Source organism: Erigeron canadensis, chromosome 7 (genome assembly GCF_010389155.1).
Source record: "Erigeron canadensis isolate Cc75 chromosome 7, C_canadensis_v1, whole genome shotgun sequence".
NCBI lineage: Eukaryota > Viridiplantae > Streptophyta > Magnoliopsida > Asterales > Asteraceae > Erigeron > Erigeron canadensis.
Window position 1 is genome coordinate 36,399,805 of NC_057767.1, and position 115,218 is coordinate 36,515,022.

At 32.9% G+C, this 115,218-nt stretch overlaps 19 protein-coding genes, 1 long non-coding RNA gene and 2 pseudogenes across 20 annotated transcripts; 11 read left to right on the forward strand and 11 right to left on the reverse strand.

Moving 5' to 3' along the window:
* The first annotated feature begins 1,712 nt into the window (after positions 1 to 1,712).
* Positions 1,713 to 4,243, forward strand: LOC122609442 (small nuclear ribonucleoprotein Sm D2-like). Its single transcript, XM_043782485.1, has 4 exons — positions 1,713 to 1,820; positions 3,365 to 3,442; positions 3,945 to 4,049; positions 4,127 to 4,243. Exons 1-4 carry the CDS (start codon positions 1,713 to 1,715, stop codon positions 4,241 to 4,243), a joined length of 408 nt encoding a protein of 135 aa, XP_043638420.1.
* Positions 4,244 to 7,380: 3,137 nt separating this feature from the next.
* On the forward strand, positions 7,381 to 9,023 carry LOC122607173 (60S ribosomal protein L22-3-like). Its single transcript, XM_043780100.1, has 3 exons — positions 7,381 to 7,450; positions 7,555 to 7,796; positions 8,742 to 9,023. Exons 2-3 carry the CDS (start codon positions 7,576 to 7,578, stop codon positions 8,884 to 8,886), a joined length of 366 nt encoding a protein of 121 aa, XP_043636035.1. The 5' UTR covers positions 7,381 to 7,450; positions 7,555 to 7,575; the 3' UTR covers positions 8,887 to 9,023.
* Positions 9,024 to 13,973: 4,950 nt separating this feature from the next.
* Positions 13,974 to 18,044, reverse strand: LOC122607676 (blue-light photoreceptor PHR2-like). The gene is made up of 4 exons (XM_043780695.1): positions 16,891 to 18,044; positions 15,062 to 15,288; positions 14,900 to 14,986; positions 13,974 to 14,295 (listed from the first exon to the last, which is right to left on the reverse strand). The coding sequence occupies exons 1-4, from the start codon at positions 17,851 to 17,853 to the stop codon at positions 14,235 to 14,237; spliced, it is 1,338 nt and encodes a 445-aa protein (XP_043636630.1). The 5' UTR covers positions 17,854 to 18,044; the 3' UTR covers positions 13,974 to 14,234.
* A 2,942-nt stretch (positions 18,045 to 20,986) lies between these two features.
* LOC122608492 lies at positions 20,987 to 26,295 on the reverse strand (annotated as a pseudogene).
* Positions 26,296 to 29,274: 2,979 nt separating this feature from the next.
* On the reverse strand, positions 29,275 to 30,891 carry LOC122609443 (annotated as a pseudogene).
* Positions 30,892 to 30,968: 77 nt separating this feature from the next.
* LOC122608760 lies at positions 30,969 to 32,264 on the reverse strand. The gene is made up of 3 exons (XR_006325320.1): positions 32,138 to 32,264; positions 31,911 to 31,994; positions 30,969 to 30,988 (listed from the first exon to the last, which is right to left on the reverse strand). It is a non-coding gene; the product is annotated as an uncharacterized LOC122608760 (long non-coding RNA).
* A 5,622-nt stretch (positions 32,265 to 37,886) lies between these two features.
* On the forward strand, positions 37,887 to 38,848 carry LOC122608092 (protein SENESCENCE-ASSOCIATED GENE 21, mitochondrial-like). Its single transcript, XM_043781178.1, has 2 exons — positions 37,887 to 38,081; positions 38,443 to 38,848. Exons 1-2 carry the CDS (start codon positions 38,020 to 38,022, stop codon positions 38,648 to 38,650), a joined length of 270 nt encoding a protein of 89 aa, XP_043637113.1. The 5' UTR covers positions 37,887 to 38,019; the 3' UTR covers positions 38,651 to 38,848.
* A 3,923-nt stretch (positions 38,849 to 42,771) lies between these two features.
* Positions 42,772 to 43,748, forward strand: LOC122606961 (protein SENESCENCE-ASSOCIATED GENE 21, mitochondrial-like). The gene is made up of 2 exons (XM_043779866.1): positions 42,772 to 42,933; positions 43,331 to 43,748. The coding sequence occupies exons 1-2, from the start codon at positions 42,887 to 42,889 to the stop codon at positions 43,545 to 43,547; spliced, it is 264 nt and encodes an 87-aa protein (XP_043635801.1). The 5' UTR covers positions 42,772 to 42,886; the 3' UTR covers positions 43,548 to 43,748.
* A 2,660-nt stretch (positions 43,749 to 46,408) lies between these two features.
* LOC122607254 (protein SENESCENCE-ASSOCIATED GENE 21, mitochondrial-like) lies at positions 46,409 to 47,220 on the forward strand. The gene is made up of 2 exons (XM_043780191.1): positions 46,409 to 46,590; positions 46,774 to 47,220. The coding sequence occupies exons 1-2, from the start codon at positions 46,520 to 46,522 to the stop codon at positions 46,979 to 46,981; spliced, it is 279 nt and encodes a 92-aa protein (XP_043636126.1). The 5' UTR covers positions 46,409 to 46,519; the 3' UTR covers positions 46,982 to 47,220.
* A 1,442-nt stretch (positions 47,221 to 48,662) lies between these two features.
* Positions 48,663 to 50,220, reverse strand: LOC122608046. Its single transcript, XM_043781129.1, has one exon. It carries the CDS (start codon positions 50,004 to 50,006, stop codon positions 49,515 to 49,517), a length of 492 nt encoding a protein of 163 aa, XP_043637064.1. The 5' UTR covers positions 50,007 to 50,220; the 3' UTR covers positions 48,663 to 49,514.
* Positions 50,221 to 51,202: 982 nt separating this feature from the next.
* On the forward strand, positions 51,203 to 52,969 carry LOC122607899. The gene is made up of 2 exons (XM_043780971.1): positions 51,203 to 51,402; positions 52,246 to 52,969. The coding sequence occupies exons 1-2, from the start codon at positions 51,329 to 51,331 to the stop codon at positions 52,748 to 52,750; spliced, it is 579 nt and encodes a 192-aa protein (XP_043636906.1). The 5' UTR covers positions 51,203 to 51,328; the 3' UTR covers positions 52,751 to 52,969.
* Positions 52,970 to 53,817: 848 nt separating this feature from the next.
* Positions 53,818 to 55,563, reverse strand: LOC122609444. Its single transcript, XM_043782486.1, has 7 exons — positions 55,438 to 55,563; positions 55,121 to 55,294; positions 54,921 to 55,037; positions 54,656 to 54,823; positions 54,235 to 54,281; positions 53,950 to 54,070; positions 53,818 to 53,853 (listed from the first exon to the last, which is right to left on the reverse strand). Exons 1-7 carry the CDS (start codon positions 55,561 to 55,563, stop codon positions 53,818 to 53,820), a joined length of 789 nt encoding a protein of 262 aa, XP_043638421.1.
* A 2,257-nt stretch (positions 55,564 to 57,820) lies between these two features.
* On the reverse strand, positions 57,821 to 58,267 carry LOC122609445. Its single transcript, XM_043782487.1, has one exon. It carries the CDS (start codon positions 58,265 to 58,267, stop codon positions 57,821 to 57,823), a length of 447 nt encoding a protein of 148 aa, XP_043638422.1.
* A 1,768-nt stretch (positions 58,268 to 60,035) lies between these two features.
* On the reverse strand, positions 60,036 to 60,482 carry LOC122609446. The gene has a single exon (XM_043782489.1). The coding sequence runs from the start codon at positions 60,480 to 60,482 to the stop codon at positions 60,036 to 60,038; it is 447 nt and encodes a 148-aa protein (XP_043638424.1).
* Positions 60,483 to 61,057: 575 nt separating this feature from the next.
* On the reverse strand, positions 61,058 to 61,525 carry LOC122609447. Its single transcript, XM_043782490.1, has one exon. The coding sequence runs from the start codon at positions 61,523 to 61,525 to the stop codon at positions 61,058 to 61,060; it is 468 nt and encodes a 155-aa protein (XP_043638425.1).
* Positions 61,526 to 63,573: 2,048 nt separating this feature from the next.
* LOC122606874 (epoxide hydrolase A-like) lies at positions 63,574 to 67,246 on the forward strand. Its single transcript, XM_043779756.1, has 3 exons — positions 63,574 to 64,161; positions 66,179 to 66,420; positions 66,844 to 67,246. Exons 1-3 carry the CDS (start codon positions 63,694 to 63,696, stop codon positions 67,088 to 67,090), a joined length of 957 nt encoding a protein of 318 aa, XP_043635691.1. The 5' UTR covers positions 63,574 to 63,693; the 3' UTR covers positions 67,091 to 67,246.
* A 3,535-nt stretch (positions 67,247 to 70,781) lies between these two features.
* On the forward strand, positions 70,782 to 72,305 carry LOC122606873 (epoxide hydrolase A-like). Its single transcript, XM_043779755.1, has 3 exons — positions 70,782 to 71,249; positions 71,333 to 71,574; positions 71,943 to 72,305. Exons 1-3 carry the CDS (start codon positions 70,782 to 70,784, stop codon positions 72,187 to 72,189), a joined length of 957 nt encoding a protein of 318 aa, XP_043635690.1. The 3' UTR covers positions 72,190 to 72,305.
* A 326-nt stretch (positions 72,306 to 72,631) lies between these two features.
* On the reverse strand, positions 72,632 to 74,603 carry LOC122609448 (probable pectinesterase/pectinesterase inhibitor 41). The gene is made up of 2 exons (XM_043782491.1): positions 73,721 to 74,603; positions 72,632 to 73,387 (listed from the first exon to the last, which is right to left on the reverse strand). Exons 1-2 carry the CDS (start codon positions 74,601 to 74,603, stop codon positions 72,699 to 72,701), a joined length of 1,572 nt encoding a protein of 523 aa, XP_043638426.1. The 3' UTR covers positions 72,632 to 72,698.
* A 3,119-nt stretch (positions 74,604 to 77,722) lies between these two features.
* Positions 77,723 to 80,256, reverse strand: LOC122606872 (probable pectinesterase/pectinesterase inhibitor 41). The gene is made up of 2 exons (XM_043779753.1): positions 79,278 to 80,256; positions 77,723 to 78,411 (listed from the first exon to the last, which is right to left on the reverse strand). Exons 1-2 carry the CDS (start codon positions 80,254 to 80,256, stop codon positions 77,723 to 77,725), a joined length of 1,668 nt encoding a protein of 555 aa, XP_043635688.1.
* Positions 80,257 to 88,393: 8,137 nt separating this feature from the next.
* LOC122606871 (pectinesterase-like) lies at positions 88,394 to 92,838 on the forward strand. The gene is made up of 3 exons (XM_043779752.1): positions 88,394 to 89,018; positions 89,302 to 89,710; positions 91,982 to 92,838. The coding sequence occupies exons 1-3, from the start codon at positions 88,419 to 88,421 to the stop codon at positions 92,674 to 92,676; spliced, it is 1,704 nt and encodes a 567-aa protein (XP_043635687.1). The 5' UTR covers positions 88,394 to 88,418; the 3' UTR covers positions 92,677 to 92,838.
* A 3,841-nt stretch (positions 92,839 to 96,679) lies between these two features.
* LOC122609449 lies at positions 96,680 to 99,105 on the forward strand. The gene is made up of 4 exons (XM_043782492.1): positions 96,680 to 96,837; positions 96,958 to 97,332; positions 97,405 to 97,781; positions 98,309 to 99,105. The coding sequence occupies exons 1-4, from the start codon at positions 96,680 to 96,682 to the stop codon at positions 99,103 to 99,105; spliced, it is 1,707 nt and encodes a 568-aa protein (XP_043638427.1).
* Positions 99,106 to 106,212: 7,107 nt separating this feature from the next.
* LOC122607112 (endoglucanase 17-like) lies at positions 106,213 to 109,735 on the forward strand. The gene is made up of 7 exons (XM_043780027.1): positions 106,213 to 106,443; positions 106,706 to 106,912; positions 107,790 to 107,990; positions 108,087 to 108,179; positions 108,293 to 108,454; positions 108,576 to 108,687; positions 109,009 to 109,735. The coding sequence occupies exons 1-7, from the start codon at positions 106,213 to 106,215 to the stop codon at positions 109,503 to 109,505; spliced, it is 1,503 nt and encodes a 500-aa protein (XP_043635962.1). The 3' UTR covers positions 109,506 to 109,735.
* The last annotated feature ends 5,483 nt before the right edge of the window (positions 109,736 to 115,218 follow it).

The following is a 115,218-nucleotide window of genomic DNA, read 5'->3' on the forward strand; positions in this document are numbered from 1 at the left end:
CGGATTGTATTAAAATGTGTCTCATAGTTTTGGTACACTCCTAAAAATGCTAAATAACATTTATTTTAAGACTTAAACTATACCATCGAATAAAACACAATATACAAATAAAATAGCTTTAAAATCACTTTTTATGGTGTATTAAAGTAAAAAATAAAAAAAATTCCCACTTTTGTTGACTAGACAAATGTCATCTGACACGACGATGTGACATTGATAGCCAAAGATACTGGTGGTGGTAACGGTGGCGGTCGTGACAATGACGGGTAGTGGTGTAGTTATTAACGTAAAAATAATTAACGTAAAAGGGATAAGGTAGTTTTTTTGAAGAATGAAGAATGTAAATTATAAATAATTTTATTAAGTGTATTATAAGTAAATTAAATGAAAATATTTAAATTAATAAGTTAAAGGTTTTTTGGGTCATCAAAAATTTAGTTAAAAGAAAAAACTAAATGCTCTATAATGTTGCGTAGTAGAGAATATTACTGATAAGCTTCTTTAAATTATATTTTTTGATAAATTGGAGATGTTGTTCTAATTGATTTGAGTGTTTAAAGGCTTAATTATCTTTCACCACAAAGATGTTGGTTTCATATTCTGCGGGGATTTTTACATCATGAAATTAGTTATACATTTAATTAGGCCAAAAGCATATGAATCATCTTAGTTCGTACGTTAGATTTATGAGTTAGGATCCGTTTCTTTTGTTTAGATATTAAGTGTCGAGTGTATTAAGTGGCTGAATGCATTAAGAACGTCTGTATGTGTTAAGTAAAATATATGTAATTGATGGTTATTTTTGTTTATTAAATAAAAAAAAACATAAAATTTGACTAAATGATTAAGGGTGTGTTTAGTAGGGTGAAATAAAGATTGAGAAATGGAAATGAATTGATTTCCATTGTTTGGTTATGTGTGAAATTAGGACATGGAGAAATCATTTTCTCAAAGAATTCACGTTGTACATGACTTCATTTCTTCTAGTTTTGTGAAGAAATCAAATTCCCTAAATATTTTAACCACAACTTGAAAACACGAAGAAATCAACTCATCCACTTCCACTTATGATGTATAATTAAAAACTCACTTAACTCACACATGGCACGAATTGGACTTATTTACGAATCGTTAATGTCGTTTCCTTTCAAATTTTAATATTTATGTGTTATTTCAACTGTGGTCTTTTTTTATCGATTTAATATAATGGCTGGAACCAAAACCTTTAAATTTTTTGTTGAAGATTTAAGGGGGTGTTTGGTTCACATGGAGAAATGACAAAGGGAAAGAGAATATAAAGGAATGCTAAGAAATACTTTTATTGCATTAACGTTACTTGGTTATATTCAGGAATCAATACTTGATATATAATAATAATATTATTATATACAATATATATAAATACACATACAAAACAAAATTCTAAAACGCATCACCCATGATGATTCAAGAATATGAATATGAATAAAGTGCTTTTCTTTTTCATATTGTTATAAACAAATTCAAGAATACAACATACTCAGTATATAACTTTATGTCATAGATCTAACTTCCCTATCTCTCTTGTTTTCCTTTAAACGGTCCCCTCTCTCTCTAATAATACACATCTCCACTACCACCACCCACCCACCGTGGTGACTGTTGGAGATGATGTCGGATGGTGAAGTCGGAGGTGATGTGTGAAAAGTGGGTTAGTTGTATTTGTTCAGAGGATGTGTGGCGGCGGCTGTGGAGGTGACTTCAGGTGGCGGAAGTTGGAGGTGATTTTGGGTGGCGGCAGTTGGAAGGTGGCAGTGGTGGCCGGATTCCAACTGTCATGGGTAGAGAAAAGAGAAGAAGGGAGAAAAATAAGAAGATATTAGTGGGTAATGATTACCTTAACCCTCAATTTATTGGGTAATACTCCAATACCCACTTTTAGGTATTAAATACCTTTCCTTACTACTACCAATCATGTGTATTCATTATTTTTCTCATTCCCCACCCCCAAAACCCTCCAACCAGGCACCCCCTAATTTAGCTTTAAGATTTTATGCATTTTGTTATTTTTCATCTTTTTTTTTTATCATAAATGAATGCTTATGAGAAACAAAAATACATAAACTCAAATCATTTATGTAATATGTTTTTAACTTTTCTTCATCGGTTAGGTTTTTTTCAATTACATAGCAATGCATAAACTCAAAACGATGTAATATGTTTTCTTTTTATGAGTATGATTCTCTAGCAATCCTTTTTTTTTTAGCAAACAATGGATATGATTTCTCGAGTTAAATTCTCTGTTGCTACCTGCTACCAAACATAATTCATCAAATTTCTCAACTAATTTCATTACTTACAGTAGCAAAACGTGTCTTATTGGATATGTTTGATGCACTTATACCTTAATAGAATTGAGCTTGTATCGCCGTTGCGTAACAATATGTTATTGTAGAAGTGCTTACACGGGGAAGGACTTGGCTGTTTGTGTTTGATCGATGAGATGAATGTATAATCATATAATGATCGTTTTTATAGTTGTTGCTAAGTGCCAACTCTTTTTTTTATATATAGATATGAAGCGTTTGCTTTTAATATGTCTACACAGTATACACTTTAGTTTACTGTTTTGGAGTTTCCTGCATATATACCCATCTTCCTATGCAAATAGAGGTGTAAGATGTTGTTAAGCTCTTATGTGTAGTTTTTACCTTGGAGCATTGGCGGATCCATAGTGTTATTAGGGGGGTCCTAGGCACCTCCTCACATTAACCCAACAAATATTGATTTACATATTTTTAAGTTTTTTTAACATCTTTACTTTAGGTTTTCACTAAAATAAAAAAATGGATGTTGGTTTTTTATTATCATAGGGTAGTATATATATGTCTTGTGTACTTAAATGAAACAATATATTTGTATTTTTATGATTTTGATATGTTAATAGCATGCTTGGATAATTTAATGAAAAAATTACAATCAAATGTTTTATGTACATCTAAGTTTTTATTTAAATAAAAGGCATACCTATTTCTGTATCATATAATAATAATCTTACAGGTAACGTAAAACTAAACCTGAATATTCTTGAATCGTTACCAACCCATATGTATTATCGTCTCTACTACATATTGCCCCTTCTTAAAAAATTTCCTGGATCCGCCACTGCCTTGGAGTAATCCGTTTTTCTACCTTAACATTTATTAGGTTAAAGATCAGACACACGTATTAGGGTGGATATATATTAACTAGCTTAGGCACCTAGTTACAGTTTCCACAGTGCGTTTTGTTTCATTATGTTGGTACTTTGAATTCTGCTTGAAACTTTTCTTTTTGTTTGGAAAAGGTTTGCTTGAAAATTAACATGTTCTATTGAATTTTGTAGCAGACTAAGAATGAGGAAGAGGAGTTCAACACCGGGCCTCTCTCTGTTTTGATGATGAGTGTTAAAAACAACACACAGGTAACAGGTTTTTTTTCCGTATTTATCTTTCCATGTTTTAACTCTCGTCACTAAAGCTAAAAGGTGCAAATAAAGCTCAGTGGCACCATGTTATACAATAATATTATTATTACTTGTAGAGTTTGGTTGAGTTGACCTGTAGCGATGACCTTGATTAGAGGTGGAAGTTTTGACTCTTTTGCTAACGATTGGGTTCATCCAGGTATAATCTACATCTAAAAAAGGGGAACCAGTCAAACGACGCTCCTGGTCAATGGGGCTGATGTGTCTTTTTGATGCATACAGATTACAGACCTCTGTATTAAAAATTTTGAAAGTCTTTTCTAACCATTGTCGATGCATTTGTCATCCACAAAAAAAATGTGAGACGGAAAAATTCAACTGAACTCAATCTGTAGGCAATGACCCATTTTTACATTTCACCCGACCTGTCAGACCTACCCATTTCTAACATAGATTTTATTATGAATAACATCTTTTAGTAAATTTATTGCAAATCCAGGTGTTGATCAACTGCAGAAATAATAAAAAGCTTCTAGGCCGTGTGAGAGCCTTTGACCGACACTGTAACATGGTGCTGGAAAATGTTAGAGAAATGTGGACAGAGGTAAGTAATTTTTCTTAACATGAGCAATCTAAACAAATCTTTTTTGTACATTATGTTAAAGTAACATTCCACATCAGGTACCTAAGACTAGGAATGGCAAGAAAAAAGCTCTTCCAGTTAACAAAGACAGGTTCATTAGCAAGATGTTTCTCAGAGGTGATTCTATCATCATTGTCCTCAGAAATCCTAAGTGATAGATATCACTTCATTATGTCTTCACATTTATTAAACTAGTTTCCATTTTGAAACGGGTCAAAATGGGCAAATGACATGCAAACATATTTTGTCAAAAATAGTTTGTTAAATATTATCACGAAAACTATATTAGTGCATTAACATTCAAATCTATACAAGAATTTTTTTTTTCCAGTCCATACATCTTCCATAGACGTTCGTAGACTTTTGACCCGTTTGTTTTTTAGCCAACCTTATAAGTTTACCCAGTTGATCTGTAACCTGTTAAATGATTAATTTAACCAAATTGGTCAGATTTTAGGAGTGTTCATTTATTTGGATGAGTTTACACCGAGCAATCAGAACTATTCTTAAAACTAAACCAAGTTTCTATTAGATTAATTTGGTTTCTACAATTTGGTCATCCCTTAATAAATTCCTGAAGACATCCGGAAAAACACAGCCACTGTAAGCTTTAGCTTCAAATCCCCAAACTATTCGATCCCAAAAATACAAATTTATCTATGATAGTGACAAGAAAAAAAGTATAAATAAATAGTGAAATTGTGCCATATATACAAACATTACGAGAGTAATTGATGGTGGGACGAGCTTACTCACTAACCGTCGTTGTATTGCTCCTAATATCCCATAGAGGGTTTATAAAACTATACGATCAACTTGCGGTAAATATTGGGCCTTTGGTGATAAAAGAAAATAAAAATATATTAGAAGATATAGTATATGCATGTGTTTGTGTATCACAACTTTACAATGAAAAAGGATTAATGAATAATGCTATTCAATCTGCTTGGAGTATCCCTTAGTGATGCAAATAGTGGACACCCTACTTTTATCCGTGAAGGTATTAGAATTACTACTTTTAGTGATGCAAAAAGTATTTCTTCTTCGTTTTTTTATAATTAAACTGCATGATCAAGGATCCATAGCTAATTGGAAAATGAATAATTACTTGGTGTTGAGATATATAGAAGCAGCTATGTTTGATTATATTCAGCATGTTAATTTGTTGTCTTTATGAAGTAGTTAGTGTTATTACTTGTTAACCTTAGAACTCTTCCCCAACACAGGAACCTTGGGAATCTGGATCCCGTCTTGATGGTTGGAGCTCAAGGCGAAATCGAAATTAGTGCTCTTGACATGGAAATCTTGTATTACAGTATTAGTTAACATGCTTAGAAGTTGAATTTTCTGACTTGCATGGATTCAAATTTTTGTAAAACTTTGTCTTGGTAGTCAATTAACAGTTTGTTGGTTGATTCTTAAGAGTAGTTAATGATGGCGTGATTAGTTTTAAATGGTTATGTTACCCTTTTCTGACCTTTTGATGTGATTAGGCTATATTGGTCCTGTCTCCATCGACTTTTGTATGTGAACATACAAAAAATATTGTCCTTGCATGAATCAATAAACCCGATCGTTGTTGTTTTTGTTCTTGCGATTCTGGACACAAGTAAGAAAATAAATAGGTTAAGTTATTGTTGATATCGGAAGGGATCGAGTGAGAGTTGGCCTGGCTGAATAAATTTGATCTCGTCTTGTTTTGCTGATAATAAAAAGTTCAAAAGCTAGCAACTGTCAACCAATACATAGTCGGTTAACCAAGCCATTCTGGCTTGCTTTACGAATCTCCCTATTGCTAATCCAGGTTTAACCATCTTCTGGGTCAGAGCCTCGCCTGGCTAGGGGTTACACTGGTGCACACACGTCCTTGTGTGACACCCATTCTTGTGTCCGAAGTATCGGATATCAAAGCTAGCCCTCCACAGACCCGACGTCCTTGTGTGACAACCATTCTTGTGTCCGAAGTATCGGATATCAAAGCTAGCCCTCCACAGACCCGACGAGCCAAAGCAGGCCCCTAACTCCTCACCTTCCAATAATCTTAATGCCCCCACTTGGGTTACAAGCTCACGCAACTGAGCTCGGCAATTGAATTTGTCAAAACACGCCTTAAAAACATATAAATTGTTATTTCTTTGGCCGATGTGGGATTGTCAAGTAATTCTGACTTTTGTAGGACAAGTGGGATTCAGAAGAAATTTTTAGTTAAGAGGTGATTTACATAAGTGGTTAAAGAAAAAGTAATTGAAGCTTATGTTTTTTGTCTCAAAATAAATTGTTCATGATATACAGTAACAATTTTCGTACTTTAAACCTCTTGAAAGTCAGAAATCAAATATGTTACCATTACTTCATAAATGTCAACCCAATGATGTTGTTTTTGTCACACTTCTATTTTCACTCCAAAATCCGTCGACTAAGAAACACATCAAATTTTATTTTGTACATATTCATTATCACCACCACCATCCATACAAGCGGATGAAGATGATTCCTGTTTCGGTTCATTACCAAAATTCGCCTATGAGAAAAAACAGATCTGACATATATCTTTTTGTTTTTCTTGTCAAATGATCGTTCAACTTTTAGTTGGACATCCTTCATTCACCTATAGGGGTCCTTAAATTCTGGCTTTTTATTAACTTTATAAATGGAGTTCTCCTAATTGACAATAACATTTGTTTTGTTCTAGAATACATATCAAAGAGACTTAATTTTATCAAACTCAAACTATACTTAACATTTTGTAATTATATTATCTATATATAGGATATTGCTATATGTATTTGGATAATTTATGAAACAATTTACTGTTTATTTTTCAAACCCAAGTGTTTGACAAACCATCTATTTACAAACGAAGACACGTACATAGCTAAATCATTAATATTTTCTGACTTCAATATTTTCAAAAATTAAAAATTATAAATGAATCTTAGCAACTATCGTCAACATCCAAGGTTTTACTAGTCCAACTGATCAGAGGCATCTCAGGTTTTAACCAAGGTCTTGAGTTTGATCCTTATAGATAATTAGTCTTAGGGTTTTTTCCTCCGAATACTTGTAACGGCCCAATCGTCAACATCTCATTGTCTAGGATACTGCAAGGCTTCACCATTATATGTTGAGGTTTCTCTGATGTCGCATACCGACTGAATGTTCGGAAAAAAAAAAATATTAACAACTATTGTTTGACATTTTTTATTGATTGCATTGAATGGGCCAATCTAACCCAATAATATTTTAAACATCCACACCAGGCCCAATAAGCAACCCAAAACCCTAAAAAACATTATATTATCACTCTTTCACATTTTCCACTTTATCTTAACAGAACTCGGCCGTCTTCCAAAACCACACAGGTATGTACACCCTTCCTCTATCCCCATCTATACATACATTCTATACATATATATACATATACATACAGATACATATAAGATAACCCAGTTTTGTTTTTGGACAGAAATTTAAAAAGAAGTTAAAAATGGTGGCGGCAAAAGGAGGAAAGAAGAAGACACAGTCAACATATGTGATAGATTGTGGGAAGCCCGTTGAAGACAAGATTATGGAAATTGCATCACTTGAAAAGTTTTTACAAGAAAGAATCAAAGTTGGTGGCAAAGCAGGGAATCTTGGTGATTCTGTTTCTATTTCTCGTGAGAAAAACAAGATTTCTGTCACTGCTGATTCCACTTTCTCAAAAAGGTTGTTTTTTTTTTGGTTTGTGTTTTGTGTAAATCTTTAAAATATATGTTTTGTTATATTTATCTTTTAGTGTTTTGACTTATGATGTATTTTGATAGTGTGATTGCCTTTTGTAGTTAGTTAGTAGTACAATAGGTTGTAGTTTTAGGGCTATCAAGAAACATAAATAGACATATATGACAGACGCATTACCGAATGTGAACGAATTTGACTTACAGGCGTAAATGATTAGAAAAGGGCGAATTTTGGTGTATAGAATGTATTTTGTGTTGGTTTTTAGAGGTTGGAAATGACAATTGTATGAACAGAAGGTTAGGATTAGATCAAGGTATAATTCAAGAACTGAGGTTTTTATTCGAATGGCCTGAAAGATAGATGATTTGTATAATACTAGAGATTAAGGACTTAAGGTTAAGCTTTTTGTAGCAAAACATTTGAGATGGAACGCTATTTTAAGGTCAAGATCGAAGTCGTTTACTGAAACTTAAAAAAACGTTAGAATGCCGATGCTAGTTTTTGACATAATCCGTAATTATTTTTGTTTAAATTAATTAGCATATGTGTCAAAACATACATGTAATGTGATTATGTGACTATCATATTTTTTATTACGATTTTTACTAATGTGAGGGGTTTGAACATATTGGTGAGGGACAATGTTATCTGTTTAAAAGGTATCATATTTGCTGTTCTTTAAGGATATTGATAGTTATTATGGAGTAATGCACCATTGATGACAGTAGTGTTAGTGAATGAGTTATTTCGAACTTAGAATTACTGTATGCATATTATATCTTTGATTAGAATGAGGCAGGTTCCTTTTCATGTAGGAGTTTGATTCATATGTCTGTTTATTGCACTTCGGGTAAAATTGGTAATGTCAAGTTCAATAATGTTGCCAGTCAAATTTGGGACAGTATAGATAATTAAGGTTATATTTTTCAGGTACTTGAAGTACTTGACAAAGAAATACTTGAAGAAGCACAATGTTAGAGACTGGCTTCGTGTAATTGCTTCAAACAAGGACCGCAATGTTTATGAGTTGCGATACTTCAACATTGCTGAGAACGAGGGTGAGGAGGAAGATTAAACAAGGGACAGTTCTTGGCGTTATGTAGTTTTGTTGGCATGGTAGACTTGTTATCAGGTTCATTTTGCTTCAGACTTCCAAATATTGATTTGCAGTAAAATTCTGGTTCAATGTGATCTTTTAATTTTCTTTTGCCATTTGATTTTGTTCTTGTTTGACTTGAAATTTTTTTATCTTGGTTTTGTTATTGATCTATTTCCATATGAATAACGAGATTGTGATGATCTAAGATTTGTATGGTCGTTCAAACTTATCTTGCCACCAGCTATTCAAAACTTAATCCTGTTTGCAACATAAATTAGGGGTATTTGGTTTGTTTTAGGAAGGTTTGAAAAATGACTATGTATTTTCGTTGCTATGTGAGTCTTTTGTTGACAATGGTGAAGACTAGGAGAAAAAAACAGTAGCAGTATGACTGATGTCACACTGTATTATATAGATTTTTCTGAAAATTATTTGCTGGTGTGGGCGTTGGCTGCTGCAAACATTTGGTTCATAGTGACATCTCTTGTTTCAACCCAATGCTTGTTTGGTGACTGAAGCCCTGTGGCTGAAGGAACAGTCATGAAGCCTTCAACTGCTAGTCTGCTACTATCATGAGTAGTACCACTCGTGTAGGTTCTGAGCTATAGCAGCAAGATTGATGTTTTATCAAGGGGCTAGCTTTTTGCAATTGTGTACCCTATGGGTAACGAGATGCATGTGGTTAGCAAGATGGCATGTTACTCTGAAGAAACATAGAGTGCAACCGTTTGAAGAAGCTAGATGACGAGAAGAAACGTCTCACTGGATAGAGGGAAGGATATAAATGAGAATAAGAATGAGCTCATCCCCCACACAATTTAGAGAGGAATGCATTACCCAGTAGTCGATCATAGGGTGAACCTACCAAACATTATTGATTCTCATCGATTTATTACCTTCTAATATCGCAACCATTCACAATGCAAAAAATGAAACATTCTACCTTCATAATTATAGTTCTTTACATCTCACTAGGTTCTTTAATCTTTACAGTGACATCGATGAACCATTCTTGTAAACTTAAAAGATAAGTCTAAAACTTGGTTGAAACTGTCAGATTAAACGAGTTTAAGCCAATTATTGAACTTATCTAATTATGATTCTCAATTTGGTCAACAGTTTGCAGCCAAAGCAAGTCAAAACAAAGTACTTGAATCAAGTATGGTTTTTCATAATAACAATGGTTTAAAGTTCAAATCTTGTTCAAAACACAATGGTGATATATCAATAAATCGCCTTAATCAAAATATATAAAAAAAACCCTTGAAGCATCTCTAGTATTAAAGACGCAAAGAACATTTGCAGAACATACATGTAGTACTTTAATTATTGATCATACAACCCAATGTTTTAGAGATCGATGACCAAAGAATAACTTTAGACAAGTGAATCGTTGTATGACACCCTTCACCTTCACCTTCACCTTCAAATTTGGCCCAAATTTTTTTCTCTTTTATATATATATATAGAGAGATTGAAGATAGAGATACTAAAAACAAAAATATAAATATATAAAAAAAAATAGAAACGGCAACTAGGGATGACAATGGGGCGGGTATTGTCGGGTATGAGGTATCTATAATAGAAGTAATAGAGGTGTCTATTGACTGAGAATTTAAATTTTTTTTATTAAGTTTTTTTTAAAAGATGTCATTTTCTTTTACAACTCATTGGAGTTTTCATTTTGGTAGCCCATCAACAATTTATCAATGAAAATGTGTTTTTCTGATGTTAAATGATTGGATATATTTTTAATGTCATTATATTAGTTATTGTTTTTAGAGTATATCTTTAGTAATTATGTTATTTTTGGACTTTTATATAATGCATAAGTATTTTTTGTCAATAATATTTAACAATATATAAAGATAAATATGAATAAACTTTATTAAAAAATACATTATTATCTTAGTAAAAAAAAAACATTTAATGTAGTGGTTAGAAAAAAAATTAAAGATAATAAATGACATGGTCAAATAAATAAATCTAAGAGAAATTTAATGACACAATTAATTGATTACATATGTGTCTCCTTAGCATGTATGGGGTACTTTTAGACACATTTTTTTTTTTGTCCAACAGTATTTGGTTATTTGGTGTCCAACAGTATTTGTTTAGATTAAGAATGCAGAAACCTTTATATAAGAAAAGAAAAATAAATAGTATTTATACACGAAATTGAAAGTGATTGCGTGGCAAAGGTCGGTCATTAGCCCCCCTTCTATCTACCTCTCTATAAATATATATATACTAGTGCTTATATCCCGTGCGATGTATGGATAACCCTAAATAATTTTTCTTAAACTTTATTTTAAGATTGTATCAATGAATAAATATAACTGAGTTGGACATAATAAAAATATTCTTATGAGTTGATTAATTTAAAGAAGAAGAATGCTATATATACCTTGAGATTTATTAATGATACACGAGGCTTAAAACGCGTACATTGCACGCCGGAGAGAAATTATAAAACGGATTGCCCATAGTAGGCACATATAAGAAGGATTATGTTGGTTACCTGGATGTGATAGGTATTATGAATTTTCCCCCACTTTGATATATAGACCCACGTGGATGCGCTATAACCTTAAATAATTTCTTTAACACCAGTTCAAGCATGCATGTAGCGAAGTAAATGTACTCCTATTACAACTAATGACCATTTTAAAAAAAATTAATGACTTAAAATGCACAGAAAAGTCTTATTTAGCACTAAAATAAATCAAATATACCTCATAATTTTCATCACAAATTTGATAGGTTGTTCTTTGTATAAGATTTGAAATTTGTTGATCATTCATTTTAACTCCAATAGCACCAGTGGCATCTACAATCCTAACTTGCACATTAAACCTACAAAAAAAAAACAGAGATACAATTTTATCACACAACTTAATAATTATAGAGTTTTAATATGAAATATAAATATATACCTAGGATTGATAAGAACTCCTTCCTTGTTACATGAACAACAAATCCACATTTTGTTGTCCCTTAAAGCATCAATAATATCGACTGCATCCATGTAGAGATCGGTCAACTTAACTTCTTGAGAACAGTTCACACATTCCATTGAATACCATAATTGGTCGGTTGGAATAAACCGATTGTTGCAACAACAACCACTTTATCAAACTGTCAAAATGAAAATGTTTATACATTATAATGTTAAAAGAAAGTTATGTTAAAAAGTAATCTAATCAAAAAAGAAAAATTTACAAACAATGAATACTTACATGTTCGTCCATCAGGATCATCTCAATACTACCTATGTTATTAACATCTCCATATAGAGGTTGCTTCCATAGCCGCAAATTCTAACCGTTATCATACATGGCTTATTATTTGGACGCAAATTTCTAATTGAAACATGGTTTAGTGAAGTCATGCTAAAATTGATCTGTTATGTGTTTACGTTTTGAAATGCCTTAAAACTGAATGGAAGTAACCTTATATAGACATAGACATGCAAGGAAGTAACCGCCACAAGCAATACACGAACGGTTACATATTCAAATTTTCGAAAATTTGAACTTCTTGAAAGCATAACTAATCCGTTTTCAAAATTTTGAACTTCTTATAAAAGTAACTAATCCGTAGACCTTCCAAGGAGCAATATTGTAATGATTTTTGGGCTTTCTTACATTTCTAAGCATACCACATAGACAATAACTAACAAATTTTGAAGTGAGATTTATATAATGTAGGGATACACGGGGGTGGTGGCTCCCAAAAGATATCGAATACAAAGAGGGTATTCAAGGCGTCCGTTTTGTTTTTCGAAAAGAACCCCTTATCAATGTTAATCCCAAATAACAATTATCGTCGTCAAATCACCGATCTATATCGGGTGGATTGATTGCTATACGTTAGAGACAGATGGATCAAACACAACAACAACTAAGAACAACAAGAAGAAAATGCAGGACAAAGACAATCTGTTGTCCCAAAACGGACAAAGAAAAAACTCATAAGGTTAAGGACCGATGAAGATGATGATGATGGTTATGCGAAATATGGCGATGAGAAGATCCTCTTCGACCTCTACAAGAAAAACGGTGGGTCACCTGTTAAGGAGTCTCCGTGGGCACGTCGAGGATTTCAAGGTGAAGGGCTATTGTCGGAATGATTCATGCGAGTCTCGGCATATTCCTGGGTCTTATTTTCTATTTAACAAATACCAACAGATTATGTTCTCTTGTTGCTGTTGCTGCTGCTGCAATTTGTTTTATGTTTTTTTTCCTAGTTTCCTTTATGCTCGTTTTCGGTTTTTATTACCATCATTATTATTATTATTATAGAAAACTTGTGTTTGTCTTCAGTTTGATTCTTCTATCTGTTTGTTTCTGTTGCTACAATTCGAATTTACAACTAAAAGGTTATATTTAACATTTTTTTTTTATTTAAAAAACTCTCGCAACTTAATATACGAATATATGAAAACCTTATTATAATATAATATCGAAATCAGAAGACTATCTAAAGTTTGATCGGTTATTATGTATCATAAATCGAAAGTTACAAACGACGCAAATAAATATATTTAATCCGAAAAGTAAATGTTAGACAACCCTAAAGACAAGAAGGAAAAGTTGAAAAAAAATTCAATCACCCTCTACCCAATGTTTGTTTGGTGACTGAATGCTTGTTGCTTATAGAATACTCATGAATCCTTCCACGGCTACCATCAACAGGCGGTCGTGTAGGTGGTCTTTGACTGTTTCGACTTCTGAGCTATAGTAGCAACATTATTGAATCTCATCGATTCCCTGCCTTCTAATACCCCAACCATACACAATGCGAAAAATAATGAAACATTCTACATTCATAATTATAGTTCTTTACATCTCGCTAGGCTCTTTAATCTTTACAGTGACATTGATGAACCATTCTTGTAAACTTAAAAAATAAGTCTGGAACTTGGTTGAAACTGTCAGATTAAATGAGTTTCAGCCAATTATTAAAGTTATCTAATTATGATTATCAATTTGGTCAACAGTTTGCAGCCAAAGCAAGTCAAAACAAAGTACTTGAATCAAGTATGGTCTTTCATAATAACATTGATTTAAAGTTCAAACTTTATTCAAAACACAATGGTGATATATCAATAAATTGCCTTTCAAGGCAAATCAAAATTCCAACATTACACAAACCCTTAAAGCATCTCTAGTATTAAAGACACAAAAGAACATTTGCAGAACATACATGCAGTACTAAAATTATTGTTCATACAATCATACTTCATACAACCCAATATTTTGGAGATTGATGACCAAAGAATAACTTTAGACAAGTGAATCGTTGTATGACACCCTTCACCTTCAAGCGGTGACCGGAGCAGTACTATGTTGTTTCGATGAACTGTATTTTCTTGTGATAAATCTGCAATCCGACAAAATATGATAATTTAGAAAAATATTAAGTGCTGCTACTCGCATCAATAAGTAGATAAACAATTATAGAGCCAAAAACTGGTAGCCTTGATATTTTATCACAAACTGGTCCAAAAAGCAACAATTTAAAATCATTTGACAATGTAACAGAAAAAAAATAAACATGTCCAAAGTGTGCAAATGCTTATACCTCCTAGATCACTTTATTGAGCAATAAGCCAACAATAGATTTATATTTCAACGGTAAATTTTCTCAACATATATTTGATGCCCTGTTTTTTGTGTATGTAGAACTGGAGAAAAGGAAAATAAGAAAGCGCTAGAGACCCAACCAACCCATTTGACCCCAATCAAAATTTTACAATTTTTATTTACTCCGCGTTTATTTAGAAAGACAATAATTAAACATCCACGCATATTTACAACTTCTCAACTATGGGACTTGAACCCACAACCTATTAGTTGATGATATAGCACACATACCACTAGGACCAAGGTCCAGGGATATTCAGAAGTCCATTTTGCTACCCCCGTAAACAGATTGACCCACGAATAAAAACTGTACACAAATCAAAATCAGTTCATTCACTTGCCTGAAGAAATCCCTCCATAGGAGCTCGTACATTAGCCAATTCATGCCACCATCATCATCATCTTTTCCATTCGAGGCAGAAATTGTTCTAAATTTTACACTTTGTTAACACAAAATCAAAATTTGAAAAGAAACAACCCCATAAAAACACACTTAAGCGTACCTAGAAGCAGATTTCTTTAGCTCATCAAATATTAAACGAGGGGAAACACATCCTGTAGTAAGCCATGGAGAGATTTTGCAAGAGAAATTTGCACCATATATGGTATCATTACTTCCATCTTTGGTTTCTTTTGGAGGTTGGGCTTGACATTCCACAGCAAATTTTTTAAGTCTGTTTAATGCTTCAGTCTCACCTCCAATAAGGGGTCCACTAGAAGCATGCTTGTCCTGCATGAAAGTAAATAATATTTATCACATTGTCCGACTGTTGGGTCCATCTTTCTTAATCAAGACCCATAATTTTTGGCGTCTAATAGTAATGTAGCTTTAAAAGTACCTACGGCAACTTAATGTATCTCAGACGATCAGCTGATTAAAGGGGTGTTAGAAATCAGCTTAATCGTTAAATAAGTGAATGATAATATCACAATATATGACTTTGGCCTACATCATTCTTAATCAAGAAACATGATTTAAGTGCCTATATGAATGTCATTCAAAGTAACTATTGCACCTTAAAAAATGATAAATAACGGAGCAATAAAAATGAGTTTGATCTACACACAACAAAAGTAAATTAGATAATCACAATGTACAATTTTGGGTCTGTCAGTGTCATGTTATTATAATTTTGTTATTTATGAAACCCTTCCAATGCACCATATGATAACAGATCATATTAAAGTGAGTTGTTAAAAAAAAGGTAAAGTCAACCAAGACTAACAACGAAGGAAACAAAGAAACTGATTTGATAATCCGAATAGAGTTTAAATTGACTAGTACCTAACTTGAAGTCACAATCATCAGTTTGAGAGTGGTTGGTTAAACTAGTGATATGCGCTTGAGTAATTCAGAGCCAGCATATAACAGATTATTCCGGATATATGTAAAACTACAAACTATCCCTAACTTTAAACTTGGATTATGTGGTAAAATCAACTAATCAAACTCAACCATTCAAAAGCTATACAAGGCAATACTTGATTCTCAATCGGGGCTGCATATGACTTGAACCAGACTAGACAGTGCAAGGAGCAAGCTCAAGCTCACTTCAATAACATAACATATGTTCTTGATGCAGGTTTGAGCTCAACTAAATATAAATTTGAACTAGATTCGCAACATCAATAGGTCAAAAAGACCCATGAAATCAATATCTGATAAAACAAGCTCAATGACGTATAATTTGTGGACTGTCTCAACTTTAACACTGATTTTAAAGCTAAGAAGGGATGTCAGTCTTTGAAACGTCCCTTTATCTAACTTCATCCTTCCATTTCTTCCTACTCTAAAAAACCAACACAAACTACACACCTCAACAAACACACAATATTTTATCTGTTCGTTGCCGCCTCACTGCAGAGATACAGGCTAGTATTTTAATAGATCAAGCTCGATTTCAAGTTCAGCCGAAAAGACCATAAGTTTCTATAAACTTTAACTCGACCAGTACTACATACATTCCATGACATGTATAAGACCATAAGTTTCCATAAACTGTAACTCGACTCATTACATGTTCAAGACTAATACTTCTACTTAAACATCTTAGCAAACACACAATATTTCATCTGTCAGCTGCCTCCTCACTGCACAGATATAGGCTAGTATTTCAATAAACCAAGCTCGATTTCAAGTTAAGCCGAAAAGGAATATATCAAAACTAGACCAGTACTACCTACATTCCCACATATATAAGACCATAATAAGTTTCTATTAACTTTAACTCGACTCATTACGTATTAAAAACTAATACTATAACTTAAACATCTTAACAAACACACTTTAGTCAAAATAAGTATTACTATTAGCAACATTCGAAATCCATACCTGACTCAAATTAGCACTCGAACCGAACCCCAAATCAGCCAAAGTAGGAATCTCACCAACTTCCACATTCCCACCAGCAGGCAGCCCTTTAAACTGACCCAAAGCCTCAATAGTTTGCCTAACTTTAACACCTTTAATCTTCTCTCGAAATCCGCCATAATTCGTTGGCATTTCGTCTAATTTAAACCCCAAATCATCAATGTGATACAATGTACTTCCCCAAAAGTACTTAACCTCAACACCTTCATCTTTCAACGCATTTTCGATCTTATTTTCGCCTTTTACTTCATCATTACTCACTTCCCTATGCACATAAACTGCTTCTGCCCCAATTTCCTTAACCAATTCAGCTAAAATCGATTCGGGTTTGCCTATTCTAACAACTAAATCAGACCCTTTTGCCTGCAGGTTTTTTCTTAAATCTGAAACACATTCGATAACGAAAGAAGCCCGATTCGGGCCAGTTTTATCAAACCCGTTTGGGGATTTGCCAAAATCTTTTGGGTCAAAACAAAAAACTGGCAAAACAGATAAAGATTCATTATTTGCAGAGTTTAAACATTCATTATCTTGAACACGGAGGTCATTTCTGAACCAGACGACGGAGACACGACGGACCCCGGCGGCGGATGATGGGTCTGCCGGCCGGCGAGGGGTTTCGGTTGATGGAGTTTGAAATGGGTTTGCAGAGATAGTTGATTTTAGTGCAGATTTAGTAACTGGAATTGATGATGATGATGAAGAAAGTGTTAGTTTGTTAAAATAGGACGAAATTTGAAATGGGATTTGGAATTTGGGGTTAAAAGGTGAGATTTTTGGAGAAGAAATGAAATGGGTTGGAAGGAATTGAGGGACTGAAAGTGTAATTGATGTAAATAATGGGTTGATAGGTTGGTTCTTGTTTGATGAAATTTCTGAATCTTGGTTTTGGGTTTGTGAATCTTGAAGTTGTTTGGAATCCATTTTTCTTTTTTTTGATTGAAAGTGGGTTGAAAATGATGATGATTTTTTTATAAAACAAATTGTGTTCGGTTTGTGGAATGGTTTTTGTGTGTGAAGCCTGCTGTGTTTTTTGTTGTGTTTGGTGGGAGAGAGGAAGGGAAGAGGAGGAGGTTGGTAGGTGGGAGTGTTTTTCTCTAGTTTTTTTAATTTCCTTTTAAAGGAAATATTATAGACAAGTGATTGTATATATATTTAGAAAAATTAATAAATAGAATAACCGACGCATTATTGGTTCAAATTGATGTAGTGTTTGTGTCGGGCTTTAGATATTTCCATTAGGAGATGATTTTGATATTATTCTCTTAATTCATTAATCTTAATATATTAGTTTAAACGTTTTTCTAACTAAAGAAAAACAATTGACATTTTAAGAAATCAAGAAATAAGATTAGAAGAAAGAAGTGAAATCCAAGTATCATATTAGAAAAGTTTTAAGAAGATTTTCAAACTAAATAAGATTAATCATTTTTTATTTATATTGTATATATTTGATCGATTATAATTGAAAACAAAAACTCATGGATAACCAATAGAACATGGAGAGAGAAATATAAAATAGAAAAAACAAATTATTCTTATTGGTTCATATCATTTGACAAGTTAGTTTATAAATATTTGTTTGTAATTTATTTGTATCTTTAGCATTTATCAATTGAAAAATGATTAATCAACTTCATAATCAACCCAACAATAAGATTAAGATATTTTGCATAATAAAAAAAATTGATTTAGAGAGAAAACATTAATTACACTTAACATATAATAAAGACTTAAATACATATATTTTGTAAATTATTAAATTGAATATAATAAACTTGTAAATTGATGAAATAACAACCTGACATTATATATTTTGAAAGTTAGATACATACAAGAGAAATATCTTATATAAATAAAATAAAATTCTTATTACATCATTATTTATTAAATAATGCTTACTTGTCATTATTAAATTTTTTATATATTAATCATTTCTTTTTTATTATTTTGATTTATGACATCATCTTATTTAAAATTTACATCTAATTGATTTATGATGTATTTTCTTTTTAGTCTAAGTCTTAATGTAAATTAAAATGTAGTTATCTATTTTTTTTTTCTTAAAGCGATTATATGTCAATTTGAAAAAATAAAATCACCATCTCTTTTCGACTTAATATTATCAAGTTGTTGGGTATATTAAATAAAAAACAATTGCTATGCCATCATCATTTTATAAAATTAGTTTATTTATCATCTTCAAATTCTTTTTTAAAGTTTAGTTTTTTTTTTTGTTTTATTTGCTTTTGATATTACAAGCACCTTTTTTTCTTTAAATTTATTTCATTTTTATTTTTGTTATTAATGATGTCTTTTTCAAAAAAAGAAAAAATTTTTTTCTTTTCTTTTGAAAACTCCAATGTTATATGCATGGTCTTTTAATTTTTCATCATCTAAATAGTTTTAACATAACAAATTTTTAAAATTATTCGCATGATTTGCCGGTGAACAAGCTAATTATATTTATTCGAAATATAAAGTATACTATTCGAGGTTATGAGTATGGTTAAACTATCTCGTCATTCTTAAACATCAATGTACTTTAATATTACAAAACTTTTATTAATAAATCCGGGTTGAACCCGAGTTAATTAGCTTGTACTAAGTATTTGTAAAATGTATAATTTAGTTTATTGTAAAGCATTCAATACAAATTTTGGGGGTAAAACTGATTATGTTAGAAAGATGCTATTATTTGTGACAATATCTTTTTTAACAATACATGACAATAAGAAAATATAAATAGTTAAAAATGTAATATTGTATTTTATAAATAAAATAAATATTTACTTAAGAGGATAAGAATGTTCATGATGTATTTAATAACGTTTTTTTCTTGCACCTTAAAATATTTAAATTCAAGACCTCGCATGAATAAATAACAGTATCTGACTATTAAGCCGCTCTATTAATTAATAATTGTATGTGTTATATTGTCACATTCTTTAAAATTGATCAGGTACAAAACTAGTCATATATTGTGAAGGTCAGCACTTAATTGTACGTCAATGTCTAAACCTAACAACTTGTTCACTTGTCGGTCTCAATTTCGTCTTCTTTTTAGGGGTTGGTGGGAATTGGGAAAGATAAGACCTAAAGTGTTTGTTCTCAATGGTCAATAGTCAAATGAATTTACTAGGATACGTGTTTTGACTTTTTTTTATTATTATTATTTTGAAATGTCACGCTACTCGTTATATGAGGCCCAATTTAAAGCCCAACTAACGACAATGATTTGGACATGTACAGGCGTAAAGCTCTATTTTAGGCCATTGTAAGTCCTCGCGAGTCACGTCTAAAGCTCACAAGTCACGACTCACTACGTCTAATAATTACTCGTATTTTAAAAGCAACTGTATTTTGAGTGTGATTTTTGTTTGTCTCCTTTTTTTAAACGTTATTAATTTTTTGTAAAAAAAATGATAATACGAAAAACAAAACCAACCAATACAAGAATACACAATACGTGCGTTATTTGTACAAAATGAGAAAGTATATAATAAACTATACGTTACTTATCAAAACTATGTAACATGTTATGTGTGTTTCAAACTTTCATAAGGACAAACCCGGAGACTTGAGAACTCTTGTGTAAATTTGAAAATCACGGATAGAAAGGAACATATTGGCGACGATAAAGATGGCAAGTTTAACGACTTTATGTTTAGCGGCAAGGTGTATGGAGGTTTTTGATCCTTTAGAGGAGGTCCACCAGATGGTTTTACACTTTTACCATAATATGAGGTTGATAGGTAGTAGTCATATATGGTTATATATATCGATCAATTGTCCTTAAGTATTAATGTAGTATGTTTCTCCAAAATCCTTGAAAATTTTAAAAATTTCTTTGAAGTCTATCCTTTTTATATGTGTTTTTTATGATTATTAAGCCTCATGACATAATAATGACGTCATCCTGATAAGAGGCATGATCCAAGTTTCAAAACTACCGATAATGAGGCAAATGACTTGACGAATAGATATAGTTCAGCCTCATATGTGAGGTCCAACGTGAAGTTACGAATCCATCTCATAAACAGTAGTCCTAGTAACATCCGATAAGTATATGTAGTATTGATACCCAAAAATGATCCTAAAATAGGAGAAACCATATCCTGCTATTAACCCCATTCGTAATCAAACAGTTAGGCCACTTGAAAAACTTTCATTAGAGATTCACCTAAAAATGACGCTGGCTCGATGTTGTATCTTTATTTGTTAGGAAGTACTTCATATTATCATAGTACCTATGGGGTACATGAAAAGCCCGGAAGATTTATAGCTGCAATCGTCCGAATGCTGAGATTGCTCGTTGAGGTCTGATGGCATGCATACTTGCCTTCACGCCAAACAGTAAAAAGGATCACAACTCTGAGTATGAGATGCCACTTGAAAAATAAAGAATCCCAAGACCAGTATAGTTATTACCTCAAAGTAGGAATTAAAGTTTAGACGCAAAAGGAAACGCCTGAGAAAAGGAGCTCGTTGACTCCCTGCAAGTTTGCTGTTGCGCAATATTGCGTACAAGGAATTTGTCTTCTTGTGGTATTCCTGTAAAAAGTAGTGCACCAAATAAATGTAAAGTAGATTCTTACAAAAAGGGAGTGAAATATCAAATATTACATCATAATATGCATGGTCCATATGTGAGATAGTTCTGGTTATGGTACTTGGTGGTGGCAATTAAGACCTATTTACCTGTTCCAAATTTTAAAAGATGGCTTAAAATGAAATGGGTCAAAACGGGTTAAAAGTTGCCAGTATAATTGTTACAACTTTTGTACACATTTGACACACGATTCCTTACACATTCTGTTTTTTGTTGTAAATTTTAGTCAAAAAAATGTTTCATGGTAAAATCATTTTTACCAGTACCTAACGACTACTTGTTTTGATGCTAACTACTTTTCGCATTACCCAACCCACCCAAGCTGCTTACTTTTACTCTTCACTTCTACAAGTCAAATAAGAAACACAAAAGTATAAAGAATACCTACTGTGAACTAATTTTACTTTGTGCCTATTTAATATTTATGGCTGAAGGTACTAAAATTACCTCAGCTATATGCTCTAGATCTTCAATGTTCAAATCAGTTTCTTGGTTCTCAATCTTCAGACAGAACTGCAAGCACAACTTCATGATTCCATCCAATATCCGTGATACCGAGCCAATATCCAAAAATGATTGTGAAATCAAAGCTGATAAGTATCTGCACCACATGTCATTGCAGTCCATCAATGAAGAAAAAGTACAGATAGTATATATAACTATATAAGAACTTAAACCTTATCTTCTACTCACGCTTGATGGAACGCTACCAAATCAGTGAAATCAGATGACTCCTTTATACGAGCTACCAATATATTCCACTGAGATTCAATCACATCCACCTGTATATAAAACTGAAGATTTCGTATCAAGAACACCATAAGCTCTCTAACCCACCACATTTTTCCTCTCTGTTGAGATGTTTGGGTGTTTACTCTTTCAGTACGACGTTTGGCAAAATCCAAGTGACGTTGTTTCATTACAGACTCCCATGACTTCTCCAATTCCATCTGTGTTCGTTTCAAACGCAGTAAATACTGAAAGATCCTGCTGTACCTGTTCCAAACTATCTCATCAACCAGCAAGTCCTAAAATAAAATTGAAAATTCTGACGCATCCAACATGCATGAAAGTATTCGGGTTATATATCTCTAATGAGTCAAATGCTCAAAGTGTGGTTGCGAATATATTAATCATACTGGCCATTGTCATTGGTAATAAAAAGTTCAATAATGTTGGTAAAAATGTGTTTTGGGGGTCAACCCAACCAGCCTGATACGATTTAGAAACCATGAATGATACAGACTACGTAGTTTAAAGTTGCCCCTTTAGATAAAATCAACAAAAATAAAAAAGTGCTTAGAATGTTTACTCAGGTCCCGAGTTGTGCAGTTTCCATAAGGTAGCCAACAATGCTTAATTAGTAAATTCAAAAATACCTTGTGAGAACTTCTGGCGTAAAGAACAAATGTAAGGGCCAATTAACAGAATATTCGAGGGCAATGCCATCCCAACAATCTAAGGAAGTATCCAGTAAGCCCGGATCTCTATCACTAGAGGCTTTTGAATTCTGCACATCAGCTTGGGAAGATCTAACGTTGACCCTAAAAGAACAATTAGCAAAGTTATTATTAAAACTATACAACTGCAAGCAGTATCACAGAAGTGCAGTTTACAAACCGAAACTCTTTTTTAACATAATATTGGACAACATAGAATCTTACCGCAATGACACTCTTGAAAAATATTTATCATCGTCGCTGATAGTCTTCATTATGGCCTGCATTAGAAGTTTTTCATATATTTCTCCAATACAACTAAAAACAATTGCAAGAGAATATGTGTCGTATGACTAAATTACCTGTCGAAATGGAACCATTAGATCAGCTTCAGCTGTTGACTGCCTAGGAGGTAGTCGCATAAGTTTTCGACTTCCCTCAAGAAAGGTCTGACATACATTTGAAGTTATAATAAGCTTAGATTAAAATCATAAAAAAAAAAAATAGTAATAAGATATCAAATGACAAATTTGCATATAGAAATTCCACTGTGGAGGTCATGATCTATAAGCAATCAGTTACCTGAAAGAAATCACCTTTTGCTAGGAGAAAGTAATCTTTTATGGCCTTCAAATGCCCATTGAGATCAGCCTGGACAACCACCAGCTGCAAGAAAGAATAAGATACTTGTCGAATGAAATAGAACAAAAAGATGGAGATAAATGAGTGCCAAATCTCTACCTGCCAAAGATGACTGGCTGCAATAGCCCTGATTGAACCAATGGCCCCCTCAAATGATCTTTTGTGAAATCCGGATGACTCCTGTCAACAAATAACTAATATTTCAGATGGAATAGAATACATATCTTTGAAAACACAAGTATAATCCGTAATGCAAATGTTTAGCAATCACAATAAGGTAATATCAATATTTTCATAAGCATACCTGCAGATTTTTAAGCATTGATTCAATCTTATCAGCTTCTGATTGTGGCAGTAATTCATCTTCTGTCAATGTTGTTTTTAACAAGGGTCCTTTCCTCAGAGAGTCCTTGTAAGTCTGTGGCCCTGCTGCTTGATGAGACAATGCATCCACAGAGCAAAAGTCAGAACTTGGATTTCGGAGGACCCTTATTGCCTTTCCAGCAAAAAGAATGGATTCTGCTACACGGACTGGAATATATTCTGGCAACATGTCCTGTAAGAAAATGTTGAGATTCATAAAGTTTATATGCTATATCAAATGGATAAAGTAGAAATGCAACTTCAGGATTTATGCAACCCAAACTATGACATACCTTGGAGATACTGAATCCCATGTACCAATCAGTTAAAGATCCATCGCTACCAGATATGTATGCCGTCTTTTGAATATTGTTGGTTTGAGACAATTCATTCTCAGAAAGTCCTTTTTGCTGCCTAAAAATGTAAAACATCATAGTGTTGCTGACAATTGTCAGCTGTACCAAATCACTCTACATTAAGAGAAAACTAATTACCTGCAGATGAAAAATTCTTCATACTGATCATGAAGAATCCCATATACCATCCAATACGAAACTTGGTTGTACATGACTTGGTGCCCATGCCATAAAAGTCTATGCTTGCAATAAAATGAATAAAGGCGGTTTCATGAGTTTCTTGTAATCTCTCGTACAATCACCAATAAGATCCATCTTACTTATCTTAATTGCTCTATCTTTTTACAGTAGCTACATTGATCTTGCTATACACTAAACACAACGGTAATTGGAAAAAACAAAAAGTAGATGCACGTGGTAATAAAAACATAAAATAGATGTTAGAACAGATATTATACCGCTGAAGGCAAGTCTGTAGCTCTGGCACCCCACAATGGCATCGTTTATATATAAGGTTAAGAAGTTTCCCTCCACAGATACCATCACGCTCGATCTCTAGAATTAGCTCATACAGAGGTGGCAAGAAAACATGAAACTACAAAAACCATCCATCAATGACAGCCCAAAGAACGTAAAACTGCAACATAAATTCAAATCTCCACCTGATTCAAGCCTTGCGTAACTGTAGCTAATATGGGAAGGGATTCAGATAGCAACTTCTGTTCAATATCCAAAACAGCAGATCTGTAAATGGAAAGAACTTCCACTATGCCGTTTGCAACGGCCCTCCTATAATTACTCTGATTGTCTGGCGGCTCTTTCAGTAACTTAGAAGTTTGTAATAATGAAGGCACATTCCCAGTCCTTATCCAGCTTAAATTCCGTGACTTAGTGGCAAATCGATCAAGTTCACGATAGTAAAAACCCAATGTAATCAGTTTCTCAATGATATCCCTGCATCTCATTTGCAACATCAAACATTTTAATAACCAGTTTACTTTTTACAGAAATTACTACCACACTTATAGACTTCCTTCCACTAATGAGTACAATTGATTCTACTTCTATATTTAGTTATTCATAAACACATATAACATAATCGTCCATTCATCATTAGTAATCGTCTATCACTTGTGTAAGTACTACTGTATATATTAGTAATGACCGTTAGAATTTCAGGCTTATCATACATTTATTTTCTGGCCAAATGTCATAGACTAACTACATAACTTCAAATTTGTCCCAATATGGTATTTGTACTTTTCCCCCTTTTTTGCTGTTAACATATGATCAGTAAACTGCTGAAATGGTGACGCGAAGGTTAGATGCTGACATGTCATCCAAGTATCCAACAACTGGACACGTGGTGTCTGGTGTAACGTGGACATGCCATGCCAGCTGCCAATCGAACAATTGATATGGTATGGCTTGCCACGTCACATGCCAAGTTAACGTAGTATGACGTCTGGCATGACAATACACATCATACCAGGCGTACAGCTGGCAATTGGCATGGTAAGACACATCAGCATTAAACCTCCAGATCACCATTCTAGCAGTTTACTGGTTAACATAAATGAAACTAATTTGATATTTGCAAACAAAAAAAATAACATTAGTACCAAATAAGGACAAGCTTAAAAGTAAAGATGTAATTTTAGTTTATTACATTTCAAATGACGCAATGTTAAATGTGAGGTCTAATAACCTAAATAAATTGCTTCATTCAACAAAATTTACAAGTTTTAAAAACAGGCCGAATAAAAAACATAACACACAAACAACAAAAAGATATATACCGATCCCCGGGTGAAAGAAATGATATATCAGGAGCAAGTCTGAAGGTGCATTGATCAGAGATTAAATCATCGGGCGAGGAATGTTGCTGATCTCTAACGTCGATGATAAGGTCTCCGGTGTATCCTAAGAGTGCTAGTAACAGTTCGTGTAGCATTTTTGTTTTATTACAATATGATCATCAGTTATTATTATTATTATTATTTAAAAATTATAAAAATGTCTAGTGTAATGAAATGTATGATCGTAAGATTGGAAAGATGATGAAAAGATGATCGATGACGTACGTTTAACTATATTTCGAAATTCGAAAACGAAGGTTTTTCCGCTTTTTGCTCGAATTTTGTGGCCCGTTTCTATAGAAAGTAAAATGGGTCCAGCCCAACTATGGAAGCCTTGGGCCTTTGAAATTTATCACTAGTTACAGTCTTACATGACTTACAGTAAGTTAAGACTTGCAAATTTAATTTGCCAAAATTGTGACATTTTTCAAGATATATACACTAATATTAAAGGGTACTCACGCAATGCGCAGACTGTGATGATGGCAGCGACGGCGGTGAGTAATGCAGGTAGTTGATGAAAATCGGGTAGTATTAGGATTAGATATTTGATTAATTGGTGTATGGGCATAAGGACTATTTCTAAAATTGAAATTGTGAAACATGCATTTTAACAATTGGGTGTAAAAATTAAGAAATAGTAACAATAGTTTAATTATTAAGGTGTTTATATTCAAAGGAAAATGTGTGATGTCTAATTAATAAACCTATAAATGGTGGAGATTACAAAAACATATTATTAGGCAGCTGCAATAATTTCAAACAAGAAAGATCGGAAAATATTATGCAAGATGCCAAGTTGCCAACTACGAGTACATGATATCATCTATATATATTGAGAGTTTGAGACCAAGGGTCAACTCCTCTGTAATGTCAAAAATTGCATATTCTTTAATTAAAAAAATTATGCATTCTTTAATGTCAAAAGTTGCATATTCTTTAATTAATAGTAGTATTTCTAATATACATCTTCTATGCTTTAAACCATCTTTAATTTCCATCCATTTACTTTATAATTAAGTAACGTTAAAATTTTTCATGACAACCAAATAATCTTATTTGAGTACACATTGGGTCAAATTTTACCACTTAAAATGTGAAAACGAGTGACTAGAATGGGGCTTTTCCATTTCAGTTTATCCAACAATATTGAGTCTTTTTGACTCAAATGTACGCAGCTTAACCAAAGTATATATAATGTGATAGGTTCGATACCCTTCACTGTCTATCTAAAAGATCGTACCTGTTTACATAGTATGAAAATAAATAATTTATCAACTAAAGCACATGAACATATGATGTATATGCATATATCATATGTGATGGAAAATTTCCATGCACATGACACACTATTCAAACAATGAGAAGACAAATTACGATAAGGTGAGCAAACTACGTTGGAGAGTAAGAGCACATGCAACACCAACCACGAAACACTTGTGTTTAATGGTGAGTGGAATTCACTTGTTGCACGTGCCCTGCTTCTCCAACACAAATCACTCACCTAAATATATATATAATATCTTAGATTTTTGTGAAATTAAAGCCATATAGGCCAATGACACAAAGTGTAAAAATGAGCTTGTGTAGGTAGTTGTCTTAGGTAGTCGTGCACATATATATAGTCGTCCACATAAAGATGGTTCTAAGGTAGATAGTGTGGAGTAAAAGGGGAGTATTGGAGTTTGTGGGACCATGGTCCCATCATGATGGTCTCATAGGACAGAAAACAAAACTTGTAAGAAGGGATATGCTTTCATGAACCATGATGCACCCTACAAGACACATGGACTGTTAGCGGGTTTGTAGGAAGGGGGTGTGGGGTAGTGTAACGTAAGGGTAAAGGATTCTTGTTCATATTGCCTTAATAGTTAATACGAGTAATAATGTATATTATACATAAATATATATATAAGTTGAAAAAAATTCATGTAAGAACCATTTGAATGAAAAGAACTGTGAGATCGAACTTCTATATTACAATTTGGTGTTCATATGTGAATAGTATATGTGAACATCATCGTTCACATAGAAACTATCAAGTTATTATACTTATAATTACCTACGTTCACATGTGAATAGTTCTCACATGAACTTTACCATATATAAGTTTAAGTGCATATATGTCATATATGTATGTATATTTTTTATATAGGATCTATGAAAAATATTTGGTTTTGTGTTATTTTAGTATACGATAAAGATTAGGAACTCGAAAGAATGAAATCCATATCCAATATGGCAAGGAACTAGACATGTTTTCAAACCTATACTTTCGGAATAGATATACTAAAAATTTTGTCCCCTGTTAATGTGAAAAAAAAAACAAAAACCACAAAAACTTGAAATGTTTGTACACGTTCATAAAAAGAAATATATATAATGATGTTACATACTCATGTCAAAAAAATTTTTTTATTACCATCTAAATTTGAAGTGTAGTATTGTTGCAAAAAAAATATATATATTTAGGCATATATAACAGCTAAAGTCCAACGTAATCATGTCATCTTGGCTTGTACTTTAAGCATTAAAACATATGATGTATACAAGGGGGGAAAAAATGATAAGCAGTAGATTACAAATTAGATTCAGGATGAAGTCATAGTAGCTACCATCAGAGTAATGTAGTGATGGTGATTTTATAATAAGGGCCTAAAGTTGGCGTGTTGATGTGCCTTAGTATTTACCTGCTCATATATAGCAACATTGTAATAACAAGTATAGTACTATTGCCAATGTTGGTAATGCAATTCAATGTTCCCTGTCAAAATTGCCAATAATGTGCTTTGAGAACAAAAATATTTTCAACCAAACTCGATGCATGCTTTTGACTTGCTATTGAGCAAAAACTTAATAAACTTTGCAACTCAACCAAGTTGCTTAGCTATGTTTTTGCTAAGGAAACTTGACGTGAAAAGACGGTTTTACCCGGAAAGGAACCAAGCAACCAACGATATCATCATGGCCTGGGATTATGCGGTAGTAGTGTAGTGCGTGTGATGTTTCATGTGTCGGAATTTCAATTATAAACCTTAATTAGTTTAATACGAAGTAACAAAAATGTAGCAAAATAAAGTTACGGTTATCAAGAATCTAAGATAACTATTGGGTTTGATAGCAGGGAAAACGGTAAAATTTTCTATTTCTTTGCATAAGTTATCAACAGAGGGCTATCGGGGTTTAACTTAAATCCTTGAAGATGATGCAATGCTATGGTCGCCTCCATTTCATTTCCGTACTCTATAAAAGCAATTCCCGGTTTTGCTTCCACCATTCTTACTTCATTAAAGCCATGATACTGGCAAAAGAGCATTTGTAGCATCATTGCAGACATTTGATGGGGTAGATTCTGGATGAATAAGATATTGTTTGGAGGAGTTGGATCGAGCTTCGGGCATAGCTGATTTGGCACTTCCCATGTATGGTATTTGTGATACCTGCACCAAGAGTTTTATAAGAAATATATATATTAGGTAACATACTAACATGTATTCCTTATGGCAAATTGCATAAAAAGGTGAACAAGTATATCTCAGTTCTATTTTAGCTAACCAAAAAAAAATCAACATTGTAAATACCTACTAATAGTCTAATACATCATCTTTCGTGTTATCATTATCTATTAGTAACCGGGTCTCAATCTGAATTTTCAATGGTTACCTTGCATCAGAACTTTTGAATGGTCATTGTTTTTTATGCAATTAGCAATATTTTATTTGTTAAAAAAGAGAAGGGAGATATTATGTGATTCATTAGTCTTACCCGAGGGGCAGCACCATATGCACCCGCGTGAGCAGCATTCACACTAGTTGAAGCTTGATTTTTGTCATGCTGATGTTTGCGTTTTCTTCCTGTTGCATAACAAAAAGACATGAATACAAGTCAAATGGGTAAAAAATGAAACAGATGCTTAGATGGAAACAAGTCAAATGGGTTGAATAGGTCTAAGTCACCCAAAAAGTGTTATAGTGGATAAAACTTCCTAAATCCTTCTATTTAAAGATCATATTAAAGTTCAAATAGAGTAAGTTTTTAGTATAGTATTTGACACACTAATTAGTCGAAAGCATAAAACAACTTGGATAAAAGATGCTTCGGGCCAAAGCATCCCAACAACTAATTAATACCTGTTACCCAACCTGTCTATTTTGCCATCTATATGGATGCTTATCGCAGAAGACCTATACCCCGGATGTAGAATTACTACTGTCATAGGACCCGAAAGTAAGTCATTACAGCAGATTAACCTCTAGATAGTCATTGTGTTTTACTTGGCAGGTTTGTGCCTTAAAGTTTACTTTGAAACACTACCTAGCCTAACAACGGTAAGTTGTGTAAGTCCCAAAAATCGCCTCTTATAACTTTCAAACCTTATTCAATATGTGTCATTAATAGGTATTTGGTTGGAAACATCCTAATAGCAGTAAACTAATATAGCCTCATCAAACCCCTTGAAGCAAAAGAAACAAAAATGTTACCTCGGTCGTCCTGCTACTTTCCTTTTTCTCGAGGGACAAAAGTGCCGTCTCTTTTTGCTGTAATATCTGATTTTGTCTTCGCATATTGTATCCTCTGCAACAACAGAATGTGGTAATATTAACATGTGAACGGACAAGAATGCAGTCACGGGCATGAAGCATAATTCAAAAAACATAAAGATCACGATGAAAATTAATTATTACCCTCATCATGCATGACCAACTACACCAACAGCGATATCAAAACATGCTCAAGTGAAAGAATCTTCTTATTTACTTCTAAACTGATGGATATTGAGTATTGTTACTGCACACCTATGTCAAAAGAATAATCAGAAGTCTAACAAATATTATAATATATGTAAGCTGCAAGCCTGCAGCACCAACTTTATAACTCTCAACCGATAAAAAAATACCTCTCAGAATCCAAGTACGACCAATCTTGTGCCGTAAAAAAAATCGTAAAATGCTTCGGAGGTCATGATATTCTTTTTTTTTTTACTTCTCAATTACGGAGTATCTTAGAACTCAGAACTCATAGTATGTATCCTACTTTAAAACTTTCTTTTGTATGTTGGGATAAAAATTATAGCCATGACATGAAGCTGCCACACGAAAAAGGGTTATGACTTATGGTTGTAAACCGATTAACCTGCCTGCCGCATTTGATAAGTGGGTCGCGTTCAGGTTGGATGTAGTTATATGGGTCCCATATAGTCGTCTGATTTTTGGCCCTTTTTAAGTTTTTTTTTTATAGCTAGTCTTCAGATTTTTGGTCTTTTTTAAGTTTTTTCCTTAGACTCATACGAGTCTAACACCTATAGACTCATACGAGTCTAACACCTATATTCAAGTCACTTACAATCCATTTACCTGACGATCCGTTTTAACCAACAACCTGTTTGACCCGTTTGAGTTATTGGGTTATAGGGTTACGTGGGTTATTCGTTCTAAGTTAGGGTTAACGTTTGGACACAATCAAGTAAATGTGTTATTTTCCAGTTGAGGAATGCCAACCCGCTAGCCTGCCCTGACACAAGGACACAAGAAGAGAAAAAATTTAAAAGACGATACATATGACATTGTTCGGTGTAAATTTGTATATCTATCAAGAATTAACAAACTAAGTTATAGCATACTAATGACACGAAAAATTTTTAAGTAACACGAATTGAAAGACATACCATGGGCTTGTCAAAAAACATCCTCAAAAACAACCCAAGCCTGACCTTTGTGTTTCAATGTTTTGAATGCTAATATCTCCGTGGTCTTCCCGAATAATGAGAAAACTTCTTCCAATGAGTTCTTTAGCTCTGAATAAATAAAAAAAAAAAACATAAAAACATGTTTATTCATCACGTTTATATATAACACAATAACAATATTTGCATGCATACATACATACATAATTACATACACAAATAAAAAAATAATATAGAGAATTATATATAAGTACCATGAAGCTTTGTTTTCTAGTTAAGATTGTTAATGTAGATAGTATTATTTGGTGGAATGTCAGCGACGGCCGTTACCTCTGTCATCTTACAATGTTATTGATGAATAGTTTTGGATCTCGAACAAAAATTAAGTGTATACTCGTATTTTTTTTAGGTTAAAATTGAAAACTTAAAAGCAGGGCATATAATATTATATATTCAACGACTTAGGAATAAGGTCAACTTTGGTATTGGGTTGCTTTCTGATTATTGGGCTCTATATTAAACCGAGCTCGCAAAAACATTTTCCTAAAAGCATTAGCCCTTTTACTTTCTCCGGTTTGCCCTTTTTTGTTTGCTGCATCCTGCATTCCTATTAGATTTTTACCAATTAATTATCACTATAATAAAATGGGTTTTGCTAAATGTATCTCTTATAAAACTACATTAATTAGTTGTATTCTTACCATAAAATTCACTGGTGAACATTTGATATGAAAGTCATAAAATTTTGTATGCACGTTAAGTGAAATCTTAAAGGTTGCGTTTAACATTTTCCCAATAAAATATAACAAAAATTAACTTAAACTTAGATTTTTAATACTTGAAATGTATAAAAGAAATCATTCCATAATAAGTATACGTTTTTAGAGATTTTAGTTTGCATATATCTTAGAAAGTTGGATTCCTAAAACACTATTAAAAATAAACCAAAAAAAGAAGAAGTAAAACGGTCACTAAGTTTGATTGCATTGAAATATATTTATTTTCTTTTTATGCATACTTATTTTTAAAGCGAAAAAAGTATATTGATGTTATACAATTTTGTAGTGAGACATCGTCACCAAGTTCGAAGTTCTTTTTTGTTAAATCTTAATAAAAAATTAAAAAATTTCTAGTTGAAATTGATTTAGTATTCTTCTACCGGGATTTCTGCTTATTGTTCACATTTTGTTTAAATGAAGAATTTTTTCTATTGAAGTTGGATTAGTAATCTTTAAATGAATAAAAACCTCGTGTTATTGAATTTTCACTTAACTTTGATGCAGATGTCTCCTCAATTTCAGTAATTTTCAAAACTCAATGTGTTGGTTTGTTGGGGTAATAAATCTTTTTGATTTTCTTTTTCGTTTAATTTAATTTACAAGTTAGAATATAGATCCATGTGATGCTCTAGATTATTTGAGCATATTTAATATTTTGGATAGATTCACGAGTTGTAGTAATTTTTTATTGCTCAAACTCAAAAGATTGTTCTCTAGCGTTAAGTCAGATTAATTAAGCTTTTGAAAAGCCCGAATCTTTATTTTCGCTAGCATTCGGTTATTGCTTCAAATATAAGTGTTAATGGATCATCATATATTAATAGAAAATGAGGATAGGATATTAAAAGAGATAATATAAGAATAAGAACATGAATCAATAGTAGTGTCATGTGCTCTTGGTAGACTATGAATGAGAAATGCTCCAAACATATGAAGGGGTATCGTTCTTATTTTATAGCTTCGGCAATATATTTCATATCCCAAATTTACTTTGTAGGTAGAATCATTTTAGGCAACATATATACAACTACCCAAGTAATCGACTATATTCATTGTTCATTCATGATAATATATTTTGAAGATTATTCGTATGTATCAAATTGAGAAACAACCCTAGTAGAACCAATGATGGTTTATATTTTATTCATTTGATTGGTTATCCCCTTGCAAAAACTTACAATGTTAATATCAAAGTTAATTAAATTGAGTTATCTATAATTTATAAACCCTTATAAAGGGTATTGGATTTAAGTTTTAAGCACTTTTTATTTTCATAATACCCTTCTTAATTACATTGTATTTTACACCCCTTCCTCTAAATGCAGAAATTACCTCTATCATAATTTAAACCCACAAAAAACGAAACCCATATAGAAAAAAAAAAAAACCCGGCCATATCACTTTTTCCAGTTGATCTCCCTATCACAACCCTTGCCATCAATTCATCACCATCAACAACTAAATCACAATCCTCTCTCTCGCCGGATTCATCGCCCCCAACCACCGCCGCCGGATTCCTCATCATCAACAAGGGTTTTTCTAATATTGACAGCTGCTTTCCAACCGCCGCAACGAGCGAGCACCATACTAATAACTAAGAAAACATATTATATGGTTTGGGAGACAAATAAAGTATACTCATCGAACATTAAAAAACTCCTAGCTAGTTGAAACAAATTAAATTTTGTTTTGCAAACTTAGATGAACTCAATTTTTCCTAAGTAATAGTAAGTATATGCATATATATAATCTGTAAAAATGGTAGATATTAAGTTTGAATTAATGAAAATAGAAAGATATGTTATCCCTAATCAATCTTATTATTTATAAATTTATATCTGCGTTTGCCTGAAGATTGTGTTGTATGAATAGAATGGTGATTATTGGCCAACTCTACTTTATATTGTAGTATTTGGGGTTATCACACCATATCAACAATGATTATGCTTTTACAGATTTGTTATGCTTCTATCGATGTCCTTCATTAATTTTTTAATTATTTTTTTTATTGGTTTGTTATGCTCTGGATGTTATTGCCTCTATGTTGTTGTGGTATGTGTCTGCCTGTCCTTGGTTTAGTCAGAGTCTAGGTCGGTCTAAAGTCTAAGTCGATCTTTTTCATTAAACATTATAAAGAAGGGTTTAGCTTTTGGTAATCGTATCTTAAGTTGCATTATCCATCCCATTTTTCAATTGCATAGCTTTTCTGTTCAAACCAATACTTTTTGTTTGTTTTTTCCTTTTTCAAAATGCCCGATGAATACATTCAAACATGTTGCAGATGATCCAAAAAAGGGAGAACATTTACTTGCTCTTGATGGAGCCAAGGACATGCTATTTTTGTTTGAAGCTAACTTGAGTGAAAGGATCTTTCGACTCTGCAGTTAATGGCTGTGTATGCGTCTTTCATATAACATCCCTGCTCTAAGATCATCTAAAGATTCACATATCCTTTTAATCAAACTTCTTTTAATGGTCGTGTATGCGTCATAACCATCATTCTACAGATTTGTTCTACCACCAAATCTTGCATTGAGGAGCTATGACAGATTGAATCTTATAAAACTAGATAAGGTAGATTTACTAAATGGTTTAAGGGGCTTCAATATTACTTCTTTTATTATTCGGAGAAATGGATATTTATTATACTAATGTTACCGGTTACTGTAACTGTATGTGCTTGATTCAGTTTTTGCTCGATTGAAACAAACATTAAAGATTTTTGTGGATTCAAGTTTGAATAAAATTTAGGTGGTTTGGCGGATCAATTCGAATTGGTTCAGCTGCCAAATATAAGATTTTACAACTCAACAACGAGAAATGAGGTATTGCCATTGTTCGTCAATTGTCAAGAGAGTTTAGCAGGTTTTTTGTTGCATGAAATTTTTATCTTATTCATGGTCGTTGTGGCAGCATTAGTTTTTGTAAACGTTAATCACTTGGCAACGAGTACATACTTTTGGTGCTGTATTATATCTAGCAAATCTTTTGGTGGCCTGATTTATCATTTATACGGGGCAAATTCAAGAACTGTCATTTGGTGTTACTCGGTTCATACAAAAGGGCGAGTTGGTCTTCAACTTCTACATGGATTGTTTGTACATGCTGGACTAAATAACTTTGCCAGGTTAGAGAACAAACTAGCTTTGCAAGATATAGCAGTTTTCATACTTCAATTTCTTATTATTATTTTTTATTATGACTCAAATGTTTTTACCAGCCAGTCACCTTATGAAACATTACTAAGTTGCATAGTGTCGGTAGGTCTGATAAATGACCAGTCTAGGCCGGTCTAGGGGGTGGGTTTCGTACATGGCTACAGTTTTTGTTGGCTTCTCAAATATAGTACTGCCATATTGGTGCCAAACTGGGTGGACAGGAGCGTTTATATAATGGGGCAAAATTTGCCATGGAACCATAGTCTATTGCATTCGACATTTTAAAAATTAACACAGGTCCAGCATGTGACGGGAATGATCTAAGGTAACTTTTAATGTTAACCAATATACTAATTTTGGGGAATCTTTCATGTTTTATTTCATTGATTAAGACTATGGTAAGATTAGCTAGAAACTTATTATATTGACCCAAACTCTATGATCGTTATCAAACCCGTACATTTTTGCCATCTCTCATTAGTTTGAAAGATTCCTTTATTCATATATATTATTAAACTTTAGATGGTTTAGATAACTGTCTATATCTATTTACACATGTATTTCTTGCTGCTAAATGGTGATGAAGTTGAGCTATCATTATTTTTCTTCGTTTACTTTGATAAATCTCTTATATTTGTTATGTATGGTTCTTTTTTCTTTTTCTTCCCAGAAATCAATTATCAATTCATATGATTGCTCAAAATCTGGATAAAACTCCAACTAAGAAAGACAATAGCATATACATGGGAGGAAAGCTCAAAATGCAAGGCAGTAAAAGAAGCAATCAGATCACTTGCAACACAAAGTAAAGATGAAATTTGTCAACATGTACGGGTGGGGAGAAAAAATTATTTTTTTTGTCAACACGCGGCAGTAAAAGAAGCAGATCACCTATTAACTCTAATAACATGAACATTTGTTAGCAACATATACTTTTTGTACTTAAAATTATATTATTTCTATTCATGCTCTAACAATATAAGCAATTCATAATATCATACTGTACTATGAAACTCTGAGAAAAACACAAATATTAAGAATTGTTGGCGTGGAAACTATAACTTTTTAGCTAACGCTTACTCAACTACATTTGTAAAAGACCTAGTTAGTTATATAATCGTAATAAATAATTACTTAGATAAATAATAATTTATCCTTAAGCAGCACATTGCTTAATAATATTATAGTGATTTTTTTTAATATAAGTTTGGAAAGACAACAACTCTTCTAAATCACCACAAGGTGACCACGCGTCTTAATATTCTTGTAAAAGATATTAGGTTCTTGATGAGATGATTGAATAAAAATGTTCTGATAATTTTATTTTAGTTATTAGTTATGAGTGATATCACAATAAAATCCAATTAAAGAATATATGTAGCTTGAACTATGCATGCCTGAGATAAAACGTGAAATATAAAACGTGAGAATACAAACTTTATAAGGTTTGCTATATGTTTAACACATGCATTTCGAAAGGTTTAAGACCAGAGTCTACTTGGATGATGATTTCAGAAGATTTATCTTTTTTTAGAGAAAAAACGTTAATAATTTTTCCAAGATCTGGTATTTTGATTAAATAACATATGTTTGGGTTGAAAGCTTGATTTTTGAGTAATATGAATGCGAAAATACCTTTTCAATTTATGTAAATCATTTCAAATTTTTCAAAAAAAAAACTTAATTAGTCTAAATTACCTTTTTCTTTTGTTAGTTAATTTAATATATCATCTAGTATCTAATATATCTCTTTTCGAATTTTCGGTTTATGTCGATCAATTTGATATATAAACTTTATACGTAGCAAAAAGTAACACTGAAATTGTGGACGACTTTCATTTGACGTGATTTGAAGGCCACCATAGAGTATCAAACATAACACGTGGACACAGAACTTTAATCATACAGTATGTACGTAGAAGTGAAAAGGACCCACTTTCTTATAATGGACCACTTTGGAGTCGATCGGGGTCCCATAGTTCTACTATTTGACCCTTTCAACTTTGTCAACCCACCTAAATATATACTCATACTTTTCCTCTATAAATAGCTAAAAACCGTGGCATATATTTTCAACAGTTTATCGTATTATCCTACACACACTAACAAGACCATCGCTCGATCATTGAAAATCGAATTGAAGCTTCTCTGGCCTCGTGTTTCAAGTCAATATATTTCATCTAAATCTTTGCTCGTGAAATGGCTATTACGAAGCTTATCTCAACTTTGATCGTTGATCATCTTTTTGTCGCGGTTAACAGGTAATTTAGCGTGATTTACACAAAAACATAATCTAATTTACGTAACATGAATTTATTTAGCTATCTTTCATTCTTTCTTCAAAAAAAAAAAATTAAAAAAAAAAAAAAAAAAACGGTGTTTCTATACTATAAATTGCAATTTATGCCTCTTTGGTCTCAATCTTAAATAAATATTATTTCAAAAATGATAATGTCTTATAATTATTAGTGCTCATGTATCATGGCATATATATACTTATTAATATATAGTACTACTAATTCGAAATTCTTTTTTGTTTCTTGATTTGCTATGATTTTGTTTTCATGACATTTGGATCAATTTTTTCGACGTGTTAATTGTGTTTCGAATGATAATCGACAGACGTGATTTTGCAACATCGATTGTAAATGGAAGCATGAGGGGAAGTGGAGTGACAATGGTGAAAAAAGGAAGCGAAGAATCAAAGAAATCGACTCCATGGGTTCCAGATCCCGTTACAGGCTACTACAAGCCCGAAGGCCAAACAAACCAGATTGATGCAGCAGAGCTTCGTGAATTGCGTGTAAAGCAAAAAAATCGCCATCAATAATTAATCAAACTTGTTTCTGATGCATAAAATTAAAAGATATATAGAAACGGATTAATTAAGGGGGGGTGGTGATGGAATGAACACATTACTAATACTGTCGAACATATGATCGTGTTGTTGTTTGACAAGAATGAATTGAAGGATTTGCAATTACACTTGAATGTTGTATTATATTTATACATATCTTTTTTTGTAAAATATCGATCTTATCATTGTGGTTACTCAAGATCCTTATTTGATAAAACTATATGTTAATTTTATATTGTTCATTTCCGAGTTTTCCACAAGTTTTACAATGCTTTCAAAAATTGAATTATAATAAAAAAAGGGGAAAAAACTTAGGATCGAAGACATATTTGACGTCTTCTTAAACAGAAAAGAAATATATATATATATATTATAAAATTTGTAGTTGCTTCTAATCCTAAAATTCCTACATATGGGGGATTAGGGAAAAAAAAGTATATTATTAATTTACTCTTTTAACTTAATAAAAACAAAAGAATGACTACAGTTCTCCTAATAAGGTAATATAGAAAAGGAATATAACTGTAAAATTATATACTTTTGAGTATTTCTTTATTTTATATGTTTAAACCCAAAAATAAAATTTACTATCGATTTTTTCCTATTAAAACTCAAAAATAAAGATGAAATAAAACGAGAGATAACATGTTATTTAAAGAGCCAAACTCGACCATTTTGATCAATGCCGATCAATACTACAAGGCAAAGGCAATGGGGAGTTAGGAAATGGGAACCATGCACATTTAATTTTCTTTTGTTTAGTACGAGTAAATCTCAAGAAAGCTTTTGATTTCTTAAAAAAGTGTCGAGTCTGAAAAAAAAATGTACATAAACTCAATGACATCATACATAATTAACAGAACTATTATTATAAGAGCATCATGGAGCTTTTTACAAAGCTTTTTATGAAGCTTTTTAGTCTTTGAATAAGCTTTTGCAATATCTTAATCTCATTGGAGTGAAATTTTTTTTGTAAATAGCTTGAAGTCCTAGTCATTAGAAAAATTTGACACTATCTCTTTCTTTATTTTGCTATTAAAAACTATTAAAAAGACTTTTTTCAAGTTTTTTCTATTGTAGCAAAGACTTGATCAAAAGCTTTTTATAAAAAGCTTTAGACAAAACACTTGATCATTGGAATTGCTCTAAGAACTACCATTTTAATGGACGACTATGGCGTCAGAGCCGGCTTAATAGTTTATGGGTTTAGGCATGGGCTTAAGGCCCACCAATAACAAAGGCCTCCAAATTTTTAATATTTTAGCCTATAACTACACGGTTACAACTAGATTTTTCTTAAAGATTAATAACTTTTATAGTAAGGGCTAAAAACATCTCATTTGTCTATGAACAACAATCAACACTTTTTTTGAAAATCAAAGTTCTATTACCCTCCAAAAGAAATTCAAATATAGATATGTTGATTATGGCATTCAAGTTTATAAAAGGCCCTCAAAAATGATCCCGCTTAAGACCCTAAAAACCTTAAGCCGACACTGATGGCGTGATACTCATTTCACAATACGACGTTGGGGTAATTACATTGGGGGTTTAATGATGTGAATAGGTCCCCTCTACGGCAAGATTTGGTGAGAACCTAACTACAACTTAACGGCACAAAATTTGAAAAACCAAACTTGATAAGTTGATATTATTTCTACATTTTTCCTCGTCTACTCATTAAACTATTCATTTCCTAGAGACAAGAATTTATAACAAAATATCAATGATTTGGGGACAAGAATAAACCACAAAAGTTAATTTATTCGACACGAATATATATATAACAAAGCTAGAATATAGAGTGGTTGGAATTCAATTATGCTTGAAGTCTATTTGTAGACCACCATAATTATTATGTCGATACTTAATTTCATTTTATGTGTTGGAGGTTTGTTATTCGGCTATCGATCAAATAAATATTAATTACAACTTATTATCAATAATACCCGTACAACTACAAATATTTGAAGATTATAAGTTCGAATCTTTGAAATAATAAAAAAAATACTATGTAGTCATATACGTATGTTCTTACGCAACTACTCTTGAAGGCCACCCGCAAAATGAGTAATCTCCTTAAGCTCGGCTCGCAAAATGAATTGATCAACGTATACTAAAAAAAAATTGAAATATGTACTCAGTTATTTTTCATAAAAAAAACCAACCAAAAATGATAGAAAACTAATGTCTTAATATAGAAGCTCTATTTTTGATTTATTTTTGAATCCAAAAGCTTCTTGTTACTAAATTCATTAAAAATCTTACTTTAAGAACTTAAATTGAAGATCATTAGACAGAAAAATATAACATAACTATAATTTTTGGTATAAAATAGGGGAGAAGGATTCCTTCAAGTTTGAGGGAATCTTTTTTCATAAAATAGAGGTGACTTTTTGTTAAGTAGGGAGGAGAATAAGGCTATGTGGAGTGAGGCAACCCCAGCCCTGACGCCGCCGGCTACACCGCCTCGGCGGGCGGCAATTGCCCAAAATCTTGCCTGCCGATCAATTTTTGCCGCCCCCTTTGGTTATGTTTTCAAAATTTTGTGCCGTTAAAACGGCCAGTTTTTGTTTTAAATTTTTTTTTTTTTACTTTAACCATTTCCATTATAAATACCCTCCTTCACTTCTTATTTTATACATACTTCTCTTCTTCTTTCACTTTTCTTTCTACAATATATAAAAATCATTCAAATGGCAAAAGTTTGGACCCGGTCCGAAGAAATAAGTTTGGCACGAGCTTGGGTCGAGGTGTCAAACGACCTGTTGTCGGATAACTTTCAAAGGAACAAACGTTCTGGATGAAAGTAACCACTCTTTTTCTCGAATATGAAAACCAACCATCGACATATCGAGATTCCGATGCGGTGTCCGCTAAATGGCGCCGCATGCGCACAAGCATTAACGTATTCAATATGATGTTCAACCGTGTGAACGAAGGTCACAACGATGGACACGATGCGATGGTTGCAAGGGCTTTGACCGAGTACAATACGGTATCTCGACACAACGGTTTTCAATACTTGGAGGAGTGGGAATTGATCCGAAACAATCTGAGACTTAGAGATAATTAGTCGTTTAGTTGTCTTGTGTGATGTTTGGAATAAGTTTTAGTTGTATTGTTTGTTTTTTTATTTGAAATAAAGTGTTGAAAAGTGTTTTTTATATTTTAGTATATGTTTTTTATTACATATAAATTTATAAAACATAAAACAAAAAAAATAAAATAATAATAATAAAATAAGGGAGAGGACTTCTTTTGAAAGGAGCCTCACTCCCACAAAAAGGCGGGCTCCCTTCAAAGGGAGCCTCCGCCACATATCAAAAGACGCCCTATGTGGAAAGCCTCCTTTGCCTCCCACTTCCCTTAGTCTAAGTGTTTAAACCAGACACAAACTGCTCAAGCCTCAAGTTGGCATGTTGGCCAATGTACTGATGAGTGATGACGCCCTCATTTACACAAGTTTAGTAAATAAAATTTGTTTCGCCGCTCCCAACTTGCTTCCTTGATTCCTCTCACCTTGTTATACGCACCAGATTTGATCTTGAAAAGATATCTATATATTACCCTCGTATGCATTTTTTTATTTTTATTTTTAACAGCAAATTTATAACATAAATCAGAACTTAAATCGTGGTTAAAGAGACAAAACCTCACTACACAGTATTTAAGCTATGACTTTCGAATATACATCAAAAAAATGGCCCATTGTTACATTTATAGAGAGTGAAATTCGAGCTCAAATAATTAACATCAAAGTATTAACATCTTACGAATGAACCATCATATAATTAATATCGTTAACACCTTATTGTTTAACTCAGCGAGTATTGTTCCGATCATTTTTCCTATTCAAAAGGCCAAAGAGGTATAAACTTCACTAACGAGGATAACGTTCGGCGCAAAGGACGAGTTGGGAAAACTAAAAAAAATAGAAAAGTTGTTAAAACAAAAGTCGCCGGCCGTTAAAAAAAGAAAACGTCTCTTGGCAAAGCGTTATAGTCGCCAGGTGTGCTTTACTAATTCACCTTTAGACTTTTCTTTGACCCGGCCCAATTCCCACTTGCCTATATATACACCCCGTCTTGTATCTCTTCTTTCACTCATTATTCAAATCACAAATTCATTCACTTAAACAACATATTAAGCTTCTTGTGTCGAAGTTTCTATATATACATAACGAAGTTCGTATTCTAACAAATCTTGATGGCCACTACAACTAAACTAGTCTCATCATTCATTGTTGCTACCAGGTAATTTTGCGTTTCATTCGAATTTGTTATTTGTTTTTTTTAGTAATACTCAGAGTCGTCCTTACGTCTATAAAAAAACGTATCAAAGTAGTTTTTTCATGTGTCGTTGTATAAGATGTAAATAAATACATATAAATATGAACATATTAATATAATATACAATCGATTTATTACTTACCCGACCAAATATATACTTAACACAAAAGGCCTATAGCTAATAATTTGACCCACTAAATAATACAAGACGTACACTTTTAAAAACGAACAATTTCTTATATATTCAAAAAAGTTAAAAGAAAGACCTTTTTTTTTATTTATTTATTTATTTTATGCATATATAGTGATATTTTTGGAGATTCATTACTTAAAGATTAATGGTTTGAATGATTTTAAACAGACGTGGATTTGCAACTGCAACACAAGGGAGTGTATCCGGAAATGTGAGGGGAAGTGGTGTCGCAATGATGAAGAAAGCAAGTGAGGATTCAAAGAAATCGACTCCATGGGTGCCAGACCCCGTTACGGGCTACTACAAGCCGGAGGGCCAAACCAACCAGCTTGACGCGGCTGAGCTACGTGAACTGCTCTTCAAACAGAAAAACCGTCAAAACTAAATACGTCGAAAAAAATGTATTTGTATATCAAAAGATTAAGATGAATCGTTTCATTCATCGATACACCATACTTGCACAATTCGAAATTGTCGAAATTGTTGAGCAAAAATGAAGGGTTTGCCTTCTGTTTGTTTAATGACATTGTTGTTACTATATTAAATACAATTATTTTATTAATAAAGTATTACTCTTCGATATTAATTTGTTAACTTATTCTTGTTGCATAACTTAAGCTTTTTTGTCCCTACTTTATACTTATTGTAATCGTTACTCATCAATTAACAACTACTTTATTGTTTTGATTATACGATATAAAACTTCCGTAAATATGCTTTTAGTATAACTTTTTCCATAAATATGCTTTTAGTATAACTTTTGTCTTGTAAAGAAATTAGTTTATGAAAGTTTACTTCAAACTTATTAAATTAAGTTGTTTAATTTAGTTAGAGGGTACAATAACAGTATTTAAATTTAAACTTTGATATATGTTGCACGTTTTCATGCACTTAATCCTTAATCATTTTTAATCTTTTTTGTTGAAAGGTTAATCACTTAATCATCTTTAATCTTACTAGCTAGATATTAAAACAATTTGACATAAATCCCTAATTTTTGACCTTAATTTTCTTATAAAGCGATAATAATTGCAAAATCAATTTAAAACAACCATCGGGTACTAATACTCAACCAAAATAAAGAAATATATAGTTCGCTATACGTCACATACTTTAATATCATAATTGTAATTATCAATTATGTAAGAATATATATAACCAATCAATATATTAAGAAAAGCAGCTACTGGATGGTCGAGTTGTGTGGTTAGATTGTTAGGTTACATAATACATAAAAAAGTGGACATGTGTACGCCATTATTAATAGATATTATTATATGTGTGGGTGGAATCTATTTAACTATAAACCATTCAATAAACAATATAAAAATGTTACCATAACTAAACCTAAAAAATTCGACACTCGTCATACTTCATAATCACGTTGGAAGATACATATAACTAACATTTCCTTGGTGTTCAAAGAAAGAAGGAAAAAACACACCTAAAATCAAAATTAAAATGACAAAAAGTAACAACATAATATAATATAACTTTAGGAATTTAGGCAAAATGAACTATTAGTTCACAAGTTTGAACCCATATTTCTTATGAAATAAATTTCTTTCCTTATGGTATCATTCTTCCAAAATATATATATTTTTAATATAGATAATGAAAGACTTTGTAAGAAATTGGTAACAGTTTGGAATCTATTCTTGTTCCATTATATGGTACTGTATATATCAAAATTAAGTAAACATTTTATGTAAAAAGTTCAGCCGGGATTAAAAAAAACTGTAAATAAAAAATATTAGATAATCTAACAAATTAATAACTTTCATACCAAACCTTTTCATATGAACCCGAAGTTAATTAATATAACTAGCTATATGCTAACAAATTATTATTATTTTTCATAGCTTGATTTTTAATATTTGTGGCTTATATAGCAAGCTAGGGTCCATTAAAAATATCAAGAAGTAGCGGCGCATATGCTGAGAAAGAATATGAGAAGGAACATTATATGTATAGGTGCACAAGTTGACAGATTCACGTATTTAACAATTGACTCTCTCATAAATCATTATCCATGGACCTACACATACTCAAATTAATTTTTGGTTCAAAGTCTAGAAAATGAGCCGCCACATATACATACATGCATCATTCTCTTTTTTTTTTCTCCAAGATTTTCAATGATCAAAATACTTTTTCTACTTATAGTATATGGACATGGCAGAGGGTAACACCACCAGACAAAAGTTAACCCGACCAAGGTATTAGCGGCGACGTCGCCGTTAATACTTTGAGGCCCCGCTAATTTCTCGTTCAGATTTACCATTACAGATATGGGGGCCCGCAGTATTAGCGGCGACGTCGCCGCTAATACCCTATGTGGTGGGGTTACACATCCCGATGGACATATGGTCCATGTGGTTTGGGTCAAATTTTATCGACTGTACCTAGTTTTGTAGGTAATTTTCTTTGTCTGTTACTCCACAGTTGAAACTACAAGTAAAACAAGCTTCAACAATAGAGATTGTCCATCTTGGTGTAGTAACTTTTTATCGTATAGTTCAGAGATTCAACTTTATTTAGTTTGGTAAGGAAAATGATATATATTTCAAAACAATCATCGTCACAGTATGATCATGAAAGAGCGGAATGAAACGAGTATCGATAAGATCAACCACTTGGAGAACGCGGAGCTTTTCTTTCCCGGCCGTCTCTCTTAATAAGTTAACCGGATTCCGATTCATGTGGTTGTACATTTCATTAAATCGAAGGATAGTATTAGATGAAAAAATTAATGGATTACAATGATATTTGAAAGATTATTATGGCATGAAGATTTACTGATTTCTGCTCAGTAATTATTAGGTATGTTTCTTTTTTATTTTTGTTTGAAAACATATACTGTATATTGCTTCTCCTTTATTACTTCTCAATATCATTACACTTCATCACATAAAAAAAACTTGGACACTCATTATTAGGTATGTTATATAGCAATGTGACTTTATTATAAAGTAGAAATAGAAAACCAATTTGGACTATTGCTTTGGCAGCTGGACTAGTGAAATAAGTGATAACCAGGAAAGTATGTATGGTTGCTAAAAGTTAGGCAAAGAGTCAATAGCAAAATGCACAACGGGTCTACTTGACCAAAGTCCAGGTGTCACTAATAAATTGACCCTTTCAGTTAATTCTATGTCTAAAAGAAAAACTGTTCCAATTGTGTGGTCTTGACGCGTTTACCATTTCAAGTACTTTTTCATCTATAAATACCAACTCGTCTCTCCGCATTTCTCATCAAAAACTTACATACCACCAGCCATAGCCTTCGAGAATACAAAACACGAAGAGTTTGCTTATTCTAGAAGGTTTACAACTTTTAAAAATTATATCGAAGAAATGGCTCGTTCTTTCTCTAGTGCCAACCTTATCTCGTCGTTCCTTGTTGATCAACTCGTTGTTGTTGCAAGGTATTTTAACTCAACTTGTGAATTTTTTTATACTCCATTTTTAGGTACTTTTAAATATTGTGACGTACTTGCGACAAATGGTACTTGAACCCACAACCTATCGTTTATTTACTCACGGGCCAAATTCATTTTTATGTTATGGAAAATTTGTTTTTTGATAATGATTAATTTTTTTATGTATAGGCGTGGATACGCGACAGCATCAACTGGAAGCGTAAGGGGAAGTGGTGTCGCAATGATGAAGAAAGCAAGTGAGGAATCTAAGAAATCGACTCCATGGGTTCCAGATCCCGTCACAGGCTACTATAAACCCGAGGGCCAAATTAATCAGATTGATGGAGCTGATCAGCTACGTGAGCTAATTTTGAAACAGAAAAACCGTCGTAGCTAAATCATTTTGCAAAAAAAATAAATTAAAAAACAAAAGAAGAATATGTACGATAAATCTCATTCATATATCCAAAACACACCATACCAAGGACATCAGTCACAACAATATAGAGTGATCATAGAAGGAAAAAATTATACGATGTTTTGTTACTTTGTTAGTTTTTGTGTATCATTGTTACTAGCTATGAATCATTGTATTATTACAACACTTGGTTATTGGTATTACGATATTTTTAATCATGGTTAGCCTTTTGTTAAGAGTAATAATTATAATGCTATAATCATTTCATAACTTTCTTGGATTCCTTGGTTCCACTAAAGAGGCAGTTTTAGTTTTGTGCATCTGTTGCTATAGCAGTACATAGCACTGACTAAATGACCCGGCCCATTCAAAACAAAACAAAACCCGAACCCTTTCAGTCTAATTCCATCTCAGTCTATTATGTGATTAGATGTTGACTATCTGAGTGTGTATTTTTTTTATCGATGCTAAGCATCTACTAATTAAAATTTGTAAGTAATTGATTGATACATGATTTAGTTACTTTAGTTTTGTTATAATTGTAGATAATTGCATGTATAAATCCTCTCAAGGAATTGAAGGTACATTTGGACCAAAATTTCTGAACTCGTGCTTACTAATAATAAAGATATATGTTAAATGGGACGTAAAGTGAATAATGATATAGATCAAGTTTTTACTATTGTACTGGGGTCCATTAAAAAAGAGTTCACCTTTGGCATTCATCTGGATGATGAAACCTCTGCCCTCAAGGAGAACTTTGACCTTGACTACAATATAGAGCATTTACTCGAACAATACTACTCTCGAGGAACTTATGCTTGATTTGTAGTTGGGTTTGACAACCGACTTACGAAGGATGAAAAGTAGGAGACGTTAAAGAACTCTCTTATGATACCCACACGCATCACCGGTACTAAAAAATCTTTGTTTTAGCGTTCGGTCTAAAATACATGCCTTATATATTGGCGCAGCGTTCGGTCTAGATTTCAGTATTAACAGTTGAAAAAAAAAAGAAACGGTTAATATATTGAACAAGTTAGGCCCTATTTTCTATTTGCTACATGTGTATAACTATCTTTGAGCACTACTACTGCCTTGGCAAACATGAGTGATGAAGACAAATAGTCTAAACAACGCAACACCTATATTTTTTAAGGTCTGCATCATTGTTGATAAAACATTAGCGTTGTATCCGCAATGCTACTTAGGGGTGCGTTCTCAAGTACTTCAGTAGTTCTGTTTGTGAGAGACGACCGATTGATTTAAAAGGAACATGGGTACAAATAATTGACTACCACGAGTACAAGAGTTAGGTTTTGGGTTCTTTGTCCTTCTTTTAATTGACTGTTTAATTTGAATCCAACTTTGGACGTTTGAGTTTGGATTTAATTTGGACATTTGTGTTGCTACTTCGAAGGTTGAGGTTGGAAACAATACATTGAAGTTCTGTGTATATATTCAACAAGTTAACCACTGAAATCCTGAGGGGAGCGGAGTTGCAACGTGCAGAAAGGTAGCGTGGAACTGAAGAAGTCGACTCCATGAGTTCCAGATCCTGTTACTGGCTAGTATTAGCCAAAGGAGCCAAACTAACCAGATTGATGGAGCCGATCACTAAATCTGTAGGAAAAAACAATTTATACACAATGCAACTAAATTTAGGCAACAATTGCAGATAACACAAGCACAATGTCATCAAAATTCTTACATAAGATCTACAATCACTATACAATGTCATCAAAATTCTTACATAAGATCTACAATCACTATACAATGTCATCAAAATTCTTACAAAAGACTATAGAACCACTGTAAGAATTTGAACTATAAATAAAAACAGAGGTAGGAGCTTATAATAACTTCACTTTATGCGAAAATCTTAAACAGGGCTTATAGAGTTCACCAGCTAACAAGAACTAAGATGCCTCATGGACCTAATCGATTTTACTGTTTGAAGGCGGATTGTAGCTCATTTACCAAGCTATAGCTCCAAATATACAATCAAACTCTTCTTAAACCTGTATCGAGCTTTTAATGAGGCAAACTTGAGTAGCTCATGAGCCACTTGACTCGTTTACAACCTTAATCATATTGGGTTACCTCATGGGTTAACGCATAATACTTTTTAAGAAGCCACTAACCTCTATAGGCATAAACTCACTACAAGATCAACTCACAACTTACAACTTAAACACAAATAACAACAATATCCAATTCAGATATAGATACTAAAAACAACCTGAAAGTGCGCTGAAGGTCTTTTTCTACCATTTATGTTGAACTTGAAAGCAGTCTGGTCTGTCCATATCTTAACCAAAATACCAAATAAATCTATCTCTTATTATCATTGTGAAAAATAAAAGACAGCCATTAACCATATTAACCAACATTCATCATCAAAAATTAACAAAAAAAAAAAAAAAAGAAGCTAACACGAAAAGTCTAAAACATATGTTATATCTAATCTAGTGATAATATCTGTATCTCTATATATCCATAATAATAGTAATTATGAGGAAGAAACAAGAGTATGATCATGTGTAACACCATTACAATCCATACCACACCCACATTGTGGACAATCTTCAAAATTATCAATAGGAAAACCAGCAGAATAAATGCCAACAGAAAACCCCAACTGATTTACACCTCCATCATTAACCTTATCAACATAGACTTCAACAATATTTAACCAAAAAAACAACACTTTCACACTAACCCCACTTAGATTTGTCAACCTCCCATTAGATATAATCCCACTTATGGTTGGTTGGTATTTAAGATCATAAGTGTTTTCTAAAGAAAAACTACATGTTTTGTTGAAAAAGGCATTGAAGTTGCCTGTTTTTGTATCTAATTTGTATCCTGTTACCCCTATTGGTAGTATGCCTTTTGGGAATCCATATGATTGGATAATGTCGTACGCTGTTGTTGTTGTTGATGTTGTTGGTGAGATGAAGACGAGGATTGTTAAGATTGTGATTATAATGTTTGGAGACATGTTTTTTTTCCTAAATTTTTGTTTATATGGTGATGTTTTGGGGGATTTTTTTTGGCACCAACGTGGGTGTGATGAGAGTTTAGATCTGAAAGCTTTGATATAATCCGGAAAAGAAAGAGTCTGTACTTTTTATTATTGACGGATCGGTTGGCTTTATGTAGTTCTTTGGTTTTATAGTATTTGGATCACAATTATCTAATTTGTATCGGGTTGGGATTGTGGTATATTTGATATTGCTCCTATTTATTTAACGAAGTAGGTCATTACTCATTATCTTTGTATATAATGAAAAATCCAGTCCTTCGTATTATCAACACAACATTGTAAGATCTTTTATGTATATTTTTAAAGGAAAATGATAATGACAACCTTAAAAATTGTTATTAATATCTTATTACATGCATAAAAAGTAATACTTTATACATAAAAAACCACTCTCTAAATTTTTGCATGACAAAGTAAAAATTTCAATGCACCAAAATAACTAATACTGACAGCCCTAAAAATTGGCATTAACAATACTCATTTTTAAATTATGAAAAAAAACAACTTAATCTTTTAAAACCTGAGACTTTTATTATAATTTAATTACAATTTAGTCTTACAAGATGAATTTTATAATATACTTAATAAGTCATCCAATGACTTACAGTAGGAGTGACAAGGCATCCCGATTTTACCTGTCGATCTTTACTCTTTTGCATGGCCTTTAAGGTATTTTCCCCGAATTGGTGTATCTTGGTGGCTTGGACTTCAATTCGCCAGGAATAGTTGCTTGGACTATCCGGAAATTATGTTTGTTGGTCGTTTAAAAGTAAAAAAAAAAAAGTATAGGTAAAAATGTTAACCAAACAATATAGATATTAATGAAGATAGGAAAAGTAAAACTATGTCTCTACAACTCTAACATAACTGTATAAATTAACTATCAAACATCAATAAATAGATTTGTATATGGTGGAGTTTGAGACCGAAAGATTTTGAGTTCAATTTTTAGTGTGAGCAAGCTGCTTGTAAGAACGAAAACAAATATTTTTACAGCATGAGTTTTCTATGAAAATGGATGTGGAAAAAAAAATACCGTTGAGTCCGGATTTATCGTTAAAGAAAAAAAAAAAGCTAAATTAGTAAATCCATGATTAAATGGATCATAATATGCAGGTCGAAAATTGAAGCCCATTTGACCAGCCATTGAACCGGCCCATTTTATTAAAAAAGTCCCTCTTTCAGTTTATCCCAATCCATTCACCCTTCCTCCGTCACAACGCCGATCACCACCTTATTTTCACGGCGATCAAATCTCTTTCTCCGTCACCATCGCAATGGCTCGATCCTTCTCAAACGCAAAACGCCTTTCTTCTTTCTTCACTGATCACCTCTCCGTCTCCATCTCCAAGTAATCATTTCATCCATATCTGTTTTCTATATCCATATTTATTTATATCTATATATTATCACCAATTATAAGATAAAATCAATTATCGATAAATTATCACGAAATTTAAGCAAATGAACGTATTTATCTATCAAATTTTGTTAAAAAAAAAATAGTAAATGAATAGGATTCGTATAAAAATACAGATTCAGATCTGATCATATATATATATATATATATATATATTATACACATACATACAGAGTATGATTAGATTATTTCATACATATATCCTATATATTTACTAATTTTTTTTTAAAAAATATTTGATTAAGAAATGCGTCCGTTTGCTTAAATTTTGTGAAATTTGTGATAATTTACTTTAATTTGATGATAATTGATGGATGGTGGCCCTCGGTTACTTCAATTGTATGATATATGATTGATAATCTCGGTTTCGTTGAGTTTGATGATAGATAGATAAGCCGGTGCATAGATATTTACTTAAATTTGATAATATATGATAGATAAGCATTCTCGAGTACTTAAGTTTGATGATATCTGATAGATATTTACTTAAATTGGGTGACGTTTTATATATAGTTACTATATGTTGCTTAAATTTGATGATATTAGATAGATAATTGAGCTCGGTTACTTAGATTCATTGATATATGATAGATAAGCATTTTCGGCTACTTAAGTTCGATCATATGTGATAGACTGAACTGATAGATAATCATGTCCGGTTACTTAAGTTTGATGACATATAATAGATAGTTGTGACAGGTTTTTAAACTTAATGATAATTGTGCTCGGTTACTTTAACTTTGGTGTTTAATTGAGTTTGAAATTGATTTCTAGGCGTGGTATTGCTGCAACACCACAAGGCGGTGCAATCGGCGGTTCAACGATGACACAGCGAGTCGAAGAATCGTCAAAACCGGCTCCTAAGGTTCCAGAGTTTTCTTTGAATCAGGTTAACTCTGCTTTCAACTATATTCGTCCGTTTTCTTCACATGCTAATATTTACAAGTCGCAAATCCCTTCAATGTTGTCATTGTCGAGTAAATTTTCTACTGCTGCGACTGCATCAGTTGCTAGTCATGCGCGTCCGTTATCTCCACATCTTTCGATTTACAAACCGCAGTCCAATTCAATGATTTCGATTTCCAACAGAATCGCTGCCATGGCTTTATCTGCTTTTGCCTTGGCGTTTTATCTTCTCTGTATGAAAACGGGTTTGATTTGCTTCACTTACTATAGCTTTTACCAAATCATGTCTGTATTGGCTGGGTTCACTGGGCTGATTTGCTATACATCAGTTCCTCTTATCATCCTTCATATCATCCATTCCGTTAAGCATTAAGTTTTACGACATTATGGATTTGAATTGATGATGTAATAGATGGATGGTATGGTGTTTTTCTTGTTTACTTGTTTTCCTGCAAAGTAATAAGTATGTGCAGACCTTTTGTAGTTTGTATCTTTTTTCGGTTATTGTTGAATAAGTATATGCTATTATGCTTGTTTGATGCAAGTGAATATTGCAGAGTAATTTATGGTACCCAACAGTAATTTTTTTTCATTCTTATACTGTTTCTGGATCGGAACCCTAGTTTTGTTATGAATTGTTGTGGTCTGAAGTTCGATTGATATGCTTCTTGAAACTTTGAGAGGCTATAGAATGTATAATCTAGTTACGCGCCCTTTTATGATAGATGATTCTGTGCATATTGAGCATGGTTTCAACTTTTTAACTAATAACCGTTGATGTGTACTTGATTCTTACGGTTATAATACTATGATTTTGTAGTATACAAGTCTTGAAGCTATGATTTGTTACTGCTTACCAAACTTAAAGTTATGATTCTTTCTTTTGTCTAATTTTGATCTTGTTAGACTAAGAAACGGGCCTCTTACAGTAGATCAAGTGTAAGTGTAAGTTATGAAAGACATTATAGTATCAAGTCAAAAATAACAGCAAGAAATTAAATATATTTTCTAATGTTCACAAACAAGCTATTATAGATCTGCAATACTTTAATGGAATATGTAAGAGGACTTGGAAGGTATTTTCTTTGATTCTTTGATTCGTGATGGTCGGTATGAAAACATAGCAACAATGTAGATTTTTGGGACAACTATGCAACATTTTGTTTCACTAGATTAGCACACGATGTAATTATTCTCGGTTTCTTCCACTTTGTGGCAAATTAGCCCGTAATTTTCTACCTACGATCTTGGTCACTTGGTTGTAAGTATACATAGAAATCCATTTCTGTTCGTGAAAATGAAAATGGCCATCACCAAAACAAAAATCTGAGACATTGAAAAAGTTAATTAAACTGAATGCGTTCAAAAATAACAGCAAGAAATTAAATATCTGTCACAAACAAGCTATTGTAGAATTGCAATACATTTAGCTGAATGTGTTCATACATGAATTACACCCATTTGATTGAGCCAAGGCTGTGCCCATTTATTCATTAATACAACAAATATTACTAGTAATATCATTTTTATTATTTCAACAATTAAATCATATCCACGTCCCTGTCTTGTTACTGGTTCTTGCATTATTGGGGTCAAATATTGTTCGGTAACCTTGAGTTCCTTTTCAACTTGATAATCTTCAAGCTCCTTTTTTAGTAGGTCCATATCCAGACGTTTACAATATATCTCTTCTCTGCAAATACCAAATGATATATGGTAACTCAAGATCTTTTCATGGCCCCAAATGATATATGGTAACTTTTAACAAATGATATATGGTAACTTTTAAGAAATGATATATGGTAACTTTTAACAAATGATGATCCTGTTTTGTGACTTACGAATATTGCAACTTACCGTAGCATATCGACTACATGGCCACGATCTCTAAGGAATTCCTGCAGCTGTAAATGAAAAAAGTCACATACGTGGATAAAGTGCATGGTTGCAGTTTTATACTCGTATCATAGTTGATCAGTCATCGTATGACTATTTTAGAACTTTAAAACGCAAATCTCAAATATAAGTCCATAAATTTATGATAAAACTTGTACCAGGACTATAAGCATTAATTATGCAATTGTTAAGTTAGATTTCTACATTGGAACAACGTGTTTTGAATCACCTCTAATTTACCATACAAAGCTGGTAAATGCCAATTAAGGCAGACTAAAAAGTCTTAACCGGGTCTGCTACTGATTTGACTCACTAAAGAAAAATCCCACAGCCCACGGGCATATATGCTTATAATTTGTTATGTTAGAATTTAGATGACTACCTCTGAATTCTGCATTGCTTCTTGTTCAAGTCTCTTTGCCTCTTCTACTGTCATTTCCATTTGGTTTATATGGTTAGCAAACAATGCTTCGTTTTCTAACTTCTGTTTATCTGCTGCTTCTTTTTTCATCATTGCCGAATTTAATCTCTTCTCGAGGGATCTACTTATCTATTTAAAAATAGTAATTAAACATACCCAACAATCTCAATACTTAGTAAGCATTACTTGATCCAATATAACTATAGAAAGTAAATTCAAGTATTACCTCATCAAGATCCGAAAGGAATTTATTTCCTTCATTTGATACACCCAACACACGAAGTTGAACCTTGTCCATCTCAGTAGCTAAAGCAGCCTTCTGTGCATATACTTCTTTAGCATGCTGAAAAGAATAAGTAAATAAATAACCTCGATCGTGAACTAATCTCATAAATCAAAGTATAAAGAGAAATAATGTGCACAAACCATATCATTTTTTTCCTTTGCACGTTGTGCTGCCTGTTTAACGTCATCCACTTGACCAACAACATCTAAGCTACATTCATCAGATTGCTGTTTTGCTTGTTCAGCAGCCTTCTCCATATGTTCCACTTCTCGCATAAGGTTGATAAGTGAATCCATTTTGGAGTCTATGGTTTTCTGCAAAAATTCCAATAAATTATACAGTAATATATGTTTGTCACCTATTTAAAGCAAATATTTATACGGAACAGATACTCAGTATATCTGATGAAGTTCACAACTATGAAACATGTAACTGAAATTGGATATATTTACCGTACCTTCTTATCTCTAGCAACCTCAATAAACATGTCAATCATTTCCGTGCAAGGTATTTCGCTTGAACCGCTAATCATATCTTCCGACGTAGGAATGTTTTCAGGATCAAGTGCTCTTTCAAACTCCATCTATCATGAATAGATCAAGAAACACAATATTAATCAATTGAACAGTATATATTTTTTTTCTGAACAGCAAACATTACAACATATACTCCAAATAATCCTAAACTACCTCATTGCCAAAGATTTAACCTTGGTCTTTTACACCAAGAGGCGAGGCCTCTACCACCCCACCAAAGTGGTGATGGCTCTAACCAGAATTAAACTTTTATACCAAGAATAATATTTCACACATTTATCTTATACAAGTATTATATACACTTATGATTTTGTTTGTGAATATAAAGCGAAAACAGATTTGTTAAACCTTGATCGATGTTTATTATAGAAGACGACAAGGAACTAAATATGTTAATCCAAAAAGTTAGAATATAATGCATGCATGTACCTTGAATTTGATGATCAAACTGGAACAACAATAAATCGAACTACGTACAACTCTATAACCAAAACCTCACTTTAATCTTTACGATATCAATTATGATTTAATACAATAAAATTTTTAGGGTTATTATATATGGATTAATGTAAACCTAACATACATATAATTAAGCAAGATTTGATAAGGTCTAAACAGTATTTGAGTTTAAGTCGGTTTTAGATATATCAAAATTGAAAATTCGTTGACTAATCTCATTCAAATTTCATATGTTGCAAAGTAAACTCCTTAATTAACTTTGCGTCATTTTGCATTTATCCAAAATCCCTAATAATCAACTCCTACAACTATAGTGAATTTATTTTATTTTTTATTATTTTTTTTGAACTTTAAAACACATTTTTTAATGGTTTAAACTTTTCATTATAACAATTATTAGCTAAAAATAAAATTTATTAATTCAAATCATATCTCAATATAAAAACTCTAGACAACGGTCACATAACAATAGGGTTGAGCAAAATTACCGAAATACCGAAACCAAACTGGTACCAGTACCGAAAGTCGGTACCGATGAGTATTCGATATCGGTATCGGTTCTTAGTTTGGGTCATTTTCGGTTTCAGTATCAATCGGTTCGGTCGTTAAAACCGAAATAGAACCGACTTTTAGCTTTAAAAATGGACGAGTTGCTTGCTATAATATAATACATGTGATCAGCAACACTGGTACTCCTTAAATATGATATATACTCTATGATGCACCGAAACTTCAAACAGGTAGCCGTACCTGTTTCCGAAACTCCATGAAAACGTTTCCTCGTACGAAACACGTATGAAACATTCCCTAGAATTTTCTATAGATACCGAAACGTTTTTTTGAAGTTTTCATACGGTTTTTAATTAATATCAAGGATTTAAAGGACTTTTTCTAATCCCCAAACCCAAACATGCTATATTATATACAATTTGATTAACATTAAAAATTTTATATTCCAAAACCAATTATTAAACACTAAATATTCAATGAGTGATCACTAATCAAGCATGTATTATACAATTCTACATATATAATTATACATAATCTCTCAAGTCTTTTTTTATGAAAAAATTTGATATAATTTATATATGTATATTTTTTTATTGCCGTACCCGTATCTTGGATTTTTTAGTTTTGTCGTTCCCTGTTCTCGTACCCCTTTCTTGTACCCGTTTCGGTACAAACTTAATAATCTGTGATTTTATAAAGGATATTACATCAAATATTTAATTATTACTATTGTTTTAGAGTAATGAGTAAATGTTTACGGGTCGGCCACTGTCATATAAAATTAGGATTTACGATTTGAACAAGTGTTGCAGTGAAGTATAAAATCTTAAAATATTCATATTAATCGTGCATATGTAGTTAGCAACTTGCATCCTCCCTTCCAAATTGCTTTAATCCATATTTCTTTGCTAGTTTGTTTAACTTTCGGTACTATTCGGTTTTGGTACCGAAAAACCGGTACCGGTACCGTAATTTCAGTACGGTATTTGGTTTCTATATTTGATGGTTTTCGGTTTCGGTACCAATCGGTTCGGTACGGTATGGTACCCATCTACACATGGGAGAGTAAATCTTTTAGGGCATTGCCAGGATTCGAACCTGACGTGGACTCATCAAAGTTCGAGGTGTTAGCCATTTATCCGCTCTTCCTTTTAAAAAAAATATATTAATATTAATGTAGTATAGTAAATTGTCACTTTCACTGAGTAAGAAACTATTAGGAAATCAAGTCAAAGAAATTGGAGTAAATATTTATTTCTCAAAGAAGCTATTGTAGATTTGCATTACGTTTAGCCGAACGTATCCATCCATGAATTCCACCAATGTGGATACGATCTAGCTACATTCAGGAGACGACGTAAAATCGCTAACGGGGAAAGATTTTTTGGCGAAATTGCCAATCTTGAACTCGAGGTTGTCCTGATTTCTTTTAACCCACTCAATTTTAATCCAAAACAATGCGATTTTCACCCTCACGCCATCTAGTTTGTCAAGGTTATTTGTTGAAATCACACCCGTGATTGTGGGGTTATATTTGATCTTAAAGCCACCTGAATGAATGTTACAAGCTTTGGTTAGATTAAACGAAAACTGACCACTATTGGGGTCCAAATCGTATCCAAGAGCACCCTTTGGAAGAAGACCGATTGGGAGGTTGTGGCTCTCTAGAACTTCATAGGGCGTCCCCTGACCATCAACGTTGGATAACATAAATAATAGACAAACAGAAAAGCTAAGAAAAATGACACATAACGTCTCCCTTTTGGTTTTGGTGAGTGCCATTTTTGATATGGGTTATGGATTTCTATATGTTAGGCTTTACCACAAAGATGGTATATAAATAGGTCAAAAATGCCCATTAGAATTTACTGCATAAAGTTTAAAATGTGTGTTTTAAATGTGAGAATCACTCATTTCACACGTTTGGACCATAAATTAGATTATGCCAAAGGTACCTTAAGTAGTTAAGTTAATATATATGTAGGTGTAAAAGGTAGGATTTGAGATTAAGAAGACTTCAAATGATACATATATTGATCACACTAAGAAATATGAGTACTAATTTACATGAAACCAAACTTCAAAGTTCAAACCACATGAACCATGAAACAACGGATCACTGTGAACACGAGCAGCCTTACCCGATCACGAAAAACTGTGGACCAATAAACAAATGACCACAAACACAAACTGCCTTACCCAAGCAGAAGTCATAGACCAACAAACTATAGCAGTACTGCACATACCAGATTAAATTCTATCCAACCCATAACTGATCAAACGACAACACACACAAATATTGTATGAGATTAACAAGCAAAAGTAACTAATAATGTTTTTTTTTTTGTTGAAATTAATGAGTTGTAGTCTGCTCTAACTTCTTTTCTATCAGCCTTTCGCTTACATTCACTACACGTACTAAAATCACTAATTGGCCATACTTCGGAATCCAGCCAACCTTTAGCCCGATCATGTTATCTTGATCTCTAATGACATTCTTGATCCTTATTGTTTCGAGATATCACACCCGTGCTTGTTGGTTCATAACCGAAACAACATTGCAGAACTTAAACCAACAATAAGGATCAAGACGACGTGATTGGGCTAAAGGTTGGATGGATTATTAAGTATGGCTTGATTAGTGATTTTAGTACGTATAGTGAATCTAATAAGCTTTTAGGGAAGCGAAAGGCTAATAAGAAAAAAATTAGAGCTGACTACAAATTATGCAATTCATGGAAGAATTAGCTGAATTCAATAAAAGAAACATTATAGTTACTTCTACTTGTTAATCTCATATAATATGCTCATTATTTTACGTTTTACCTTTTAAGATCAATTATAACCCCACAAGCACTGGTGGGATTACAACAGACAACCTTGACGAGCTTGTTGGTCGGAGGGTGAAATTCACATTGTTTTGGATTAAAATTGAGGGAATTAAATGAAATGAGGACAATATCAAGTTCAAGATTGGCAGCTGCTAGTAGTTGAAATGGCTACTTGAAACAGAACTTGGATCAACCCACATTGGTGGAATTCATGAATGAACACATTCAGCTAAATTTATTGCAATTCAACAACTACAACTAATAGTTTGTTTGTCGACAAATATTTACAGTAATTTCTTGCTGTTATAAAACGGACTTTGACTTTTAAGAGTTTCTTATACAATAAAACTGACCATTGCCTAAACTGCTTTAATGTATAACAAATGAACAATAACTAAATATTTATTTCACCGTTTCTTTTAAAATGAGGCAAAACCTTTTCTTAAAGGTATTGCTATGACTGTAATTGAGGTGTATAAATTAGTTGTATATTTACAATAAAATTTAGAAGTGAGATTCTGACATGGCAAATACAATTTGTGGTGTTTTTGATATATAGTATAGTCAAAGAAATTAAAGTAAATATTTGTTTCACAAACAAGCTATTGTTGATTAATTTGCATTACATTTAGCCAGAATGTGTTCATCCATGAAAGTGTGGATTGATAAGTTCTCTTTCAATCAAACTATTGTTGCAACATTTCTAAACTACCATCTATCTAGCTACATCCAGGAGAAGATGTAAAGTCACTAACAGGGAAAGTTTTTTTGGCAAAATTGCCAATCTTGAACTCGATATTGTCGCCATTTCTTTTAGCCCACTCAATTTTAATCCAAAACACTGCAATTTTCACCCTCACACCATCTAGGTTGTCAAGGTTATTTGTTGAAATAACACCCGTGATTGTGGGGTTACATTTGATCTTAAAACCACCAGCGTATATGTTACAAATGTTGGTTAGATTAACCGAAAACTGACCATCATTGGGGTCCAAATCGTATCCAAGAGCACCCTTTGGAAGAAGACCGATTGGGAGGTTGTGGCTCTGCAGAACTTCATAGGGCGTGGGCTGGCCATCACCGTTGGATGGCGTAGATAATAGACAAACAGAAAAACAAAGAAAAATCACCCCTAATGTCTCCCTTTTGGTTTTGGTGAGTGCCATTTTCGCTATGGGTGATGGATTTCTATATGAGAGGACTTACCACAAAGATGGTATATAAATACGAGTCTATTGGAATTTACTCCATAAAGTTTTAATGTGTATTTTTAATATGAAAATCACTCATTTCCCATGTTTTGATTATGTAGGTGTAAAAGGTAGGATTTGAGATTAAGAATATTCCAATGATACATATGTTGATTCATTACACTAATAAATACGAGTAGTAATCACTAATCTATATAAAACCAAGCTTCAAACCACATGAACCACGAAACAAGGGACCACGAATACAAGTCGCTCTTACCCAACCACAACATATCAAATTAACCATGAACTTTTAAATCTAACAAACCACGCGAACCGTTAACAAATCAAACGGCAACAAACACAAAAATATTATATGAGATTAACAAGTAAACCAATGGAGAGGGGAGGTTATAACGATCTAGTAGAGATCGAATATAACACACAAAACTTGACATTTTAGATAGGCATAATTAGTATAACTAATAATATTTCTTTTATTGAATTCAACGAGTTCATCCGTGAATTGCATATATAATTCGTGATTGTATCTAATTTTCTTTCCTATCAGCCTCTCGCTTCGCTAAAAACTTGTTACATTCATTACAAGTACTAAAGTCACTAATCGGGCCATACCTTGTAATCCAGCCAACCTTAAGCCCAATCACATTGTCTTGATCTCTAGTGATATTCTTGATTCCTATTGAGAAAAAATATACTTTCAACTTCACTCCTTCAAGTTCTTCAATCTTGTTTTGAGATATCACACCCGTGATTGTGGGTTCATAACTGATTTGAAAACCGGCTGCAAAAGTGTCACAAGGTTGGGTTAAGTTAACCGAAAACTGACCCGTATTGGGATCCACATTGTACTCAAGAGTAGTATTTGGAAGAAGACCAATTGGGAGGTTGTAGCTTTGTAGAACATCATAGACTGATAGCTGACCATCTCCTTTGGTCAATGGAAACAAAAGGCAAAGAGAAAAACATAGAAAAAACATTTTCATCAATGTCTCCATTTTTGTTTTTGTGATGCCGATTTTCATCAAGAACAAAAACGGATTTCTATGTATACTTACCAACAAGAGTCCAAGATGGTATATATATAGGTAGGTTATTGGTAGTTGTATTTTTATATTTATGGAGGGAAAATATAAATTTGGGAAAATATATTATGCAATATCTTCCAATCATATCGATATTCAATTTCCATTTTCCAAATTGAGTAAATATTTTTGTTGAATTTGGTTGAATATACGAAATGTTAACCAGTTTAACTTGTAAGAAATTAATTTAATATGTGAATGTATTCCGGATATGGATTTGTAATCGTATTTATACAAATAATTTCCTAATTGGGTAACTATTAGTTTTGGATCTTATTTAGATATAATCTTTTCGATGTTTGGAGAAGCATCGTGTCCAAAACTAATAACAGTTATGTAAATCGATAGGATACTTTATTTTAAAAAGATATACTGTTGTTTAAATTAAGCATCGTGTCCAAAATTACAATAAAAATCCCTTGTGCATAAAGATCCTTTTGGCCCAATAAAGAGTTTTATTTAAGAAGATCATTCCCCTAGCCCAAAAAGCCCTTAAAAAACTCATACCAAACACAACCAAAGACCAAAGTGATCATGAAACTTTTTAGGTCTAATCAGTAAAGTTGCAATAATGTAAAATATATGTAATTACCTTTTTAGTAATAGTTTTTAATTTGAAGAATGAGAACTCCATAACAAAATTTTATCATCATTTATAATAAGTAAAATGCTAAATACAATCCAAAAAGCGGTTATTAATGTGTATAAAAAATTTGTATTTTTCATATTAAAAGAATATCCTCTAAAATTTTTGTTAAATATACAACTATTTTATACAGTTTGATTATGACTCTTAATGATGTATTAACAAGACCATAATAATAAATGTAAGTGTCCGTATAATTTAAAACTGTCTAAAGCAAAAATTTGCTATGAGCCTACCATTCTCCTTTCATATCCACTTTTATGTTACACGAGGGGTAAAATCCGTATACTCCATGGTACTCATGCAGGTTGCAAAAACAAGAAGTAAGGGGAATTCTATGGAAAAATTAATGATTCAAAACTTCTATCATACTTCATAAGTTTCGAATTCTTATTTATTTTATACCATTAGAAGTTGTTATTATAACATAATAGTAACAGTCAACATTAGTTTTTATGTATGTTTCAACATGGATTCTTTTGTTGGATTCTAATTAAATTTTAGGAAAAATGATATCTAACAAAATTCAGCTGCCGTTTGTTTTTGACTTAGTTTGTCTATAGCTAAAAATACCTTAATGTAATAATAATAAACGTTTGTTTGCTTCACAACTAATCTATAGATAATGAATTAACATAAAAAAAAATGATATATGTTAACTTGATGTAATTATAATGTTTGTTTGCTTCATTTTCTGTTAGATTTCTTTTAAAAATATCATATGTGCGTGAAACCTAAAAATTGAATATATATATATATATATATATATTAGATTAGATAAGTATTTAAAAAAAAATACTTGAATGTAATCCATGTCACTCTAAAATTTTTGAATCTATTTTACTCAAAAATCAAAAAGTTATTAAAAATACACTAAATTTTTTATTTTTTGATTTTTCATATAAGAAGGACCACACCCAAATTAAAAGGTTTGGTTTCACACTTTCACTTACTCCACTTAAGAAAAATAGAAATTATAATACGTAAAAATCGAAAAATATTACTCGGTAAAATCCAGACTTTAAACCCTCGATTTTTAACTATATAAATTACACCTCGTCATCTGCCTTGCTACGTGGTCTTACATACATATCGCATTGTGTTTTGTTCTGTTTCTTTTTTTTTTTTCATGAAAACGACAACATAACAAAATAGCCTAAAAATCCTTTTAACACTTTAAAAGAGTAACATGTAATATCCATTAATTCTCTTTCTTAATCTTACCTCGAGTTTTTTTACTATTTTGTTAGAATAATTAATCAATTTCCTATCTAAAATTGTATACTCCGTTATATAAGTCAAAAGTGTCTCACACACACACACACACTTCAAGTTCAGACGCCCGGCCGACTTTGACACACAACAGAAGAAAACAGATCATCCTTCTTCTTCAAAAAAAAAAAAGAAAAAAAAAAAAAAAACTGAACTCAAAAACATGGAAACCATCCAACATAGTACAATAAAAGTAAACGGAATAAACATGCACGTAGCCCAGATCCCAAACCCTGGCCCACCAATCCTTTTCTTACACGGCTTCCCAGAACTTTGGTACACATGGCGTCACCAGATGCTATATCTATCATCATTAGGATACCGTACAATCGCCCCTGACCTCAGAGGATATGGTGACTCTGACTCCCCTGTTTCCGCAACCCAATACACTGTTTTTCATATTGTTGGTGATTTGGTTGGGTTACTTGAAAGTTTGAAGATAGATAAAGTGTTTCTTGTGGCCCATGATTGGGGTGCTGCTATTGCTTGGTGGTTTTGTATGTTGCGGCCCGAATTGGTTCGGGCCTTGGTGAATATGAGTGTTGTGTTTAGTCCTAGGAATCCTGTTAGGAAACCGATTGAATCGATGCGGGCTATGTTTGGAAATGATTATTATATGTGCAGGTTTCAGGTAATATTTGTGTTATATTTGGTTTGTTTGCTAATTTGGAATGTTGTTTTTTGTGTGAATTTGTTATATTTGGGGGTAGTTATATGATTGCTATATGTATCGAATTCTAGAAATTATCTTTTAATTGTAGCTTGTTAACACAACATAGTCTCGAAATTCGATCCGCACCTGTTAAAAATTAAGTTGTACCTAAAATTGTATGTATATAGTGACCCAAATGGTAAAGTTGTATGATTTTTGCAGACAATGGTGTTTATATAAGCTGTAACTTGATCACTCTGGTCGTTTATAGTCGGTTAATAATATGCTATATTTGGATGCTTTTTAAAAAATAATAATTTGGATCTAGTTTTTAGGACAAACAATCCCAACTCCAAAAAAGCTCTCATAGGAGGCCATTAGATAGAAGCTAAAGTAACATTCAATAAAAAGCCTCGACTTCTAGGTCTAGCTACCTTCACCAGACATATTCTAAGTCTAATAAGAAATTGCAGATTGGGATAATTGGATACATTTTGGTTTAGTGAGTCCCATAGTTGTCAAAGGCGGTCGCCTGGTGCGTCTAGGCGCAATGCGATGGCGAGGCCCACCTCCAGCGCCTGAAACCCTAGGCCAAGTCGACCATGGAAAAAAGCGGTCAACGGCGGTGAACAATAAACTTCCGGCTAAATATGAATCCGGGCAAATCGGTGATTTTTTTATTGCAGACGACCACATCGATAGTAGTAGAAGACATAATATGTAGAAGGAGAGGAAGAAAGAATATGTAGAAGAAGAAGAGGAGGAAGAAGAAAACTGTTACCTTATTGAAAGTTGGGGGAGAAAGAGAGTGGCGGCTGATATGGAATAGGGCTACGTCTCTTTTTTTCTTATAATATGTAGTAATAAAAGCCCAGATCTATTCTTATTTTCAATATCTTAGTCCACCAATATTCTTTCACTATAAACAGATTTTTACTAGTATTTATTTGTATTTAAATTATTATAATAGGTTATATAAAATTATAAAATTTATTTATTTATATAATAAATTTGTTATAACTTATAAAATTTATTATTTATTTATAATTAAATTATAATAGGAACTTAGTTTTTCTATCATTAAAAAAAAAACAACACAATTTGAAGTTTTTGACCAAAAGATTTATGGTTTCTTAATGACATTTGGTTTTATTAATGATATTTGATTTCTTTTATTATTATTTTTCATCATATATAAAAATTTTATATTTTTTTTACTTAATGCGCCTTTTTTTCTTCAAGCGTGCGCTTTTTTTGCGCCTCTCGCCTCATTTGTGGTCTTTGCGCTTTGAGATCGCCTTCGATTTTTGACAACTATGGTGAGTCCTAAATATATATCTATGTTTTGATTAAGATGACGGTTATGATTAACATTTGTTGTTTGTGAATACTTTAAAATCGAATACATTTACCAAAATGGGTAACACATGTTTACTTCATTTAGGATTGTTCTTTTCTGATCTTTCTAAATAAAAGAATAGGACAAGCAAACATGTATTCTGTCTATTTAGAAATGAAGCCCTGAGCATTAAAAGTTGATAGTTGGAACAGGAAATCACCTTTAAGGCTTTAAAGCTTACATTTGGAAGTATTTAGACACAAAATTTGTGTAGATGCATTTGGTTTGTTGATTATGCTCTCACTAAGAAGATCCAATACCGATGTTTACTTTTCTCATTGCCTGAACCGCCCTTGTGATAGGTTTATTGTTACCTCTTCTTCCTTGTCAGTTTAAGATTTACATTCGTGATTTACTTTATGGGAGCTTTATTTAGAACATATTTAGCTTTACATAATCTTCCATGTGCATTTATGGTATACTTAATCTTTAAAACTTAAGCAGTTGTTAATTGCTCATTTTGGATTATATAGATTGTACAGTGGTTAAGCTTAGTCCTTAACCTGAACTAAGAATTCTGCAAATTGCTATTGCTTTTTTGATAACGCAATTCATATCTTTCATAATAGTTAACTGATATGTCTAATGGTTATGTAGCAACCTGGAGAAGTGGAAGAAGAATTTGCTCGTGTAGATACTGCACAGATCATCAAAAAGTTTCTCACATCACGTAATCCAGGCCTGCTTTGTGTGCCTAAAGAAGTTGGATTTGGGGGTAAACCCAATGCTAAGATCACACTTCCTTCTTGGTTAACTGAAGATGATGTGAATTATTTTGCCACGAAGTTTGAACGTACAGGATTCACTGGTGGCTTGAACTACTATCGGGCTATGGATTTGTAAGTTGCCCTTCGCAGACTTCTTAAGTTCTTGATGTCGATGAGTTCTATTTTGCTTTGGTGAATGACCTACTGTGTGGCAGTTTCATCTCATCTATTTGTGAATGGGTCGATAAGTATGTGATTTATTTCAAACAGGTCAGCTAAGTCAAATAAACAGACAACTAAAAGAGGAACGGGTCAAATGGGCCATACAGGATTTAAGTTGCCAAGAATTCTTATTTTAAGTGAATTAATCATTTTTAGAATTTCTTAAATGATGGACCAAACGAACTCTCTGTGGGTCAACCCTGCCCATTATGAACCCAACTAGAAGTTGACCCATTACAAGCCCAACCCCATGTCAATGTGTTACCCAAACCGACCATCTTGTCATCTTCACATTAAATTTAACCAAGCCTTCTTTGTGTGCAATTATTGCAGAAACTGGGAGTTGACAGCCCCATGGACCGGCGTGCAAATAAAAGTGCCCGTTAAGTTTATTGTCGGGGACCTGGACCTAACCTATAACACTCCCGGCGTAAAGGACTTCATTCACAAAGGGGGTTTCAATAAACATGTCCCTTTCTTGCAAGAAGTTGTCATAATGGAGGGTGTTGCTCATTTTATTAACCAGGAAAAGCCCCAAGAAGTTAGTGAGCACATTTATGATTTCATCAAGAAGTTTTGAATTACTCTCTTGGCACGATCTTTACCAGTCTAGTCTAAAGGTATCTGTTGAAATTGATTCTCGACGTTCCATGTAACTTAACAAAAAAGATATCTGTTGAAATGTTGGTGGTTATTGCAAATGTTACATAATCTCCTGTTTAGACTGTTTTGTGAACTCGAGTTTCGGTGGATGTCTGAACATAAGCTTTACCTTAATATACTTGAAAATTGCATGACTTATAATGCGAATATACATGGTGCTCGATTAAAATCACCGAGTGTTGAGAATGTTGATTAAGAAAATCGATCTTTACTGTACGGGCAAGTTTCTAGTAGGAAGGGTTCGCAACCTAGAAAGTATACAAATGATGATGCATTTATTTTTTTAGTTTTTGATTTGACTTTACTCTTTACTTCAAAGTTCATATGAATCAAGAGCAAGTCAGGTACATTAGCTGTTCAAAAGAACAGGCAGGTATATTAGATGCATTGCAAGGACAATAATAACAGTTCTGAACTTTCACGTTTCTGCCATTAAAAATCCCAACCGAATACCTTAAGGAACTTAAATACAACCAATTATGCCTAAAAAATGATTTCATGAATACCTTTATAGGTTTAGTGCATTAAAATGTAAAAGTTAAGCATGTACATTGTGTGTCACAAACTTGATCTTTATTCATTGTAAGTATGTAACTTGTTTTTTCTTTTCCAATTTGGGGTTAACGTGTTATCAGTTAGATAGTTGGTCAATTGATTTTTGTTAAATTATAGGGTAGGGTTAGAGGTAACTTAAGAGATAAAGTTAAAGGGTCATTAACCTTTAGATTAAATCAATGATCATCATTTTTTGAATTTTAACCTTTGTTTTTAATCCAATATTTTTTAATCCAATAATCAAGATTATCTTAACTTTACTCCTTAAGCTAGGGGTAATGTTACTTTGTTAGAATACAACCTTACTTTGTTAAAATATATCATTTGAATCTCGTAAAAAGTTCCCGTCATTGACCAAAACTTAATATGAACATGTGATAGCTTAGTACAATACACACTTTATTGATGTGTCATCACTTTCATGTAAGTACAGATGTTATGATCGATGAGAGTAAGTATCCATGTGTTACGGCAGTGAGATATTAGGGTAATGAGTCATAAAGTGTAATAGGTCATAGAGTATGATAGCCAAATGCCTTAACCGTACGGGTTCTGCCATCGGATTTTAAAAATTCGTCGAAGTTATATCGAATAACATCTCTAATGAAAGAACATGAAATTTTAAGAACACCCATATAATTTTTATAATTTATCGATATACAGATTTTGAAATAAAAGATTTTGAATGAATTGAGTGAATAAATGATTTATGGAGGAGAGAAAAAAAAATTATTGGTTGAGATTTAAGGAGAGAGAAAGAGTATTATAGTTATTTTAGGTAAATACAAAATAGATATTGGGTATTTTGGGAAAATAAATATTGAAACTTAAAATTTAGACATAGGAAATTTGTTTTATAATATAGTATAGATATTGTTTTTCTAAGAAAACAAATATTCATATTGTACTATAATAATGTTAGGGTTTGTTTGTTTATTTATCCATTAAGTAACTGAATGAAGAAAGTGACTGAATTGATATACAATGTTTGTATTGATTAAGTCAATATGGTTGTTTTTTAGTTTATTAAGTCAAAAACAAACATATTTTATTGATTTAATAGATTAAGTCAATTAAAATTAAGGCATGACTTTTTAATTAAAACTTTATCAAACACCACCTTACTTTCATCCTGATAGTTTTGAGTTCAATTCGGTTAATTCTTGCAAACCAAAAGTTGAAATCAAACCATTATTATTTATCTTGGTTTGGTTATTTTGTTTCAGTTATATCGGATCACTCAATTTGATTCGATCAATCGATTTTTTCAATAATAATTACCAAACTTTTAAGTTTTTTTTTACTCCATATAGTACATCACATTATCACATTCGTATACCTTTTAACTTTTTACCTTCCACCTACCCCACCACAAGTCCACAATCTCATAAATGAAAGATCTCAATATTTCACATGTATATTTCAAAAAGACCAGTAAACATTACAATTTTTTTTTTTCATTCATTAAAAATATACACAGTATAAAAAATCTATATAAAAACATTTTTTTTTAATTAACGTTTCTTTCTTTTATATAGACCATAGGTGTTGGAATATTAAAATAAATTATTGAGTAAACGACCAAAATCGTCCTTGTGGTTTATCCTAATAATCAAGTTTCGTCCTTGATTATTCAAAATGATAATCATTTTGAGGAGGATAAGGATCACATCTAATCCTTTATACAAACGGACATTTTCTCCAATCCGTTAACTCTCTCACGTGTTTTTCATGTGAGGGCATTTGTGTCTTTTCCACCTATAAAGGACCAATCTTTCCTACCTTATAAAGAAAATGACCAATTTTTATTTTAAGTAATTCTATCTTTCAATTATCAGAATTACACTTGACTTTTTAGTTATTGCCCTTAATGAATTATAATTTACATTCTAATTGCAGGATTCGTCCCTGTGGTTTACCTATTTTCGTGATTTACATCCATGTTAAAAAAAAATACTAAAAACAAGTCGCGTCACAGGTGGACAACTATGATTCTCACTACCTTTGATACAGACTGTTTATCTCACTTCTTTCATAGATTGCCGAATCTGGTATTACATCCAGTGTTGTGAAACTCGACCGATACAACCGAGTCAGATCGTGTATTGGCCAACTGGCGATACGATATACCGGGTCTGAAAAATGGCCAGGGTTCTAGACTCGAGTCAACTTGGTCAAGACTCGGCCGTATCGGTCAAGACTCGACTGTATCAGTCAAGACTTGGTTGTATCGGATCGGGTCAACCAAAGTCAAACTTTTATTTTGTTAAAACTTTTATGAATTATGTTGTTGTTTCTAGAAAATTATGTTTAAGTTGAAAAATTATGTTATGTTTAAGTTTGAAGTTTTATATATTTTTAATTTTTTTTACATATAATTTGAAAAACTATTATTTTATACATGAAAAACTCACTATTCACCAATCCGATTCTGATTCGATGTTTAGAAAAATCTTAGACTCCCCTAGTCTCCGATTCCAATTCACGAGTTTCGCAACCTTAATTACATCACATAACCCTTATTAAACGTTAGTTGGTGTTACTTTATAATATCTTGAATCACAGCTATGAGCTATATATTTATACTCGATTTATCTAAATTTCTATTTATGCTTGTCATAAAATAATGTTCAAACATAAAACTAACACTTAAACTATTATAAATTGAAATTCTTCAAATAAATCTATAATTGCAATGAAAAATATAAACCACCCTATGAACAAGTTGTGTGCCATCGTTTTCATCACAAGTCTCAGATTCGAAACTTACATTTTATCGATATCAAACAATTACAGAGTCACCCCGATTGATTAAACCATTTACATATGAGTTGAAAAGACTTCCCGGATAACTTAAAGGAAAACAAAAATCTCACCCGTAAAGCTGTTATTATATTTCCTAAATGAAAAGTAAAGTAACTCGCAATGCCGTCTTTTACGGGTTGAGTCGTCTTTTACGGGTTGAGTCGTGTGGTCCACCAAAATAAATGATTAATTAAAAGATGCACTATAAATATCGGGAAAGGTCACACATACTCTCATGCAATAGCGCTATGGAAGTTATAAGGCACAGAAATATATCCGTGAACGGAATAAATATGCACATAGCCGAGATCCCTGGTGACGGTCCACCGGTTCTTTTCCTTCATGGTTTCCCGGAGCTCTGGTACTCGTGGCGCCACCAGATGCTTTATCTATCCTCATTGGGTTACCGAACAATTGCCCCTGACCTTCGCGGCTTTGGAGACACTGATGTCCCTCTTTTGGTTGCTGAGTACACTGTTTTTCACATAATCGGGGACTTGGTGTCTCTTCTCGACTCCCTTAGTCTGGACCAAGTCTTCCTTGTGGGCCATGATTGGGGTGCTGTTATGGCTTGGCAGTTCTGTTTGCTAAGGCCTGATCGTATTAAGGCCTTGGTTAATCTGAGTGTTGTGTTTAGTCCAAGAAATCCGCTTAGAAAGCCAATTGAATCAATGCGCGCCATATTTGGAAATGATTATTACGTTTGCAGATTTCAGGTAATCCAATTGTCTTTTTTTATTTTTTTGTTAAACAAACCTATATTGCTAATTGAATCAATGCGGAAATGATTATTATGCAGGAAGTTGGAGAAGCTGAAAAAGAGCTTGCTAGTGTAGATACTGCCTTAGTAATAAAAAAGTATCTAACATATCGTGATCCCGGCTTGTTGTGTGTGCCTAAAGAAGTTGGATTTGCAATCGATCCAAATACTAAGATAGCACTTCCCTCTTGGTTGTCTGAAGACGATGTGAATTATTTTGCAACCAAGTTTAAACGCACGGGCTTCACTGGCGGGTTGAACTATTATCGAGCTATAGACTTGTAAGTTCACTTTCCAAGTTCTTGGCTTTGAAGAGTTGTTGTTGCACCACACATTTAACCAGATGTTGAAACCTTCAAGTAAAGATTACCAATTCTGGTTCAATTTCTATCTCAAGAAGCAACATTATATTGGTAACTGACTAACAATCTTCCAAAATGTTGGATTTTGACCCTGTTTACTTATATCAAATTTCTATATTAACATGTCAATGAAAACTTGCTAAGTCATTACTTTCTAGTAAAAGGTTTAACCAGAACTTGTTACCCAACCCAATCAACTTGCGGCCATCTCTACCTTTTTTCTGACAGGCATTAGTATCCCTACATTTTGCCTAACTCAGAGTGTTGTGTATAATACACTGATGTAGAAACTGGGAACTGACTGCCCCATGGACGGGTGTTCAAATTAAGGTGCCGGTCAAGTTTATTGCAGGAGACCTGGATTTGACTTATAATACACCTGGTGTGAAGGACTTTGTACACAAAGGGGGATTTAAAAAATATGTTCCTTTCTTGCAAGAAGTTGTCATAATGGAGGGAGTTGCTCACTACATTAACCAAGAAAAGGCGCAAGAAGTCAGTGAGCATATCCACGATTTCATCAAGAAGTTTTAAATTACGCTATAAGTGTCACTGTCTTCTGGTATAATCATAAGTAATCTTGTCGAATAATGGATCATTAGTGATTTAATTATTATTGACTTTCCATCTTAGCTCATGGAAACTGGAAAGATCTATTCTAAGAAGTTACTGTATTAGTTATTAAAAATGTAACGAAATGACTTATTAACTGTACTTTATGAACCTGGTTGGATAGACCGACGTTTGATAAATAGTTAGTTAAAGAGACTTGAAGTTCACTTGACACACAAAGGATATATAAAGAGATTGTTGGCTAAATCGAGTAATTAAGCGAATGACTTGTGAGTATGACCCAACGACCCAACCCAATTGTATAGACGGGATAAGGTCCTTTAATATATCTGTAGTCTATAGATACGTATCAAAGGAAATGACAAACAATCACAAAAGCTTAAATAGTAAGAAATTTGATATATATAAATCAGTATACATTTTAAATTTAAAATAGGGGTATGCTGTATAAATGGCACTGAATTCACCGATCATAACCCTCCATCGTAAGGGACACCCGTCTGAGGCAAAAACTCATCACCAAGTATAAAAGTAGACACAGTAAAGTTAACAGCTTCCGTTGCATCAATAACATGAAATCCAGGCCAAGTAACTCTACTACTAGTATCCGACCCAGGCCCAGAGTTATTAAACTCTGCATAATAAGATGTATTCAACGCAAAATCACCAGACCATATCGACCACCCTGCTGGAGTAATCAAACTATCCATATAAGACTGCATATAGACCGTCCTCGAATACTCTTTCCAAGGACGCCCCAAATATGTTACCGTAGTCCCATTACTAGCTGCCAAATCATCAGCAGCCCGAATGTTACACCTTTGTATAGAAGTACCTGTGTTTTGGCCCGGATCTGTTCTGCCTTGTGCTGTAATGGCATTGAACTGACCGGACATAGGTAAGCGTGGATATATGTTACAGTTTTGGAACACTGCAGCCGCATTTCCAAAAATAAAGTCAACCGTGCCATATATGTCACATTCACGATAGAACTGACGCAGGGAGTGTGCGTATAATGTATCTTGGTAGCCTTCAAAACTGCAGCTATAAAACGTTGACAAATCGGCACTATTTCTTAATGCCACTGCTTGATGTTTTATGGCTCCTGCTGTGTTTCGAATTGTCAAGTTGACTCCCACAAAGTAAGGTGATACAACAACTGCCAAATATTTTGACAAATATTGGTTAAAACTGTTAAAAAGTAGAAAGTAGATTCTCTATTTTGATATGTAGATATTTAGCTAGAGACACTTAAAGTCATTTCGACTTTCTAGTTCATTTCTATTTAACAGGATACACATGTAATTAAAAAGTTTAGCTAGTTAATTCGCCTAAAGTAAGCAAATATATTATGAAAAAAGTTTGTACTAAAAATATATTAAAGATTTGAAAAAATAAAAAGGTTTTAATCATTATAGCTAAAAAAGTACTAATATAACTAGTTATAATTTATTTGTTAAGGTAGTATAAATAACTTAACACAGTAGCTTACTGAATGTTGCAGAACGGAAGGTGGTCGAGCCATCAACAACACTACGATTTCCGGTGATCACAGTCTGATTAATTCCATCGCCGATCATCATCAAGTACTTTTTGCTTTTTGGAATGTTAACATACTCTTCATAAAGACCGGCCCTCACGTATATCACAAAATAACCAGCAGTAGCATCAGAATTATTCGGGGCAGAGTTAACCGCATCAGTAATTTTGGTAAAGTTACCGGTACCATCTTGACTTACCACCACAGAATTACTAACAACTATCTGATCACCAACATTTTCTAATATAGTTTTTGGCTTTTGAGACATTTTAAATGTTGGCAATTTACCATTTTTGAAACCATTGTATAATCTATGTGAAAAACCAATTCTTTTACCCTTTTTACTACTACCCCATCCTTTGTTGAAAAGAGCTAGTGAAGTACTATACAATTTGTCATCAGTTCTTATTGGAGATATGATGCCGTTTTTCGATGTCCAAGAAGCAGCATTTTCTTTTAAGCCGTCTACACATGTTTCAGTATCAGTTAAAATAGCACTAAGGATGGATTGAGTGTCTTCTATTTTCGTACCGGGAAGGCTTGTTGTTTGAGTGGAGTTGATTGTTTGAAGACAAGTTGAAAGGAAGTCAATGTTTAGTCTAGCTAAGTATTGGCAATCTTCAAGTGCATTGATCGCGCCAACGGTTAAGCCAGATGAACTACGGAGGTAGTTGTCTACTAAGTTTGCGAATTTAGTAGCCGCGGATAGGGATTTAAGGAATGAGAAGCGACAGTTTTCATAGACATTGTCTGTAGAATTGTCGTCGGTAAGGAGGGATGATGAAGGGGTGAGGAGGAGAATTAAGAAGGAGAAGAAAACGGTAATGGAATCCATTGATGGAAGATCGAGATGATCTTAATGGTTTTTATAATATTTACGCATAACACTTCTTAAAAAAAAAATTATTTATATTATCCCTTAACATTAACAAAATGGTACTCACACATTACACCAATAATGGGGTGGTGGCGGTGGTGGTAATGTAATGGCGGGGACGGTGATGGCGGTGACGGCGAACGGTGGTAGCGGCGGTGGTGGCGGCGGAGAGTGGTGGTGGTAGTGATGGTGGCGCCGGTGCATAGCGGAAGTTATTAATGTAATGTGGTTATGACGATGTATGGTAAATCATGCAATAGAATGTGTACATTGTTGAAACTTATAATCAATATTGAAATTTTAAGTTCAATGTTGAAAATCAAAAATGAATTTGCTTTATAATATATAATAAATAATTAAACTACACTGTCAATCATTTATATCTCAAAAATATGTTTATTAACTCTTTACATCAATTAGTTTTACATCAATAGTGTACACCACTCGATACCGCCTCTGCCACCAGCAGTCGTCTCCATCACCACACCGTCAATGTATTGCACGGATACCATGCTACCCACTTCTCACATTTGTGAGGGTTGATTAATAAGGGTTTTTCGAGAATCCTGATTTCCAGACATATATGTAATTTAGTAGTAAGAGTAGAATAAAAATGATGTTAAAAAAAAGGATGGTCTTGGTTCTAGACGTAGGAAAAGTGGTGATTTTACTGATTTAGCTATTTAGGTAGTGCTATTATATATCTTGTATCCTATTTTGGAGGGTGAAAAATGTAAATTTTAGGTAAAATGGTACGAATAATTGGTAAATCAAAGATTAGTTCTTTTCATTGGGTATGTTTAAGGGGATTAATCCTTAAAGTGTGTTTTTTTTCCTGACCCTAATTGAGACTAATTCTTTTGAGGATGAATCCTAGTATTGGAAAGCCTCTTATAATGCAAATCATAGGCAAATGCAAATCTCAAATACTCCCGTCTACAACTTATACGAGTATATTTTAGACTAACGTATATAACTTACGATATTAACAAGTTATAACGGTTAAGACAACGTAAGTTACATTTCCTGTTACGAGTAAATGATCACATCTTTTTTTAAAAATAAAAAAAATAAACACCGGTAAACATGTGTTATTCAAATGTTTGTACTTTTAGAAATTGATAAAGGGATAACGTGGTGGCCCTATTACTTCAAAGTAAAAACGGAGTTTATGTCCAAGATCGTGTGCCATTAATTTTTATTTTTTGGTTTGTGGCATATTTAAAAAGACGTTTTTTTACGTCGCAATATTTCTTGTTTTGACACGTGGCTTTGGCAGGTCCAAGTTCTTTGCAACAACAAGAACATTTGTTACACGGCCTATTTGCCAATTCTTTTCCACCACTGATGTGACACATATATTTTTGGACGGGCTATTTGCCGCTAATTTAGGGCGACACAAAATGTTGTATTCGTTTTCTATTTTAACGTCTAGAAGAATAGTTGTGTCATCACTCAATTGTATCCAAAAATATGAGAATGTTGTGCTACTTATCATAAACACTAGATTTTGTAATGTTGGTCGATGAAAAGGTTTTATTTTTATGTATCGAATAAGTTAATGTGTTAGGGACCAAAATCATAGTTTCCAAATTAAATCTGTTACAAAGTTGACAACATCAATTTAAGCGTTGTTGTCAGTTTTTTTTTTAAAAAAAATTACAGAAAATAAAACTTAATTCAAAGTTGGTTATATGCTTATCTTTCTAGGCAATTTGGTTAACTATTTAAAGTAATTAAGTTTGAAAAATTGACAAAATAATAAAAATAATAATAATAATAATATTTGAGCAAATTACAAAGATCGTCTTTATGGTTTGTCAAATTTTACGAGTGTCATCTTTAACTTTCATAAATTACGATTTTGATCCCATCAACAGTTTTGGCCAAAAAATGTTAACCTTTTTATCAAAATGTTGACTTTTGGATCAAAAATGTTAATTGGGCTTCAAAAATAGAGATTAAAATTATAATTCATGAAACTAAAGATAGAGATGAAACTTGTAATCAACTCTAAATATCTTGTATTTGGAGCCCAATCCAACATAACCCACCCGTTTCAAGTGTCATTCCAAACATGATACCCAACCCATCCCAACATTTCTACATTTATCTCAAAGGGGGACTTCAAAAAAATATGCTATTTTTTTCGCAAGAACAATTGTCATAATGGAGGGATCAAGTTGGTTAATTACTTTACTAACCAAGAAAATTAGGCACAAGAAGTTAGTGACCACATCTATGAGTTAGTTTAAGATTCTTAAGACCAAATGGAAGCTAGATATTTGGTTAATTAATTCATATACCGGAATGACTAATGAGAATGATATGGAACAACAATGAGCTTATTATTGATTATTTCTGACTTTCTGTTATTTTACATTTATATGCATGCTATATTGCTATAAGTTTCAGTTATTTAATTAAATATATCAATTTAGCCCCAGCTATAGCTCTAGTTACGAGCTACAACAAGAAGTTAGTTGACATACCTAAAACTCGGCAAGAAATATAAAAATAAAAATAATAAAAATATAAATCTAAGGTTTACGCTTGAAGGTTAGCTAGGTTAGTACGGTCCAACCCAATGATTAAATGGGCTTTTGGACCAATGGAAGTTTTTGCAATCCATTTTATCAAACCAGTTTTCTAGCACGGAATTATCAGTTCTGGATTATGTGCATTTCACGTTAATTAGCTGGAAGTGGCAATTCCGATTTAAGTCTCTATGTGTCAAAAAAAGATTTCGCTAAAAGGTCTATTAGAGTTAGCCATATCCTCTTGATATATCTATAATTTTATGAATGAATCAATACATATAAACAAGACACATTAATACATTACCTTATCTTAATATAAATGTAAAAGAATTACAAAAGTTTGAGTAGTAATAAGAGATTTCAATAGGTATGACTATTTGAGTATAAATTTTCTTTAAACAAAATGAAGCAGGCATAATACAATTCCTTGTACAGTTTCAAACAATCCAACGAAATTTATACCTAATAGTACATTTGCTGATATATAAACTCAGTCCAAGAAATTCTGTACATGATCCCTCCAGATAAAGTCATTGATCATAACCCACCATCGTAAGGAACACCCGTCTGAGGCAAAAATTCATCACCCGAAATGAAAGCAGACACTGTAAAGTTAACAGCATCTGTTGCATTAATAACATGAAATCCGGGCCAAGTAACTCTACGACTAGTGTCTGACCCAGGCCCGGAGTTATTAAACTCTGCATAGTAAGAAGTATTCAACGCAAAATCACCAGACCATATGGACCACCCTGCTGGAGTTATCAAACTATCCATAAAAGACTGCATATAGACCGTCCTAGAATACTCTTTCCAAGGACGGCCTAAATACGTTACAGTATTCCCATTACTGGCTGCTAAATCATCAGCAGCCCGAATGTTACACTTTTGTATGGAGGTCCCAGTGTTTTGGCCCGGATCTGTTCTGCCTTGTGCAGTAATGGCATTGAACTGGCCTGACATAGGTAACCGTGGATATAAGTTACAGTTTTGGAACACTGCAGCCGCATTTCCAAAAATAAAGTCTACGGTGCCATATATGTCACATTCTCGATAGAACTGACGCATGGAATGTGCATATAATGTGTCTTGGTAGCCTTCGAAACTGCAGCTATAAAATGTGGATAAATCAGCACCATTTCTTAATGCTACTGCTTGATGTTTTATGGCTCCTGCTGTGTTTCGGATTGTCATGTTGACTCCCACAAAGTAAGGTGATACCACAACTGCAAATTATTTGAAAAATATTGGTTAAAATATTGAAAGTTTATATATTCTAATAATACCTTCATATGAGTAAATGAATTAGCTAAAGACACCTCATGATCATATATTGAGTAACCTAATGGTTGGATCAATTGTTTGGATCCCTTGACTTTTGAGACAGAAATCAAGGGTTCAATTGTCATGCCCAATAAGGACAGAGGTCTTTTAACAACATTTGATGGATCCTGGAAATAGTCTCTACCTTAGTTAGGGGTTAGGCGGTTTACATTTACCTCCTCTATACATCGTCCAATACAATATTGAGATCCGAAATACCTAGAAAACGTCATGTGTTACTTACTCATGATCATTGAGTCATTTCTAGTCCATTTTAGGCAGGGGACAAGCGTGTAAAATGGAAAGTTTAGGCATTAGGTTGACCACTTCATTTGGCCTAAAGTCAGCTAATTAAGATACATATATATAATTCTAAATCTATTTATTAATTTATATATCACAAACATGATTGATTAAAAATTGCAAACAACTTGCAAGTCCACACATCAAAACATGATTTATTTCAAAGTTTTCAACCCAAAGAAAAACTAGCCAATTTTGTACTAGAATAATTTGACTCTATGTTAATTAAGTTTAATAACTAGGCCAACCTATATCAATTCCTAAGGTGAGTTTGTAACTAACAATCAGTGTTGAGATTATATAAAACTTTGAAAAAAATTATAGAAGTAATTAATTATAACTTTTGATTTTCTTAGTATTAGTTAATTGATGGTAATAAAAGAGAATTGTAAGTTTGAAAACTGTTACATATATCATATCATGAATCCAAAATGCTTAAAAATTTAGCAAAAGCCGAACTACTTACTGAATGTTGCTGAATTAAACGTGGTCGAGCCATCTACAACGTTGTTATTTCCGGTGATAATCGTCTGATTAATACCATCTCCGATCATCATCAAGTACTTCTTGTTCTTTGGAATGTTAACATACTCTTCATAAAGACCCGCCGTGACATAAATCACGAAATAACCAGCAGTGGAAGCAGAATTATTAGGTGCAAAGTTAACCGCAGCAGTAATATTGGTAAAGTTACCGGTACCATCTTGACTCACCACCACAATATTGCTAACAACTATCGGATTCCCGGAGCTATTAGTCTGAAGAAGCTTTCTTTTACCTACATTTTCAAATATGGCTTTTGATTTTTGGGACATTTTAAAAGGTGGCAATTTACCATTTTTGAAACCATTGTATCTATGTGAAAAACCAATTTTTTTGCTTCTTTTACTAGCCCATCCTTTGTTGAAAAGAGCTAAAGAAACACTATACAATTTGTTATCATTCTGGATTGGAGCAATGACTCCATTTTTGGAGGTCCAAGAAGCTGCATTTGCTTGTAAACCCTCTATGCATGTTTCGGTGTTGGTTAATATGGCACTAAGGATAGTTTGGGTGTCTTCTGATTTCGTATCGGGAAGAATTGTTTGAGTGGCATTGATTGTTTGGAAAGTGGTTGAAAGGAACTCAATGTTGAGTCTAGCCAAGTATTGGCAATCTTGAAGTGCATTGATCGCGCCAACGGTTAAGCCAGAGGAGCTACGAAGGTAGTTATCAATCAAGTTAGCGAATTTAGTAGCCGAGGATAGGGATTTACGGATGGAGAAACGACCATAGTCATAGACATTGGCTGAAGAGTTGTTGATAGGGAGGGATGCTTGGCAAACAGATGGATAAGGGGTGTCTTGGCAAACCGTGGAGGCGGAAGAGGGTGGTGAAGGGGCGGCCGTGGCGTAGAATGTGAGGAGGAGAATGAGAAAGGAGAAGAAAATGGTGATGGAAGCCATTGATATATGGAAGATTGAGATGATGGTGGTGAAGTAAATGGTAAGGGTGGAGGGGGTTTATATATGTACAAGAATGTGCATGCAAGTCAACATGTATATGTGAAAGTCAACGTGTGCATGGTGAAGGTGTATATGCAAAACTGTAAAAGCGTGTTCCGGTTTTCTAGAATTGTATTTTTTTATGGAGAAGTATTTGGTCACGGCGATAAGAGACAAAGTTGTCACCATGTTGGTGTATTTTAATTGCGATAATAATCTAATAATCTTTGTATTCAAATTCGTAATCCGTAGGAATAATGTGGTTTCAATAATATGTTATTTATTTGTATTTCCATCTACCTTGGTGTTAATTTTATATTTTAGCTTTAATTTTATATTTTAAAACTTAAATGAAGTCTTGTTGTCAACCTATATACATTAGTAGATAAATATCGTGCATGTTGCAAAGGTTTTGAGTGGTCATTAGTCTAATTATATAAATGAGTCTCATCGAATCAACATATAAATACTCAACAATTAGCATAGAAGTCCTACTATAAGAATACCCCAATTCAATATAAACACTGAATATACGACGAGTATATTTTTATACGGTAAGTATCAAGGTATACTTCCGTCTAGTGGGTGTTGGGTACTTGGGTATTTAAACATCCACCGTATAGGAAGTATACGTTGATACTTGGTACTTTGACTTTTTTGGTCAAAGCAAATATAATTCTCGTATAAAAGCATGCTTGCGTATAGTGGGTGTTTTTGCCGAATTGAAGGGTGTATATAGATGTTCCCCTAGCGGACCTTTAATCTCGAGCTCTACACCATGAGTTACACTCGAGTCGTTCTGTCGTTTTCTAAAGATAACTTGTATTCATAGAACCCCCCCCCCCCCAGCACACACATACACACATAAAAAAAATGCTTAGGAACCCCTTAGTCCTATAGAATAATTTTTCTTCTCAAACTATATATATATATACTTGAACGATAAATTTGGACTTAATAGCATGCCTTTTTATATACCCAAGTTCAATTTCAACATAAACTTATTAAGAGAGAGAACCCTCATCTCAATTCTTTAGAGCATTTTGCTTATATCATAAATTAAATCCAAGACTTTTATTTAATGTCATCCTCCTCACATATATAACTTAGGAAAACATAAGCAAAACTAAGTTAATTATACTGAGTATTAAATTTACACACTAATCTTCCCATCTAATTAATCCAACAATTACTCTTTTTATTTCTATACCTAAATAATTAAGTATATGCGTTGAAGTACTCATTTCTCTTTCTACATGTAAATTCAATGTATACCAAACAAGTTCGGCACATCAAGAAATCATTAGAAGTTGAAAATTATGATTTATGATAGCGTTTTCATTTGTATGCTTTTTAATGTTATTGAGGTTATTGAGAATCTAAATAAATATCTAAAAATTGTGCGGTGAATGAAGTTGGTAGATTACAAATTGTCAACTTTGGGAGTGGATGGCAACCAGGTATATTTCGTTACATGTAATAAGCCCTCGAGTCTTGGACCAATTCTATAACATTGTATTTTAATGGTAATCTTTGACATTACCTTATAATTATTCTAATTCATCATACTCTCGTGATTCTGTGATTTTTCAACATATTACATGTTTTGGAAGTTTCTTAAAAAAATATCATCCTTTTCACTAAAATTGACAAGAGATTAATTTTAATTTTTTTCTACATTTTTTAAAAAAAAAGGCAAATTACTCATAAATAACTGAAGGAGTAACATGCATATTTTAATTTTGATCATTGGATTTAATTCAAGCTAAATTTTATCCAACTTTACCTATAAAGTTGGATCAACTTTAGGGAATCTTAATCCATATTACATGGTGTGGTATCATTAATATTTGGATTAAGATTCCCTAAAGTTGATCCAACTTTATAGGTAAAGTTAGATCGACTTTAGCCAGTGGATTTGATCCAACTTTATAGATAAAGTTGGATCAACTTTAAAGAATCTCAATCAATGTAATATAGTTTTTGTGCGGAACTTCTAAATGGTGGTAAGCCAACGACCCCTTTACCACTGATAGCGAGATAGAATTTGCAAAGAAAATACAACTTACAGTTTTAGGTGATTAAATCGATCAGCTAAAAGGGTATTTGTCATTGAATTTTTAAAATCATTTTTGTGTTTTCAAAACTGTGTTTCAAAAAAAAATGTTCTTAATCGGTTTTTCAAAACTCCGATTATTTTCTATGAAAACGCACGAAATTACATTTTCAAACAAACACTTTTTTGATTATTTATATTTTCCAAACACAATAACAACATAATCTTTTCAAAACGTAACTCCAAACACCATCAAATACATGTATCAAGCGGTGAGCTGACTATTTCTGATTGTCTATTAATTAGATTGTATATATTCGAAACAGAATATTATAATAGGCATTAAAAAACAAATGAATAGGATAAGGACTCATAGGATCTCCAATTACAACTTTAGGACTGGTCTAAAACCCTTGTTGTATCCACGTCTGAGTACACAATCCATACTTAAATATTTTTTGAACCGGAAATTAATCTACTACTTTCATTCACCCCTATTTTAGAAAATAGTTAGAAAATAATTAGATAAAAATTACTAGATTGTCCTTAATAAACAACCCTTAAGGAAAGGGTTATTAGATATTATCAAAATTACCCTTAATGAATTAATTTACACTTTAAATTCTTATCTTTTAAAATACCACTATCACCATTGTATTAACTTACACGATTAGATCACTTAACACCAATTGCCGATGTTATCGATCACCACCCGTCACCGACACCACTAAACCATCGTCGGTGTCACCGCCGTCGCATTGCGCGGATACAATGCTAGTATTAGTTAATGGTTGTATGTTGTTTGGCAACTAAATTAATTTATAGCTTAAGAAGAATATATTTTTGGTTGGAAACCGAACTCTTTAGCTTTTCGTCTTCGGTGATATATATTATGTTTCAGCCAATCTGTCGATCATAGAAATATAGAATGTAGGTAGTTGTGATCTTTAAAACATATTTAGGATTTCTAAACATATTATAGCTATAATTATAATTGATTAATTGTATAGTTTTATATAAAATGTCAACTATGCTTATGTTAAAAAATGGTAGATACCAAGTGTGCTATTATGTAGATGTTGTTAAGAATATGGTCGTGATCTGTCATTACGTGCGACTAAGCTATTACCTAGTGGTTTAAAATAAACTTTGTATACTTATATAGATGGTTAAATTTCTTTTTTTTTATGAATATTACAGTCATATAATAGTTTATTGATGTTGAAAGAGAGATGATATTAATACCATATAATTTAATATATCTACCACATTCTTGTATCTTATACTTGTGTAGCTTCACAAGTATTAATTCTCATGTTGAAAGGGTCAAGTAAACTAGGAGAGAAAAACATGTGATGCTTGCAGAAACCTGTGAAATTTGATTTTTAGTAATAGCAAAAAGTCAGTTTCATAGTACGACGGTGGGGGTTTCAATTTGGAGCACATGCCAATTTGTATTTTATTTATTTATTTATTTTTTTAATTTCTTTCCTTTTATTTTAAGTTGAACAAATTTACAACCCTCAATTTGGAAGTACAAATAGGATATGGGACACAATTAAGGTCTCGCACCTCCAATCGAAATCAACCTGTTTGCAACGATTTAAAATCCAAATCCCTTATTTACCCGCAAGTTTACCTTAACATATATTTCTATAATATAATATTGAGTGTCGGTTTATGTCAAGTAGAGTAATTAATTAAACAAGCTAATTATAACACACAAAAGCAAATTAACGTACACATGCTAACAGTTTCGTTGTATAATTTGTACTTTTGTAGTTTTGTATAAACACAAGTTACAAATCAGGGTATCGATAATTCATGTGTTTAATAATAAAAGCTTATTTTATGATCAAATTGTAATATGGTAGTAACAATTGGTGATGATCGTGCAATAATAAAGTGTAGTGGCCATCAAATTACATGTATGCATGCACATGCGGGGAAACCCCACTTGGCCGGGAAGCTATCCGATCGATGTTAATTTCACTAATTTGTACTCGTAATGTGATCTAAGACTATATTGATCTGGACTTGGTCAAACAATTAATCATATCAACTAGTCCGATATTTAGTTACTTTTTTTTTATCACATTAATCAAGGTTTCAATTTATTCTTTTGGTATTCAAGTATCTATACTATATTATAAAAAAAATAGTCCTTTTTTTTATGAAAGTGTTGAAAATATGTAATATTTTCACTTAGCACCTTCTAAAATATTTCAACATACACTACCCCATAACATTAATGATTGATTTACACTACCAATCCTTTATTCTTTAATATATTTTCATTAACCATTTACATCAATTATCCACACCACTCGACGCCGTCTCCACCACCAACACTCGGCCCCCCACTACAACGGCATTGTCACGACCACCGCCGCATTGCGCGGATAACGTGCTAGTATCAATTAAAGGTTTTTATAATATGCATCTTAAAGTCCGACATAAAGTGTATTTATTGTATTTGATAAATTGAAAAGGCTAATAAGATTTTTTTTTAAATATGCATTTCTCAAATTCTAAAATAATCTTGTTAACTTTTTCAATTCCTCGGGAGAATATTGATCCCAAACTTAATTAGACTTCTATTACGACTATTGATCCAAAAAAATGACACAGAAATAATGTAATCGAAAACATCAATGCAAGTTGACAACCTGACTTTGGGGACCTTAATTATCGTTCCGGTATGTCCACAAACTCAACCACCATGTTTTGCAAATCGCTTCCAATTTAATTACTTTTGTATTTCATTGAAATCATCAGCTGCGCAACCCATATAAGGCAACCACCGTTTTAGAATCAGGAAATACAGAGGATAAAGTAATGATAACTACTTACTTTTCAACAGCGGTATTTATGATTTTATCATAAGTTAGAACTAATGGGGAGACCGAGGAGATATGTGCGTTATCAAAATTAGCACATTCAACACAATGTATAGTTTTTAAGCAGATAAAAAGATACTCCGTATAAATATACGAAATGGTTCTATCGTTTGTGATATTGCTTTTTAATGGTAACAAAAACCTACCTGTAAACATAATTTTAGAACCATTGTTAATTATCAAAACTAGATATTCCTCGGGTCAACGTAAAATCGAACCCATGTCATCTTTAAGTCAAAGGAATAAAGAATTGACTGTTTCATGGCCCAAATAAAACTAAATCGGCCCAAGCCTAGTTCAAGAAGGGGAAAGAAATCAAGAATAGCTTGATCATGGGCTTGGCAATAACATCGATCCTTTTAACTATTACATAGCCTCCAATAGTCCCACGTCGTCATAGAACGAAATATGAGCAATTGTTGTGTTTCAATATAGTGAAAAAATTATACATGGCAATAGCACAAGATCTTTTGCTCTAACTTATTATGCTCATGGCTTACTGAGTTTGTTTGTATTCCAAAAGTGGAATGCTGAAATGTAATTTGTATAGTCTGACTTGTTCATGGCTTAATAGCCTAGTGACATCCTGGTGGTGGGATAATGGCTTGTAACCATAAGGTGATGAGTTCAAAACTCACATAGGGGTTTTCTTATATTTAACTAGTTTTCTCCTGAATTGGTGTATTAATTGGCATTATATCATCTAGTGGGGATATGATCAGTAGTGGTACCCTGGTGGCACGATAAGTTCCGTCAGTGATTCAAATTTGCTGTTAATAAAAAAAAAAAGTATAGTCTGACTTCTTACATTGGTATTTGGGCTTGTCTATATTACGAGTACCTATGTGAGGTAGTCTAAAATGTACGAGTAAATAGTTTGAGTTTTTTAATATATACTTCAACACCTTTCATTAAGTTCCTTATTAAAGGTACAACTATTGTAGTAGTGAAAATTCAACTATTGTTGTGGCTCTTATATAGCTAATTGTATACATGTCTTAACTAACTAGACTTCTGCTAAAATAGAAAGAATCCTATCATTCTTTATTAATTTGGAAAGTCATAGCCTCTAACTCGGTCATCTAATTTTGTTTCTGGAGATAATTTATATAATGTTAACATCACATAGTTTAACATCATATAACTCCCTTCACAAACCTTAATTTTAAGAGAGGCTGTTTAATATATATGTGTGAAATTTTGTTCAATAATTAATCTATTTTAGAGATAATTCACGTAAGGTGTTGTATGTTTGATAGAAAGGACAAGAAAAGCTACATACATGTACTGTTAAAGGCATAACTTTATGTCTTTATATACCTTAAAATTTAGGGGAGTTTGGAATTTCCTTATTGTTAAAGGCGTAACTTCATGTCTTTATATACCTTAAAATTTAGGGGAGTCATGGTGTTCTTTTAATTTTGGCTATACCCAAGATATAATATAGGTGTTTTGGGGTCTTTACGTTTATGCATTATGTACTCGCTACCTTCTGGTTAACATTTTCGGTGAAATAATAAAAAGTTTTTGTTGGCCGTTCAAAAAAAATAAGCGGTTTTTTTTTACTAGCTTGAATAAGCACGTGTTCAAATTATAACTCATCTGTATATAAATAACGTTTACATCTATAAAAATAAGCATATAAGCAGACAGAATGTTGCGGCCAAAGCCAGAGGCGGTACCAGGAAAAAATTCCAAAGGGGGCAAACTTAGAAAACTTATGAAAAATAAATCTAAAAGGGGACAAAATTATAAAAACCTATAGAAAATTTTTAAAATTTTATGAAAAACTTAAAAATACATGACAAAATTTAAATTTCGAGGGGGCATTAGAACCCCTTGCCCCCCCCCCCCCCCTCCTTTAGTACCGCCCCTGGCCAAAGCCATCTTTTCTTGATGTAGCGAAAAGTATTTGGCCTATATAAACATATATTCGAGATTGCTGATCAAGAAACAAGATGGGGTTTTGTAGTTTCACTGTAAGTGAACATATGAAGACATGATGTATTGTGCTAATTATTATCTTCATTGTTCCAAAATCCTTGGTAAAGTGTGATTGTTTTATATTTGGTCCAAAATCTTAATAAAGTGGCAAAAATGTTTCTTTTTAATCACTCCTGTTATTGTGAGCATTTTGGAAATGAATTGGCACGCCTAATTTGCTCTTTTTGGTTGGCATTTGCTTCCAAAATGGACCACTTGATCTCGCCCTACATAACTTCATCGACATGTTACTTTATAGATGGTTTATTATGATGAGACAAATGTCCAATAAATTATCTTATATATACAATCATCATTCATTGATCATTTAGATCATAATTAGAACATTATCCATTTATCATTGCCCATATATATACTAGCGCTTTGTATGTGAGACTTCAGATTTTCGTGTCAAGCTCGATCCAAACTAAGTCCATAATTTGTACAATTAAAATAGAGATGCTACATGACCGAGTCATGAAATAATACAAAGGGAATCAAGTGAAGAAAGCAATGAGACAAGTGCAAAGTGGTAAGAGGTCCTCACGAGATCGATCACTGTTGTTGTTGACTCAATTATTGAATTCCTTATATTTATGTGTAAAGGATCAAGTATGTTCAGTTGTGGAAATTAAGTCACATGATAACAATTGCAAGATACTTTATATAGTACTCGTATCAGAAAAGAATTGATAATCAAGCTAGTTGTCCAGATTATAGCGGTATTTGACTTTCGTTTTTTACTCTTTTGACGTTATAGTATGTACATTATGTGAAAGTGTACTCTACCTATGGATATTCTACCTTTGCACTTCTTATATATAATTATTTTCTTTTTTTGAACAGTAAATATTCATTAATAACTAGTAAGATGCTAGAAAAAGATGTTACAGGATAGTTAGACTTACAAAATTCTGAGTATGCAATCCATTCAAACCACTTCTTATAATTTCTAATTTAAAAGAAATAAAGAAATGTTTTAACTTTAAAAGATTCCAATCCAAATTAAATAAAATATGATAGCAAAATAAGTTAGTCGGCTACATTTTTCTGCCACAAACCCAATTTACAAGCTTGTATACATTTTTTATATATTGATGTTCCTCTATATGTGGTGTTTACAACAAGTATATATAACATAGTTGAGTACACACTAAAAACCAACCTAACATATATCCCCCACCATGCAAACCACTAAACCCATTCTATTGACACTCTCTGTAGTGGTACTCTTTGTATTAGCATTTTCCATTTCTTCATTTCTCAAAATCACAAATAACCACCACACACTTCCATTATTCACACAAACCACCCCACTCCACATCCACATTCACAAACACATCCAAACACAAACCGCACAAACACATTGTGATGGTTCACTATACTACGAACTATGTGTACAAACTCTCACAACAATCTTACCGAATCTTGAATCCAAAACAATACCCGATATCATTTCCGCTACGATAAATAGTACGATATACGATGTCCGGTCCACCGACTTCAATGTGTCTGCCATTCGTAAGAAGCTTCGCAACCTTAGCCCTCTTGAAATCCGGGCACTTGATGATTGTCACTCTTTGTTCCTTGAAACCGTGAATGAACTCAACTCGGCTATAAATGGTCTTAAACAAACACCCTATGGTAAACACTATGACCTCCAGACGCTTCTCAGTGCCTCCATGACAAATCAAGCAACTTGTCTAGACGGATTCTCGTATAGTAAATCGAGAAACAAGATACGTAGATACTTTCGTAAATCGTTGCGTGGCATTTCTCGTCAGGTATATATATGATGTATATCTATTTTAAGTTCACATTGTTAAAAAAACAATATATGTATATGTGCAAAATTAACAAAGAAAATTTTGTGGTGGATGATCATTTTATATATTTGTTTGAAAAAAGTCACATTTCTCTAGAAAATAGTACTTGTACAGAAAAAAGTCACATTAATTTGTTACGGAGTATAAAGAATATTACATCTGTACATATTTGGACAACAGTACCAACCAACTTATAACAGTCCGATAATTTTTATTTTTATTTCTGGATTCGTCACTGCAGGTGAGTAACTCACTAGCGTTACTAAAAAAATTGAATGGAACATCTAAAGGGAAAACCGAATCAACATTTCCAGAGTATGGTGAAATGTCGGGTGGATATCCGGGGTGGGTTAGAAAGAAGGAACGGGCATTGTTGCAAGCATCGGTGAACGAGACGGTTTACGACTTAGTCGTGGCAAAAGACGGGAGTGGGAACTTTACAACAATCGGGGACGCGTTAAACGCGTCTCCAAACATGAGTACAACTAGGTTTGTTATATATATAAAAGCAGGTGCATATTATGAATATTTGGAGATTGATAGTAGGAAGCCAATGATAATGCTTGTTGGTGATGGAATTGGAAAAACACTAATTAAAGGTAACCGGAGTGTGGTCGACGGCTGGACAACTTTCCGATCAGGCACTGTCGGTAAGTATATATGATTAAATCGCATTATATATAACAACTTTGGATCACATATTAATTTATCATAATGGACGGTTTTGGCATCATTTGATAATAATTTGTCATTTTTGGTAAACAATTTAGTTAAAGATATGGCATAACCCCACCACTTATAAAGTTGAGTCAATTTCATATAGGAAGTGATATTCGTACCAAAATAATTGATATATTTATCACATATGCGCTTTATTAACTTATACAGTATGCTATAAACGTTGCTAGGTGTGGTAAATTAATCATTATTTGTGGTATTAATATCACTTTCCATTTCATATATACCCAAAATCAAAGATAAAGATTCAAATATGACTTTTAAATTTTGACCTTTGATTTTAATCCAAAGGTCAAGATGTTAACTTTACCAATAAGGTTAGGTTTGAACTTTAGAGGATATGGGATTTAGGAAGAGATATATGATATTTGCCTTAAAGTTGATGCTAACTTTTGTTTTCATTTAAAAGTAATATATTTGCATTACAAGTAAAACGATGACTGCGGTTTTTTTTTATTTAAAAGACTTAATAATTAAGAACTTAATGCATTAAGTCAAATTCATGTTCTCTTTTTCACTTAATAAACAAAAATAACCGTCAATTATCTATTTATTACTTAATATATTCAGCCAATATTTATACATTAAGACACTTAATACATTAAGCACTTAATGACTAAAAAATCGGCCCTTACCTAACTATTTTAAATGAGAATGGACCATATAACTTTTCATTGATGCATTATACTCGATAAGAAAAGCAAATCTATATTATAAGTAGTTAGATTAGAAGTTTTTTAAGCTATCTAATCATAAAAAGTAACTTACTTTCTACTTTAGATCTTAAAGTTCGAAAGTACATTGTGTATTTAGCTAGTTTCATATGTTTAAACAAAGTCGTAATTGATTATGCTACAATTTTAATCCGGGCTAAGTAGTTTATTATCTACCCCTTCATGTAGAATCATGCTATAATTAAGTACGTTCATGATAAAATATCGTTAACTGTATAATTTCGTTAATTTTATAGGAAAAATGATTAATTAACCTAACTCATATACCTAAAAATGAACCTAAAATCTTAAAACTCTGACATGTGGATTTCACTAATTCTCTTTCCTAATTTTACCCCTGATTATTCTACATGTCATCATCTTATAATTAGACTGATTATTCAATTTTATATTAGTGACGAATGTAAGGTAAGTTAACTACGGAGTATTATATAGGGAAAAAAAAATATTTTGTTGTGAAATGATATATATTTGGACTCACCGAGAAGATATATTTAGTTTATTAAATCTGTTTTCTATTGGATACATAGTAACGGTAAATAGACTATATTTAGACAATTCATTATAAAAATTATTTTTAAAAAAAGGGTTGGTTTTATATATGTTTAAAGGAATGTGATATGCTTTGTAATTTTGTATAGTTGGAGTTATTAGATAAGGGAAAAACTATTTTGGATATTCATTATCAAATGAGAGATTTTAGTTTATACAATAAAATGTAAAAATGTTGGGTTTTTGTTACATAAGCTAGAATCATTTGAACCGGAATATTTCCAATAGCCAACATTCAAAGTTTGATAGTTACATATTACGAGTATTAACTATTAAGATGGAATATCTTAAATAAAATATTTTATTACTTGTATATCATAATTATTATAAATTAATTATGAAGGCAGAGGCCGCAGAGCTAGTAGTTAAGTGAATACAAAGACAAAAGACAATAAATAAGAGGAGGGATATGTTAAATTGGCAGGCGGGCTGGCCCAAATCCAACCACTTACCTATATTTTAACTAGTCTGTAAAGATTTGGTTGGGGCCCAACTTAGTCACGGAATGTCAATGCATCACCCTATTGGCTTTTTTATTTATAAACCTCAAGTTAGTTGACACTTGACAGTTGACACAAATTTGGAATTTACATTAATAGTATCTTTTTCTTGAATAAAACTGTTTTGACATTATGATTCCGAACTGGATAGTAACGTGCATGTGAAACTTCGTTGTAATTTTCATCATAATTAAATTGTGCAACTACTCATTAGTTAGTCATGAAGAGTTATTTTCAAGTATACATTTTCATGATGAATAATTCACTATAGTCTATGATTGATAATTCACAGTAACTTATACTTACACTTTAGATAGCATACTAATTAAATTATAACATTCACAAACGTTTATCAAATTTGTTACTTATACTTTTTAATCTGCCAATTCTTTTTCAGCCGTGGTGGGCAACAATTTCATAGCCAAAGGTATCACATTCGAGAACTACGCCGGCACCGTGAAACGCCAAGCCGTGGCATTACGTAGCGGGTCTGATTTCTCGGTGTTCTACCAATGTAGCTTTGTGGCGTACCAAGACACGCTCTACGTCCACTCCTTTCGTCAATTCTATCGTGAATGTGACATTTATGGTACCATAGATTTCGTTTTTGGTAACGCAGCAGTTGTTTTCCAAAAATGTAACCTATATGCCCGCCAACCCGAACCAAACCAAAGAAATTTATTCACGGCCCAAGGACGAGATGACCCAAACCAAAACACGGGTATTTCACTATTAGAATGTAAAATAGCGGCCGGGTCAGAATTGGTACCGAACCAAACTATGTTTAAGTCATACCTTGGCCGACCATGGAGAGTGTATTCAAGGACAGTGGTTATGCGGTCATACATTGGAGACCTTATTGACCCGGCTGGATGGTTGGAGTGGTCAGGTGACTTTGCGTTGAGTACGCTTTATTATGGTGAGTATTTGAATAGAGGGCCGGGTTCAAATACGAGTAGTAGGGTTACTTGGCCCGGTTATAAGGTCATTGTCAATGAGACCGAGGCAGGACAATTTACGGTTGGTAATTTTATTCAAGGCGGGCAATGGTTAAATGCTACTGGAGTTCCATACTATCTTGGATTGAATTGAAAACGTAAGATGTTTTTATTCTAGCGAGTTAATTTGTGCTCGAAATGTGATCAACTTCATGAATTTGAAACATAGAACATTCAAAGTCATATATATAGATCAAATGTAACTTTTTCCTACCCTATAGATTCAAGAATTTGCTATTTTTTCATTATGATGATATAAACTGTTTTCCATAAGATAGATTATATGCTTCTGTTCATCAGGCTAACCAATAAGTAAACCCGATCAACGGTCAGATAAATTTTCGTATATTATTATTTCATGAAAGCCCAAGCCATAATCTGTCTTAGTTTGTGTCTATATACCATACTCAAAGTTCAGAATCAAAGTTATATGTTCTAATTCAAATCATATGTTTAGATTAGTTCAAATGTGATCGAAAGTATGTTAATAATGATGTTCAAAGTATAATTATTCTACTAAACAAACATGACAAATGTTAATATATACACAAGTATGACATACGCAAACATTATTTGATTTACATAATTACATAAATAGGGCATATACATTTATATACAATGTGCTATATGTATTTGACTATGAGTACTAATCTTGTTTTGTACATATGCATTATGCACTTTCTAGCTTTTAATGTTAAACAATGTACAAACTGTTTGGGCTAGTTGGACCGGGCTATTTAGATAGTGGGCTTTTGTTTGTTGGATAGCTTAGCTAACTTAGTAACTTAGATATGAAAGCATGTATGTTACTTTTTTTTCTTTTTTTTTTTAACGGCAAGCATGTATGTTACTACTAGCTTCTTGCTAGTTGGGTTTTATTAATGATATTTCGCAGTTCAAGAAAAAAAAGGAAAAATAAATAAAATATGAAAGCATGTTTAAATATATGCAATAGAATTGTCCATGTTTGCTTTTGCGTCTTGTCGATGTCAGCTAGATAGTTGTTCAGTAGTAGCCTCCTAGTAAGCTACTTGAAATAAATGTTTATTTCATATCAACTCAAATCCCATATAGTGATATAGGTATTGAAAACTTAGTTTAAGTAGGTGGTAATCTTCATGTTAACTTTCTGATTTAGTTTTAGAGCAATGATGTAAGACTACATGAGTAGGTTGGAGGGAAAAAAAACTAAAAAAATTCTATGTGCAGTGGCGAATGGGTTTAAATATAATAAAAAAAATCCGGTTCTTAACTTTTCAATTTTCAGGACCGGCATTTACAATGATGAATATTGATGATAGAGAAGAAATATAAACTATATTTTAACTTATTTAGTTTCTCTGTATGTCTAAATTTTACTAGTATTTTTTTACGTGTAACATCATATTTTTAAATTTGTTTTAGAATTGCTTCTAGTTCTATGTAATAGTTGAGCGGCTCAAAAACGACCGACTCTTTCACAACTAGTGTCTAGTGTATGCATCCAAAGTAAAAAAATGTTTTAAAAAATAAAAAAATAGACAAATAAAAACAAAATTGATAAAGTTTCATGCATCTCCAATATAAACATGATGAATGATTATATCCAGTGGAGAAAAGGGACATTCTTTTTTGTGAATTATTGTACTAGCTGGATGTTGTTCTCTCTGAGCAAGAATGGGTTTAACATAACTCATATATATATATACTAGAAAATTTTGGACCCCGCGTTGCGGGTCTCAATTCATTTGTTGAAACGGTTCGTTATTTTAGTATATATGTCATGAATTTTCAACAGCTTAATTAGCTATAATTTTGTCATTAATATGTTTGTTTAAAAGTATGCAAAAAACCAAAACGTAACCCGTAGTAGAAACCTGAACGGGATGTGATATGACAAAAATATCAATATATTAATTCAGATATCAAGTGGATGCGATATAGCTGCAAGTAGTGGTACGGGGTGTATCACAATAAGGTTGAATGACAAATAAAAAGTGTGAAAAAAACAACAGAAGTAACCCGTAATAAAAAATCCGAAAAGGAAAAACAAAACTAAAAAAGAAAAAGACGTGACAAAATCCGAACAGGATGCAATATGGCAAAATCCAAACTATAAGGAACGTGCGATGTGTCACTTTATAACCAATGCCACGTGTCAAGTTTTAATAAGCATGGTTACTATTGATAACCATGCAAAAAAAAACGAAAGAAAAAAACTCCAAATGGGATCCGTAATGTCAGAATCTAAATAGTAATGCGGGATATATGATGAACCAATAATAGAGATCATATAAGCAAAAAAAAAAGGTATCAAAAAACCAAGATAAACCGAAAGATAAATAACCTTAAAGAAAATAGAAATAACAAAGGAAAAATAAAATGTTGAGTAAAAGTTTCCAATATATTATTTGGGAACACAAAAGCCAAAAAACTATGATGAACACCAAGAAAAAACCCCAAACGGATCCAAAATGGCAAAATTTAAATAGTGATGTGATGTATACGATGAACCAATAGAAAAAAAAACACAAAAGCAAAAAAAATATGTAATAAACCAACAAAAACCGAAAGAAAAATAACCTTAACGGGATCCGATATGGCAAAATCCGAAAAAATGCCGGGTATAGGTGGACCAATAGAAAGAAAACACAAAAGCAAAAAAAACTATATAGGAATCAAGAAAAACCGAAAAAAAATAACCTTAACGAAATCCGATATGACAAATCTGAAAAAAACGCAAGGTACAAGTGGACCAATAGAACAGCGTTACTTGGCACGTGACACTGATCATAAGGTTGAGCCTTAATGATATTGTAATGAATGTAATATATATCCCATCACGTTTAGGAATACATTACATGCCTACATCCATATATACCTACATTGACCCAAGCCCATGTGTCGTCTCAAATATTATGCCCCATAAAACCATGTGGTATCATATAAAGTAGTAGGGATATGTACGCAACTCACAAGAAATATATATTAGGTTAGAAGCTTAAAAATATCAATGTACCTTTTTCTTATGTAGTTGCGTTATTAAAGTTTTTTTTATATTGAACTATATTTCAATAAGAGTTCAAAATTGTATAGCTAGGTCTAGATATGACTATGAATAATATGACTAGATTTCATACTACATTGTGTTTTACCGACGACAATTCGATTTGTTTTTCAGCAAATAACCTTTCATATGATTCTATGAATTTATCTGGTGATTCAGAAGTTGTATTTGGATAGACATATGACATTTCTTGACCATTACTATTGTTAATAACCATTTTCATTTTGGTTTGACTTGTTAAAGAAACTTAAGAAAATCGAAGGAAGTTTATGTAACGCAGTAATCTCTTTTATTAGGTGTTACAACCCATATGATAGACGTTATTATGTTTACATACTTGTGGTTTGCTTCTTGTTGATCGATGTTAACTAAATACTAATTACAAGATATTTTTGCTAAGATCGATCATATTTTTGTGTAAAAGATAATATTTATTTAGTGACTAAAGGAAGGATTAAAGGAAACCCGGAGATGGTGTTTGTTGTGAATGTGTATGCTCCCGAGAGTAATAGAGCAAAAAAGGACTTGTGGGATAATCTTACAAGTCTGAAACAGAGCTCCCCGGGATTATGGTTTACTATCGGAGACTTCAACTCGTTGCGAGATGCTAGTGAAAGAAAAGGTTCTGTTTTTAAGTCTCATTGTGCAAGAATTTTCAACTATTTTATTAGTGCATCGGATATAAACGAGTTTGAGATGAAGGGTAGTAAGTTCACTTACTTGATGGAGGATGATAAGGGGAAGAGGCTTAGTAAGATTGATCGGTTACTTGTGGGAAGAGAAGTTGTAAATAATTGGTCCGGTGCCTGCTTTCGTGCACTACCAAAACCTTTAGACCAAAACCTTTTAGGTTCTCAACTCTTGGATGGGGAAAGAGGATTTCGATAAAACGGTGGAGGAGGCTTTCGATTCGTTTCAGGGAGTGGGTCCGCCTGATGTAATTCTCATGCTTAAATTTAGGTGGTAACGGGATAAATTGAAAATATGGAGAGACGAATTTAGAAAAAAAAATGATGAAGAGGCTGAGTTATGTAGGTTAGAACTTGATGAAATGGACTCGAAGTTGGAAACCGAAGAATTGACAGATGAGGAAATATGGACCAGGGTGGAATGTAAGAAGAAGCTTTATGAGATTGAAAGCTACAAGACTCGGGATTTGAAGCAGAGATCTAGATGTAAATGGGCAATTGAAGGGGATGAAAACTCTAAGTATTTTCATGGCCTAATAAATAACTGGATACTGAGCAACAATATATCGGGCCTACAGGAAGATGGAAACGGGATAACTAATCCATCATTGATTAAAAAGAAGGTGATGTAATATTATAGAGATAAGTTCAAAGACGATTGGCAAGTTAGGCCCAAGTTGGATAGCGATTTGGGCTCTAAACTTACTGATTCAGAAGCAGCAAGCCTTGTGGGGAGATTTAGTACCACTGAAATTAAGGAAGCGATATTTTTGTGTGGAGATGATAGGGCCCCCGGTCCCAATGGTTTTAATTTCAGATTCATCAAAAAGTATTGGGAGAAATTCGAAGGTTATTTTCAAAGAATTTTTAATAGATTTTTTGATTGTGGAGTGATTAGTAGGGGTTGTGGTTCGTCATTCATTACTCTCGTTCCTAAGGTTAAGGATCCTGGCTCTTTGGATGACTATCGACCAATCACTTTGGTCGAGATCATTAATAAAGTGATTTCTAAAGTGTTAGCTAGCTGAATAAAGAAGTTTCTTGGGTCTTTAATTTCTAATACTCAAACTGCGTTTTTGAGCGATAGATTAATTCTTGACGGGCCTCTTATATTAAATGAGGCAGTTTCAAGGGCTCGGAAAGAAAAGATAAAGATGTTTATATTAAAGGTGGATTTTAATAAGGCTTATGACAACGTAAATTGGGAATTTCTCATTAATACCATGGAAAAATTGGGCTTCCTGACTCGATGGTGTAATTGGGTACATGGTATACTCTCATCAGCTAGAGCATCGGTGTTGGTGAATGGTGCTCCTACTTTCGAGTTTCAGTGTCATAAAGGAATGAGACAGGGAGACCCTTTGTCTCCATTCCTTTTCTTGCTGGTGATGGAAGTGCTCTCGGTATTGATGAATAAAGCTTGTGAAGTTGGAGCAGTTCGTGGATTACAACTCCCTAATCAAGGTCCTATTCTTTCTCACTTACTTTATGTAGACAAACGTTTGTGGGGGGTTGGGGAGAGGAAAATTTAAAAAAGATCACTCATCTCTTAAGAGTGTTCCATATTATATCGGGACTTAAAATCAATTTAAACAAGTCTTGCCTGATCGGGGTGGGGGTGGAAAACAGTGAAGTTGGTAGAATGGCGGAGAAGATTCATTGTAAGTGTAGCTCTATGCCCTTTGATCACCTAAGTCTTAGGATTGGAGGTAATATGAATAGAATCTCGAATTGGGACTTTTTATTTGATATTTTTGAATCAAGACTTGCAAGATAGAAAACGAGGAATATATCGATGGCAGGAAGGATTACATTGATTAAATCGGTCATGGAAAGTATTCCTTCTCATTAGTTTTCTTTGTTTAAAGTTCCGGAAAAAGTTTTGAATGGATTGGAGGTAGTTATTCGGAAGTTTCTATGGTGTGGGTCGGGTAATATAATATAAATCCATTGGATCTCGTAGGATAGGGTGACTTTACCTATTTCTTCAGGTGGGTTGGGTTTAACCAAGTTAAAAGATACAAACATCGCCCTCCTTTCTAAGTGGATGTGGCGATATAGGAATGAACAGGGAGCTTTATGGAAGAGGATCATTGACTCAATCCATGATACTAAGAGGTGTTGGGAGCCTCTACCTATAAATAGTGGGGTGTCGGGGGTTTGGAAAACGATAGTGGGATGTATTAATAAAGTGAAGGTTGGAGATAAGCTCTTCGGTGGGTGCTTCAAAGGTATTTATGGAGCGGAAGATAATATTCGTTTCTGGTTGGACATCTGGACGTGTGATCAGCCTCTAAAGCTCGAGTTCCCTAGATTATTCAAACTCGAAAAGAAGAAAAAATGTTATGTGAAAGATAGATTTGGAGCCAGCACAAAAGTTTTCGGGTCTGAATGCTTATGGAATCGGGCTCCAGTAACTGTGGAAGAGATAGAGGAATGGGAGACATTAAAAAGACTACTTGAGGGCATAATCCTGAAACAACAAAAAAATAGTTGGAAATGGTTTGGAAGCAAAGATGGGGAATTTTCTGTCAAAGGAGTTAAAGAATTCCTTAGAAGTGAGATGGTGCAGAACCTAAAGTGTGACTTTAAATGGTCTAAGTGGGTGATGAAGAAGTGTAATGTTCTTATGTGGAGAATATCTATGAATCGGGTGCCAACTTTACTTGCATTGAAAGATAGAAACTGCCATTTTGGAAGCTTTGCGTGTGGTTTGTGTCAAGAGGCTGATGAATCCATTGAAGTTGTGTTCATGCGCCATGGCGATGGATACTTGGTATCGGATTAGTATTTGGTGTAAGGTCGGTTCTATTTTTCTTTTCTCTATCAAAGATATCTTCGACATCCACAAACATGTGGGATTAAGCAGAAGGTCAGGAAAAGTGTTTAAAGGTATAGTCTTTGTAACATGTTGGTGCTTGTGGAAAGCGAAGAACGAGAAGAAGTTTGAAGGAAACACGATAAGAGTTGAAAAGATTGTCCAAGAGATCATGACCACAAGCAGAGGCGGTACCAGGAAAGATTTTGAAAGAGGACAAAATTAAAAGTCCAAAAAAACAAAATTCTAAAAGGGGGTAAAATGTTAAAAACCTATAGGAAAATTTAAAAATTTCATAAAAATTTCAAAAATACATGACAAAATCTAAATTTTGGAGGGGGCATTTGCCCCTCTTGCCCCCCATGTAGGCACGCCACTAACCACAAGTTACTTATGGTTCAAGAATAGGTCGAATAATTGTTCTATTAGTTGGCAAAATTGGACTTCCTTTAATGTAAATGTGTAATTAGCCGTTATATATTGTTTGTCACTCCATAATTTTGTGAGTTAGCGGGTTATGAATAAAATTTACTTTAAAAAAATAATAATAATAAAAAAATAACATGTGACCCTTGTCATATAAGATTAACCTCATTTTGGCAACTATCCTATTTCCTATATACCCTGTCTTCCTTGCATGGGAAAGTGAGGTTATCCATGCTTGCACACTTTGATTGACCATGTCTTTCCTTTTCTGTTATTTTTCTTTCTTGGATTCCATCAAGATCTCTTGGACACAATTTTTTAACTAACAAAAGAGTAAAGTGAATAGAATAGCCCATTTAAAGATTCGTCTCCAATGTCCAATGTCATGTGATAATATATTGTATCCTATACTCTTCGTAATGAGTCTCGACACATTGGTTAAGCGTGTAATAATAAAATGTTTAATCAAAACTTTAATAATTTACAAGTGTACATAAATAATTATTTTTAGATAAAAATCCCATAGTTAATTACAAAAATGTAATAATTCTCCTAAAAAGAGTATAGACGTGATTTTAAGGTTTTTATCTTTTTCAAAAATCAGAAACTTAATTTAATTTGTCACACTATTTTCTCTTTATGTACGCTTCTAGTCCAACTTACATTTATAGGAAATCTATAGGTGAAAATGTGCTTTATAAAGTGTTAACACTATAACTATTACTCTATTAGTTGTAGTGCGTGTCCAATTCCTCACTACTACATCAAAATTCATCGCTTTTCTCCAATTTTCGTCCAAGAAAAAATAATGTGCGTGTGATCGAGGTTACACTGCTTTACTTTGTTGATCCTCATTATGTCGATGATGTTGAACACTCTGAGTATGGAATGCCGAATAATGAGCCTCTACTCCATATTAACATTATAATAGATCCATTTGACGCATATAAAACATACGCACCAAATGATCATAGACCCCATAAACGGGTAAAATAAAGGAGATATCGCATAAAATGGACAAACTATGCATGGGACCTATTTTGGCGATTATTGCACAAAGAAAAGGAAGAAAATAAAAATATCGCAATTAATAACTTTAAGTACCCGAAATAGTTTTCTAAATAATAATGACACCTTTCCATCCCATCAAGAGATCACATTATGTTTGTTTATGACTAAATTACAATTTATAAATGATAGCTCTATTTTGTTCATACCCTAAGTGTCGGTTTTGATCATAGGCCTTCTTTTTACTATGTCATTAAAGAGATATTTTGAGGCTAATTAATTTACAAGATAATTACTAGCAAACCACTGGGTTAAAACCTAGTGACTACGGGTGTTTCACTAAACCTGCTATGCGGAGCCCCGGTGGAGTTTACTCTAAGGTCTCGAGTTTGAGCCTTGGTAGGTTATCCTTGACGGTATTTTTCAATTAAGGATGTGGTATGGTGAGAAAGGCTATTTAAGATCCGCTTAGTGCGGAACCCTTTCGTTGTGCAATTAGCACACATCATATGCGTTTGAGTTAAAATTCACTTCTAAAAAAAAAAGATAATTACTAGCAATTAATTGAGCATAATAAAGTTCCACATTGGTATTACTATGTTTTGAGCGTTGTAAATGTAATTAATTATCACTTGTTAACCACTCATACACTAAAAATTACAGTCACAATCACATTGGGTCGTCTCCATCTCTACGCCATATGTTCAAAGTTTGGGAAATAATATCATTGTTTATCATTTGCATGCTTAATTAGTAGTATACATTAGCAAATATATAAGTAGCACTTAAAAGTAATTTGTTGTTATAACAAAGTACGAATTGAATATGAAACACAACTTTTTACAATATTACTAAGGCTAATTAGCGCATATCGAGCAAAAGGTCTTTGGCTATGGCTGTATGGAAGGTGACTCATAAATCAATAGATAATGGCTTTTATACACATTATAATTATTATTGTTATAAATATGTGTGAAGTAACTTGACTATTGTGAAAAACCAATAATATAGCTTTAAATGGTTATTTGTCTCTTCTAAGAAGAAAAAAACAAGTGAAGCTTAAAATGGTATATAATAATCGAATATAAATCATATCAGTGTTCTCATAGATGAATGATATACTGTACAAAAATAATTTTGACACTAAAGCGGAAAAGGAAAGTGTACAAATAAAAATAATCACTCCATGACTCCATGAGCATGTTGGATTTGGCCATGTCCCGTGGCCCATTAAACATTGGCTTATGATAAAAAGGTCCAAAACAATCTTTTAAGACATATGTTATATTGAAATTTCAATATTATCTACCAATAAACTAAAACATGATTTAGATATTCTTAAAATGACATGTAGCGTAATTTTTGATCGACACTTGTTTTTTTAATTTTATTTTTTCTATTAAGTTAACTTTTTTAATTGTATATAACTTCAGATAATTATTAGAGTTAGAGTTAAACTCAAACTTTTGATAGTCTAGAAATCTTCAAAAACCTTCTAAAACTTTTGATAGTCTTGCAATTATTCGAATCATGTATGAGATTATGAGACATATTTAAATTTCTTTATGATACAATCTTTATAGTTACCGTACATCGTACGGTTATTTGAACTAGTTAATATCTTTGATTGAAATTAGACAAATATTGAAGATTCAACATTGGGACCGACACTCATGTTCAAAGAGTCGAATTTAATATATCTACGAATAATGTTGTAAGTTTGTTGTCACAGTTTAGACGTGCGACTGATTTGGAATTGAAAAAACTATTTTGTGAATATGTATGTATTTAGTTAAGATAGGCATTTACTTTACATGGTCGTAATAATTAATCTGAAGCATGAGGACACGAGGAGGGCGAGGGTCGTGTGAGAAGGAGAATGTGGGAGTAGGCCACAATACATTTATTATACGTTGATGAATGTATGATAAGTGAGTCCAAAATTTGATTTGATGGGTGTGTGACACTACGATCATAAAATGCCTTTTAAGAGGCTTTGTGTACTAATTTTAAATGTTAATGTGACAAAGGTGGATGACTTGTAAAAATTTCTAAAGTTGTGGACAAATGTTTACAAACAAACTTTATAAATATATATAGATCAATCAAGCAAGGAGAGAAGAGAAATAAAGAAAAAAAAATTGTGATCCTTCAAACTAGAACATGGGTATACCCAAGCTAAGTCCTCATAAAGGGACTTAATTCTTATGTCTTTGAGCTTTAGTTCAATGGTTGAAAGGTCATCCCTCTTTGCATGAGGTCTTGTGTTCAAGGCTTGGGGAGGACATAGGAATTAAGTCTCTTTTTGAGGACTTGGCTTGTGTATACCCATGTTCAAGTTTGAGGAGCAGAGTTTACCCTTATTGATCATCGTGTCTTTGAACAGATTAGTAGGGGTTTTCACCCATCAGGTATTTGAAATAGGCATTTCTACTATGAGAGAGCTCCCTAGCGCGGACTCGGTTAAGACAACTGATAAGTGCTTGAATTGTGTGTTCTTAAGATGTGAAATTGATATGTTTTATGCATGTTAATAGAAGATTAAGAGTACGTTTACGTTTGCTAGTGATTTCAGGTCATAGGTTGCGTTTACGGGTTAATTGGATTGAAAACGAAGTAAAAAAAATGATCAAAAACAAAAGTGGCAAATCTGGAATGGTGTATATTACGCCAATAGTTGGCGTATATTACGGTCTCATGGATAATGGTGCTTTGGCGTAAATAGATAGTAGCACAGTAGCAAATTCAAGAATTGAAGAATGCAGCAGGGCGTAGACTACACCCCTTTTTGGCGTACATCACGGTCTTCAGAAATACAAAGGGCGTAAGCTACACCAGGTGACACCGTAAGCTACGCCAGGTGACAACGTAAGCTACGCCAGTTGCTGAACCAAAATTCCGAATTTTATGGTTTTAATTCAAGTTCAGTTTATATCATTCAAGGGACGACTTTTGGAAGTTACCATTCATTTTTTCTCATACCAAGAGCAGTTCCTAACATTCCCAAGACCCCAATTTCATCATCAAATCACAATTCCATGGAGATTAAAGCCTTTATTGAAGAATCAATGATGATATCAATGATGAAGATTTTAGGCTAATTCTTTTTTGATCATTCTCATGTGAACAATTATGTAAGACAATTGTATTCAACTTTTCTTATGTCATGTTGGATTAGATGTTTAATTTCTCATTAGTCTTTTAACATTTAATGTTGTTTGGATTGTTTGAATGATTATTAGTTTATAACCTTGAATGAATTTCATCTATCTTTTGATTTCAATTTCTTGTTAATCAATTATTATTGGAAGAATCTCTTATGAACTTGTAATCTTGTTAATGAATAAATAATTTAGTTGTGTCAATTCCCCGGTTTTCATTATCGTGAATCATCACAACCTAATTGATTAGTTCTTAGCATTCATTCAATCCAAGCTTATAACGAATCATGTCTATGTGATTTCCAACGAACATAAGTTAGGTTATACTTTTGAAAATATAATTTGAAGCATGAGAATGATCCCTTTTATTTAATTGAAGTAATTTTGTTAAGTTTATTATCAAGTTTAGTTTTTAATCAAACCAATCAATTAATCGATTTTGAGTTCATGTCTAGTTTAATTAACTTTGTAAAATTGTTTTACACTTTCCCTTGATTCCCTGTGGATACGATACTCGACTTACCCTAGCTAATTAGTGGTATTTAGTTTATATTTTTGATCGGTCCAACGACAACGATCAACAACGTATGCTAGATCTCCCGTTGTCGAATCGTGACACGAAGTTTCCTGCAAAATTCATCTTTCACATAAAAAGAAAGAAAAAAAGGATAATTCTATTGGATTTTAATAATGACATGGAAGCGGACACGGAGTGGTGAGCGAGTAAGTGAATTTATGGGAACATATCGGCGGTAACACCGTCGCCAGTAGTGAACTTATGGCTTAGAGGGTTCCTCGATTGGTTTTTTAACCAATGAGCATAAATTCAACAGAGAGTAGGATGGTTGGGGGGTTGAAATTTTTTGTGATTGAAATTTTTTTGGAAGGGTTGAAAATTTAATGAGTGCCAATAAAAATGATTCAAAGAGTAAGTTAGGATAGTTGAAAGGTTAAAATGAATTGTATAGATGTTAGTGGCGGTGGGTGAATTTATGTAGGTTGATAAATTTTCCTCCCTTACTCCATGTCCTTCAATTTGTAAAATTTGTTTGTCATTAAAAATTTTTTTTTTATATATAAAATCTATATTTGTAAATAAGCTAGTTGTCAATTATTCAAGTCTAACTTAACAACTTGACTCAACTGGAGCCTAAAGTAGCTTAAGCTACAAGTATAGGTTTTACTTACATCACTTGGAAATGAATGAGTTCAAATAAAATGGGAATGACTTTTCAATCATTGAGTTAATGTTCAAGGACACCAAAGAAAAATAGAGTTAATTATGAGAAAATCATCAAAACCATTTATTTATGAATGGTTTGCAATTTATATGTTTTTAAAAGTCTTATTCTCAAAACCCATATTTCACATCTGGTTTTCGCGATGAACATTCCCACACATGAGACACGACCCACCTACTACAACCTCGAGTAGTCTAGATGACATATATCAAACCAATAAGTAACCTATGACTCCCACAGTCCATATATCATATATGCGACACACCAATGAGACTTCTGAATAGACTGGTAATTGAAACTTCTCACGTTAACTACTTTGAGAACCTTTTAATGCGACCCATTCTTGAATTATCTGAAAATCTAAAAACTTTATGATACATATATTAATATTTAGAGTTATATCTTTATTATCTCTACTACATTATAAAGCATTTGTTCATTCCGTTTTTTCAACTTTAACTAAGTGAAAACTTCAAATTATCCCTATCACTTATTCATAATACGCTTAAAAAAATCTTAACAACTCATTTTTTCTCTCATCAAATTTCAACCACTTATTTTTCTCTCTCCTCAATAAAATCATTTTATTCTTATAATCATTCAAAACTTTTATCTCAAAAATCGTAAATCTTTAAATTATAAAAGTTATATGGGTGTTCTTAAAATTTTATGCTCTTTCATTAGCGATATCATTTGATATACTTTCGACGAATTTTTAAATCCGAGAGCGGAGCCCGGACGGCTAAGACATTTGGCTATTATACTTTATAACCTATCACCTCCTATGACCTGTCATACGCTATGACCTATCATACTCTATGACCTATCACCCACACCATCTCATTGTCGCAACGCACGAGTACTTTGTCTCGTCTCATAAAAATACGACGATGGAGGATCTTTCATAAATAAATTTTTTGTTAAAAAAAATACAACTCACGAGTTAAAGCCATGAGTTAGAGGTAATACGGATCGAGTTAAAATGGTTAATGAAAAGCAAATAACTACTCTGGATGATTTAGAGGTAATATATATGCGTTTCACCTAGTTAAAATGGTAAATACATTCGGTAAAAGCAAATAACTACTCTGGATGATTTTCTCGTTAATTATTGATTGTACTCTTGATAACCAACCAAATTGGCCGTTACAAAGGGAGGCAACTTTCTTCTCAGTGCTCTATTTAAGAAGCACAAACACCTTTCTCTTTTCTGCACCTTCCTTCCTTCTAACCACCAATATATGGCTTCCATTTCCCCTGTCTTTCACCTCTTCCTCCTCCTCCTCCTCCTCACTCTCTCCACCACCACCACAGCCACCTCCCACCACCGGCACGCCGCCTCCCACAACTACAAAGATGCCCTCACAAAATCCATTCTTTTCTTTGAAGGCCAAAGGTCTGGCAAACTTCCACCAAACCAAAGAATGTCTTGGAGAAAAAGCTCTGGCCTTTCTGATGGATCAGCCATGAAAGTATACTTTTACATTCTCTCTTTTCTTTTCTTTATTTTTCCTTTTTGTTACTCACAAATAAAGACTACATATATTTGAAATGGGCTTTCTTTTATATAACTAGTACTTACATAAAGACTGAAACTTTAAAATGGGTCATCTATAAAGGTTGAAAATTTGACATGGGTTTTGTGTTTTATGGCTTATAAATGGAAAAAAGATTGAATATTTGAAGTGGGAATTTGTTCTAGTGACTAAAATGTGACATATTTTGACAATGTAGGTGGATTTAGTAGGTGGATATTATGATGCAGGGGATAATATTAAGTTTGGGTTTCCTATGGCTTTCACTACTACAATGTTGTCATGGAGTGTGCTTGAATTTGGTGGGATGATGAAAAGTGAGTTAGGAAATGCGAGAACCGCTATTCGTTGGGCTACTGATTATCTTCTCAAAGCTACCAAACAACCCGAAACTATTTACGTTCAGGTAAAAATATAATAAAGTTACAATGATGCTTACTTAAAGAAACTGTTTTTTTTTTGGTATTTTTTAGATTATTTTGATATGTACACGACAATAATTATTCATACACGACAAGTGCAAGTGTTATGACACATGAATGTGTTGGTAACAAAGCTAAGAAAAAATACCCGTGTTAAAAGCCTTTTCATCGTTGAGTATAGCCAAAAAAAAGCCCAAAAACTACTATTGTAAAAAGTACTTGTATGAAATTAAGATTTAGGTAACGTTTAGTAATGTTGCAAACTTTAGAGTTATTTTGGGCATTTTATCATTTTACAATATACTGACACATATTTGACTGAAATTAGTATGTGACAAAACCAAATTTCTATTTATGGCTAGCTCATTATGATCGATCCCATTTTAGTGTATGAAAAGTAGTCTTACTCTCTAGGAGAGTTGAAGCATTTCCATTAAAAGTTATTTGTGCACTATTGCGTAAAAATAAAAAGAATCTTTCTTCATTTTGATACTAAAGGTTATATATCATATCATTTTAATATTAATTAGTAATTACTAAATTACATCAATTTTTTTTAACAAGATTTTCGTTGACTATTTTATTTTATTCTTCATTGATAGATACATAGAAATAAATGGCAAGTTATATAATTAATATTTTATTTTTTTAAACTATTTTAATATTATTTTATTTTTTTAACAAAACTTTTTAGTGTAACGCATGATAATTTTTTAAAAAGTTGGTATTTCTTGACAGTAACTTGGACCAAATATATAGTGTAGACAATGATCGAGATGCTCTAATTAAGTCACAAATAATATATAATTAAGGAATCGTAATCTAGTTTTCCATATATTGACAAAAGTTAAATTGATGAAGGTTGGTGATGCAAACAAAGATCATGCATGTTGGGAAAGACCAGAAGACATGGATACACAAAGAACAGTTTTGAAAATTGACAGAAATAACCCTGGCACTGAGGTTGCTGCTGAAACAGCTGCTGCTCTTGCTTCTGCTTCTTTAGTTTTCAGAAAATCTGATCCTGTTTACTCCAAAATCCTACGTAAAAGAGCCATTATGGTAATTAAATTACTAAAATTATATATATATATATTTTCACCAAATATTATATTAATGATACATTATTAAATATGTGGTCATGTTACAATTTAATAGGTGTTTGCATTTGCTGACAAATATAGAGGTTCATATAGTGATGGGCTTAAAAGTTATGTGTGCCCATTTTATTGCTCTTATTCTGGATATCAGGTATTTAATTTGATTTAGACATATGATATGAACTTCCATACAATTATGATAAGCTAGAGTGTGATCATAAATGTGGGGTTTTTTTTTTAATTTTATTTTTTTGAATATGAAAGGATGAATTATTGTGGGGAGCTGCATGGTTACAAAAAGCTACAAGAAGTCCAATGTATTTAAGTTACATTCAGTCAAAAGGTCAATCACTTGGTGCTGATGAAAGTGATAATACTTTTAGTTGGGACAATAAGCATGTTGGTGCCAGGGTTCTTTTATCAAAAGTAATTAATTACTAAATCTAACTAATTAATCTCTTATTTCATTGAATATCATCGTTATTTTGTTATTATTATATGTAATTTATGGTATGTATTTGAAGTTGTTTTTAATATGTTTGAACAGGCATTTCTTCTTCAAAGGGTTCAATCTCTTCATGATTACAAGGGTCATGCAGATAGCTTCATTTGCTCACTTGTTCAAGGAGCCCCATCTTGTCAAACCCAATACACACCAGGTTCTACTATAAGGAATACAATAATTAATGCAAGAAAAAATCACATGATTCAAATAACACATATAAAAGTAGTAGTGACTTAAAGTAGAAAACAAATTTAATAGAAGCTTTTATCTAGTAGCATTCTTTTTTTATTCTTGTCATTGTGATACTTATTAAGTTTTAAATTGTAACTGTCTAACTGAACTTGTTAAATTCATATATATAGTGATTGAATGAACATTTTTACAAGTTGCAACTTGTTGTTCAAAAATTAAAAGTTGTTATAGTCCTTTATACTAGATGTTGACATAAATATATATATTGGTTTAAATAAAACAGGAGGGCTTATGTTCAAGATGGCTGAAGATAACATGCAATATGTGACCTCAACCACATTTTTATTGGTTACATATGCCAAATACTTGACCAAATCACACAAGGTAGTCAACTGTGGTGGCACCATCGTGACTCCTCGACGGCTAAGAACACTCGCCAAGAAACAAGTCGACTACATACTTGGTGACAATCCATCAAAGATGTCGTTCATGGTTGGATATGGTCCGCGATACCCACAAAGGATTCACCACAGGGGAGCATCTTTGCCATCAATCTCTTCACATCCGGCCAAAATTAATTGTGGGTCGGGTTTCAACTTCATGCATTCGGAGTCACCTAACCCGAACATTTTGGTTGGAGCTGTTGTTGGCGGACCCGATGCACAAGACCATTATAACGACGAACGGTCCGATTATTCCCAAGCGGAACCGGCTACCTACACAAATGCACCCCTTGTTGGAACCTTGGCATATTTGGCTCATTCTTTTGGGCAGATTTAAGGCATGTGATTATTATCAAAATTAAGTCAAGTATTTGGGCAATGTTCAAAAAGTTGAAGTTAGTAGCAATTAGAAAGAATTGGGGAATATTTAAGATTCCTGCTTTCCTAGAGCCCTGGAAAAAGTTGTAAAATTGGGCTTATGTAGTACACTAGTACGGGGGTGTTTTCTGCCTTTATGACTTGTACAATCGTTATTCAAAAAAGTTGAAAGTACAAGGAATTGACCAATGAGAATGGCTCTACTACCAACGACTTTTTGTGTGGAATAAAAAGAAAAATAACATATCTTTCGTAATAAATTAATACGAGTATTATTCTTAACAACTTGAGTATGATACTTGTAAAATCGTTATTCAAAAAAGTTGAAATGATTTTTCATGACAAACTGGCCATAAAACAGAAAGCGCGGATTAAAAAACAAAAAAGAGTTATATAAAATTTATTAATTATGCCTTAAAATTCCTGTCTCGTTTTGAGTTTGAATGTTTAATTGCAATGATAATATGAAGATATCATTTTGATGTTTGAAAACCTTTATTACGTATAGGAAGAAAATTATTTAAAAGATATATTTTAAGAATTTATCATATTCTTTTCTTAGAATAAAAGATTGAAAAGGCAAAGTTTCTTAAAATGAAACATTTTCATAGAAAAAGAATGTTGTGTAAATTCGAAGCAGAATGATTTGGATTTTGGGAGAGAAGGGGGGTTGGGTTTTGATTGAGGATATATGGTCAAAAGGCTGCAAATTTATGTCAGAAAGTGATGACAAAGCCCCACCCCTCACATGTAACACACAGGACTTCTCCATGCTGCTACTCTGCTACAACTCTTTAAATAAAGTTTAAGGTGATTGATTTACTAATAAGTACGAGTACAATGGGGCATTATACAAAACCAATTAGGATGAAAGCCAATGGTTTGACCTTCGATTTTAAGGATTTTTTTTTTTCAAATTTAGGTTTTTTCCATCTATTTAGTTTTCTTGTAGTTAAAATCCGGACAAAGGAAAAAGCCAATGGCGCTATGGTTGAGGTGGTCGGAGATGATGGTGGCTGGTGGTAATTGTCTCGCGAAGGAAAAAACCTAGAAATTTTAAACCCTAAAATGCTAAAAAAAAATTGTACTTACACATGTGTAAGTCTCGCCGAAGATGGTCGCCGTCGTCGAAGGATCATGGTGGTGGTCCGAGATGATCATGGTGGTGGTGGTCGGAGATGGAAGGAAGAAGGAAGAAGAATTGTGTAAGTAAACTTACACATCTACTATAAAAAGTACATGTACTACAAATAACTTTCATATATATATATAAGAGAGATCAAATAAGAAGGTGTCTTAAGGGGAGAAAGGAGAGAATGTCTTATGAACCAATTACAACGCGACATATGGATTTTAAAAAAAAAACGCGGTGACTTTTTTGTAAATAAATCAAACTTTTATCAGCCTGGTTTTGGGTCAGCTTGGGTCTGGGTCAGCTTGGGTTATGATCAACTTGGTCTGTCAGCTTGGTTGGGTCAGCTTGATCAGCCTGGGTTCTAGGTCAGCTTGGTTGGTCAGCTTGGTTTTGGGTCAGCTTGGGATCTGATCAGCCTGGGTTCTAGCCCAAGCTGACCCAAACCCAACATGACCCATCCCAAGCTGACCCAACCGAACCCTAAGCTGACCCAAACCCGTAATCTACATTTGTGTAGATTGTGTGTAAATTGTGTCAAGCTAACCCAACCCCAAGCTGACCCAAGCTGACCAGACCCCAAGCTGACCCAAACCTGAACCCATGCTGACTCAAAACCCATAAGCTACATTTGTGTAGATTATGTTTAAATTGTGTCAAGCTAACCCAACCCCAAGCTGACCCAACCTGACCAGACCCCAAGCTGCCCCAAACCTGTAACACCCCAAATATTTTAAGGTAAAAGAAATTAACCCCTTTTTATAGTTTTGACATTAAATTAATTTTCTAGTATTTTATTTTTGGATATGGGGTTAATTTAGTTGGAACTTTAGCAGATAGCGGGTAAAATACCCACCAAATTGAGAAGTGGGTCGTGGCACCCATAGGAAGTGCCAGACATCTTCTTTTGAGTATGAATCATACTTTCACTCTTATTTTCTTCTTCCCTTCATGCATTCCTTCTCTTATTCTTTCAAAATCAAAGAGTAACTCATCCAAGGGCAAAATCTTTAATCATCTCCGTCTATATTAGAAATTTATAAGCATGCGTTTTGGTGATCTTGGGTGGTGGCCGAAAATCAAAAGGAAAAGGGGAGAAAAAGAAATTGTAGCCTATAGTCTTGATTTAACTCATTGAATCTTGAGGTATTAAATTCCCTTAATTTAGTTTTTATCTTTCTTTTGAAATTAGGGTTCATGGATGAACCAAATTGGGGGTTTTTGCTAGAAAATGAATTATGGTTAATTTTCTCCAATTCCTTAGTTAACCTATTTGTCATTGAGTTATAAGATGTGTTTGATTATGAAATTGATAAATTCATGTGATGAATTAAGTTTGTAAGAAAAGATGAATATTACTAGTTATTGTTATGTGAATGAAAATGGTAGGTTGAACTACCTAATGTTATAGTTAAAGATGAAAGTAACTCAATAACAAATGGGTTGGGTTTTGGGTTTAGAAAAGGCTAGTGATTGAGAATGGCTAGGTTGAACTAGTCAAGTTGTGAATGTAAGCTTATGTATTTTACGATATGATTTTAGGTTGAAGCTTGCTTGTGCTTGTTGTTTAGCGTTATTCTCTTTGTTGCGGAGGAGGTGACTATATTTGCATACCCTTATGTTTACGTTGGGTCAATTACCATGAGATGTGAATGTTCCAAGCATGGTAATTGATTTGGCATGAAGCCCATGTGGGGCATTGTTTATGAGGCCTAAGAACCTTCGGGGCCTAAGAATCTAGATAGATATAATTGTTATGATTGTTTACCTTATATGGATCCATATATGTATTGTTTGTGTGCAAGGTGAATATGTAAGTGTGACATGACGATGCCATAGGTTACATGTGAAAGTCCTTGTACTATGCCCTCCTTCGTATTCGTAAATGTATGCAGGTATATTCACTATGCCTTGCTTATATTTTAGTTGTTTACACTTTTATAGGTAGTTTCGGAATAAGGAACTAAGTGTGTGTTGATAAGCTTGAAGTTGTAGATATCTTTGAAGAACTTGAAGTTAATTAGGTCATTCTCGAACGAATGACGATCTTTTGGTATAGAAGCTTAGACGTCCCACACCTCATGGCTCATGGTACATTTTGGTTTGAGGTCATGTTTCGGTAATATTTCTGTAAATGTCCAAGTTGTAAAGTCTTTGAAAAATGGTATTGTTGTTTATGGGCGAAAATGTTGCCAAAACGGGTAAATGACCCGTTAGGGTTGTTCTTGGATTTGTGAAACAAGTTATGTTGTAATTATGTTTGTAATGCGTCTACTTTGTTGTTGAAAACCTTTGAAAAGTGCTTTGAGAAGTTCGCTTTGAAATTTGAAGGTCGCAAGTTGGATCAAGTGTTAAAATGATGTTAGGGTTGCAGGTCAGGTCTCCCACTGCGGCGCAGTGGGGGTGGTTTTGCCCACTGCGGCGCAGTGGGAATCCTCGGATAATTTTTGGTTTCCTCCCACTGCGGCGCAGTGGGGTTTCGTCCCTGTGTTTGCCGAGGCTTTCCACTTTGGCGTAGTGGAGTGTAAAAATAAAAAAAATCTTGTATTTTCAATTTATCGAGTCTTGTCCTTTCAAAACCTGACCCAAGCTGACCCAAAACCCATAATCTACATTTGTGTAGATTATGTGTAATTGTGTCAAGCCAACCCAACCCCAACCCCAAGCTGACCCAACCTGACCTGACCCTAAGCTGACCCAAACCTGACCGAACCCAGAACCCATAATATACATTTGTGTAAATGTGTAGATTATGTGTAAATTGTGTCAAACTGACCGAACCAGGCCCCGAGCTGACCCAACCATGACCAAAGATGACCCAGACCCCAAACTGACCCAACCCCAAGCTGACCCAAGCTGGCCTAAACCTGACAAGACCCTAAGCTGACCAAGACAAACTGACCCAGACCCAAGCTGACTGACCAAACTGACCCAAACCAAGCTGATCCAACTCAAGCTGACCCAACCCACTGAGATCCCAAGCTGACCAAGCTTCACAAAACTTTCATTTATTTACAAAATTGCCACCGCGTTTTTTTTATTTATTTTGCCACATGTCGCGTTCTGATTAGCTAATAGGACTTTCTCTCCCTTCTCTCCTTAAGACACCTTCTTCTAGGTTCCTCACCTTATATATCTATATATATGTGGGACAAGTGATTATAAGGTTGTCCGACACCTAAGCTTAAGTGTGGAACCCATCACATAATTTTTTTTAAAATTTCTTGATTAATGAATAAATGTTTGGGCCCCCATAAATTTTATGGATTAAAAAAATAATATGTGAGTGTTTCACAGCTAAGCTTAGGTACTTAACAGCCTTATATTCCTATCCCCGTATATATATATATATATTGCGTGTATATTTGTGGTGTATGTACTCATTTACTCTTAGGACTATTTAGCATCTTATTAACAGTCAACAATTATGCATTCTTTTATCTTTTAAAAAAAAAGTACGGGCAAAAATTTAGTTATGTATATACTCCCTTCGTCCCAATTTAAATGTCCTGTTTTAACTTTTGAAGTCTTTTTTTCGTAACTTTGACCTTAAATTGTTTCGTGTGTGTTATACCATAATGAATGTAAATTATATGAATAGATTAAGTTTTAAATGTACTTTTCATTGATATAACTTTTATTAAGCATTATATTATACAAACAAAAATACTTACGGTCAAAGTTAAAGAAGAAAGACTCGGTAAGTCAAAATTGGACATTTAAATTGGGACAGAGGGAGTACTATTTTAAACGGCAAAAGTCATAGTTGTGCCCAAACTCGGAAACCAACCCGATCTAGTTTTGGTCACTAGGATCAAAAACCAGTTTTGACCAAAAACTTGAACCAATTTTGGTCAAAGGTTGGTAGGAATTTTCGGTTTTTTAACCCAAAAATCACACGACCAGATCTCAAACTGGTTCCAACCTAATTTTAGGACCCAGAAACCAAACCAGTTTCAAACTGACATTTTTTTCAAAACCCGGACTGACTTGATCAAACCTTGTTTTGACATAAAAGTGTTATAAGATGTATAAAAATATAAACAATAACTATATTGAGTAATATTTTAAATATAATATAAACTTTTAAATAGTAAAATTGTAACCATGTGAAAGTTATTTGATGAAAACATGAGAACCCAAAAATTAGTCAAGAAAATAAAAACGAAAACTTTAATGTGGGGCAAATTTAAAAACGTTATATATTTAAGGAAAATGATAATGGCAGCCCAAAGGGTTGTCATTAAGGGGGCTTATTACATGCATAAAAGTAGTACTTTATATATCGATAACCGCCTTCCTGAATTTTCATAATACAAAGTACAAACTTTAATGCATCAAATTAATTAATAACGACATCCCTAAGGACTTTCAGTAACAAAACTTTTTATTTAAAAAGTAAAATCGTAATCATGTGAAAGTTATTTGATGAAAATGTTAGAACCTAGAAATTCAGTGTCTAGAAAATAAAAACGAAAACTTTGATGTGGGCAAATTTAAAAACGTTATGTATATAAAAGACGAATAAAAATAGTCAAAC

Excerpts from the sequence above, each read along its gene's own strand:
- LOC122609442 (XM_043782485.1), top strand. The coding sequence starts at position 1,713 with ATGTGTGGCGGCGGCTGTGGAGGTGACTTCAGGTGGCGGAAGTTGGAG. Across the intron at positions 3,443-3,944 it reads GTGTTAAAAACAACACACAG|GTGTTGATCAACTGCAGAAA; the intron begins GTAACAGGTTTT and ends TTGCAAATCCAG. Across the intron at positions 4,050-4,126 it reads TTAGAGAAATGTGGACAGAG|GTACCTAAGACTAGGAATGG; the intron begins GTAAGTAATTTT and ends ATTCCACATCAG.
- LOC122607173 (XM_043780100.1), top strand. The coding sequence starts at position 7,576 with ATGGTGGCGGCAAAAGGAGGAAAGAAGAAGACACAGTCAACATATGTG. Across the intron at positions 7,797-8,741 it reads GATTCCACTTTCTCAAAAAG|GTACTTGAAGTACTTGACAA; the intron begins GTTGTTTTTTTT and ends TATATTTTTCAG.
- LOC122607676 (XM_043780695.1), bottom strand. The coding sequence starts at position 17,853 with ATGGATTCCAAACAACTTCAAGATTCACAAACCCAAAACCAAGATTCA. Across the intron at positions 14,987-15,061 it reads CTAAAGAAATCTGCTTCTAG|AACAATTTCTGCCTCGAATG; the intron begins GTACGCTTAAGT and ends TGTAAAATTTAG. Across the intron at positions 14,296-14,899 it reads CTATGGAGGGATTTCTTCAG|ATTTATCACAAGAAAATACA; the intron begins GCAAGTGAATGA and ends GTCGGATTGCAG.
- LOC122608092 (XM_043781178.1), top strand. The coding sequence starts at position 38,020 with ATGGCTATTACGAAGCTTATCTCAACTTTGATCGTTGATCATCTTTTT. Across the intron at positions 38,082-38,442 it reads CTTTTTGTCGCGGTTAACAG|ACGTGATTTTGCAACATCGA; the intron begins GTAATTTAGCGT and ends GATAATCGACAG.
- LOC122606961 (XM_043779866.1), top strand. The coding sequence starts at position 42,887 with ATGGCCACTACAACTAAACTAGTCTCATCATTCATTGTTGCTACCAG. Across the intron at positions 42,934-43,330 it reads TCATTCATTGTTGCTACCAG|ACGTGGATTTGCAACTGCAA; the intron begins GTAATTTTGCGT and ends GATTTTAAACAG.
- LOC122607254 (XM_043780191.1), top strand. The coding sequence starts at position 46,520 with ATGGCTCGTTCTTTCTCTAGTGCCAACCTTATCTCGTCGTTCCTTGTT. Across the intron at positions 46,591-46,773 it reads CAACTCGTTGTTGTTGCAAG|GCGTGGATACGCGACAGCAT; the intron begins GTATTTTAACTC and ends TTTTATGTATAG.
- LOC122608046 (XM_043781129.1), bottom strand. The coding sequence starts at position 50,006 with ATGTCTCCAAACATTATAATCACAATCTTAACAATCCTCGTCTTCATC.
- LOC122607899 (XM_043780971.1), top strand. The coding sequence starts at position 51,329 with ATGGCTCGATCCTTCTCAAACGCAAAACGCCTTTCTTCTTTCTTCACT. Across the intron at positions 51,403-52,245 it reads CTCTCCGTCTCCATCTCCAA|GCGTGGTATTGCTGCAACAC; the intron begins GTAATCATTTCA and ends ATTGATTTCTAG.
- LOC122609444 (XM_043782486.1), bottom strand. The coding sequence starts at position 55,563 with ATGGAGTTTGAAAGAGCACTTGATCCTGAAAACATTCCTACGTCGGAA. Across the intron at positions 55,295-55,437 it reads AGGTTGCTAGAGATAAGAAG|AAAACCATAGACTCCAAAAT; the intron begins GTACGGTAAATA and ends GAATTTTTGCAG. Across the intron at positions 54,282-54,655 it reads AAGCAATGCAGAATTCAGAG|CTGCAGGAATTCCTTAGAGA; the intron begins GTAGTCATCTAA and ends TTTCATTTACAG.
- LOC122609445 (XM_043782487.1), bottom strand. The coding sequence starts at position 58,267 with ATGGCACTCACCAAAACCAAAAGGGAGACGTTATGTGTCATTTTTCTT.
- LOC122609446 (XM_043782489.1), bottom strand. The coding sequence starts at position 60,482 with ATGGCACTCACCAAAACCAAAAGGGAGACATTAGGGGTGATTTTTCTT.
- LOC122609447 (XM_043782490.1), bottom strand. The coding sequence starts at position 61,525 with ATGGAGACATTGATGAAAATGTTTTTTCTATGTTTTTCTCTTTGCCTT.
- LOC122606874 (XM_043779756.1), top strand. The coding sequence starts at position 63,694 with ATGGAAACCATCCAACATAGTACAATAAAAGTAAACGGAATAAACATG. Across the intron at positions 64,162-66,178 it reads ATTATATGTGCAGGTTTCAG|CAACCTGGAGAAGTGGAAGA; the intron begins GTAATATTTGTG and ends ATGGTTATGTAG. Across the intron at positions 66,421-66,843 it reads TACTATCGGGCTATGGATTT|AAACTGGGAGTTGACAGCCC; the intron begins GTAAGTTGCCCT and ends CAATTATTGCAG.
- LOC122606873 (XM_043779755.1), top strand. The coding sequence starts at position 70,782 with ATGGAAGTTATAAGGCACAGAAATATATCCGTGAACGGAATAAATATG. Across the intron at positions 71,250-71,332 it reads ATTACGTTTGCAGATTTCAG|GAAGTTGGAGAAGCTGAAAA; the intron begins GTAATCCAATTG and ends ATTATTATGCAG. Across the intron at positions 71,575-71,942 it reads TATTATCGAGCTATAGACTT|AAACTGGGAACTGACTGCCC; the intron begins GTAAGTTCACTT and ends ACACTGATGTAG.
- LOC122609448 (XM_043782491.1), bottom strand. The coding sequence starts at position 74,603 with ATGGATTCCATTACCGTTTTCTTCTCCTTCTTAATTCTCCTCCTCACC. Across the intron at positions 73,388-73,720 it reads CTTCCGTTCTGCAACATTCA|TTGTTGTATCACCTTACTTT; the intron begins GTAAGCTACTGT and ends AATATTTGGCAG.
- LOC122606872 (XM_043779753.1), bottom strand. The coding sequence starts at position 80,256 with ATGGCTTCCATCACCATTTTCTTCTCCTTTCTCATTCTCCTCCTCACA. Across the intron at positions 78,412-79,277 it reads GTTTAATTCAGCAACATTCA|TTGTGGTATCACCTTACTTT; the intron begins GTAAGTAGTTCG and ends AATAATTTGCAG.
- LOC122606871 (XM_043779752.1), top strand. The coding sequence starts at position 88,419 with ATGCAAACCACTAAACCCATTCTATTGACACTCTCTGTAGTGGTACTC. Across the intron at positions 89,019-89,301 it reads TGCGTGGCATTTCTCGTCAG|GTGAGTAACTCACTAGCGTT; the intron begins GTATATATATGA and ends TCGTCACTGCAG. Across the intron at positions 89,711-91,981 it reads TTTCCGATCAGGCACTGTCG|CCGTGGTGGGCAACAATTTC; the intron begins GTAAGTATATAT and ends ATTCTTTTTCAG.
- LOC122609449 (XM_043782492.1), top strand. The coding sequence starts at position 96,680 with ATGGACTCGAAGTTGGAAACCGAAGAATTGACAGATGAGGAAATATGG. Across the intron at positions 96,838-96,957 it reads GAAGGGGATGAAAACTCTAA|AGATAAGTTCAAAGACGATT; the intron begins GTATTTTCATGG and ends GTAATATTATAG. Across the intron at positions 97,782-98,308 it reads ATTACAACTCCCTAATCAAG|GTGGGTTGGGTTTAACCAAG; the intron begins GTCCTATTCTTT and ends CTATTTCTTCAG.
- LOC122607112 (XM_043780027.1), top strand. The coding sequence starts at position 106,213 with ATGGCTTCCATTTCCCCTGTCTTTCACCTCTTCCTCCTCCTCCTCCTC. Across the intron at positions 106,444-106,705 it reads CTGATGGATCAGCCATGAAA|GTGGATTTAGTAGGTGGATA; the intron begins GTATACTTTTAC and ends TTGACAATGTAG. Across the intron at positions 106,913-107,789 it reads CCGAAACTATTTACGTTCAG|GTTGGTGATGCAAACAAAGA; the intron begins GTAAAAATATAA and ends AAATTGATGAAG.